Genomic DNA, 144,179 nt, shown 5'->3' on the forward strand with positions numbered 1-144,179 from the left:
CTTTATGTTAGCAAGTAAGATGAAAATGAAACAAGTCAAAGATGTATATCAGAACTTCACTCATCTGTTGATGATGTGAGTGACTGCTCAGTCAGGTAGCAGTTTCTGATTGTTGGCCAAATTTCCTCAATTTTTTGTGCTGTTCACATTGTAATGGCTTAGAGAGACAGCACACTTTTTTAAAAAAACTAGACGTATAGTTTACATGCTGGAATATTCACCCAAGACACACTTTTAAGTTTAATCTGCACTAGTCACATTTTCCCCATCACTTTCTTAATTAAGTCAAGAGACTCTAGATACTGCAGAAGACATAAATCAAGCCCTAACTGGTAACACTTGCCAATTTCTGTGGCATAAACACTCTCACTATGGTCGAGTTCAAGCTGCTGCCATAGTGTTCCTAACCACAGAGGTGGAAAGAGATGTGCAGTGTACCCTGTTATATAATATTGCTTCCATACAGATGCAACAGGTGTAAATAACCTCAAGAGCACAGGTAACAGTAAAATAATTAGGAAGTGGCACATTTTGAGTGTTTACCTTTTCTTTTTTTTTTTTAAATTAATTAATTTATTTATTTATTTATGGCTGTGTTGGGTCTTCGTTTCTGTGTGAGGGCTTTCTCCAGTTGCGGCAAGCGGGGGCCACTCTTCATCGCGGTGCGCGGGCCTCTCACTGTGGCGGCCTCTCTTGTTGCGGAGCACAGGCTCCAGACGCGCAGGCTCAGTAATTGTGGCTCACGGGCCTAGTTGCTCCGCGGCATGTGGGATCTTCCCAGACCAGGGCTCGAACCCGTGTCCCCTGCATTGGCAGGCAGATTCTCAACCACTGCGCCACCAGGGAAACCCCCTACCTTTTCTTTTTTTTTTAATTTATTTATTTATTTTTGGTTGTGTTGGGTCTTTGTTTCTATGCAAGGGCTTTCTCCAGTTGTGGCAAGCGGGGCCACCCTTCATCGCGGTGCGCGGGCCTCTCACTGTGGCGGCCCCTCTTGCTGCGGAGCACAGGCTCCAGACGCGCAGGCTCAGCAGTTGTGGCTCACGGGCCCAGTCGCTCCGCGGCATGTGGGATCCTCTCAGACCAGGGCTCGAACCCATGTCCTCCGCATTAGCAGGCAGATTCTCAACCACTGCGCCGCCAGGGAAGCCCTACCACTGTTTTTAATATGAATTATTCGTACATTTACATAAATTCATTTTTAATGACGGCTGTGTTTAACAACTGACTTGCACAATTCCGGGAAATTCACTAATGTGCTCTCACAAGCCAGTACAGCCTGGCTCCAGCGCACCACTGGGAGCACCACATTTTAGGGATGGGCTGAAAAGGAAGAGACAGAAGACTGAGAAGAAGGGGCCAAGGAGGAGGAACGTCAGAGAGAAGAGCAGCTGGTTCGCAGAGCTGACCAGCCTACCGGCTGCTGCTGTGCGCAAACCGTGTTCTTCGGCACAGGCACACAGGGGCCACTTGGGCTGAGTGTGGAGGCTGGAAACTCTGCCCCAGGCTTCTCGCTCCTTCCAGTTTCCCTGCTGGCCCTTCTCCACCGAGTAGAGCAGAAGGAGTGGGCCTGGGGCGGCTAACAGACCCGAGAGCCAGGGGAACCTCTCCATCTGTAAAGGGGGCAGAGGTCTCCGCAGGGCAGAGTGGACAGCATGAAGTCAGGCAGGAGCCTGGAGGGGCGGGGGAGGGGAGGTTCTGGCGGGGGGCGGGCGGCGGGGAGGGAAGGGAGGTCCTGGCAGGACTCAGAAATGTCCTCCCCTTTCCAAGCTCTGGCTTTTGGGCCCAGCCCACTGAGGTCAAGTTCACCGAGTCACGTGGCAAACCGGCCACCTGCTTCCCCACCTCCCCTCCCCGCAGGAGACCCCAAATAAGCAGGTGGAGAAGAAGCCTCCGGGCCCCTCCGTGTTCCCCACGGGAGAGCAATGGCCCTCAGGAGCCCTTCTGGAAGCCGCACCCTGCCCAGGCCGCTGGGGCCGCCTTGCTCCCGCCGCGGCCGGTCCGCCGCGAGCCTCCGCCCCTTCCTCCGTCTCCAGGTGGCGGCGCGGCGCGGGGGGAGAGGGGCGAGCTGGAGCCGGCGCGCAGGCCGACCGCGCCACGCCCCCGCCGGTCCCTGGTCCCCGCCGCCGCTGCTCCGCCGTCCTGCCCTCCCGTCCGCCGGCGTCGGGCTCAGCCGGGCCGGACGGAGCCGCGGCCTGGCCTCCGGCACCGGGACCCGAGAGAGGTGAGTGCGCCGGGCGGCTCGGGTGGGGCCTGGACAGCCGGCGGGCGGCGCAGGAGACCACCGACCTTCAGCAAGGCCGGGCCCGCCCCCTCCTGGGACAGAAAATTCAAAATCCAGTCTTGGATAAAGGTCTCTGGGGGGAATGGAGAGGGGGAAGGGCCGGGAGGGAGGTCCCTGTCATTCCAGGGTCCAAATTGATAGTGCTTTGGGGTCCCGCCTCGCAGAGGGTGTGCCGCAAGGGTGGCGTTTGGGGCGCTGCGGGCCAGAGGGGGCTGCCCTGCCCTGCCCAGGGCCCCTGGCGGCAGATCTCCAAGTCCAACACCGTCCAGGTCCCCTGGGGACTTGCCCTGCCCCTGGGTACCTGCAGGCAGGTCCAGGGGAGAGCCCTGGGGGAGGAGTCCCAAGACCCAGTCCCAGGCTGGGCGCTTTCCTGGCTTTCCTGAGGGGCAGGAGGGTAGGGGGAACTCCTATCTACTGAACGCCTGCTGGTGCCTGGCGTTTCTCAGGCTTCGTCTCCTTTAACTGTCTCAGGTGATCCCTCCATCCATTCTAGACCTTCAGCAAATGGGCCTTCAGCTCGGAGGTTGCCTCAGGTGGAGGGAGCTGTCTCTGCCCAGACCACTCACACTATAGCTGGGGAGACAGACGGTAATTCAAGAAGTAACTGGGGGGAGGTCCGCCTTGCTTCTCCTTCTTGCCCCAAAAGACTAAGCCGACTGAGGGAGCACCTGCCCCCAGCAGTACACCCCTGGACTAGTTAGCAACCCCTACACCCCCGCCATCAGTGCTCAAAGGGCCCCTTCTGTATCCACACACCAGTCACTAGGAGGATTCCCAGGATACTTGCTAGTCCCCTTGCAGGTTTCAGTTGAGAAGTCATCTCCTCCAGGAAGGCTACCCTGACTGCCCTGCTCTTGATCAGGTGCTTTTGTACGTTGAACTCCCACAGTGTGGCTCCTCCTGCCACATCATCCTCCAATCACAGCTGTTATCAGAGTATTGTGATTGCTGTGTCAATTCCAGTTTTCCCTTCTAAATCAGAGTTTCAAAAACTCAGCCATTCAAGTCCCATTTTATTATATGCATGATGTTTTTCTATGAATATTTTACTTTGGAGACTGGCTTACTGCAGAACCTCTATTCAGGGAATAGAAACTTGAAACTTGCCATCACTATTTTCCGATCTCCCCTGTGCTCCTCAACGGCTTCTTGGGCAGAGTCCATCACTTGTTTTGGTACCTTGGATACAAACCCTGATACCTCAGAATGACCCCTGGGGTCCCCAACTGAAGACAGAGAGGGTCTAAGAACCCACATTCTAAAGAGAGGTCAAGGCCCAAGGCCCCTCCTTCTTCTCCACTCCTCCAGGGCCTGGCTCCCTCAGTGTGTTGGGGACGGGAGGGAGAGGGACAGGAGTTTGTGCCCCATGATGCAGCCCGCCGCCACTGAGGTCCTCTTGCCCTGGCTCATCTCTTCTCACTGTCCAGCCTGCGCTGGCCCTGCTGCCCCCTGTGTGGTTCCTCAGGGGCACAAGGCAGAGCTCCTCAGACGTTCCGTGCTGGCCAGATCCCTGACACGGGAGCCTTGGCTCCTGCACCGTCTCCTCCATGGCTCCTCGGCTCCCGCCCCCATCGGGCAGCCCTCCTGGGAGCTGTCAGCTCTTTGCTCCTCATCCACGCAGCCACGTAACCCTGTATGACAGCTGGAGGGCGTGTAGGCCACTCGCTGTCCACTGGCTGCCTCCTGTCTCTCTCCAGGTTGCTTTTCTTCCTGTCCAAAAAGGCACACTGAGCCGATTAGCACATCCCTTGCCTAAGCAGACCCTGTCCCCTGGGCTCCTCTCCCTGCAGCAGCACCGCCCCCCCACAGCTCTAGGAGAATTCTCCCGCAGAATCTCATAGCCAATCAGTGCTCACCTCAGATCCCAATTCCCACTCCCCCCTCCCCAGTACTGAGTGTGTGTGTGAGTGTGTGAGTGTGTGTGTGTGTGTGTGTTGGGGGTGGGGATTAGAATGGGGAGGTCCTGAAGGAGTGGTCAGACCCATCGCTGAGGGACGCTGCCTTCACCTGGACCCCAGTGGTCAACTCCAGGGCAAGAGGAAGAACCCCCAACTCATGGTTCTAGTATACTTAAATACACTTATTTTTAATAGAAATTGTGATCTACTCCCAGAAGTGGAAAATCAGTGCCCCCTGCCACAAAAGGAAGGTAATTAAACAAATAAAAACAAGGAAAACCAAGCTGTGGTATGAAACTTTAATTAGCACCTGTTGCCTGCAGAATATGCCTGAGGCTGGCTCTCTAGGTTACAAAGGGAGATTAGCAAGAATTAAAGTGGTGCTCGAGACATAATGGCACCCACCTGAGACTTTCTCCTTAGTGTGATAAAATGGATTAGGACAGAATTGGACTGGGAATAACAAACTTTATATGGCTAAACTCCTATCAGTCAGCACCTGCTGAGTGCAGAGCACCACACAGAGCCCAGAGCAATAAAGAACAAACCTTCATTTCATCCTGTGATGAAGGGTCACTTCCTCCAGGAAGCCCATCCTGATGCGCCCCTTTGTACAAGCCATACCTCCCGCTGTAAGGCTTTTTGTGTTTTATTATAATGGCATATTGGCTTCCACCAGGTCTGTCTCACTTCACTATCCAGGTACCCCCCGCAGGGCCTGGAGCACAGGTGTTGAATGAACAGATGAATGAATAATGAATGAATAACTAGGCTGACCTCCTTGACTTCGGTCCCACGGGGCTGCTTCCAGTAATGCCTTACCTTCCTCCTCCTCCTCCCTGTCCAAACCCCACACCCTCCATCCTTCAAGGCCCTGCTGAGGGTTCAGCTTCTCCAGGAGGCCTTGTTCAACCCACTGAGCCTGCCCTGAGCTCTCTTGCCCCGAATAGTCCCTCCCTGGCTGTGCCTATGCCCAGGGGACATTCGGTTCCAGGGTCCAGTGTGTCCCCACACGTCCAGAAGGAAAGCAGTATGGGTGACACCACAGGTACTCAATAACTACCGTGGAGTGACTCAACATAGTGCCTCCTTCAAGGATGCGGCTGTGTTGGGTCTCGGCAGCGGTATTGAGTTCCCTGTTGCTGCTGTAACAAACTACCACAAACTCAGAGGCTTCAGACAACACAAGTTGATTATCTTACAATTCTGGAGGTCAGAAATGGGATTCCTGGCTGAGTTCCTCTATGGAGGCTGTAGGAGAAAATCCATTTCATTGCCCCTTTCACCTTCTAGAAGCCGCCTGCATTTCTTGGCTCAGGGCCAACTTCCATCTTCAGAGCCAACAATGGCTGGTGTCTCTCACCCTACATCATTCTGACGCTCTCCTTCATCTGCCTCCATCTTTCACCCTTGTGATGACATTGGGCCCACCTGGATAGCCCAGGATAATCTCCCCATCTCCAGATCCTTAACTTCATCACAACTGCAAAGTCCCTTTTCCCATGTAAGGCAACATATTTGCAGGTTCCAAGGATTAGGACATGGGCATCCTTGACAGAGGCCATTATTCTGGCTACCACAACAGCTGTCCCGTGGTAGTCTGAGGGCACTGTGGCTGGTGGTATATTAACAATAGCTGACATTTACCGAGCACTTACGCTGGGCCAGGAACTGTTGGGAGCACATTACACAACATTCTGTGAGGTAGGTGCCATTCTTATCAGCCTCACTTCACAGATGAGGCCCTAAGAGGTTAAACAACTTGGCAAGTGGCAGAGCTGGGGTTTGAACTCCAGCTGTCTGGCTCCAAGGAACATCTCCTAATCTTGAGGCTACACGGCTTCTCTGGCACCATTATACCCCCAGGACACTAGCCAACAGCCCGGGAGCAGGCCAGGCAAGTTCTGAAGCCCAACACAGAGGGAGAATTTTCGCCAAGATTTTCTGGGTGAGACCCCATATAGGCTACGAATTGTTTGCCAGTCATCTCTCATTTCAGCCCTTTCTCACCATCCTACCACCCACACCCCATCAGAGGCACCTAAGCTTATCCAGGGAAGCTGAAGGGAGCTTCCAAGTGTTCCTTTTAGGGGCTCCAGACAAGTAAGTCTGGAAGAGTTCAGGGAACCTGAGCCGGAGGGGCACACATAAGGCTTCCACAGGCACTGGATGAAGAGGGTGTCCTAACATTTAGTGAGCACCCACTAAAGGTGGGCATAGTTGTAAGAGATTTATTCTTATTAACTCATTTAATACAACAACCCTGTGAGGTACTACTGTTATCCCCATTTCACAGATCAGGAAACTGAGGCACAGAGAGGTCATGTGACTTTCTGAGGTCACAAAGCCAGTGCGAAGAGCCATGATTTGATCCATTCTCCATAAGCAAGAGAACCAAGGAAGAGGCTGGTCAACCCCAGCCTGGCCTGGTGCACCAGACTTCAGTCAGCCAAGCCCTCTTTTGTGCCTTCCCAGCATAACCTACTGTCTTTGCACCTGCTAGGCTGGGCTCCTGCTTTCTGTGTCAACCAGATTTATATTTCATTCTTACACTGATCTCCATTATTAACCCCATTTTCAAGAAGAAACTGAGCCCCCGAGAGGCTGAGTAACTTGCCAGAGCTCTAACAACCAGAGCACAACAGATATGGGATTTGAACCCAGAGATTCAGATGCTACTGCATCTCCCAACTGCCTCAGCCTGAGAAGCCCAGCCTGAAGTCCTCCTCCAGGAGTCCGCAGCCTAGCCAGGACCACGACACGGGTTCCCCAGCTCTCCAGGTGTGTGTGCTCATGCTTCACCTGGACTTGAGCTCAGAGTTTCCTGCCTTTGGGTGTCCACGTTAGTCACACTCTGTCTGAGAGCCCACAGATTATCTGAGTGGGAGTGGAAACATTGTGGCGTTAGTCAGGTCGGTTGTCTGATTAATCAGCTCAGGCCGGAGCCTGCTGGAGTGTGGTTGATGCCAGAAAAGATAATTTTCAGAAAAACCAGCTCCTTGTTGCCTGAAACCGTAGTGGGAGTTGCTTGACTCAGCAGTGGCAAGTATTTCTCAAAAAGAAAATTGTCCACCTGAATGAGGAACTAGGAAGCACTCGGTGACAGGAAGTCCAGGACAGGGGAATCTGCAAGAGGAGGCCTGGGGCGAGCGGTGCCAGAGATGAGCTGGCGCTGGAGCCGAGTGAGGAAGTAGGGACTCATTCCATCGTTTGGGGGATAAGGAGAGATTTCCTGTGAGTCTGGCCAGCTGTGCTAATTGGAAGAATGAACCGGAAAAACAGTAGTGTTTTAAAGTAGATAATCTGTGTGCCTTGTGCAATATGCACACATCCTTCCATTAGTGTGAGTTCGCCGTGAAGATGCATCTGGCGACATCCACTTCTGCATCAGTCAGGGTCTCTGCAGGAAGCAGAGGCCGCTCAGGCGCGGTGACTGGGGAGAGGTTAACACAGGGATGGTTTTCAAGGGTGTGGGTAGGGTTAAGGGAACCAACGCAGGATGGTGCAGCACCTCGGGACTAGCATCTCTGGGGAGCTGTTACTGGCCCCACGCCTGGAAGAGGAAGGGGAGAGAGAAGAGCAGGAGAGAGATTCCAACAGGAGCAGACGACTCCAGTAAAGAGAGGCAGCCAGCTGGAAGCAACACTGGCTGGGGGATAAATACGCCCCCAGCCCCACTCCCCAGCCATCCTCTGATCCCAGGGAGTGCTTCCCCTTGGCCAAACCCAACAGAAGCCAGAGGGCAAGGGAACCCTGTGATACAGTCAGTAGAGTAGGTGGAGAAGGGTGAAGAGTGGATCTGGGCGGGTCAATAAAAAGTCCTCCACACACTTCTAGCCTGAGGCAACAAGCTCTTCCATCCTTTCCATCAGCTGCCATTTCTGAGCCCCTGCTGTGTGCCTCCTCAGGCTTGACACCGGGAAAATGCAAATGCCAAGACCAAAAACCCACAAGAGACTGGAAAAGAAGAAATGGACATAATTGTCACTTGCGCTGGGTATGGAGAAATTCTGACCACATCTCCGGAGCCCAGCCCAAAGTGGGAGAGGATTTCTGTGGGCGAGAAAGACAGTTATTAGTGCAGCATTTCAAATCAGCATTCCATGAGCATGGGTCATAATTTACCATTCTCTAGGTCCTGAAAGGTTCTGGAAAACAATACGTGCTTCATGTTAACTAAATAAGCTGTTTGTTGTTTATATGGCCAATGCCAGATTTTGTTACAAATTCTGCTGGCCCTGCCAAGGACTGGACATCTTGACACGAAGAAACACAGCAAAGTCTAGCCAAAAGGTGACTTTGCAGGCAGTGCAATGAATCTCTTTGCTTCTCCAAATCTAGCATTTTCTTAGGAAGAACATAGCCAGAGATGCCAACCCTCTATTCCACAGGCCAATTCTGGATCTTTAAGTAAGTGGTATAGGTACCATGCTGTTCCGTCCCTAAAAAATGGAGTGTCAGTCAAAATAGAGTTTGTTTTAATTGAAGACTGTTTAGACTGTGGAAGGTTCTAGATATGTTTGGACATCGGTAAACAGAGACTGCGGGCTAGAAAAAGAGAGGCAGGGAGAGAGGAACACCAAGTACTGCCATACGGCCCCAACTCCAGAGGCCACCACCTGATAGGTTACAGTGTGTACGGGCCCACCCTTGGAACTGTGCAATGTGGCAGCCCTGGCAGGATTCACTTGGTAATAAACTTTCTACACGGCAGGCACTGTACCCCTGAGAGTCCGAATCCTGGATCTAGCAACTGATGATGGGCTTTAACACCCCACTTCTTTCCGGGAGGGATAGGATGAGGCAGAACATAATTGCTGCAGGAAGCAGCTTCGTGGCTGGGACTCCATTCAAGTCCTGGCTCAGACACTTAGAACTGAGTGGCCTTAGGCAATTCACTGAACCTCAGTTTCCTGATCTGCAAAATGCAGAAATAAAACTGCAGTAAACATTCAAAAGATAAGAGCTATATATAAAAGGGTATTTGGAGTGCACAATAATAACAGCTAACATCTGTTGAACCCTAATAAGTGCTGGGTGTTGAGCTAAGGGCTTTATTTAACTCATGCAATCATCTCAACCTCTTTTTTTTAACATCTTTATTGGAGTATAATTGCTTTACAATGGTGTGTTAGTTTCTGCTTTATAACAAAGTGAATCAGCTATACATATGTATATCCCCATATCCCCTCCCTCTTGCGTCTCCCTCCCACCCTCCCTATCCCACCCCTCTAGGTGGACACAAAGCACAGAGCTGATCTCCCTGTGCTATGCGGCTGCTTCCCACTAGCTATATTTCCGTGTCCCCATTTCACACACAAAGAACCCGGCACAGAGAAGTTAAGGGATTTGTCCAAGGTCACCCTACTGGCAGGTAGCAGAGCTGAAATTCAAACTCCGGAATTCAGGCACTCTGGATTTGGTCCAAGCCAAACTCTTAACAACTACTTTCAGTATGGCAATCTTTCAAAAGTATCTGTGCATTTTTATGGCATGAGTATAGTTAATCCAGAAAACTCCATTTGTGAAGGTTTTGCAAGAAGGAGGAATTTCAAAATGAGGACCAGCAGAAGAGGCCGATGCGGCCTCTGAGAAGAGCCTGCTGGGAGGTTGCTGGGCATGTGCCCAACAGGAAAAGCAAAATGCCCTGCCTCCCCCTGCTCCCTCTGCCTCTCCTTCCAGGGTATCTTCTGCCCTCCTGCCCACTGTCCATTTCCTTCCAGAGACTCACCTAGCAGCCATGTCATAAAGTGTGGAGCTTTGAGGCACCGAGAAGAGTCAGCAGAAGGTGAGCCATCAATCTGCCTCTTTACCTTCCTACCTGCACTCCAGCCGCCCTCCAGCCCTAACCCCCGACCGTCTGTCCTGACAACCAGCCACACAAGCTTCTGCAGACTCCTGCAGCGCCCAGTCCCGACACTCGCTTCGCAAACAGGAATAGGGCGCCTGGCTCTGAGCCCGGCACTGGACCCGGAATGAGGGTCCTGTAGAGGGGTAGCTGTGGGCCAGTGACCCCAGTGGGCAGTGCAGAGAATGCTGGGAAGGGAGCTCAGGGACCATGGAGGGGGCTCAGCACAAATTGCCTGGGACAACCAAGAAGGCTTGATAGGGGAGGTGACTTTCACGTCTTAAAACTGCGGCAGGAGTTCTGGAGATGGGGGCAAGAGACCTTTTGAGTGGAGAGGGACACAGGAGGTAAGGTGTGCAGACGTGAAAGAGCAAAAGGTGCTGGGGGTAGAGCAAAGGGTGGCTTGGGATAGGATGCAGGTGGTGATGAGGGCTCTGGACTCACCTGCTTGGGTTTGGATCTCATTGCCTCTACTTATTACCTGTATGACCTTGGGCAGGTTACTTGACTTCTCTGTGCCTCATTCCCCCATGTGTAAAATGGGGATAATAATAGTATGCTGAAGATCAAATGAGTTCATGCATTTAAGTGCTTAGAACAGCGCTTGGCACACAGTAAGTACTCAAACACTCAGAGCTGTGACTATCGTTAGTGTTTTTGTCTGTGAGCTTGTGGGGCAGAGGGCCCTAAAGCCTCCTTGCATTCTCAGCAAAACCGTTAGGAGGTCCCCTGTGCTGGCCCTGGCCACCTCTGCTGCAGGCCCACTCAGGCCTTGGAAGGCACCAGAGCAAGGATCCAGGAGACAGCAAACCTAAGTGCAGACCCACCTCACTGCCCATCGCCCCCTCCCCCCACCCCCGGGCCCGGCACTGAGGTCCAGCAACGGGGAGAGGCGGAGAGAGGCCCTGACAGCAACAGGACACTGCATCTGCTGAGTGGCTACTGATGTGCTGGGGACACAGAGGTGAACGGTACAGAGAGGTCGCTTCATGGACTCTCCTTACCTAGAGGTTCTGGATGTGGCTGGAGAAGGACCCTGGTCCTTTTGCAGCCAGGCCCAGAGTGAGCCCACACTGACAGTTCCGGAGCCTGTCCCCGGGACCTGGGAGAGCTGGACCTCCAAGCCGGGTCTGCGCTGCTTTCGGCGGCTCTTCCTGGCCGGCTCCTGGCCTGTGGACTGCGGTCACGGCGAAAGGCAGGGCGCTGACGGGCGGGGCTGGGTGTGCCGGACGCGGACGGGAGGAATGGGGGGAGGGGGGCGGGAATCGGGGCACATTGTGGCTCCGTGCTCCGAAGAGGAGGGGAGTCTGGCCGGGAACCGGGCCGCCAGCGTCCCCAAACCCCCCTCCCCGCCGGCAGCCCGAGGACGCGGTGTCCACCCCGCTCGCCGCGCGCCGGCCGTAGGAGGGACGCGGGCGACGCGCGGGGTGATGCGGCCGGCGCCCCGGCCTCTCGCCGCGCAGGTACGTGCCCCCCCCATCCCCAGGGCCAGTCCTCTTCCTCTCGCCACCGTGGTGGGGTCCCCAGCGCGCGTGCGGGCAGCGGCCGGCCCTGGTCCACCGCATCCAGCTCCGCGCCTTCCCCCGCGCGGCCCCGCCAGCACGCGGCGAGGGTGCGGGAACCCGGCCCCAGGTGCGCGCGGGGCGGGCGCCCGGAGCGGGCCCCGCAGGTGCGTGCCGGCGGCGGGCAGGCGCCGCAGCGGCGAGGCGGCCGGGCGGGATGTCTCCGCCTGCGGTTGCCGCCGGGTTTAGCAGCCACCCCCTTGGCTGGCTCCGTGGCCACCTGGTAATTACTTCCCTTCCCCCCCCCCCCAAAAAAATGTCAGACAGCTAACTCTTCTCCTAGAGCTCGAAGGCACAGGTGATCCACAGATGCCGTGTGGGCCAGGCTTTCCTTTCCTTGCCCCAAATCTGCACGGTCCCTCTCACACGAAGGGCAGCTCATAGGGCACAGGGCGGGATTACAGGGGCCAGAATAAGACCCCCTGCCACCGAGGGAGGGGAAAGCTTCCGTGATTGGACAGAGGAGCGCCGGGTCGGGTGGCTGGTTGGCAGCCCACTCCCCCCCACCCCCCACCCCCTACACCCCACCCCCGCCCCGCCTGCAATCAAGCGGGCCCAGGTAATCCTGGAGCTGGAGAACAGAGAACCGCGCGGAAGGCTCTTTGGGGTTTAGCGGTGGGCCGAGGAGAAAGCGCTGACTTGGAGCCAGAGGCTGTGTGGCTTTGGGCAGGTCACTTGCAGTGACTGGGCTTCTGTTAAATGGAGATTAATACTGGCCACGCCACTTCACAGAGGGCTTGTGGGACAAGAGATGTGAGAATGGTCTGAAACTCTACAAAGCTGAGATGATATGGTTAGGTTTGGCTTCAACCCCCATGCCCACCAACACACATAAGCTTCCAAAAGAAGGAATGAGGGAAAAGAATTCCTGAGCCTAACAGAGGAAGCACTGCTGGAGCAATGTGGATGCTTTAGACTATATAGATTAGAGTATCTGCACTCGAGAGCCTAGTTCCAGAACCAGATGGCTTGGTTTCAAATCTGGACTCTTAACACCTAGAGCTATTACCTTGGGCAAGTCACATACCCTCTTTTAAGCCTCAGTATCACCATCTGTGAAATGGGCATGATAATAGAGTATACCTCCTAGAGCATGAGATCATGCAGGTGAAGATCTTGCCCTAAAAGCCTTGCAGTGCCCCGTAAATATTAGTTCTGAGTATTCTTGTTATTACTATTATGTTGCACCCTTCTGGGTACAGGACACACTGTAGGGCAAGAAGACTGGTCTAACAGCAAACAGAGTGAAAAACAGAGTTTCATCTTTCCTATCTGGCTGGTCTCAAACAAGATACCTTACCTCTCTGACCCTTAGTATCGCATGGGAAAAATGGAGACTATTACACCCATCTCACACAGTGTGATAAGCCCTCATGTGATTTTGGAGAAAAAAAAAACTTTTGTTCCAGTTATCTTTTGTTACATCACAAACCACTTCAAAAGATAGTAGCTTAAAATAGCTCAGCTGTTTTGCTCATGAATCTGCAATTTGGTCAGGGCTTGGTGGGGATAGCTTATCTCTACTTGCAGCATTAGCTGAGATGACCCAGCTGGGGCTGGAGGGTCTTTCTCCAAAATCACACACTTGTGTGGTAAGCCAGTTGACCCTGGCTGGCAGCTGGGGCTGTCGCCCAGGGTCTAAGTTCCTCTCAATGTGGGCCTCTCTGAGGCATCTTGGGCTTCCTCACAGCACGGCACCTAGGTTTCAAGAGCAACTATCTCAAGAGACAGGAAGTGGGAGCTGCCAGTCTCTTTAGACCTGGACTCAGAGCTGATACAGTGTGGCTTCCACTTTATTTTATTGGTCAGGTAGTCACAGAGCCCACCTAGATTCAAGGGGAGGGGACTTATACCCCACCTCTCCATGAGAAGATTAGCAGACAATTTCCAACCATCTTGAATCCACTACAACTCGAAAGCCTTTCCTTTTGCTTTTTTTTTTTGTTTTTTTCTTCTGGGTGCCATGGTAACAAATTAATTAATCTTGGCAGAGGACATAGGTTTTCTCCTAGGAGAAGACCAGCAGAGATACAAATATCCATGACTAGGGCCTTATCGCAGAGCTTGTTTGGTCAGGATCCGTTTCTCTGGGTCTGATTCTGGGCTAAGGGAGCAGGCGTGCTACATGGCAGCTCCTCTAGTGTCTGTTTTCTTGGAACCTCTGAGGCTTCAGTCATCAGCTCTGCCAACCCCATGCCTTTCAAACAAGAGGGAGAAGCCAGAGAGTAATTTGAATTCAGAAAACTAGATTTTAGCAGGTGGCCCAGGCTGAGCATAATGAGCGTCTCTGTAGCTCTTACTCACTGGAGAAGTCTGTTTCTCAAGAGGGTTGCTCCCCGGGTGTTTGGAGTGATTGCTGTCAAACATTATTCGGTTATTAATTGATGGGTTGGAGCACTCTGGGGCTGGAGGCAGGAGGCTGGTGGGGGTGGCAGGTGGGAAGGGGGGTTGCCTTGGCAACCTTGGGGCCTGTGGTTCGTGCCCTGGCCTCAGAGCAGGAAGGATGCCCCAGACAGCTCAGACCTTCTCAGACAGACCACAGAGTCTCCAAAGAGATACCAAAGTCTGTCAGGCTTCTGCTGTAATGCATTTTCACACATGGCCACCCACCCACATGCCCTCAGAGTCAACAACCCTCTTCCTGTTGCCTCATCCCATATCCTGACAGCCTCCCCCAGTTTGTTAGCTCCTAACTTCAATTTCAGCCACGTGGGCCTTCCAGGCGGGCTGCAGAAAGCAATGGAGTTTAGATTCATTTACTCATTCAAATGTTCGACACGTTTTTGTTGTGCAGTTTGGGCCAAACCACCTTCTCTCCGACAGAGAACAAAATAGGCCCAGCTCCTCCTTCCTCATGGAGCTTAGTGTCCGGAGGGGGAGATGGGCATTGGCACACAACCATACAAATTTCCATGCACTGCATTGAGAATTATTAAAATACAGTTAATTCAGACCTTGACTTGTATCCCAGCGCTGCCACTTGCCAGCCGGGTGACCCTTGGTCTCTTCGGTGGAAAGGTGGGATAATAACAATTTCCTTGCAGTATTGCTGTGAGGCCTCATCAAGGCAGCTTATGGAAGCACAGTGCCTTGTACGTTGCGGTAGCTCACAGCATGTAAGCACCCACCCCCGTGCCCTTGTCCAGTGCCATTTGTCATTCGGATCTCACGGGCCACCTTCAGTCTGTATGAAGAGCCCTGGTCCCAGCTCCCTGGCCAGCTTGAGACTTCTGAGCGGTGAGGCCTGTGTGTTTGATCGCTGTGGCTGCCAAGATGGGAAGATGCAAGCAGAGGTCAGAGTGGTACAATGTGAGATGGACTCAGTCTGCCACTGCTGGCTTTGAAGATGGAAGGGGGTCCACAAGCCAAGGAATGACAGAAACGTCTAGAAGCTGGAAAAGGCAGGGAAATGGATTTCCCCCCATACCCTCCAGAAGAAATGGAAGCCTGCTGACACTGATTTTAGCCCAGCGAGACCCACTTTTGACTGCCAGACTGTAAGATAAGAAATGTGTGCTGTCTTAAGCTGCTAAGTTTGTGGTGATTTGTTTCAGCAGCAACAGGAAACTAGTTAAGAGCCCTATCTGTGGAGTCAAACAGCTCTGCAGTCTCCCTGCTGTGTGACCCTAGGCAAGATGCTGGCGCCCTCTGAGTCTCGTTGCCTTGCCTACAAAATAGGGTTGAGGTGGGGGTTAAAACAGGAAACATTTGGAAGGCACTCAGCATGTGCTCCCAAAATGGCAATGACTTTGCTCCCTGATCCCAAGTTGCTCCCACCTCTTCTCTGACGCCACGAGGGAGGGCAGCAGTGCCAGGCACTTTGGGAGGTTCTCTGCTGGTCCTCCTCTGGGTTCTTAAAGCCATCCTAATTCACACCTGGCCACTTTGGAACTTGCAACAATCCTCGCCTTGCATCGGCTCCTCTGACAGAGGTGCGTGCTGATGTGTAAGGCCTGGGAAGGCCAAGGCCAGCGTTCAATGCGCAAGTCAGTGAAGGTCCCTGCGGTCAAACAGCAGACAGCTCATGATAGGCATTTCTTGTATTTGTCAGAGCCCTTTGGGACCCCCCAAGGCCTTTACCCCAACTAGCCCCAAATCAGTAGAGTACCCGTGGGGAATACAGTAGGACACCATAACAAACGTCCTACCAAGTTGGCCTGCCCATCCTTCACCCTCTCTAGGGAGACTCAGATGGTGGGGCAGGACCTTCTAGCCCGAGGGAGTGGTGTCATCACCGGCACCGCCACCACCATCCTAGTTCATCCTAGTTTCTAGTCCTTCCTTCCTGTTTTAGATTAAAGAAAAAAACCTTAGCACCAAAGTAGGGCACAGTAAGGGTGCTCTTTTCTCTTCCTGAGTGGGCATTTCACAGAGGACCTGGGCTGGCCGATTCAATGTCAGCTTCATCTCTCCATCTGCAGTTCCAAAGGCCCAATAGGAAGGGAGGTGGAGGGGGTCCCTGGCCCTGGGGAAAGGGGGGGACACAGTGCCATCAAGTGGTTCCCACAGGTATCGATGCTGATGGTGTAGACAGCCTGTGTGTGCGAGCCCTGTTAGGCTGGGCCGCCCTGTACAGAGAACCAGGGGTGTGCTCTTTGGTCGGTGTGTCCTGGGGGTAGCCAGGCATTCACCACTGAACCGATCCTGCACTCCTCCCCGCACAACTCCTGTCCTTTCATATGGCATCGGGGAGAGCCCACAGACTTCTACACTCGGAAATAGCCTCTGGGGCTTCCCTGGCGGTCCAGTGGTTAAGACTCCGCTCTTCCACTGCAGGGGGCACGGGTTCGATCCCTGGTTGGGGAACTAAGTTCCCGCATGCTGCGCTGCACGGCCAAAAAAAAAAAGAAGAAACAGCCTCTATGTCTACAGGCACCACTGCATTGTAACAAGGCGGAGGCTTCTGGTGCAGCTGGCAGAGGAACATTTGCTTGGAGGCCCAGGCCCCACAGAGGGGGATTTTTCCTGGGCCCCCTACCAAAACAGCCCCCGGTCAGGACTGTAGTGATTCACTCTCTGGAGAAGATGAAACCACAGATCACCCAACAAAACAGGGACAATGCACATCCTCAGTGACCCCCACTCATGGTGGACGTTGGCTTCCTGGCTCTAGCAACGTTCCTACAGCCAGCTTCCAAGGGGACACCTTGGAGGGAGGAGGTTAAGCCGAAATAGCTCCGCAGCCGATTTGGAGAATCACGGCTCTATCATTTAGCTGTAAGACCCTATCTAGAGCCTTTGCCCCTTTGGGCCTGAGTTTCCCCATCTGTAAAATGAGGAGGCTGGGCCAGGTGTAACCTCCAGGGGTCCCGTCAGCCCTGCTGTGCTGAGGGAGTTTAGGAAACAGTCCTGAGAGCCAGAAGACCCCGTGAGGCCACAGCCCCACGCTTGCTCCCCGCTCTGGGCCACGCTGTTTAAAGACAGTGATGCTCGCCTTACTCACGACCCAGAGAATTCCTCTGATACGAGAATTCCTCTGATACCGCAGCTCTGTTGGTCTGCAGAACAGGACCCACCCGCCTCCACATCAGTGCTTCTCCTCCTGGCCGCGCTCTGGAATCGCCCAGAGAGCTTTTAAAAACACTGGTGCTGGCACCTTGTCTCCAGAGAGTGTGATTTAATTCGTCTGGGGTGGGGCCTGGGCAACGGTGTTATTTTTTATAAGCACCCCGGGTATTTGCTAATGTAGTTGTGACCCACTGACCCAGATGTTGGCTGCTAGCGGCTGACGGGTGACTGCCCGGGGGTGGGAGTGGAAACAGCTTCCCCTGCCCTTGCTGATGTGCCATTGCTCCTGTGTCCATGATACTTTCTAGTTATCTGAGTGTCAGCCTGTCTGGCTCAAGTCAAGATCCCTGGCTCAGGGGTTCAACATCCTGTATCTCCTGGTGTCTTGTAGGTGCTCAAAGGTGGTTGGATGGGTAGAATTCAGCGCACCCCGCTCCTCCTGCATCCCCCCAAGTCCCTGGGGTCCCTTCCCCTAATTCAGGCTTTAGCACTCCCCGCAAGTTCTGGGGTGTGTGGAAGGCAGGCCCGGGGTGCCTGGAGGAAGCTGTCCTGCCGCCCTCATCCTCTGGCTGGAGAGCGTTCCTCACAGCCACCCAGCCTGACACCAGATCTGAGTTCACATGATTCTGCCTCAGCTCAGGAATGGGCAGCCTCCAGCTGGGATTTTCTAGTCTGAGCTGGGAGGCGTGGCCAGCGGGAGATCGCAGGAGGGGGAGCTTGGGTCCTGGCTGCAGGTCACCCGAGGGGGGTCCGCCAGGGCTGGGCCAGGGGCGTTCAGTCTCCTCCCCGGGCCTCTGCGAGCGAGCGAGCGAGCACTGGGAGGAAGCCGGCTCTTTGAGGTTTGAGGGCAGAGCTTTGGCTGGCGGGCAGAGTCGGAGAGGACCCAGATCCCCTGAGGCTGCTGCCCCCTGTCTGCTCCTCCCTCACCTGGCGGCAACCACAGTCCCCTTCCTGGGGTCCGGACCCTGAGCAGGCGGGAGTCAGTCCAGCTGTTTCCAAACGGGATCATGACCCGTGAGCGGCCCAGGAAATCGATTTAGCAGCTCACACCCTTAAGAAAGACAAACTAGAGTAGAATGGTCAGAGTGCATGGCAAGTGGTAGGGTAAGTACTGCTCTGGGTGTACGTGTGTCTGTGTGTGTGGTGTCTCTTTGTGCTGGTTACAATGACAAGTGCGTTCCTCACTGTGGTCTGTGGTCAAAAGAGCTCAAAGGCAGCGAGTTGGTGCCTAGAAGCCTGGGTTCTGGATTCAGATCCACCCCCCTTACTGTATGAACTTGAGCAACTAGGTTAGCCTCTCTGGGCTTCAGATTCTGTGAAATGGGTTCACAGTGTCAGCCCCATCGACTCACAGCAACTTTGTGAGCCCAGGTGGGATTGAACTCTGAGACCGTTATAAGGGCTTTAGAAATGAGATTGTCTCCTTGCTGTTGCTGGATTGAGGCTATTTAGGGGAAAGCTGGGGACTAAGGGGAAAATGCAGCCTGATTCTACTCCCACCCCAGAGGGAAAGAAACATCAACAGCCTCTGAAAAGGGTACTTTTAGGAAATGAAACAGCCCTGTTTAAAGCGTGGTTAAACACGCTGAGGAAACTCCCCAGCTCGGCATGCTGGGGGCCCCCCCTGAGCAGGGCCGCCCGGCCAGTGACTAATTGTGTGCGTGCCAGTGTGCCACCACTGGGAAGAGATGGGCGACAGATTGAACCACTGTTTATGCGGCCGCTGAACGGCATTGGACACCTCTACCTTCTGGTTTGGAATGTGCAGGCGGCTCCCAGCTTGAGGTGGAGGCCCTTCATGCCTTTGGGAGCTTAACTGCTCTTGGACGTTCCAGTCCTTGGGGTCTCTATGCTGATGGGCGTTTGTCTAACAGTTTTGCTCTTAGTGTTGTGCTGCTTCCTGTGAAGTCTCTCGGTTTCTTAGCTGGATGATAAAATGAGGTAGATGCAGCAGCTCTGTGTTTTGATTCTTTGTCCCAATCCCCTCCACCTTGGGGATCCCAGCACCGGGCACACAGTAGGTTTTCCTCCATGGGTGGTGAGGAAATGGTTGACCTGCCAGGTGGAGCGGGCTGGCCCAGGCCCAAGCCTGGTGGCCTTGTGGTGGCATATGTATGGACTGGAGCCTGGCAAAGCCTGGAGGTGAGGGTGGTCGCTCTGTAACACCTGTGATGAACAGAAAGATAGCATGGTGTGAAGGAAAGCATGGACCAGTCTGAGTTCAAAACCTGGCCTACATCGTAGCTGTGGAATTGTTGCCGAAAGCTCAGCTTCTCCATACACCAGAGCCGAATCGAATCTTGGAGACAGAGTTTTGGGTGAAGTAGAAAAGGATAGATTTATTACTTTGCCAGGCAAAGGGGGACCCTGGGTGAGGGGGGCGGGGGGAGGGTCTCACCTCGAAAAACTATGTGTTCCAATCCCAGAGGATCTGATGAAGGGTTTTATAGCAATGGTTCAAGGGTGGGATCTCTGACAAGATTAGGGTGTGTGTAGGGCCTACACTCCTTTAATCTTGTCTCAGGTGGTTGGTCTCCTAATCTTTTTTTTTTTTTTTTTTTTAATTAATTAATTATTTATTTATTTTTATTTTTGGCTGTGTTGGGTCTTTGTTTCTGTGCGAGGGCTTTCTCTAGTTGCGGCAAGCGGGGGCCACTCTTCATCGCAGTGCGCGGGCCTCTGTTGTGGAGCACAGGCTCCAGACGCGCAGGCTCAGTAGTTGTGGCTCACGGGCCCAGTTGCTCCGCGGCATGTGGGATCTTCCCAGAGCAGGGCTCGAACCCGTGTCCCCTGCATTGGCAGGCAGATTCTCAACCACTGCGCCACTAGGGAGGCCCTGGTCTCCTAATCTTGATAAGCTTCTCTGGTCCCTTTAATTTTGTCTCAGGTGGTTTCTTGGCTGCTCCTCCCTTGATTAGCAACTGTTCCAACCTGCCCTTTGGAACTCAGGGAAGGTCATGGAGGCTGGAGTCTTGTCTACAAGAAACAGGGCACAAAAAAAAAGCCTCCATGCCCGGGAACCCTGCAGGGCCTCACTTGGTTTCAGAATCTTGAGCAGCCTCAGTTTCTTCATCTGTAAAATGGGCACTGGTAAGAGTAGTGTTGAGAGAGAGAATGAATGTGCAAAAACGTTCCTGGCATGTGGAGGGCTCTCACTCGGTATGGCTTGGTCCTTCCATCCCATCTACGTTTTTCCATTTATAGAACACTTTGCACCCACTGTGCCTTTGATTTGGGGGAGCAAGTTTTCTGTGGACAGCAGGTAGAGAAGGGACATTCCTGGCAAGATGTGGTTTCCATGGAGGGGTGCCTGTCCTCAGGGAGTGGCAGAAGGGAGAGCTGGTTGTGATGAGGCCCGGGTGAAAAAGCAGGGCCCTCTGCGACCAGCTCAGGCAGCTTAAACAGATGCCAGGTGGCTGGAGAGGAGGACACAGTGATTCCTCCCTCTCACTTTTCTGTTTCTATTAATAATATTTCCATTGTCCCAGCACCCAACCTCAAAACCCCCCACCCATCCATCCATTCATCCATCCATTCATCCATCTATCCACCTACCCCCTCATCCTTCCATTGATTCATCTTATTTAGCCACCTACCCATCCATCCATCCACTCATCCACCCACCTACCTCTTCACACATCCATCCATCCAACAGATAATTTGGGGGAGATTATGAGGACCAAGCACTGAAGAACATCTCAAATTTGTCCCTGATTGTCCCCATCTCCTTCTAATTAGTTGGCAGTTTCTATAGCTGTTTGTTGTCCCCTCTCTGGCCACGCCCTCCTCACACCTAGCTGTTTGTGCCAAGCTACTTTCAGTTCCACACAGGTGCCCGTTCGGTCTCTCTGGCATTTGGCCTGTTGCACGCACTGTTTCCACAGGCAGAAACTCCCCTCTTCCCTGGCTGCCCTTCCCCCTTCTTCTGGTCTTCGAGTAAAGTGCTGCTCAGGAAGGCTTTTCTAGCTGGGTTAGTTCACCTCCTATGAACTCCTTTAATGTCCTGTACTCTCCCTGGGAGCTAATCCTCTCTTTTCTTCTCCCCTCTCCCATGAGACTAAAAGCAACTTGAATTACACCAGGGGCCAGTGTCTAGTACAGTGCCTTCCATATAATAATAGACACTCAATAAGTATTTGCTGTAACAACAAATAAGTCAATGAGTAGATGGATGGATGGACAGATGGATGGATGATTGGAGAGCCATTGAAGGGTTTGAAGCAGGAGTGATTAGGTTAGGTTTTTGTTTTAGAGGATGGCTTTGAGGGTGGTGAGGCGGAGACAGGGAATCCCATAGGAGGCCGTGCACTGATTCTGGGGAGGAAGTCTTGACCAAGCCAATCTGGGGCACTGACTGGGGAGGGAGCTAAAGAGGAGGAGACGGATGTGGGAAATATTTAGGAGTTGAAAATGGTAGAACTGAGTAATCAAGTGGATGCTGTGGACGAAGAAGAGGGAGGAAGCTGAAGGCCAGCCATCCAACATGAGCGACTGGGCGGGAGGAGATGCCACCTCCAAGAACAGACTAGTGGAGAAAATGATGAAAGCAGGGTGGGCCTCACAGAGCATGCCCTGTGCAGCGGGAGGAAGCTGGTTCTGTCAGCCTTCCACCTGGAGGTGGGGAGGACGTCTGGGAGTCATCAAGAGTGTTGACGGCATTGAAACCACAGAGGCGATGCCGTGTGTTGTGTGTGTGTGTGTGTGTGTGTGTGTGTGGAGTGAAAAGAACAAGCCAGCTTTATTTTATTTTTTTTTAATGTTTATTTATTTTTAATTTATTTGGCTGCGTCGGGTCTTAGTTGCAGCACGCGGGACCTTTAGTTGTGGCATGCAAACTTCTTAGTTGCGGCATGTGGGATGTAGTTCCCTGACCAGGGGCCGAACCTGGGACCCCTGCATTGGGAGTGCAGAATCTTCGCCACTGGACCACCAGGGAAGTCCCCAAGCCAGCTTTAAATGCGAGTGGGAGGGATGCCCCCAGCACCCACCTCACATGGCCTCGAGTGGCACTGCTTTGTGCATGTGGCGTTCCTGTCTTACAAGATGGGAGGCTCCCTGAGGGTGGGAGCCATTTCTTCTTTATCTCTAAGTCCCCCGTGTCCGGCCGGGTGCCGTGAACAGATGCTCCAAGGATACTTGTGGAACGAAACCGGGAGGTGTGGGACTGTTGGACAAGCCACTCCATCCCTCTGGGCCTCAGTTTCCTCATCCCTAAAATGGGGAAGATCATAGGGCTGTTGTGAAGATGGGACCAGAGGGCAGATGTGACGTGCTGTGTAAACTGTGAAAGATCTTGCAAATACAAGGTGTGAGTACCCCGACACACGCAGTCACTTGTCTTGAGAGCCCGAGTCAGGTTGTTGATCTCCCAAGGGCTGCGTTCTGGTTCTGCCCAGCAGGTTCTGCCGGGTCTTAAGTTCCCCTTCCAGGCACCTCTGTGCTCCAGCCTGGGAACTCACGTAGGACACTTGATCAGGAGTGAAACCCCAGAGCCTCTAGACCTGTGAATGCTTTGCTACTCAAAGTGTGGTCCATGGCCCGGGGGCACCAGCCTCACCTGACGGCTGGTTACAGATTCTCAAGCCCCACTTCAGATCCACTGAGTCAGAAACTCTGGAGGTGGGGCTTCGTAATCTGTTTCAAGAAATCCTCCGGGTGACTCAGATGCATCTAAGTTTCAGAACTGCTTCTTTAGAAGCCCGAAAACCTCTTTTGGTTCCAGTGTGAACACAGGAGGTGTTTTCATCTAAACGTCGTATGTGTTTCTTCTTTGCCCCGCAGACTTGAGTATTTCTGACTTTGCTTGCCGGAATTCGCTTATCGTCGGCCTGGGAAAGAGGAACGGTCACACCAGCCCCACCTCACACATGCGTGCACTCAGCACTAGCAAACAATAGGCTTCAGCCACGTGACTCTCAACAAATTCCTAAGACCTGACAGGACGTGTTTTCACTTTGGTTTCCTTTGCCTAATTTTGTTGGTGCCTGGGAGCCTGTGCTGATGAATGAATTTTTATCTTCCTGTGGGTAGATTTTACGTGGACTGCGGAGAACCCGAGGTAAATTCAGAGACACAGACGTCCTGGGTGGGTGTCCCTGGGGGACCGCTCAGGTGTGGGCCTGGGATCCAGGCACAGGAGGGCTGGCAAGAGGAGGACAAATGGGGCCAAATTTTGACTCGCGGGGCTGTGCAGAGTTTAGGGGTCACAGGCCTCAACTGCCCCTTCGCCCCTTCCTCTCACCATCAAAACATATAAAGAAAAACACAAAAAGCAAAAAACAAGAAAACACCCTTGTGCACTGTCGGTGGGAATGTAAAATGGTGCGGCCCGCTGTGGAAAACAGAATGCAGTTCCTCAAAAAATTAAAAATAGAGCTGCCATATGATCCAGCAATTCTACTTCTGGGTATATACCCGAAAGAACTGAAAGCAGGGACTCAAGTAGTATACCCATGTTCATAGCAGCGTTATTCACGATAGCCAGAAGGTAGAAACACTGACAAATAAATGGAAAAACAAAATGCAGTCTATACATATAATGGAATATTATTGAGCCTTAAAAAGGAAGGAATACTGATATATGCTACTACATGGATGAACCTTGAGGACGTTATGCTAAGTGAAATAAGCCAGCCACAAAAAGATAAATTCCGTGCGACTCCACTTATATGAGGTACCTAGAGCAGTCAAATTCATAGAGACACAAAGTAGACTGGTGGTTGCCAAGGGCTCGGGGGAGGGAGGATGGGGAGTTAGTGTTTAATGAGTACAGATTTTCAGCAGGGGAAGCTGAAAAAGTTCTGGAGGTGGATGGTGGTGATGGCTGCACAACAGTGTGAATGTACTTAATGCCACTGAGCTGTACGCTTAAAAATGGTTGACATGGTAAATTTTATGTTATGTATATCAAACCACAATTGAAAACAACAACAAGAAGCACCTCCCTCCACCACCAACACTGAAATCCGGGCCTGTATCCTGGAGAGGATGGGGAGGTGAGCCCTCCTAGAAGTCCTCGTCTTCCAGGGACTGAGAGGTTGCGGGGAGGCTCAGGTGGGGACTAGACGTGGCAGGGAGGTGGGACTTGGAGAAAGGAGACCTGGATTCTAATGCCCATGCTTCCTTCCTTAGACTGGCTTTGGGCAAGTCACTTCCCCTTTCGAACCTCAGTTTCCTCATCTGTAAAATGGGGAAGTGGCATTCACTTATTCATTCTAGAAGTACTCAGGAGTGCCTGTGATGTGCCAGGCACTGTTCAAGGTACACAAGGCCCTCTTGGAATTTACATCCTCGTGGAGGAGACAGATCATCAACAAGCAGACAAGTAAACATACAGGAAAAATCTCAGACACCGATGGGAGCTCTGCGGAGCCATGAAACAGGAAGGTGTGATGGTGATGGGGGAGGGGCTGCTTTAGTGGGGTGGTCAGGGAGAGCCTCACAAGGGGGGTGGTGTTTAAGCTGAGACCTGGTGGCAAAGGAGCAGCCTTGAGGTGGAGGTGGAGGTGGGGAGAGGGCAGGGGGCAGCACTCCAGGAGAGACTAGAGCGAGGCCAGGTGACGAGGCACAGAAAGCTGGCCAGTGAGGCTGGAGTGTGGTGGCAGCAGACAAGGTAGGGGGAGCTGGGGCCGGATCATGTTGGGTCTTGTAAGAGTCTGGGAGTTTTACTGTGGGTGTGATAACTCACTGTGAAACCGTCTCAGTGGGTTTTAAACAAGGAAGAGGAGGATCCAGTTTGTATTTTGGAAAGATTGCTGTGGTTGCCCGGGGGATAATGGTCAGGGGCGTGAGTGGGAGCACTGGGGTGGGGGGGAGGCTTGGCCACGGAGAGAGCCACAGGGAGTCCAGGTGAGAGGGGGCAGCTTTGGGCCAGACCCATCTCTCGCCCATTTTAGAGACTCTTACGAAAGCCACAGGACGCTTTTCCAGGAAAAATGCACATACTTAAATATTTACAAGTTTGAGCATGTGATTTCGGGGGAAGCCCTCAAGTTTATCCTCCATGAACCCCAGGACAGGAACTGCTGGGCTGGAATATCTCTGGGCCCTTTCCCAGAAGGCTCTGCCAACTTCCAGGCTGAGCCCGGGCTCTGGTGCCTACAGGGCCAGTCAGGAGCCAGCAGGAGGGAGGCTGCGGAGGGAGGGACCCTGGTCAGCAGGTGACGAGACGCTGTTGGTTGTGGAAGGGGTTTCCCGTCTGGTCTGTGAGTCCCAGCTTGACTATGGTGAAGAGACAGCAAAGGGCAAGACTGATCTGCTAATACCACAAAACAACTTAATGCAGACCCCGTTCATTTGGAATTTGCAGCCATACAGACGATGCATTCTCAAGGTGGGTGAAAATTGGTTCGTAGGTGGGGTGAAAATAATCTTAGATATTATAGTGATTTGTCATCCTCCAAAAGCCCATGATACATAAACAGATATGAAATACATCTGGGATATTAAAATTTCATGGGGGCGGGTGGTTAGGAAAAAAAATGTCTAAAAAGTCTCCTTGGAAGGATGATTACAAACAACAACAGCAAAAAAGTTAATTTAGACACAGTGAGATTTTTCATCTGAGCCGGAAGTGTTAAATCAATAGAGCAGCTCAGTCCTTTCATTTTGATATATTAATTTATAAAGTAGGCCTACAACAACAAATTTTTATTCTGTCTTGTTCAAATGTATTTGTATGTATAGCAATAGCATTTTCTTTGTTAAATTCTCAACAATGTGAACTTTTCACTGATGTGAGTAAGACTACCATCTTTTATTCTGCCTCATTGCCTTTGGAAAAACAATGACATGCATTTTGACATATTTTATGTGGCCCTGATACCCTGAGGGCAGGTGTTTTTATCCTCATTTTATTTATTTATTTATTTATTGGTCTCGTGGCACGGCTTGCAGGATCTTAGTTCCCCAACCAGCGATTGGACCCAGGCCCCAGCAGTGAAAGCGCCGAGTCCTAACCACTGGACTGCCAGGGAATTCCCATATCCCTATTTTATGGATGAGGAAACTGAGGCTAAGAAAGTGTAAACGACTTGCACAGCCTGTGAGCAGCTGACCCTAGCCTGGTGCTCATGTCTGTCGGTGCCTGGCCCCCTGTGCTAGGTTCCCAATTCCACGGAGGTGAGGTAGCCGTGCCCTGCGGGAAGCTTAGCCTTTTTTCTTGCCAGAGCACAGCAGGATGTGGACCAGGCTGGGCCTCTATCGTGCTGTATGGAGAGGCCCCGAGGAGGGGCTGTGGCCTCAGAGTCTACTGACCTGGTACATTCCTGTGAGCAAGGAGGAAAAATGTGAATGGTGCTGAATGCTACAGAAGAGAGTGGCTAGGGCCCTCACTGTTATGTGGGTTGGGGTTGTTCTTCACCTTGAGCTTCCCTTGGAGCTTCCCTGGAACCAGCTCCAGGCCTTGCTTGCTGCACCGAGGGACCAGGAAAGTAAACAAGGGACAGGATGCCAGGGAAGGGGGATGGGGAGACATAAATCACATTTCAGCTGAGTTGGAGTTGGTTGGCTGGATCATCTTCTAAGTTAAGTGAGGCACTTAGAAGAGTGCCTGACATACAGTAGGTGCTATATAAATGTTAGCTCCTCTTATCCTAAGCCTTTCCACCTTTGACTTTCAGGGCCTTACCCATCACCAATGAGGCCCAGCCTTTGCTACAGCCTGAACCACATCCTAGAAACAAGATGGCGGTAGAGAGACTGGTGCATTCCTGAGCCCATGAGGGGTGAGACCCCTCCAGGCCCAAAGATGGGGAACATCACTGGAGACAACGGCTCGCTGAGCTGTGCCATCGACCACACCATCCACCAGACGCTGGCGCCGGTGGTCTATGTCACGGTGCTGGTGGTGGGCTTTCCAGCCAACTGCCTGTCCCTCTACTTCGGCTACCTGCAGATCAAGGCCCGGAATGAGCTGGGCGTGTACCTGTGCAACCTGACAGTGGCCGACCTCTTCTACATTTGCTCGCTCCCCTTCTGGCTGCAGTACGTGCTGCAGCACGACAACTGGTCCCACGGCGACCTGTCCTGCCAGCTGTGCGGCATCCTCCTGTACGAGAACATCTACATCAGCGTGGGCTTCCTCTGCTGCATCTCCATCGACCGCTACCTGGCCGTGGCCCATCCCTTCCGCTTCCATCAGTTCCGCACCCTGAAGGCCGCCGTGGGAGTCAGCGTGCTCATCTGGGCCAAGGAGCTGCTGACCAGCATCTACTTCCTCATGCACGAAGAGGTGGTGGAGGACCGGGACCGGCACCGCGTCTGCTTCGAGCACTACCCGCTCCAGCCCCGGCAGCGCAGCGTCAACTACTACCGCTTCCTGGTGGGCTTCCTCTTCCCCATCTGCCTGCTGCTGGCCTCGTACCGGGGCATCCTGCGGGCCGTGCGCCGCAGCCACGGCACCCAGAAGAGCCGCAAGGACCAGATCCAGCGGCTGGTGCTCAGCACCGTGGTCATCTTCCTGGCCTGCTTCCTGCCCTACCACGCGCTGCTGCTCGTGCGCAGCCTCTGGGAGTCCAGCTGCCACTTCGCCAAGGGCATCTTCAACGCCTACCACTTCTCCCTCCTCCTCACCAGCTTCAACTGCGTGGCCGACCCCGTGCTCTACTGCTTCGTCAGCGAGACCACGCACAGGGACCTGGCCCGCCTCCGTGGGGCCTGCCTGGCCTTCCTCACCTGCGCCAGGACTGGCCGGGCCCGGGAGGCCTACCCGCTGGGCACCCCCGAGGCCTCAGGGAAGAACGAGGAGCCCAACGTGCTGACAAAGCTCCACCCGGCCTTCCAGACCTCTCGGCCACCCGGAGCGGGAGGGTCCCCAGCGGGCGGACTGGCCTAGCTGCGTCACCCCGTCACCCGCGTGCGGGGCGAAGCCAGGCCTGAGCTTGCTCGACGGCTGCTGCCCACCTGGCCAAGGCAGGTGCCTCTGGCTGCTGGAGGGGACGATGGACCTGGGCCATGGGGCGCTGGGTCTGGGCTGCAGCACAACCTCTCTGGCTCCAGGGAACCCGCTGTGGCTGCCGAGTCCGACGGGGCTGCTTGTTGAGTGTGGGGATAAGCCCCGACGGCGCATGGGGGTCGTCTGCCGCCAGCTGGGCGGCTGGTGGGAGGAAGACCTGCTCACCTCCAGGAGGTTTGCAAAGAGAAGCTCGGGTGGGGGACGCAGAGTGTGAGGACGTGGAGAGAGGGGCCTGGGAGATGAGAGTGGGTACCTGGGGGCACACCTGCCAGGGCCTTCCATGCCGTTGTCACCGATGATACCGGTCCAAAGGCACTGGTGTAATCGGGGGAGGTGACACACGAAAGTGTATTGTTATCATTCATACTTGAGCCTCACTCCACAAAGGGGTGGGAAGGAAGATGAGTGGGCCCGGAGGTTGGATGGGGAGAAGGAATGTAGGGAGGGGTTTGGGGCACTGGGAGTGTGTGTTTGTGGGGGAGTGGGGGAGTAACAGGCAGAGGAGAGACACCAGATACAGCCAAGTCACAGTTTCACAGGCGAGGAGAGTTGAGCAGATTCCCCAAGCCCCAGGGCTGATGGAAAACAAATCCTAGGGCTCCCTGGGGCTCCGTAGGGCGATGTCTGTGGTCCTTTAAAGTCAGCACTGAAGTTCATGGGTCAGGACAGAGGCCTGAAGCAGTATATCCAACTGAGTTCCCTACACAGATTCGCCTCAATTCATCTTCTGTTTCTATCTGCCTTGAAGCACCAGACCCGGAAGCCTGCGACTTTGTGTGTGTGTGTGTGTGTGTGTGTGTGTCCGTGGTTAAAATGCCAGGGTCTCCATGACAGCTCTGCCCCAAGCCACTGAGGCTAGGGTCATGTGACTGCTGGCAGTGTCCCCTGCCACACAGACTGGAGTGCCTAGCAGTCTCAGAGAGGAGCATGACATTCTCCCCAAGTTCTTAGAACAAAACAAACAGCACGGAGATGCATGCTCTGTTATCTCTCAGCCCATAGCCCCGGGGTGAAGCTCCACTGTGGTTTAAATAGCCCCCGTGACAAGAAGAGGAGGGGGCCTTGGGCTCGCCTTGCCTCCTTGGTCCTTCAGCACTGCTCCTCTGCCAGATGTCCCACCCCCCCCCCCCCCGGAGAGTGACAGTGGGCCCACGGGCCACATGCAGACCAGGGTACTGACCTCCGTCTCTTGTTCTGTCCTGGAAGGCTGGTGACAGGGCTTCTGCAACTTCGTGCCCAATCTCTCCTGCAACTTCGTGCCCAATCTCTCCTGCAACTTTGTGCCCAATCATATTAAGCCTCTGCCTGGGGGATACACCAAGGACCAGAGGAGCGTCTTGCTGCTCCAGGGACCTGCCCACATTTTTAGAAATGCTAGCCCTTCAGATTTCCTGGTCGGTGGGCTGGAGCCAGTTCTGACTTCCCCCAAAGACCTGGGATTTGAGCTCTCACAGCTAAGAGAATAGGTGGGCTCAAGCCCGGGGAGGGACCAGGGATGGGAAGATAGAAGCTGGCGTCAGTAGAAGATTTCTGGAATCTGTTAAAGGGCTGCCAGGGAGAACATTTTCTTCAATCATCTCTCTTCATGTCTCCCCTCCCCTCTCCCAGAGGTAGATTCACCCTGAGTTTCTTAACCCTCCCATCAGAGGTGTCCAGAGACTGATAGCCCAGGGTGGGTGTGCCCTAAGGAAGTGGGGTTCCAGGGCTTGCTCCAGCTCCTTCTGGATGGCCTTCCATAACCTGGGGAGGTTCTCTTCCCCTTCATGGAGGACGAACTGACCAGGTCTGCAGGTAGCAGAAAAAAAGGCCACCCAGCCCCAGACCAGGATCTTACAAGGACAATGACACTGGTTGAGACCTCCATGCTTCCTCATTCCAAATTTCTTCCTGTCTTGATCTTAAACATGGACATTCCCATTGGGATAAACTGGCATGAGCTGAGGGCAGTTCCATTTACTATCAAGAGTTGTATTTTTGTATTGTCCTCTCTTTTATGCCAAGTATACGTGTGTTGGACCATGCAATGGATTTATGTAGCAAACTTGAGTCTGCAAATAAAGCAAAGTAACCAGCCACAGCTGGAGTGTGCAGCAGTTCTTATGGGGAGGGAGGGTGTTCTAACACCAGAGGGATCTAGAGGGCCCATGAAATACCCAACAGAGTCAGGAAGGTCCAGGGATTGACATTCTCAGAGAAAATTTGAGCAGGGATTAGGGAATTTGTCCTTGATTATCCAGTAGTGGCCAAGAAGGATGAAGCCTTCAGATGAAGTAGGGCCTCCTTCCTCTTGAGATTCATGGAGTGTCTTGAGCTCTGCAGCACATTGTTACAAATCCACTCTGGGACTTAACTTGGCCACCTCCCCTCTGAAGACAGAACTCAGCCCTGCAGTTTGGAAAATATCAGTCCCTGTCCTTGGACACAGGACCCCCTTCTACCCCCTGAATAGCTGCTCCCCACGGTGAGGGAGGGCTTGATCAGTCCCCTCATCACTAGTGAAGATCGCCAAAGCAGGAAGGCCTGTTGTACCCACCCCTTGGGGGGCTCTTCTTACTGTTTGGGTTGTGTTTGGGGAGCCCCACATTTAGTGATCAGCCTTTTTAAGCCAGAGCATCTTCTCAACAGTGGCACCTCCATGTTTATCATGAAGGATTAAATGCATCCTGTTAAAACGTAAATTTGGTTTTAGTCACTTAATCCTTCCCTGGAGTCAGATTCCTGGAGTCCTGGAGTGCTCTGGAAGAATCGATCCTTCTTCCAAACAGACTAAATAAGGATGTTATTGGGGATTAAGACTCCTTTCTTTCCTAAGATAAAAGGTGGAAGAAAAGGTCCATCTGGTTTGGACTGAAGGCGGCAAAAGCAATTAGATTCCTTTCTCATTCACCACTGTTGCTTAGTAAGATGAGGGCTCATCTTCCTGTTTATACACACTGGTCTGTGGTTTGGCCAGACAAGTGTGGGAGAAATTTTCAGCACAGAATACATCCCCATCTGCTGCTTTTCTCTGGCTGGTACAACCAAGAAAGAGCCAGAATCTGGACCTCCTTGGTTCAATGCTTTTCTGAAAAATGTGCTTCTTGCAGCTCATGATTCTGCAGCCTCCAGGAATTCATCTGGCAAGATGATGGTCTTTGATGGCAATAACCCTGGGGTCACAGTGGTGCCCAGTGCTCTGGGGAAATGGTGTGTCAATTCCATTTGCTTTAATTCAACAACTATCAGAAAGACGTTGGTAGATCAGACATTAGATATCAGTGTTAGAAAGTCCTGCAGAGGTCATGATCTCCAGTTCCTTCCCTATGAATTATCCCCTGTATATCTGCCCAAAATGACAGCCCAGTTTCTCTGCAAATACCACCAATGACACCAATTCACTACAATCCAAGACAAGTTATTCCAAGGTTGGGCAGAAAATCTTAACTCCTAATGAGCCAAAGTGGAACCACTTTTCCCACTGGCCTTAGTTCTGGCCTCTGGGAAGACATGACCCTTTAGGTACTGGTATTTGAAGAAAATTCTCACATCCTACTTCTCAGTGTTAAATCTCCAAGTTTGTATTAGACAGGGCTGGATTATACTGCAGTAACAAATATACCCCCAAATCACATTGCCTTAAAACAATAAAAGTTTATCTCCTGTTCATGCAAAGTCCGACGAGCAACTACTTTCTGGCAAGTCTTTTTCCCAAGTGATGGCAGTGATTCAGGATTTGTCCATCAAGAGCTTCTATCATGGGGGTCTTCCCCTTCCATCCACATAGGCAGGGGAAGCAGCACAAAAAGAATCTCACAGGGGGGTTATGGCCAAGTCTGGAAGTAGTTGGTATCCCTGCTACTCACATTCTATTGGCCAGATCCCAGTCACATGGCCCCAACCTAACTACAAGGGAGACTGGGAAATGTAGTTTTCCTATGTATGCAGGCAGAGGAAGCAGAATTAGTGAGCATCCAGCCAGCCTCTGACATACAGATCTTCAAGCCACCTCCACTTAGGGTTTGAGCATTCACCTTCTTGTACCTCATCTGAACAATGCCCACTTCTTCAACTGTGGTGCTTGGAGCTGAAGTGAGACAGTCTGTCCAACCTGCGCTGGGGAGAAAGGGACCACCTACCTCACTGTGCTTCTACTGACGTAATGGCCTTTCTGGCAAGCACATCACATCACTGACATATACTGAGTTTATGTGAATTGCTGTTAAGCCACATCTCCATCCTGCCTAGAGCAGTGGTCTTTTGAATCTGAGAGTTAGACTCTGTGGAGCCAGTGGAACCCACATGGAATGGGCAGAAAGTAGTAGAATGCAGTGGGCTGGACTAAGGTGGGGCTGGCGGTCAGCAGGGCCTGTGCAATGAGAGGAAGGAAATGACCTCAGAGGATTGCCTTGCCCAGCTGAGCAATGAGGGGGGCACTTGGCCAGAGGATAGCCGGGGGTTAAGGAGCCCTGACACCCTTCCTGGCTCGCTTAACTTCTAATCCCACCTGCAGAGTCTGTGGGGCATGTGCACCTTGATGTGCCCAAGGTCTCCAACCTGCCCTTGAACACCCACAGAGCATCCCAGGTACTGCTTACCAGGATCCTCTCTCAATATTCCTAGAAATGCCCAGGAATGCTCACACGCCTCAGGAATCCATCCTGGTGGATACCCCAGCCCATCTCTCACCCTGGGCCTCCCCACTATTCCTGTAGGTCACCTCTTGTCCCCCTGTAACCAGCTTCTCGAGGTCAGAGCCATGCTTACCATGCCACCTCAGATGTGGACACAGGCCTTCTCCAAAGGACAGCCAAGACTAGAGTGAACTTGGGCAAAATTTTACTAAAGGCCTAAGCGGGAATCATATTGTAGAGAGAAAAGCATAAAACTGGATCCTAGAACTCAGAGCTCCAGTGGTCCCTGGGCTGGATCCTGCTAAGGGATCTTCTCCTGGCCCTTTCTTGTACCTTAGCCCCTGCCACAGGGCCACAGGCCTGTCTCTCCCTGCAGGCAGACCTTTGAATGCTTTGCTCCAGAACTAGGACCTGTACTCTCAGCCTTCTTTGGGCTCCACCCAGGTCTTAGCCTCTTTCCCAAATGACTTAAATCTCTCCCCATAAACTTCTGCCCACAGGGAAGATAACCTATTACACAGTCAGGCTTCAAACTTCTCCATGCCAGAATAGAATTCTGCTATTACTACTGCAAAACCAAAGGCCCATTAGTGTGTATTCCCCCAAAACATGAGTCAGAAAAGTCCTGGGAGCCTTAGCAGATGATGTTTCATCTCTCTCTAGCCATCAAGATTTCAGCAATGCCAGGATGCACTCTCAATCAGAGGTCCCCATTACATGGAGCTCTGCAGACCCAAATCAGGGACACAAATTGTAACTGGAGGAGACCTGGTCAGTGAGGCTTAGAGCTGAGGTGGGTTCACCGATCTGTGAGAAGTCACAAATGGAGGAGGACGGTGAGCACACTACAGTGGCCCTGATGCCACACCAGCAGGAGCACAGACATGTAGGTGGGGACTCCCCACCAGAATGACAAAGGGATGTCAGGACAGCACCCACCCCAGCTACTTCTGGCCAAAGACTTCACCGCACCGTGTGTAGGGAGCATTGGACGTTAACCCCAGATCACTGAACTACACACTTAGGTTTTGCTGTTGAGTGTACAATTTAATTTCTATAGTATGTGTTCCATGCCTTACAACGTATGCCCCTAAAAGAATCAAACTTGACATGCTTAAGGAAATAAAACAGGCACAATAAACATTTGGGGCCATAGCTGGGAAGCAGGACTACTATTTCTGAACTCAGGTCCAGCTGCTCACTGCTCAAAAATCAATACTCGAGAGACAAGTGTTGGTAGAAATGGAAAACGTTGCTATTAATCAGAAAGCCTGCTATCTGGGGAGAAGGTGGGCTACTGTCCCCAAAACCAGCACCAAAGATTCTTCTTGGCCTTGAAAGTTTCTAAAGGGAAAAGGGAAAGTAATCTCAGTTAATCATTGAGATAGAGGATCAAACTCATTGGCATGTCCCACTGCGTGAAAGGCTCGCTGACTCCTTGTGATCTTTCTTTAGATGCTACCTCGTTCACATAGTTTGTTCTTGAGATTACTGAAGGGGAAGCTAGAGAAGAGATCTGGTCATCTGTTAATTATTCTTCATTTTTATTTCTTTGATCTACAGAAATAACTAACAGCTTAGGCATGGTATTGTGTGAGCAAAAGATTTGAAAGGTGTGCTTGGGCCAGAGATGAGTAGAGCAAGGGAGTGCCTGGTTTAAGGTTAGTTACAATATAATTTTGCTAAAGTGACAAGACAAAAGCTCTTTCCTGCCAAAAGCTGCTTACATTACCCCATCTAGATGATCCAGCACAAGATACTGTACTGGTTCAATACGTGAATGTAATGGGACGTGGTAATTCCACTTTGGATTTTGTCGGGGAATGTACAGTGAGAGGTTGTGAAGGAGATAAGGGCAAACCAATGAGCTGTCCAAGAGGACTCTGTGAGTGATCTAAGCCCTGGAAGGTCCTGACCCACCCCCCGGGCTCCGGGAATGTGGCTGCCCTTCTATGCAAGGAGGGCAGAGTCTGGCTCTGGAGTGGGGGGTGAGCAGATAGGGAGGAGGTGGGAGAGGTGTCAGGCTCTGCGGTGGGGGATCAGGATGTAAGGGGGTAAGGGAGGGGGAGGGGCACAGGGGAAGTGATGGAGATAAATCTTTTGCCTAAATAAACAAAATGTTGTTTGAAAAAGAGAGCATTTCGAAGGTATAAACATTTTGTTGTTGGTGGTGATGAGTAAACCTTTAGTGAAGCCCCAGAGCTTCGTAATATACACTACACATTTGTACATTTTCCTGTTTCTTAATTAGCCTGGGGGATTATTCAGGACCCTCTGTGTCTGCCTGGAAGTTCGTTGCTCACTGGTGTCCCCATTAGTGATTGGTCAGAAGACTCTCAGAGCAGACCGTGTGAGTGGCCTGAAGAAGCCAGGGTGAGGAGGTTGAAATCAATGCCTCCCGGCACTTAGCAATAAAAGCCAAAACTGGGGGCCCCAGAGGACTGTTTTCCTCGGTCCACATCACCTGCATTACCCGCCGCCCCCAACCCCGATCCAGGAGGTGGGCACGCCGTGACCCAGGCCAGTGTGGAGCACGTTGCTCACCCAGGGCCAGTGTTTATTTGCAAGGCTGTGGTAGCAGAAAGCCGGGGCCCTCAGGGAACTCCTCCCTAGATCCTTCTAGTACGCACCCCCCCATGCCTGTAATGTGCACGGTCACCCTTGCGCCATGGTGATGTCTACCAGCTTCTGGATCGTCTGGGCGTGAGTGCCATGGAAGGGCAGCCCGCCACCTCCATGCCTAGGGTGCCCGAGACTCCGCTCCGGACTCCATGCTGCACCGGGATGCCCAACATTTTTCTTCCTGGAAAGAAATGGGGCAGAGATAGAAGCAGTGGAGGGGGAGGAAAAAGAAAGAAATACATACATTTATAAGTGGAAAAAGAACGTTTGACTTGACATAGTCTCTTTTTTAAAAATGAAATGTTGGTTAAAAATACTAACACCACTGGAAGACTCATAGTGAAAAATAACAGTGTCCTACATCACACCTCATGGGCTCCCCAATCCACTCCCCAGAAGCTGCTACTTTGAACAGTTTGGGCTGTTCCTTCATGTAACTAAATAGTATGTTTTTTATGGAAATCTGCATTTTCTTAACAGACACTAAAGATTCACTTCTGCAGGGGCAGCTTGGCTACTTCCTGCCAACCTAGCCCTGCCCAGCTCTGCATTATCTGCCAATGGCCTTTGTGCCAGGAAGGCCCCTGTTCCTCCTGAGAGTTCCTCCTTGCTATTAGCCTCTGTTAGCCCTGCTGCAGTCACCTTCTAGACTTTACCCGGTGCGGTTGTGGGAGAATCTGGAGGGAGCAGAGCCACGGAGAAAATGCAACCCCATCCTGGGCCCAGCAGGCAGAGTGGTTTAGAATCAGACAGATCTGACTTGGGTCTTTCCTGGCAGGTGTGTTAACCTCTCTGTGCCTCAGTGTCCCCATCTGTATAATGGGGAGGTGGATGATAATAACAATGCCTCCTTAGAAGGTTGTTGCGAGGATTAAATGAGAAAATGCGGGACTTCCCTGGTGGTCCAGTGGGTAAGGCTCCGCGCTCCCAATGCAGAGAGCCTGGGTTCGATCCCAGAACTAGATCCCGCATGCATGCTGCAACTAAGAGTTCACATGCCGCAACTAAGAAGTCCACATGCCGCAACTAAGAAGTCTGCATGCCGCAACTAAGAGTCCGCATGACGCAACTAAAGATCCCACGTGCCGCAACTAAGACACGGCACAGCCAAAATTAATTAATTAATTTTTTTAAAAAAGAGAAAAATGCAAGTAAAGCACCTAGCATGGTCCTTGGCACACAGTAGGTGCTCATGAAATGAGGTGGATTATTATTGGCAGGGCTGGGTCCCCTGGTCTTTAGCCCAGAGCTTTCTTCTTTGACTTGCTGATTTTTTTAAAAAGTGATCTGATTTGCTTCCTTCTATCTCCCTCCAAAAACAAGGTGCCAAAGAACTACTTGTCTAAGCCACTAACGTGTCTGTCCCTTGTTGAACAGTTCAGGTTCCCCTGAGGAAGGTGGGTCTTAGGTGAAGACACAGGAGAGAGGATGGTGCCTGAGGGGCAGAAGTCAAGCACAACCTCCTTCTTCTCCTCTACAAACAAAGGAAGGGGACAAAGGGATCTAGAGCAGGAGGATCACAACAGACCAGAGAAGGGTTCTCATCTTCCTGCTCAGGCATTTGCTCATTCTTTCCATCACCCATCAAAGTTTTATTGAGCACCTGCTTTGTGCCAGGACCTGAACCAGGGATACAGTGGTGAATGTGACATGGTACCTGCCCCCCACACTCCCGGGGGCGTCACATTCTAGATGACTGATCAGGCAGGCACAGTCCATGGGGATCACAGCACAGAGCAGGGGCCCCCAACCCCATTTACTGAAGTGGCTCAAGAAAGACTTTCTGGAGGAGGGGCAACTAGGACCACAGGTGACAAGAGCAGGAGTGAGCCAAGCCGGGGGCTATAGGGAGCACTCACTGAAAACTTTTCAAAACAAGGGAGAAAGTGTTGGCAAATATCACCTAGGACCTGTCTCTACTCGCACCTGGCCTGAGAACCTGCATTTCCACTCTTCCCTGGGGCCCAAGGTAGGAGGGAGGCCCAGAGCATTTCCAGGCATGCCCTTTGTCCAAGAGCCCCTTCCCAGGGGTATCCAGCCCAGAATGGCATGTTCCGTCAATTGTTTGGACTTTATTCTCCCATTTCTCTTCTCCATTGGGACATAGCCTCTCTTTATGGGACAAGGCTTCTGGGACCACATGGCCATTTCCCCCTAGCACACTACCCCCACCATTCACATCCTTCTGGGTCCAAGCAGAGCCCTGGGGGTCCTCAGGGTGCACGAGATCAGTCAACAGCTTAGGAACTGGCTGGCACTCAGCCTCCAAGAGCCACAGGGACCAGCTGGGCCAACGGTGACAGCCTGCAAATTCCCAGGAATCCCTAGACGACCAGACCATCTTCAAGGAGGCACCACCAAGAGGAGGTGGTGGGGCAGGGAGGAGAACTGACCAGGGAGTGGCTGGAGACAGAGGGCCTGGGGGCTGCCACACCAGTCCAGGCTGAGACAGTGGGGCAGGAGGAGAGGGACAGAGGACTGAAGTGGGCAGAGGCAGCAGGGCCTGGGGCCTAGCTCATTGTGGATGCGGAAAGAGGCCCCAGGATGACTTCTGGGTGTCGAGGCTGAGTGTGTGGGTGGTCACTATTGATTCATGCTTGGAGCACAATGGGCTGATTTTCAGGTGATGCCGCTGTTCAGAGTGGGGTGGGAGAAAGGGGCCTCCTGGGAAGTTGGAGCTGTTCTGCAGTGTGATCTTGGTGGTGGCTGCATGGAGGTGTACGTGTGTAAGAACTCACCCACTGTACACTGAAGCTTATGTGCTTTACTCTGTTCGTTATACCTCAATTTAAAAAATATAAAGAAAGTGGAGTGGGGTGAAAGTGCTGGAAGAGAATGGTAGCCAGGATGAGGCCAGAAGTCATGTTCCTGCCTCTCTGTATCATCCATCCAACCATTATCCATTAATCTATCAGGCTATTCATTCATCCATCCAGCTAGCCAGCCTACCAGCAGTCTGTCCATCCATCCATCCATCCATCCATCCGTCCATCCATCCATCCATCCTTAGTCCCTCCTGTAAGGTGTCATCAATCAGCTCTTGGCTCCTGATAAGCTCTGGGAAATGTCCCCCAACAATTTGTTTCGCCCTCAAGTAAAACCCCTGGGGCACAGCCAAGGGCCAGAGTGGGCAGGGTGTGCCCTGGATGGTGGTGGCCACCTTCCCTGGGCTCCTCAACCTGGTGCCCACTCCTGCTACAGTCATGATCACATCCCCTGAATATGGGAGGCCCTTCTTATAAGCAACACACAGAACAGAGATGAGGGACATTCCTCCGCTCCTACCCAGCCAAACTTCACCAAAACTCAGGCCACAGCTCTGTCCGGCATCTCTTGATGACCCAGGCGTCCCCATGGAGTGACCCACTGAACTCCAGGATGACGACTCTAGTTATCCCCTGCACAACGCACTGCTTCATGTCTCTGCACCTTCGCTTCTGGGAGTCCTGCTGTCTGGAAGGTCCTTCCCACCCTTTCTCACCTGGCTCCTTATATCCTACTCGCCCTCCAAGACCCAGTTCGGTGCCACCTCTTCCAGGCAGCCTTCCTTGAGCTCTCTGAACGAGCCAAGCACCTGTTCTCTGTGTCCCCACAAGCAGTGTGCACAGTTCTATCCCAGCTCCTGAAATTACCTCCCCCATGGACCCTGGGTTCTTTACCCCTCACTATCTCCCAGAACAAGCCTGGGCCTGGCCCAGAGGAGGGGCTATACAAAAATGTGTTTGTAATTTTGTTTTAATGATGTTCCCTTTTATTTTCTTTATAAGGGCGGTACATTATTAATATATTTATGAAGACTGGGTGGAAATGTGGAAGGAGAATTTCCATCCCCAGAGGGTAAGCGTGGGGCTGCGTGAACTTGTTTGGCTGGGTTCTGTCTTTTGTGTCTGCATGAGTCAGGAATCATGTGTGAGGCGGCCCTCTGAGTGTTTTTTTCCAATTCAGATCCAGGAAGTGTAAAGAAAGCATAGAAGGATCTCTGGGGCCCTTTAGGGCAGACCATTTCCCCTGAAAATGTCACTTCAGCTGCGCGACTCCCCCTTTCCCCTCCTCTCCTGCACCCTGGCATGGCCAGAAACTAGGAAACTACTGAGCCACATCAGGAAGAGCTCAGAGTATGCAGTCAGAGAGCCTAGACTCAGCTCTGCCTCTCCGCTGTGTGGCTTTGGGCAAGCCGCCTTCCCTCTCAGAGCCTCAGCCCCCTCCTCTGTAAAGTGGGGATAACAAACCAATCCGGGGAGAAATGGGGGCGGGTGCAGGAGGGAGACAGACACAGAGGCAGAAGGAAAAAGGGAGCAGAAAGGGTGCGAGACAATGTAAAAGAAGGACAGGAAGGAGGCAGGGAGGGGCTCTGGATGCAGACGCTTCGCACAAGCGAGGGGCCCCAGGACCTCAGCTGCTGGCTGGCTGGGGGACCTGCAACTGCACCGGCCCCACCTCAGCTGCTGTCTCCAGGCTCAACGCTCAGGAACCTTCCTGTCTCCTGCATCGCCTCCCCATCTCCCCACGCCAGCCTCTGCCACGACGCTGAGAACCCACCGTCTCGTCCAGGGTCTCAAATGTGGTCCCCGCAGCAGAAACATTGCCTGAGAACTTGTCAGAGACGCAGATTCTCCAACCCATCTCAGACCTACTGAATCAGGAACCCTGGGGTGGGCCCCACTGTGCGCTTTAAGATGCCCCTGAGGTGATTCCTGCTGTCTGGAATGTCCTTTAGATGCCTCTAAGTTTGGAAGAATCACTGCTTTAATAAAGCACGGCATTCATTCATTCATTCATACACTCATTCATTCAACAAGGATTTACCAAGCACTGGGTTTCCCTCCACTAGTTGCTGGGAAAGCAGATACGAAAGACCTGGTTCCTGATTTCCAGGAGGTTTTTTTTGTTTTGTTTTTTCCTCATTTACCAATCTATGCCTTTGGGGGGGACAAGACTGGGGAAGCCTTAAGTTGCATGAGACTACTTGGACTGTCTGGGAGTGGCCTTGTGGTCAGCCTGACGGAACTCGAGAAACCCCTCCCCGACCCTGACCCGTTCCCTGTGTCCGAGAGCTCCCTCCTCACAGGCTTGGGCAGTAGCTCGGAGGAGAGCAAGCTCTTCCTCACATTGAACCAGAACCTCTGCCTTCTGGCCTGCTTTTGTCTCTCATGCGGCGGAGGAGGGTATCTGTGCCCCTCCCCCAGGAAGCTGTTGAGATCTCAGGCCCCCCAAAATCCTCTCTCCAGCAGGCCAAACACCCCAGCTCCCTCTGCTGTTCTCCGGGTGTCCCCAGGCCTCCCACCCTCCTGCCTGCCTGCCCTCAGGCGAAGCTGTCCGCTCACAGGTGAAGTCACCTGTGACCTGGGATTTAGATGTAAAGTCTGGGCTTTGGCCCCAATTTCCCGTGATCCAGTTACTCTGGAGAATTCCCCTAGAAGGTGCCTGGTACAGATTGACGCGCCACCAGCTTCTGCCCGGGGTGGGCGGGTCCCAGCTCTGCGAGGAGCACCCGCTGGGGAGGGGGTTTGAGCCTGATATCGGTGTCACGAGAGCCGTGGGAACCGAGGCCTGAGGTAGGAACAGCCGAGTCTCCAGGGGCCCATCTCGCTGCTCAGGGTCCAGGACCGGGAGCAGAATGCTGGAAGCATTTAGAGGGCTGGCTGGCCTTCTCTCTTTTTGTTTTCCCTGCACGTATATGTGAGTTCACATAAGTCAGCCATGCGTGTGCACGTGTGTGTGTGTGTGTGTGCATGTGTGTGTGTGTGTGTGTGCATGTGTATGTGTGCGTGTGTGTCCTGCCTCTGCACTGGTCTATGGGGAACGCCTGGAACTGCACACAGCCCTTCACAGTTGGCTCTGCAGTCAGAGGAGCTCACTCAAAAGCCACCCAGTGGGACCCTGGTTCCTCGCTCAAAGCCCTCGCGTGGCTCCCTATTACTTCTCAGGTAGAAGCCTCAGTCAGGAGTCGTGGTTTGCTTGGATCTGGCTAATGTGACCTCCCTCTTCCAGGGGTTCTGGCTAATGTGACCTCCCTCTGCCAGGGGTTCTTAATGGCCCCAGACGACTTGGAGACTCTGATGAAACCAGGGATTCTTGCCCAGGAAAATCCATGTATGAAACAACTTTGCAAACTGTTTCGGAGGACTTGCGGACCCCCTCTTTGTGGATGCTGGGGTCAGAAGCCCTCCTCTGCTCCTATCACACCCTGGCTTGCTGCCGTCCACTTCAAGAGCAGTCTCCCCAAACCAGCGCTAAGCTGGTCCCCATCTCCCAGCTTTTGTTCCCGCCGTTCCTCCTGCCCAGATGCCGCCCCTTCCACTGGGTTTATCCCTCCCAGCCTTCAGCCCACAGGGTCCTCTTCCCACCTTGGGCCCTCACACCTTAGCACCGTGTAGGATGGCTGACGGTGCCAGCGGAGTTTTCAGCGCCCTTGCCGGATTGTAAACTCCTTGGAGGGAGATGCTAAGGACACCTACAGCTACCGCTATGAAGTGCCTACCATGGGTAGGTATTCCGTTCTTCCAAGAATGCTGACTGCCCCTATTTCACAGAGGAAGATAATGAGGCTCAGAGAGGTTAAGCCACCTGCCTAAAGTCAAATTAGAAGGAAAATGGTCATTTATATGAGATCTTTCATAATGATTTAGAGTCACTAGTAGGTCAAAGTCCAGTCCAGTGGTTGCCTGATGGGAGACCTTTGTTTCAAGGCAGGCTCTGCCTCTGGCTTTTGATGCGCAGCAGTGGTGCTGGCCCCTGGCTTATGGATTGAAATATCGCATCTACCCCTCATCCGGGGAAAAAGTTGCATCCATGAGAGTTGCCTGCTGGCCTATGTTACCTTAGTGATGGATGGGAGGGCCTGAGTCCAGTTCTGTTCTCCAGGTGCTCTGAAGGGCCCAATTGCCTTCCTCGGATAACGTCTGTGGACCTCACATGAGTTCAGGATGTACAGCGCACAGGCCAAGGCATAACCTCCCCAGTTAGAAACGCCTGGAACAACAACAAAAAAAGATTCCATCATAGGATCGCAAAAGTCATGTCATTTGCCTGGGAGGAAGAAATTTTCCTCTACTCTTCTAGGTTCTTCTGGCTGGTCTAACAATTAAATTGACGTGAGACAGATTAACAGGAGAAAGTCAAACAAAAGTTTAATAACATGTATACACAGGAGAAACCCAGGAGAACAGAGAAACTCACCAAAATGGCTGAAGCCCTCACCTTAAATACCATCTTCAGCTAAAGAAAAAAAGGATTTTGGGGGCATTGGTTTGGGACCAAACCAGTAATCAAAGACCTAATAAAAACAACATAGGAAATTATTTTGATAAAACATAAAATCCCTTCTTTATAGGCAGACTAATCAAAGGTAAAGAAAAACATTTTATAAATTATCAAGAGCAGACTTTTGTCGTCTTAACACAGAGAGAAAACAAGATTCTAATTTTGTATCAGCTTACTTTTAATATTAAAATTCATTCACTCAATTGAATATACTCTAATCTTTGCCAATCCTGACCACACACAAAACTCTTTTCTCAGAGTTCCTTTTCCATAAACCTTCTACAAATCCTTTTTTTTTTCACATTCAAACTTTGTCCTACACTTTTCCTCTTTTTTTAACTTTTTACTTTATTTTCCCTTAACAAAATGCATTCCCATTCCTTATACCTTTTAAAAATTTTCCTTACATATGAAGATGTTTTCCTTATTTATTTTAGTAGTTTTATGGTATATTAATTAGAATTCTTAACCCTTAGAAAACTTAATTTCTAGTGAAAACTAAGAAGTAAGCAATTGTGAACTGTTTGTTATACCAGTATTTTTAAAATACATTTCATAATGTATAATGTATAACAGACCCAAACATCTTTAAGTTTTTTTTTTTGTAATGAGAAGACAAAAGTAGGTAAACTTAGACTTGTTTAGCAATTAATATTTCAGTATTTTATGTTATTTGGAAATGATCTAGACATTCAATGAATTCCCATCATTTAACTTAACTTAGAAAAACTCTAAAGTTTTAAATTACCAAAAGATTTTCAAAGTTATTTTTAAGTCTTATCCCATTTATATCAATATTTATCTAAATCATTTGTTCCCAACAATTATGTTTAGAGTACTCATGAAAACTTCATGAGACATTAAAGTCAACTATCATCCCAAGCTATTCTTCTTGCTGATAAACTTCGTAACAGACATAACATGAACTTATTTGACTAGTAAACCCAGGTAGAATAAAAGTTTTATATTTAATACTGATAACTCTAAAGACATGCCTATTTTAATTAAAGCAGTAACTTTAAATTTGCTTTTATTTACTGAAGGTTAATCTTAGATCATGTGAACTCGAAAAATATTTGGGTTAGTCTGTTATATTTAGAACTATTTAATTCAAAGGTGCTTACTTTTAAGCCAATTAGAGTTCTTCTACAAGTTACTTTCGGCAATACCATCAGAAGGTAGAAAAATACCCTATCTATAACATACATGCATAGATATACAGACAGACACAACCAGAGACCTCATAGCTTTCATTTTAAGACTTTAGTCATGAATCAGGTATAACAATATAAAACTCACTAGTTCATAAACATCCGTTGCAGTACGTTAAGTTTATCCACTCAGATGGCAAAGGCTTTTTACTATACGTGGAAAAGACTTTTAAGATTTGTATTTGTCCTTGACAAATAATATTAATTAAAGAAGCTGTGAATTAGATTTTGGGTAAGGGAGCACTTCCAGCAGTTAGTAATTTTTTTTTTTTTGGCTGCGTTGGGTCTTCGTTGTTACGCTCGGGCTTTCTCTAGTTGAGGTGAGCGGGCTTTCTCTAGTTGAGGCAAGCAGAGGCTACTCTTCATCGTGGTGCACAGGCTTCTCATTGTGGTGGCTTCTCTTGTTGTGGAGCATGGGCCCTAGAGCGCGCGGGCTTCAGTAGTTCTGGCGCGGGGGCTCAGTAGTTGTGGCTCACGGGCTCAGTAGTTTTGGCGCACAGGCTTAGTTGCTCCGCGGCATGTGGGATCTTCCCGGACCAGGGCTCGAACCCGTGTCCCCTGAACTGGCATGCGGATTCTTAACCACTGTACCACCAGGGAAGTCCAGTTAGTACTTTTGAAAAGGGCTTTTTCCCTTTTTTCCCCCCCGCCAGGTTCTACTGATTGATTCCCCAGGCTCAGTCTCAGGTGACTGTGGGCTGTGCTTACATTTCTGATTTTGTAGAGATTTACAAGACAAAGACAGTTGCTTTCAATTCCACAAAGACCTGGGCTACTGCCTAAATGATATCAAAAGGCTGATCTGCTCATCCAACTATATTTTCTTTAATTTGTTTCTTTATATCAGGGAGAAGATTTCCAATTCAAATGGAAATCAAAAGATTTCTATGTTTTAGAACTTCAGAGATCAATGCATCATGCCTTCAAAAAGTCTGCACAAGGTATCCAATAAAGGCCCTCTTTATGAGTGCTCAAGTCAACCCCAGACCAATTCACCCGAGGGGCAAAAAGCCTCCACCATTGCTCCTATCAGGCCCCAGTATCAGCCCCCCCCCCAGTTTTCATCTCACATTGTGTGGGCTCATGCAACCCTACTGACTCTCATTAGCATGTCTAATTAACATTGCCCAAAGGGTGGATTTATGTGCCCTGTCTTACAATACCAAGCAGTGGAAACATTCCCCAGGGAGACGCAATGTCTACCCTGACAATACAATCAGGCAAAAGAGACATAACCACCTTACATAAAGCCCATTCAAACACTGCAATTTTCTTACAAGCTCTCACCTCAATTTCATCAACTCTTATACCTTTGACCATAGCCTCCATTAGGACCCCATCAATAAGTCTCAGTCTTACAATACTGGGTAGAAGTGTTCCTGGCCAGACATAACATCCATTCCCATAAAGCATTCCAGCAACGTTGTTTAACCTCTTCATATAACACCCACTCAAACATTCCGACTTTTATAATCTTATCAACTCTTGTACTTTTTACTTTTCTCAATCTTGTTGTAGCCCAAGTCAGGGTTCCACTAATGGGTTTTGGTACCACAGCTTGTAAGTTTCTGGCATCAAGGAGTTCCAGAAACTTCTCTCCATCCCCCTGCCATCTCCCCACTCTTGTGTAAAAAGGCTTTGGGTCTGCCATGAGGGGTTGAGCCAAGGGACCCAGGTCCTTTTGTCAATCTTTAACTCAATTAATCGACCTAATTCTTGCCCCAAGTGATTGTTGGTTAGGTTTCTCATTGTAATTTTTGCCTTCCAGTTTAAAAAATTTCTCCAAACTGGAGTAAGTAGAGTGGACTTGTTTGGGGCCCTTTAATGTTCTGGGGATCAAAGGGCGTCCCTTTGGCCCACCTAATCTTAGATAGTGCTGTATTAAAAAACCTTTATTTTAATCCCATCAATGTCCATTTTACTTATCCCATTTCTTAATAGCCATCTGAAGATTTCCATCCTGCTGGGACAAGTCCCGTGAGCCTTCTCTTTCTGATTCCTCTCTATTCTGCAACTTTCAATATTTGCTTTATTTACCTTCTTAATAACCCTTTAACAAGTTCTACCTTTTTGGGAAGAGTACCTTGACTTTCCCCTTGGTTTCTTCCCATTCTCTTGTTAATTAACCGAATGCTTTTATTAGCATCTGTAAGACCCATGAGGGGAAGCTGAGACACCAAATTTGATAAGGTTTCCCAAATCTTTTTTGTTTTGTTTTGTTTTTTAATTAAGGGAGTTCTTAGGGTTAGCCATTATATTTTTTTGTTTCCACCTTTTAATTTGGTCTTTCCACAGGTGCCAATAAAACAGCTGTTTACAATGAGAGTTCTCTAAAAAATTTACCAATTTAGAAGTTTTTCCGATTCAAAGGATCCATCACCTGCTATTGACGAATAGTATCTTAATAGCAACACAAACCAATAAGTCTTTTTATGCCTTAACCGTGGATGAAAGAGGCATCCCTCAAGAATGTAAAGGACACAGCCCTAACAAGATCCAGAAATTTCACTCCCCAAAATAGTCTAAGAAAGCGGAGACTTTTGTTGCATCACTAATAAAGCAACAAAGGTTGAACAATGAAGGCCCCTTATAGACTGGACCCTTTATGACAAACTCCCCTGAGAGCTGGTGTGGCCACACAAAGAGACGCCAGTCAGAAGCCTGGGTTGTTACCTGGGCTTCTGACCAGTTGGCTACAGCTGCTCAGAATCCCAGTGTATCTGACTGCAGAATGCATACCAGTATGTGTACCCTTCTGATGGCAGAGACCAGAGAGAGTTTTCTCATTGGTCAGCAAACCAAGCTCTTCAGGATGTATAATAAGATGGAAGGAAAAAACTCATCCAGTTTTTTTTTTTTTCTTATATGTACATTAACAGCTTTAAGCTAAGTCTTGGGTTTCTTGGAGCCAAACTAATACCTAAGAGGGATGTACTGTGGGGCTGAGGATTGTGAGGTATTTTACAGTGTACCTCGTGACACCGAAATTTTCTTGAGGTTGGTGGGTGACCTAGTATTGATCTAACCCATTCCATGACCGACTTACCCTTTCACGAGTGCCTACTTGAGGTGGTGAGCGCCCTGAGGGCCCTTAAATCCTCAACCCTTGCCCACCTGTGGTGCAGCTGTGACTTCCAAGACATTCCTTAGCAGTAGCTCTTATCTCATGCATATTAACTCACCGTGCGCGTAGTTTGCCTAAATAGACAGTGGTCTGGTGAGACTAGCAAACTCACCAGTCTGTGGGGCCAGCCTGGACAAGCTTAAAGGACCTATGCCTGCGTCCTACCCTATGGAATTTCCTTCTTATGACAAACAACACAATAGAGAGGTAAAGAAAAACAATAACCATCTTTGGGAGGAAAAGGATCAACAAATCAAGAGTACTCTGCCAGTTTTCAAAACAAGTCTCTGGGTCCAAGGAACTAGCTCCATTAAATATTTCTCCTGTTAATCTAACTTTAGAAAAGCAATAAAGGCCCCCACTACACCTAGCCCGTATTCTCTGCAGATAACTCTCGTTATAGCTCTATTCTGGGAACAGGCCCTTTAACTAAATTCTTTATGCAGTTAAGGGGGAGCTAAAAAAAACTTCCCGAGTCTTCTGTTTTTTAAAAATCATCATCCTCTGTACACCTGAAACTAACACAACATTGTAAATCAACTATACTCCAATAAAAATTTTTTAAAGATCATCCTAAGTTAATCCTCATGCCAAGGAGACAGATTTTGGGGTCACAAATTTTGCTCCCCAACAGGTTCATCACCCTGCCTCTAAGCAGCAGAACTCAAAGAATGGTCCCAAGACCAGTGGCACCTGTAGTACCTGGGAACTTGTTAGAAACACAAATTCTTGGGTCCCAGCCTAGACCTACTTAATCGAAACTCAGCAAGGGAATAGGGGAGCAAACTGAGTTTTAATAAGCTCTCCAGGTGATTCTGATTCAAGTTAAAGTCTGAGAACCATTGCTCTAAACCATCTGGGTTATGCACTGTTAGTGACCAGAAGAGAAGAACATTCAAGCTATAACCCTAGGAAGCCATTCCAGAACTCTCCCTTATGGCTAACCTGAATCCCTCACGCTGCATGGAAGCCCACCATCAGAGGGGTTAGGTAACAGCTCCATCATGCTGTGTTGCATCACTTCTTCTTGTGCTTAAAGATCACTCCTAGGTCAGTCAGAAGCCAAAAGTGGGTTTGTATTGAGTATAAGAATTAGAAGCCAACATGCAAAACAAAAAAATGCTGATTGTGCTGTGATGAGATGATAGTATTTTTGTCCTCCGTCACCCTTCACTACCACCTTTTGAGAATGTCTATAGTATTGTTACATCATCTTTTCAATTAAAAAAGTGAAAGGTATGCTGTATTCAAGCATGGCTAGATCATGCATGGCTAGATCATGGGATACATAGTGGAGATCAGGGAGATGAGGCTGAGAGGATCCCCAAGACCAGGAAAAGGGACTAGACTTGAGCCCATATTCAGGAGCCTGTTCTGGGAGGCCCCCTGTGATGTCCTGCTGCAAACTTTGATCTCTATAGGCACCAAATAGCACAGAAGAATACACCTTTAGGGCCAAGGCACCATTTGCTTGTGGACCCTGTCGTGGGTTTTTTCTCTTCTCACTTCCATCATACCTGTCTGACTATGGCTGGGCCTGACACGTTGCTGACCAGCCCTGGTGTCAAGAACCAAGGATGGAGTCAGCAGGGCTTCTGTGCCTCCTAATTCACTCTCCTTGGGAGATCCACTACCTGCCTACTGCCCCCTCTTGACTGCCCCTCCTGGAAGAAGAACAGCCAATCTGCCGTGACTACCCAGCCCAGGGCCAGCCTGGATGACTTTGAAAAGGCTTCGTCTAATCCTCAGAGAGACTCACTTTCTGCGTGAGGCCAGCGAAGCTTGGAAATAAGAGCTGCCATCTCCTTACTGATTCCAAAGCCCTTGATCTTTCTTGTCTTTGCTGAGCTGAAGGAGCAGACAAACTTCTCTGCTTTCAGGCCCCAGCAGCTCCCAACCCTAATTGCATGGGCCCCTTTCCATCTCTCTCAGCCCCAAACCACAGATTTTCATCTGAAACTCTCATTCCAGATAACAGCCTCTCTCTCCCCACTGCCAACTGGGATCAACTTTTCTCTTTGGGGAACTTCACCTGCTGCTAAAATCACATCAGTGATGCAGTTGGCCAAGCCCTTGAGATTTGTTCAATTATACAGAGAATCTACATTCTGGGTGGCAGATAAACTTGAGGAAATCTGAGGACTTCCAAAGAGATTCCCCAGAGGCTCCCTTCCACTGAGATCCAAAACCCCAGGATAAAGGGGACTAGTAAATAATAGACCTGCCGACAGCAAGCAAGCTCGGCACGCCTGAGGGGTAGGGTTTGTCTGGGTGTCCCAGCCGAAAAGCTAACCCAGGGTGGAGACCTGAGACATAAGATGTTGAACATCTTTTCATATCCTTACTTGCCATCTGTACGTCTTCTTTGGTGAGGTGTCTGTTCAGGTCTTTTGCCCATTTTTAAACTGGGCTGTTTATTTTATTATTAGTGAGTTTTAAGAGTTCTTTGTATATTTTGGGTAACAGTCTTTTATCACAAACGTCTTTTGTAAATGTTTTCTTCAAGTCTATGCCTCGTCTTCTCATTCTCTTGACATTGTCTTCTTCAGAGCAGAAGTTTTACATTTCCTTCTTTCAGTTTTATTGAGATATAATTGATATACAGCATTGTATAAGTTTAAGGTGTAAAGCACAGCGATTTGACTCACAAACATCATGAAATGATTACCACAAGTTTCGTGAGCATCCATCAACTCAAATCATCTCATATAGATACAAAATTAAAGAAACAGAAAACAAGTTTTCCTCATGATGAGAACTCAGGATTTACTGTCTTAACAACCTTCACTTATAACATACAGCAGTGTTCATTATACTTATCATGTTGTACATTACATCCCTAGTCCTTATTTATCTTATAACTGGGACTTTGTGCCTTTTGACCACTTTTATCCAATTCCCCCTCCCCCCACTCTTTTTCTCTGGTAACTACAAATCTGATCTTTTCTTCTGTCAGTTTGTTTGTTTTTGAAGTGTAATTGACCTACAACACTATGTTAGTTCCTGGTATACAACATAGTGATTCTGTACTTCTGTACGTTTCAAAATGATCACCACTGTAGGTCTGGCTAATATCTGTCACCATACAAAGATATTACGTAATTATTGACTATATTCCTCAAACTGTACATTTCCTACCCATGACTCATGTATTTTGTAACTGGCAGTTTGTACTTCTTAATCTCCCTCAGCTATTTCTTTCCTCCCCAACCCCCTGGCAATCACCTATTTGTTCTCTGTATCTATGACTCTGTTTCTGTTCAGTTATGTGTGTTCATTTGTTTTGTTTTTTAGATTCCCCAAATAAGTGAAATCATACAGTATTTGTCCTTCTCTGTTTGACTTATTTCACTTAGCATAATCCCCTCTAAGTCCATCTGTGTTGTTGCAAATGGAAAGCTTCCATTCTTTTTTATGGCTGAGTAATATTCCATTATATATATATACCACATCTTCTTTATCCATTCATCTATTGATGGGCATTTAGGTTGCTTCCATATCTTGACTATTGAAAATAATGCTGCAATGAACATGATGGGGTGCACATATCTTTTCTAATTAGTGTTTTAATTTTCTTTGGATAAATACCCAGGAGTGGAATTGCTGGATTGTATGGTAGGTCTATTTTTAATTTTTTTCCATACTGTTTTCATAGTGGCTGCACCAATTTACATTCCCACCAACAGTGTACGGGGTTCCCTTTTCTCCACATCCTCGCCAACACTTGTTGTTTGTTGTCTTTTGATAATAGCCACTCTGACAGGTGTGAGGTGATATCTCATTGTGGTTTTGATTTTCATTTCCCTGATGATTAGTGATGTTGAGCATCTTTTCATGTGCCTGTTAGCCATCTGTATATCTTCTTTTAAAAAAAAAAAGTCTGTTCTGGTCCTCTGCCCATTTTTTAACCATGCTGTTTGTTTGTTTTTTTTGATGTTGAGTCTTGTGAGTTCTTTGTATATTTTGGATATTAACCCCTTATCAAATATATCATTTACAAATATCTTCTCCCATTCAGTAGGTGCCCTTTTGTTGACAGTTTTCTTTGCTGTGTAAAAAATTTTTCGTTTGATATAGTCCTATTTATTTATTTTTGCTTTTGTTTCCCTTGCCTGAGGAGAGAGATGCAAAAAATATATTGCTAAAACTAATGTCAAAGAATGTACTGGCTATGTTTTCTCCTAGAAATTTTTTGGTTTCAAGTCTTCCATTTAAGTCTTTAATCCATTTTGAGTTTATTTTTGTATATGGTATGAGAAAGTAGTCCAGTTTGATTGTTTTGCATGTAGCTGTCCAGCTTTCCCAACACCATTTATTGAAGAGGCTGTCTTTTTCCTATTGTGTATTCTTGCCTCCTCTGTCATAGGTTAATGGACCATATAAGTGCGGGTTCATTTCTGAGCTCTCTATCCTGTTCCATTGATCTATGTGTCTGATTTTGTGCCAGTAACATACTGTTTTGATTACTGTAGCTTTGTAGTATAGTTTGGGGGGGGCTCTCCAAGATCAGCAAGTGGGTCTGATCCAGGCTCCTTTCAAATTGCTGCTTCCGCCCTGGGTCTCAGAGTGTGTGGTATTTTGTGTGCTCCCTTTAAGAGCAGAGTCTCTGTTTCCTACAGCCCTCTGGCTCTCCCGAAAGAAACCCCATTGTCCTTCAAAGCCAAGCATTCATAGGGTCTTCCCAGTGCAGGATCCCCAGGCTGGGGATCCCGAGGTGGGGCTCAGACCCCTTGATCCTTGGGGAGAAGCTCTGTAATTGTAATGATCCTCCCATTTGTGGGTTGCCTACTTGGGTATAGGTCTTGACTATACCACATCTTCACCTCCCTTCCCATCTCATTGTGGTTCTTTCTTTATATCCGTAGTTGTAGAAGATCTTTTCTGCTAGTCTTCAGGTCGTTCTCACTGATAGTTGCTCTGTAAATAGTTGTAATTTTGGTGTATCTGTGGGAGGAGGTGAGCTCAGGGTCTTCCTACTCTGCCATCTTGGCCACTCTCCAGAAGTTTTTAATTTTAATAAAGTCCAGCTTATCAATTTTTTCTTTCTCGGATCATGTGTTGGTGTTTTATCTAAAAAGGCATCACCATACCTAAGGTCTAGGTTTTCTCCTATGTTATCTTCTAGGAGTTTTACAGTTTTGAATTTTACATTTAGGTCTGTGATCCATTTTGAATGACCTTTTGTGAAGTATGTCCAGTTGTTCCAGCACTATATTTTGAAAAGACTACCTTTGCTCCTTTGTTAAAGATAATTTGACTTTATCTGTATGGGTCTATTTCTGGGCTCTCTATTCTGTTCAGTTGATTTATTTGTCTATTCTTTTGCCAATACCACACTGTCATGATTGTTGTAGCTTTATAGTAAGCCTTGAAGTCAGGTAGTGTTAGTACTCCAACTTTTTCTTCTTCAAAATTGTGTTGGCTATTCTGGATCTTTTGTCTCTCCATATACACTTTAGAATCATTTTGTTGATATCCACAAAATAACTTCCTGGGGTTTTGATTTGGATTACATTGTGTCTATAGATCAAGTTGGGAAGAACAGACATCTTAACAATGTTGAGTCTTCCAATCCATGAACATGGACTATCTTTCTATTTACTTCTTTGATATCTTTCATCAGAGTTCTGCAGGTTTCTTCATCTAAATTTTGTACATATTTTGTTAGATTTATACCTAAGTATGTCATTTTTAATCAAATTTATGGGCACAGAGTTGTTCATGGCATTCTTTTATTACTCTTAATTTCCATGGCATCTGTAGTGATGTGTCCTCATTTATTTTTAGTAATTTGTGTCTTCTCTCTTTTTTTCTTAGTTAGCCTGGCTGGAGGCTTATCAATTTTGTTGATCTTTTCAAAGAACCAGCTTTTGGTTTTGTCAATTTTCTCTATTGATCTCCTGTTTTCAATTTCATTGATTTCTGCTTTAATTGATATTATTTATTTCCTTCTTTGGATTTAATTTTCTCTTCATTTCCTAGTTTCCTAAGGTGAACGCTTAGATTACTGATTTTAATATACACATTTGATATAATAAATTTCCTTTCTTTCACTGCATCCCACAAATTTTGATAAATTGTATTTTCATCAAGTTCAAAATATTTTAAAATTTCTCTTCAGATTTCTTCTTTGACTCATGTGTTATTTAGAAGTGCTGTTTAATCTCCAAGTATTCTGGGATTTTTCCAGCTATCTTTCTGTTACTGATTTCTAGTTTGATTCCATTGTGATCTGATAGCAGACATGTTATGATTTCTAGTCTTTAAAATTTGTTAAGGTGGTATTTATGGTCCAGAATGTAGTCTATCTTGGTGAATGTTCCATGTGAGCTTGAGAAGAATGCATAGGCTATTGTTGTTGGATGAAGTAGGCCATAAGATGTCCATTATATACAGTTAATTGATGGTGTTGCTGAGTTCAACTATGCCCTTACTGATTTTCTGCCTGCTGGATTTGTCCATTTCTGATAGAGCTGTGTTAAAGTCTCCAGTCACAATAGTGGATTCATCTATTCTTCCTTGCAGTTCTATCAGTTTTTGCCTGATACTTTAGGAGTATGCACATTAAGAATTTTTATGTCCTCTTGGAGTATTTACCCCTTTATCAGTATGTAATGCCCCCTTTAACCCTGGTAACTTTCCTGAACTGTTCTGAAGTCTGCTCTGTCTGAAATTTATATAGCTACTCCTACTTTCTTTTGACTAGTGTTAACATGGTATATCTTTCTCCAAACCTTTACTGTTAATCTATACATTTCTTTATATCTAAAGTGGGTTTCTTGAGACAACCATATTTGTGTCTTGTTTTTTGATCCACTCTGACAATCTCTGTCTTTTAATTGGAATATTTAGACCATTGATGTTTAAGGTGATTATTGATATGATTGGATTACTATCTCCCATACTTGTTGCTATTTTCTATTTGTTGCCCTTGTTCTTTTTCCTATTTTGTCTTTCACATTTTTTCTGACTTTCATGGTTTTAATTGAACACTTTATATGATGCTATTTTCTCTCCTTTCTTAGCATATCAATAATAGTTCTTTAAAAAAAAAAATTTTTTTTAATGGTTGCCCTAGAGTTTGCAATATATGTTTACAATGAATCCAGGTCCACTTTCAAATAAGCACTTCACAGGTAGCTCAAGCATGTTATAATAACAAAATATTCCTAATTCTTCCCTCTCATCACTTGTATCATTGCTGTCATTCATTTCATATATATATATATATATATATATATATATATATATATATATATATATGCCCATATATACACATAAGCACATATTATTGAACACACTGTTGCCATTATTATTTTGAACAAACTGTTATCCATTAGATCAATTACGAATAAGAGAAATAAAAATTTTAATTTTGCCTTCATTTATTCATTCTCCAATGCTCTTCCTTTCTTGTGTAGATCGAGTTTCTGACCAATATAATTTTCCTTCTCTCTGTAGAATTTCTCTTTTTTTGTTGTTTTAAATATTTATTAAATAAATAAATATTTATTTATTTATTTGGTTGTGCCAGGTCTTAGTTGCAGCAGGCGGGCTCCTTAGTTGTGGCATTCAAACCCTTAGTTGCAGCATGCATGTGGGATCTAGTTCCCTGACCAGGGATCGAACCCAGGCCCCCTGCATTGGGAGCACGGAGTCTTATCCACTGCGCCACCAAGGAAGTCCCTAGAATTTCTTTTTAAAGATTTTTTTTGATGTGGACCATTTTTAAAGTCTTTATTAAGTTTTTTTACAATATTGCTTCTGTTTTATGTTTTGGTTTTTTGGCCTCGAGGCATGTGGGATCTTAGGTCCCTGATCAGGGACCTAGAATTTCTTTTAACATTTCCTATAAGACAGGTTTACTAGCAACAAATTCCCCTAATTTTTGTTTGTCTGAGAAATTCTTTATTTCTCCTTCACTTATAAAGGAAAAGTTTCCAGGATACATAATTCTAGGTTGGTGATTTTTCTCTATCAACACTTTAAATATTTCACTCCACTTTCTTCTTGCTTGTGTGGTTTCTGAGGAGAAGTTGGATATAATTCTTATCTTTGCTCCTCTATTGGTAAAGAGTTTTTTTCCTCCATCTTCTTTCCAGATACTTTCTTTATTGTTGATTTTCTGAAATTTGAACATATGTCTAGGTGTAGTTTTTTTGGCATTTATCCTGCTTGGTATTCTCTGAGTTTCCTGGATGTATTGTTTGGTGTCTGACATCAATTTGGGAGAAAATTCTCAGTCATTATTGCTTCAAATATTGCTTCAAATATTTCTTTTCTCTTTCTCATCCTTCTGGGATTCCCATTACAAATAGGTTACAGCTCTGTAGTTATCCCACAATTCTTGGGATATTCTTTACTGTTCCTTTCAGTCTTTTTTCTCTTATCTTTTTAGTCTAGGGAGTTCCCATTGTCATATCATCAAGGTCAGAGATGATTTTCTCAGCTGTGTCTAGTATACTAATGGGCCCGTCAAAGGCATTCTTCATTCTGCTACAAGTGTGTTTTATCTCTAGCATTTCTTTTTGATTCTTTATTAGAATTCCCATTTCTCTGCTTACATTATCCATCTGTTATTGCATGTTATCTACTTTTGGGTATTTTCCCTCCCCTAGGTAAGTCAGGCTCTGTTAAAACCCTAGCAGGCTAGGCTCTGGTAAAATAGCTTCTTCTGAGGGCAGGCCTTGTTCAGAAGAACAGGTGCTCTGGTGTATTTCAAAAATGGCTCACTTTCCCCTCCCTTACCTAAAGCATGAGGGGATTTTTCTCTAATATTCAGTGTGGACCTGGTAGATTCTGTGAAGGTAAAGCTCACAGAAGGGTGGGAGCCCCCTATGACTAGGTCCCCCTGGAGCTTCTAACTCTCAGACTTGTCCACACGAAGCTTCCAGCAACTTGTCAATTACAGTTCAGGTTTTCTTACCCAGGCACTGGTACCCTCAGAGGTTTCTGCTTATCTCCGCGGCTGTTTTTGACTTTGACGATGAAAAGGGAGAGGGCCTTTCTCAGGCATCGGTCAAAATTCCTGAAACTTGTGACGAAGTCAAGGGAGGAAGGGTGGGGCCTGGAAGGACCCAGTCACAGGAAAGGTTGTTCCTGATGGGAAGGGCAGCTGCAGGGAGGGGCGGGGCAGCCTGGGGCAGAGGTAAGTGAAAGGAGAGCGTGAAGCCTCCTGCATCCTCCAAAAGTTTGCCAGATTGCTCTCTTCCCTTCCACCCCACAGGAGGTACAGATAAAAGCAGAGATGACCCCTCTTCAGAGCACTGATCTAAAGTGGCCTGCCTGTCACTCTCTCTCATCTACCTGTAGCTCTTCTCACTGTTTAGCACCACCTGGTGCATTTCTTTGTGAGGGCTCCTTGTCCAGCTCCCAACACTAGAGCAGGCACTCTGTGCAGCAGGACCCTTGCTGCTCCAGCCTCAGTACACAGAGCAATGTCTGGCCCACAGCAAATGTTTGTTGAATGACTGAATGAGAGGCCAGAGGCTAAGAACCAGGTCCCCTTCTTACCCTGGTGCCCTCTAGACTCCACTCATGGAGGAGATGAGTTTCTGGCTGGACAGGCTCCAAGCCAGGTCCCTCCCCCGGGCAGCCTTGCCTGATTGGCTGGCCGTCTGAGCACTCACCAGCGATGACCGCAAAGTCAGTCTCCACGTCACAGGCAATGATGTCCCCATTTCGTATGTGCCTCTTCACGGCCTCCTTGACTTTGCCTATCCCAAGCTCGTTGCCTCCGTCACTGACCCCTGGAGGGAAGGGAACTGAGTCAGGGCACAGGATCAGGCAAAATGGGGGGCGGTTATGGGGCAGAGCAGCCCCTTCACATGTGCCTCAGGGTGGGGAAAGGGGTTGGCTCTGGATACATTTTCACACTACCAGGAGATGCTGGACTTCTTCAGGTATTCTAGAAACTTCTCCAGTTAAAAATGAGTCAAGGTTTGGAACTCAGCAGAGCGTGGCCGTGTCCACTGTTGGGTCACGTTCTCCAGTCACAGATGGGGCACCAGGTCCATGAGAGATGGTGACACCCAGGACTTCCTCTCCTTGCCAGTAGCTCCTGCTCAGGGAGGGGCCCCAAGGCCCTGAGTCTTACTACTGTGACCATACAGCATTCCACTGGCAGAAGGGAACCGGTATAGGTTGTTAAAGTCAATTCTGTAATTTAAAGGCTTCTGTTTCAAGTATGTGAAATGTATGTGTGTCATTTTAGTTAATTTTAATCTACACCAGATAGGCGCCTGGTTAATATGTGAAGCAGCATAATTAGGAATTCACACCCCAGGGGTGGCCGCCTGTTAGCATTTGAAAGAGACCACAGAATAAAGGCCAATTTGCTAGGCATCAGAAGGTTTGTTAATTATTCTAGCACAATAAATGCTAGAATAAATATGTTAGAATAAGTAAATGTCAGAAATTATTTAATTCATTGGTGAAATAAATGGTGTTCACGATAGGTGAATTGGCTAGAAGTAATTACCAGGTAACTCCACGCTTGCAGGAACAAGATGAAAAAAACTCTAACAAGCCCTGCAGCCTGTGCCCTTTGAGGTGGTGCCCTAGGAACACCATTTGGTTCTGCGTCCAGGTGTTTCGGGAGGATTCTGTAGACTAGAGGTCAGCTGAATCTGCCTCTGGAAGGTGGTTGCAGCTGCCTCAAGATAACCATTCACCAAGGGGATTATCCCAGTGTCCCAGGGACAGAGGGCGGGGCCCCTCAAGCCTACAGAATGGTTGTATGACTGTTTTGTGTCTATTTCTACAAATATGTGGAAGAATTCCACCAGAGGCAAGCATTCATTGCGTGATGGTGGAGAGGGGCCTGGAGCTGATTCACCTTGGGCATCAGAGACCTGGTCTCGGCCAAAAGAATGGGATGATTGTGAATGACCAGATGCCCTAGGTCCTCACCCTGAGGATTTTCCTCAGAATGGTTTTCTAGATCCATGACAGTCCATTGAGTGAAAGAAAATAACAACACCTAGCACTGGTACCGTCTATTTCTGTCTCTGCCCTTTAGCATTTTATGAAGTTCATCTTGTTCGCTCCTCAGGTGTGTCCCGTCTGTGGACTGGACCTCACTTTACAGAGTCTCTGAGAGGGGCCGGACCCGGGTAGTGGGTGGGACGTGGGTGTCTTGATTCTCAATGGAGTGTGATTCGCTGACAAGGCAGCTGCCTGGGGAACTGAGGAATAGGGGTGTTGAGGGAGCAGAGGAGGGAAAGGAGGGTTTGGGGGGTAACTCTGCTGAGCAGGGGGCTGGGCAGCCACAGGAGGGGCTCGGGCTCCTGAGGCCAAGAGAAGGGTCCAGGGGTCCACAAAGGGGGCAGCTTGAAAGCACAGCCAGCTCCACCTGCTTCCTCTGGGATCTTGCGGGCATCGTTAGGGGGAAGAGCACAGATCGGGGGTCCATTCAGTGGGGGAAGAGTGTTTGCTCTACAGCTCCTTTGGGCCCTGCTGGCCCATGTGGACACAGAAAGCCCTTCTGCTCTATCCTGGGAGGCCTCCCCAGCCCAGAGAGGCAGGAAGCACGAAGCCAGCCGCACTGGGGGCACCACACCCAAGGCCTCTTCTGGGAAAGACCAGGGCGATTTGCGGAAATTTTCTACCCAGCCAGGAAGGCTTTCATTGTCTCATCACAATCCCCAAAGCCAAAGGCAACCAATGAGCCTGGGAAACACTCTGAAGTGTTTGAATGGACAGAAAAAGTAAATATAGAACACGACAAACGTGCCTTCATTTCTCCACGCTCTGGTTCCCACCCCAGGGGAGGTATGCTGGCGTCCCAGTCACATCAAGCCTTTCAGAAATTCATAAAGGCAACACGGGCCCACAAAAAGCATAGTAGGTAGGGCCCTGGGAGTCTGGACTCTACTCTTAATTAACTAGGCAACCTCGAGATACCTCCCTAGGCCTCACCTTTGGAAACTATACCTGCCTTACCTACAGGTTTTAAGAGAAGCTTAAACAATACAATGATTGTGAAACCTCTTTGAATACCACAAATTTCTATACAAACATGAATGATCACATTATTAGCAATCAAAATATCACACTGATCATACATTCAAGATATATTTAAAAATGAATAAACTTCATAAGATGATACAGAATACATATGGTACATTCATCCTGTATGACCAAAACAATATACCATGCCTTGATCTTATTATTGTCATTATTTTATTATTAGTTTTGATGTTTTAGAGTTGGACAAATAGAATATGCTCAGTTAAGCATCATTTCCCTTTCCTGCTCGTGGGAACACTGGATTTCTAAATGTCAGCATCGTTATTGTTTATACCGACCAGAATAAACAAAGACCATCTCTGAAGTGGAAAACAATGGTCCCATATAACTCCTTTTTGTCATGTGTTCAACAGTCAATAAAAAAGGCTTTTAGTGCTGACGTGTTCTTGTCGCATTCTCAGTGCCCCTTGCTTACCAGGTGATGAGATTCCAGGAATCTTCTGCACTGCAAGGAAAAGATCGTCAATGGGGTCCACCACGTGCTTGATGTTCCTCTTCCTTGTGTTGTAGTAATTGCCATCGGCAGCCCTTCCCGCGCGCTCGATCGCCACCAGATGGTCAAACCTGCCAGGGGGGGTGAGGGCACAGGGTCCTTGCGGAGAGCCAGGTGCCTGGCTGGCTCATGCCTTCCTGTGTTTGTGCGAAGGACCCTTCCGTCTTCGTTTCCTTCTTTCCTACAGAACTTGGTTGAACATCCACTGTGTGCCAGAGCCTGTGCTGGGGGTTGGTCTCTCAGATCATTTTAAGAAACAGTATCAGAATCTTTAGCAGCATATTAGAGACAGAGGCTGTGACAGCAGGAAGGCCAACAGTCAGGGTCACCATGGTAGATGCTGCTGGTGCCCCGCCCAGGTCTCCGTTAACCAGAGGGGCACCAGCACCCAGTGGGTTGAGTGTTGGCTGCTACCGGCCCACTGCTGCCCTCTCCCAGGATCTTGTTCGCTTTACAGACACAAAACAGACTAAAAAGGAATTGAAATAGAAGACAAATGACTCTAACACAAGATAAACTTCTTTAGACAGCAGGAGATAGAGAAAAGGCATGGATAGGATGGTGGTAAGAAGGTGGGTTGCAGAATCAGATTGTGTACATTTCCAGGTCCTGATGCTGCTGGCCTTGGGCGAGTCGCTTAAACCCTCTAGCCGTCATTTTCTGCATCTGTCAGATGACCTAACAACAGTACGTGTCTCACACTGTGTCGAAAGGATTAAGTGAGAAAATGCACAAGAGACACTTAGCACAGACCTCCACTCAGGGCTCGGTAAGTGTTACTTGTTGTGGCTGCTATCATGATTAGGAGGAATACTGTTTTGAAAATCTAATTTAAGAACATGAAAATTGCACTTTTATATCTAAATCCCCCCAAGATGGAGTTCTTTAAAATCTTAACTCTGCTATGGAAAACTGTACGGTAGTTACTCAAAAATTTTAAAATAGGATTAACATATGATCCAACAATTCCACTTCTGGGTATAGACCCAAACTAATTGAAAGCTGGGTTCCAAAGAGGTATTTATGCAACCATGTTCATAGCGGCATTATTCACATTAGGCAGAAGGTGGAAGCAACCGGTCCATTGATGGATGAACAAGGAAGCAAAACGTGGTCTGTACATACAAGGAAATATTATTCAGCCTTAGAGAGGAGGGAAATTCTGACACCTTATATAACATGCGTGAACTTTGAGGGTATTTTGCTAAGTGAAATAAGCCCGTCACAAAAGGACAAACACTGTATGATTTCACTTATACGGGATACTAGAGTAGTCAAATTCTGACAGGAAGTAGAACAGTGCTTGCCAAGGGCGGGGGAGACGGGGGGATGGGGAGTTATTATTTAATGGGGACAGAGTTCCATTTGGGAAGATGAAAAATTACGAGAGATGGATGGTGGTGATAGTTGCACAGCTATGTGAATACACCTTATTACCACTGAACTGCACACTAAAAAATGGTTAAAATGGGAAAATTTATGTTATGCATGTTTTATCACAATATCAGAAAAAACCCCTTCACTCTGAATGCTTTTGCTGTACATGTTTTAAAAATCAAAATCTTCGTGCCTGTCCATGTCCTTTGGTTGTGCTAGAAGGTGGTGTACCTCGTATGCTTGGATGGCAGGCCACAGAGTAGGTGTTAGAATGTGGTCCTGAGGCTACATGCCCAGTGCAGGAAAAGGCAATCACTTTTTCTGAGAAGCAGAACCAGGAAGTGGAAAGAGCTTTGACGCTGAATTTCCTCTAGATGTATATCAATGGCGACGAAAAGGCAGTTCAGAACAAGAGCTCCAGTTGAGATGAATACATCCTTTGCTCTGGACTTTTCCCCCAGGGGAACTCATTACATACCTTGTGACGGTGGATTGATTGCTTTAGGCCATAAGGGTCCATTGAGCTACAGCGGGAAGTAATCCAGTCCTGGGAGGCCTGCGCCTTGGGAAGACTTAATGCATCTTCTCCAAAGACAGCGGAATCCTCTCTCCACACAGTCAGATCTGGCTCACCCCCCTCCACGCAGCAAACAGAGCAATACCTGTGTTATCTGGCATCAGGGGTCCCACCCGAGAGAATTTTCTAGTTTCTCCCTGAGTTGTCAGAGCTTTGTTTATATGCCAACCTGTTGGAGAAATAAACATTTCTAATATGTGCCACACACGTTCTGGCAGCTTTAAATAGCATGTCGGATCCCCCATCAAACTTTTCCTTGGTGACTCAGGGTCCTCATTATAAGTGCCAGGTTCTGCTGGGAGCTACAGGGCAGCTATGCCCTCCAGGCCTCTTAAAGCAGTGTTTTAATATTTGAAGTGGATACTTGTTAGTGGTTGTGAAATAAACATTATTTTTTTAAAACATCTTTATTGGAGTATAATTGCTTTACAGTGGTGTGATAGTTTCTGCTTATGTGAAATAAACTTATTAGGCCAGGTCAGCATTTTCTGAAAAGTGGACCAGAACAGGATAGGATAGGATAGGCTAGGATAGAATAGAATAGAATAGAATAGAATAGAATAGAATAGAATAGAATAGAATAGAAAATATCAGGGTATATTGAACACAGCAAGAGTAAATATTGTTTTTTGAAATTTCTGTTTTAGTTATGTGTATGTGTGTACTGGTTTGCAATGCAAAATGTATTACTGTGGATTGTTGTCAAAAAAGTTTGCAAAACACTCTTAAAAGTTACAAGATCTGAAATATATCCCTACATATAATTAAGAAGTATTTTTCAAAAATGTTTGACCACAGCACACAGTGAAAAATACACACACACACAGTTTCACAAGAGAGTACTTACCATTACTATACAAGAAATACAATGATATGTCTATTTCTATTTCATTTTCCAAAGATGCTGGTCACCCCCCACTGAAATGATTTCACTTCTCTTTAATGAGTCGTAACCGAGTTTGAGAAACTGCTAGTTTTTGTTTATTTTATAATTTTCCGATCTTCTCCCTCTGTCAGGAAGACATGCCATCTCTCAGGGACTTGCTACTTCCAGAAATCCTCTGCAAAGGCCCCAGACACGTTGAAACCCCCTAGCCTCGTTGGTGAGTCTGACCCATCAGGACACTGGACGCCTGGCTCTGTCCTCTCTGGGGAACTGAGATGTGCAGAAATGCTGCTGTCAACGTTAACAGCACATGGGCTTCTCCACTGTCACCCACTTAAACTGGGATGGGACACACATACCTGGGTGACTTGGGGTTCCCATCTCTGCATAGAAACGCCTGAGCAGCTTCTGCCGATCGGCCTTGGTAAGTTAATATTGGGATCTGCCTCTTCAGAACACCTTGAAGATAAAGGCAAAGGGTGGAGCCATCAACCCTAGTGCTGCGTTTGGGAAATTCATTTTGGCTTTTCAAAAGCTTCTTTGGAAAGTGTCCATTAGTTACCATTATTGAATGACATCTACCTGTAGAATACTTTGCTAGGTAAGCCAAGACCTAGACACAGAGGATACTGAAGTTTACTTTCAGTCCTGAGTAAACCCTAGAGCTGGCCGGCATGGGAGTGGAATCGGGCTAGTGTCACCAGTCTTGTGGGTGAGCAAATATGCTGCACACAGTTGCCCGCAGTACCATGTGACCAGAGGCCTATCCTGGCCCGCTGCCATCGTGAGTGCCGGGGACACAGTCAGGTGCCCGTGGTGACCGTGGGCCAGCTCTCTGCTAAGCATGTGACATGCAGACTCTCAATTTTCACAACAATTATGTGTGATAAGAACCATTATTTTCCCATTTTACAGAGGAGGAAAACTGAGGCTCAGAGATGTTAAATGACTTGGGCAAAGCCAAGTAGGTAGATTGGTGTCGTGACTAGTTCCCAGCTTAAGTTCTCATCTGCTCCCCAGCCCCAACCCCTTGACTATCTTCAGGGAAGTTCAAGAAAACAGAGGAAAAATCCCAGAGTCTGGGCCTTGAGTTAATTACTGGCATCAAGTGATTTCCAAAGTGAATTTGACTCTTAAAAATAGCACACTTTCTAATTATAATAATAATACATATTATTGTAGAATATGTGGAACACACACACAAATCCCAAAATAAAATAAAACTGATTTGGTTTCCATGAACTAAACCCCCTCATAGCCGTTTGAGGTAGAATCTTTGCGTATTCGCTGGCCCAGGACGAAGTCTCATCCAGCGGCTAACAGAGGGCCTGGGACAGGGATGGTGGACCCAGTACTCACGGTCCCGCTGGTTCTGCAGGAGCTCCTGGACTGCTCTGTGGCCCAGCAGCAGTATCAAGGGGCAGTTGGGGGAGTTTTGGTTACCCCCATAAGCTCCACCATCAGCCCCTCACCCCTCACATAAAGCCAACCCAAATAAGCACCTTGTCTATGTTAAAACCATACGGCCTCGAGACGGCTGCTTCCCACCCCAGCTCCCCCGTGTTGTCACCCCAAGCCCTTTGGGAGCTGTCGCTGCCACCCCAGTGGGTCGATGGGGCAAGCTGAGGGCAAGGAGCCAGATCACTGTCAGAGATCCTAAAGTGCCCTCACCGGCGCTCTCCCAACACCCCTTCTCCAGTTCCACCCCCCACCTAGGGGGAAAGACAAGGGGAGGGCAGTGGGTCCATCAAGGGACACTCATGAGGCACATTCTATGTGTGACGTGACACCCCAGGGAATGGGGGGCAGTCACGACAGGTCGAAAGACCCAGCCCCTCTGTGTGCTGTGAGGGGCAGGCTGTTGGCCCCGCAAGGGGGTTGAATAGAACCAAACAACAATTCCTGGCTGTGTGACCTTGGGCAAGCCACGGGACCTCTCTGAGCTTTGGTTTCCCCCTCTGCAGAACAGGGTTAATCAGGCCCTCTCCCAGGATTGCTGTGGACGCAATGGTGTGATGTTTGCCAAGCACCAAGCTGGGGGCCTGGCACAAAGCAGGTGCTGAGTAAAGCCTGGCTCTTTATTTCTTTGAAATTGGATTGAGGATATAGGATACTAGTAAGACCGGGCAGCAGGGAGCCACACAGGGTGGGGAACATAGCATATCCCCAAGGTGGGGGCACACAGAGAGAAAGAAGCCCGGGCAAGGAAGGTCGGGGCAAGAGGAGACCCTGCACCTAAGCTATAAAGAACCAATTTGTCAATTTATCTTCAAGACAGGGAATCAATGACTGAGTTTTCTTCTTTAAACATTTCCCAGGCTTCAGTTATAAAAAGAACTGAAATCATGGTCATTAAAAGGCCAAATTGCTTCTACTTTCGTCGTCCACATGTAATGAAAGTTCAGCAAAATCTAATACAGCGAATTCCAAATTCCAAGCCACTGTGTGGGCAAGACCCAGTTCTGAGCTGAGGTCCAGCATGGAGCCAGCGGTCAGGTGAGCAGGAGGGCAGAGCGACTTCTGGGAAAGTGGGCAGCAAAAAACACCCAGCAGGGCGGTGGCCAGATGGAAGAGACTGCCGGCCTGTGAAGCAGTGGGCACAGTTGGCTGTCCCTTCTCCTTGGTGACAACACGGTCCTTGGTTTTCCTCCTTCCTCAGTGCTGATCCTTCTTGGACGAAGGACCCTGCTCTTCCCCTTGACCTCTGGGTGTGGAGCGTCCCAGGGCGCAATCCGGCTCCTTCTCTCTGTCTCCACTTATTCCCTCCATGATGTCATCCAGTGTCTTGACTTTGAGGCCATCAATATGCCAACTGTTCTCCAGTTTCTCTTTCCAGCCCAGACGGCTCTCCTGAACTCGACTCATGGATCTGATTGCCTGCTGTCTTCCCCACTTGCACGTCTAATAGGTACCCACACTTTCAGTTACCCAGGCTCAAACTTGCACTCATAAATTTTTTCAAATTGTAATTGTGGTAAAACACACCTAACGTAAAATTTACCGTCTTATCCATCTTTAAGAGTACCGTTCTCTGGTATTAAGTGCGTTCACATCGTTGTGCAAGTATCCCCACCATCCATCCCCAGAACTTTTACATCTTCCCAAACGGAAACCCTGTACCCATTAAACACTTACGCCCCCTTCCCCCGACCCCAGTCCCCAGCAACCACCATTCTACCCTTTGTCCCTATGATTTTAATTACTCTACCTACCTCATATAAGTGGAGTCCTACAGGTCTGTCTTTCTGTGACTGGCTTATTTCACTCAGCATAATGTCCTCAGGGTTCGTCTGTGTTGTAGCATGTGTCAGAATGTCCTTCCTTTTTAAGGCTGAGTAATATTCCACTGTACGTATAGACCACACTGTGTTTATCCAGTCATTCGTTAATGGACGCCTGGGTTGTTCCCACCTTTTGCCTGCTGTGAACAATGCTGCCGGGTGTGCAAACGGGTGTGGAAATGTCTGTTTGAGTCCCTGCTTTCAGTTCTTTTGGGTACGTGCCCAGAAGTGGAGTTGCTGAATCGTATGGTATTTTCTGTCGTTAATTTTTTGAGGAACTGCCATGCTGTTTTCCACAGCGGCCGCCCCATTTTACACCCTCACCAACAGGGTTCAAGGTCAGGCCTGCCCCACCATGGTCTCCCCTGTCCCAATCCACGCCAACTCCATCCTCTCAGTGCCCTGCCCCAAACATTAGAGCGGTCACGACTCTACCTTCGAAACACAGACAGATCTGGCTGCTTCTCACAACCTCTGTCTCTACCATTCGTCTCTTTGGGGTCCCCTGAAACCAGAATCTGAGACAAAGACTTGGGTGCAGGTGGTTTATTTGGGAGATGATCCCAGGAGGGAACAGGGGCAGTGAGGACGGGAAGGAGGAAAAGCCAACAGGAGGGTTTGTGCATTTTCAAGGCAATGGGGTCTCAGTTCCTCCGGGACCTGCGTGTCTCCAAAAGACGGGAGGCAGGGCAGCAGCTCCCACCCTCCATGGGTTGAGGGGGCCCTGGAGGCATTAGTCCCCATACTTCCAGGCTGCGTAGTTTCACAGGGGTTTTTGGAGAATTCCCCACAGAGCACTGGCCTGGGCCGTCTGTGTGACTCAGAGCTTCCACCCCAGCTGTGGCTGAAATCACTGGGACAACAGAAGGACTCGCCACAGGGCACCAGCCTCGTCTCCCGCCTGCGGTAACCTGGCCCATGTCCTGTCCCTACGCTTGTCCCTGCGGCTACCGGGGGATCCTTTAAAACCTAACCGTGACCTCTGTCCTCCATCCGGCTCCTCTTCTCCTTACCCACTCCAGGCCGGTCAGCTGGCTGCTGCCCTGTCTTAAGCCTGCCGGGCCCCCACTCCGCCTAACGGCCATTGTCACAGCCAGGGACACTCTTCCCGCAGCCAGCCCAGGCCTCACTCTTGCACCGGCTTCAAGCCTTGCTCACATGGCGCCCTGTCCAGGAGGTCTTCCCTGACCCTCTTGTTTAAGAGAGCAGCCCACCCCTGCGCCCTCCTCACCCCTGGCCCGTCACTCCCCGCTCCCCTGGTCCCGGGTCACTCTATTCCATAGCGTATCACCTTCTAACACACTATATACGCACCGTATTATTCTCCTATGCTGTTTACTGTCTCCATTACTCCATGAGGGCAGGATGCCTGTCAGTCTGGTTCACCGATGGATCTCAAGAGCCTTAAATAGCGCCTGGCACATATTAGGTACTCAATACACATCCTGTGAAATGGATTCTGTATGTCCAGACACAGCCTTTTCACAACTTCTAACGTAGCAGGAGCTTTAGGATATGCCTTCCTGAGGGGGAAGCCCTTTTTAGAGGCTAAGAAGACGAAAGTACTTCTCTGAAGAATGCATTTTGAGGGACACAGAGAGACAGGCAGTCGGAAGCGTGGTAGAGTCACCAGGCTCCCGGCTGATGCCTGAGTGACGCCCGCAGAACGAGGAGAGATGAGGAGCAGCCGTTCACCCCGCACCCTAGGCCGGTCCTCACACACTGACAGCAGCATCCCAGGCTCGCACGATCAGCACTCTGGGCCCTGATGCCCTTCTGGGTGTTCCGGGAACCCGGGAAGTGTGGGGCATCCTGCCCATTTGGGCTTTGTGGGACACGGCTGTCTCAGCCTCTCCACCACTCTATTCTCGACCATCCTACCCCCAACTCGGGGGTCCAGGGCTGTCCCGGTGGCTCAGTGTCCTCTGCAGGTCACCCCTGCCTCTTAAGGGGGGAAGCATGTGCACCGGTGGGATCTTGGGGCCTGGTGGACCCGGCTTCAAATTCCAGCTCATCATCCCCACCTGGTTAAATCACCTGGCCCTCTCAGAGCCTCAGTCTCTTCATCTATAAAATGGGGGTAATGCTGTTTCTATCAAAAAGTTGTTCTGAGTGTTAAGGAAAACGCCCCATGTCAGGTGCATAGCACTGTGCCTGGGCACCCGGAGGAAGTCCCACAAATGCTGATTCCCTCCACCCTCCGCCCACGAAGGCTCATCTGGGTAAAGGGACTCCCTTCCTCTCACTGCTCACCTCACTGTACAGCCTCGTCAACAAGGTTCTTGTGCAAATTCAAGGCTCTCTGGTCGACGACCATGGAGACCCACTTCTTCAAGGCCTGCAGGAAGGCAGCCAGAGCCACGGCTCCCGGCGGGCCATCTGTCTCTTCCGGAGGCTCGTGGTTGAGAGGCGTGGGGAAGCCGGTGGTGAGGAGCATGGAGCGGGCGTGGGACAGAGACAGGGAGGCCCGCAGCAGCTCACCTGGACGGAGCAGGTGCCCGATCCCCCGGCTGCCTAAAATTATGCGAAAACAAAGTAAAAATCACAAAATCACATAACTGTGTTTCAAGTAGCATCTTATGGGGACAGTAGACTGGTTTCTTGTTCGTTTGTTTGTTTTTGTTTCAGGAATGGATTTGAAGGTGTGGCAGACCCCTCCCGGTCCAGTTGAGAAGGGTCACTGGGTAAGGGGCCCACCAGCCTCTCTTTCAGTTAAGTGTGGCCTCGAGACCAGGTCCTCTCCATGTGACAATCGGAGAGCAGTGGAAAGGGAGTGGGAGTGGTGATGTGGCCTCCCCGCCCCACCCCGCCCCGGCCTGGTCATACACCTCCAGGCTCTACTCCAAGCTCTTCCCTTCCTGGGGACTGGGATGTTGACAGCCAGCGCCCCCTGGGGGTCTCATGATGGGATGCGGAGCTGCTGGGTCCCTGAGTGATCACGAACACTCACGCTGGAGGACCCGCCCTGGGCTGTTGTGTGAGAGACGCACACGTTTCTGCTGTATTTGAGCAAAGCCTCTTGGGGGTCATTTGTTAGAGCAGTTTAGCAAGCGCTAACCAACACAGGGAATACAGAAGGAGGAAGGGAAACAGGGCTGTCTCAGATTCCCCCAGAGCAGACCCTAAGACGAGGGCTTGGGGGCAGGTATTTCAGTGGAGAGGGAGCCCAGGAAAGAAGCCAGAAGAGGGAGGAAGTGAAAAGCCACGAAAGGATGTGTGAGTGAGCAGGTTAACTCCGAAGGCAATGGCGGCTCAATCCTGCTTGCGATCCCCTAAGAAGCCAAGCGGTAGCCCCTGGGGACTGTCCTGCCAGAGGACAGGGAGACTGAGCAGTACACACCAGCTCTGCCCCCTACTGGGTGAAGGCTGCCCGTCGGGGCGTTGACTCCCCGGCACTTCTGGGCTGCGCCTGCCCTCCTGGAGAAGCAGAGAGACCCGAGGCCCAGGTGGAAAGCTGATGTGCTGGGAACCGCCCACTGCAGCTGCAGTGAACCCGGGGGGTGGGGTGGGGGGGATGGGTTGGGCTGGGCACCAGCTGCATCTTACAGATGCCACCGTGGCTGCCAAGTCAGTCCCAGAAGGCAGCACAGCCTCCAGACTCTCATCACATACCATTGTGCCTTTGTCCATGCTCAGGCCACCTCAGGGCGTATCTGTGCCATGGAAAGGGGGGATGTGACTTAGAACTCCCACCCCAGCTGCAGCTGAAATGAGAGGGGGGCCTAAGGGACGCAGGGGGCGTCAACTTGCATTTGACGTACCTGGACAATATGGAGGGACACAGGGTGTGGATTCTGGTTATGGAGGAACAGCTCCAGATTCAGCATCTGGAAACGTACATTCAAGTCCAGGCACTGGCACATCACAGCTGTGTGACCTTGGCTTCGTCCCTTGATTGCTCTGAACATCAGTTTTCCTACATGGAGCTGGGGGTGGTCCAGGTGGAGGAAGGCTGTGAGGCAAGGGCCCCTCACGTACTGCCCGTGGGAGTGGAAACGGGAACATTTGTCTGGAGGGTGATTTGTACCTTAGATTTGTACACTCTGCTGGAGCCAGCAATTCACTTCTAGGAATTTATCCTAATAAAGTGATCATGGGTATGTACACAAATGTAGTCATAAGGATGTTCACTGCAGCATTGTTTGTGGTGTCAAATAATAGGCTATTAATAAAATGGTAGAACATTCATAAAATAGAATTCTATGCAAACACTATAAAGGATGTTGTGATATTTAATGATATAGAAGGATGTTCACAATATATTTAAAAGGGAAAGAAGCAAGTCCCAAAATAGTATCACAGTATGATTCCAATATATATATTGGAATATACATATATACGTGTGTGTGTGTGTGTATATATGTGTGTGTGTATATATATATATATATATATATATATATATATATATATATACATTCAGTCTTATAGGTTCAAGACTGAAGAAAAAGAAAAAGACTTTAAGGGCAAACATAAAACTGTTAATAATGGTTAACTGTGATGCGATCCTGGTAATTTTTATTGCCTCTTTCATGTTTTCTGACGTTTCTACAATAAACATGAATTACTGTTGATAAGTGGGGAGAAGAATAACAACATCTTAAAAGAAAAAAATTGGAATGTAACCCATTTAATAGGATGTGGTGAGCACCAATAGAGAGAAGAGGGGAGAGAGACCTTTGTCAACTTGAAAGCAGTCCATCCATCTACGATGATGTTATTAGCACAAACATTACCATTATAAACCTGCATTTCTTCATCTTCTCCAGGCACCTCAAATGCCAGCCAACATCCTCTCAAAAATGACTGAGTGGCTCTATTACTATGCTCAGTGACTGGTGTTCAATACATGGCCATCAATCTTATACCTGCTTATTTAATACAGTGGGAATCAGAAGCCTCTGTTGTTCTTGAGGGTTAAAGACGTTCCTTGATAAACAATATTGGCACCTCTGGACAGTCATAAATCTGCCTATCCCCCAAGTCTCATGCTTCAAGCCTTGACACACAGTTCACCCAAGCACTGAGGGGGTTGCTGTGGACGACCTCCCAGATCATTTTGATCAAGCAACGGGAGCACTGTGTCTGCAGTAAATTTACTTCCCAGTTACTTTTTTATCTGAGCTAATGGCAGAGCTAATAATACATCTTCCCTCATGACGCTTGTACTAAGCAGGAAAGCCGTCAGCCTGGGTAAGAATGTTTGTGAGACAGAAAGTATTGCAGAATTTTTAAAAATATTCACCAAGGAGACCAACTATGTCAGAGACTCTGTGTATACACAGCCACGACTCTATGTATGTGTGTGTCCTGAAAGGTGCATCTGTAATGAGCAGATATCCCAAATTTACTGTGTGTTTGCATGTAAAGGAAACTGTGTTTTCTGCAGCATGAATGAATGAATGAGTGAATGAACGAACAACCTAACAAACAGACAAGCAGCTTTCAGCAAACCTCCTCCTATCTGGAACCAGCAGACCCCTACTGGACCCCACCAGCCCTGTCTCACGTCTAGAAAGTCAGAGGCTCTCAAACCACAGAAGGGCAATCTTCTGAGACGCCAAATACAATATACACGTCGGCTGCAAACTGTTGTGAGGTTGTCTCTGCAGGGTCCTGCCCCACCAAGGAGCCGCCAAGGAGGAGCAATCCAACCCCCCCTCCTATCTCTGCTGCCCGGTGCACAAAATCTGGTCTACGCCCAACCCCGGGCAATGGCACAAAAGAAGACGATTAGGGACATTATTACGGAATGACGGATGACTTTGGTTAAATGGTGGCAGTTGACTACCTAGGAACCATTCCTCCCTTTTTCTTCCCTACTCAACCCCAGTTTAGTTCTGGATGGGAACGTGCCCACCTCCCAAACTCCCTCATACGTTTAGTGTTGAAAATTTGGGGGAAAAAACGAAGGAAACAAAAATCATCCACAATCACGCTATCCAGAGATCATCACCGTTAGTATTTTGGTGCATTTACTTCTTTTCCGGATTCATACACAGTATTAGCATTAAAAAAAAAATCATACTGTAGATACAGTTTGCATGCTGCTTTTTCCCCTGAACACTCATCAGTGATGAACTTCTCCAGGTCCTTGAGGTGTGACTGCTCGGTTTCTTACCTGGGTCGATGGCAATTATCATCTCCAGTTCTCTGATCTTCTGAGTGACTGAAGCTGATGCCATGCTGCAGTGCAAAGGATCCTGGGAAATGTGATGGACCTCTGGCATTCCCTCAGGGGTGAGACATCTGGCCGGAGCCGCTGTACCCTTCAGGTCAGTCATAACTGTGCAACCCGGTGCGCTGGTGAAAGCCAGTGGCATCTCTAAGGCACACAACAGGAGGGTCTGAGCCCAGACCACTTCATCAAACCCTGTCTATGCCCATCTAGCCCACCGTTAATGGGAAAGATGGCGCCCATGCCTTGACTTAGCCAACGGCACTCCTTAACCATTTGTTGGCACCATGTCAGAACAAGCTGGTTTATGACTAAATCAAGTTCCACTTTAACGGGGGCCCCTGATTTTTAGGAAAGTGAAGATGGGTTGAGTGTGGGCAAAGCAGTGAGGTACCCACAGCTACAGTTGGGGCTCTAGGAGTTTCCATCAATGCAATCCCATGGATATCAGAAAGTACTTACTAACCCCTTACAACGCATCAAGCCATCTTGCTTTACTTTGCAGCAGTTGTTAGATCTGCTAACAAATAGTTGTCTCTGAACATAGCTTCTATTTTTCTCATGTCCCGTATATTTTGCTTTGGTTTATGCTAATTTTGTTCTCCCCCACTAGATTCTGGGCAACGGATGCACTGTAGCATAGTTATTAAGACATGCCTTTGCATGGTGAACACACTTGAGCAGGAGAGGTGACTTTATCCTCTCTAAACCTGTTTCTTCAACTGTAAAATAATGATAATGCCTCATCTGGTTGTTGTCAGAAGTGAACTGGAAAATGCACATAACAGTGTTTAGCAAAGTGCCTGGTCCAGTGTAAGCCCTCGGTATAAGTGATGGTTTGCATTATTGAACCAGGGGCTGTATCTTATCCATTCTCATGTCCTTGTGCCTGGCCTGTTAGGTGCTTAATCCTCACTATAACTTAATTTAGACCTTCTGCTTTCTTCAGTGTCATTAGGATCCTTGAGTACTCTAACCCCACTCAGCTGTATATTCCCAGAGAAGAGGGACCATTGCTTATCCATCTCACAAGTGCACACAATAAGTGCTCAATAAATGTAGACATGAATTGAGCAAGTAACAACGTCTTGGATTTCACAGGAAACTAAAATTTCTCAGATCTAACAGAAAGCCAAAGTCAGCCAACACTTCAGAAGGAAAACCTACTGACAGATGCATCAAGCATTCTAACTTAACTCTCAGCTGTGATAAAAAGTGGAAGGACTAAGGATTTCGATGAATGCAATTGTCTTTCTGTGTTTGGGGCAGAACCTAAAATCGGTCACTCTGAAGCCATCACACACTAGAACAGTCAGCTCGAAGTGTGACATGGGGTTTTGGCCCATCTGTTGTGAGATGTGCAGCAATTAATCTATTGCTAATAGAAGTTTAAATATTGAAGTTTGAGCATGATTTTTATAAATTAGAAAGATTCAAGGTGGTCCCTGACCAATGATGTCATTTGTTCTCATTTATAATCAAATATGCTATCGCAAGTCAGAACTGAAGGGCTGGGCTTCCCTGGTGGCGCAGTGGTTGAGAATCTGCCTGCTAATGCAGGGGACACGGGTTCAAGCCCTGGTCCAGGAAGATCCCACACGCTGCGGAGCAACTAGGCCCATGAGCCACAACTACTGAGCCTGCACGTCTGGAGCCTGTGCTCCGCAACAAGAGAGGCCACGATAGTGAGAGGCCCGCGCACCGCGATGAAGAGTGGCCCCCGCTCACCGCAACTAGAGAAAGCCCTCGCACAGAAACGAAGACCCAACGCAGCCAAAAATAAATAAATAAATAAATAAATAAAAAAAATTTAAAAAAAAGAACTGAAGGGCTATCGTGTGCTGGGATTCCAGCTGCAGTGACAGCTCTTCTGCAGGGCATCCCCCTGGCAGGGGACAGGAGAGGGCTGAGACCATCGTGCGGGAGGATATTTATTGTGGGTGTGTGGATGTGTGTACACACGTGAGCACACACACACTTGTAAATGACCACAAGCTCCCTGAGAACTGCATCTTGTCTCCTGCAGCATTTATTCCTAAGATCTGGGCACAGAGTAGGCTCCCAATACATTTGTGTGAATAAACGAATAGAATCCCCTGGATCTTGGTGTTTATGCCCTATCACCATATTAGAGATAATCTTCCCCTATCATGAGGCCATTCTAATAGCTAAGCGCCCATGAATGCTTTAAAAATAAATTGAAAGTAGCACTAAATTCTATTATTTGTAGTGCAAGCTGGGCTGACCTGGCTAGAATCTTCCTCTGTCTACAACAATGGGCTGCAACAGTTATTTTTAATGTCTCTGTCACATCCTTACCTTACTGTGTGCTAGTTAGGGGGCCCTCGTGTGTCGCTTCAGTGTAATATCACCCTCGGCCTTTGAAAATAATGGACTGGTGGTATTGCTTTCAAACACCTGGCAAATACCACGTGAAATGCTTTGCTTAATGGAGTTGCTTGCCTTCACCTTTGCTTTCAAAGCCCCACCAACCTCCAAGATGTCTCAAAATATCAAGCAAAACTTTGGCGCCTCTGTTAGATTGGACTGTGAGCCTTCCACTGATAGAAACATATTTTATCAAAACATATTTGAGCTGAAAGACAAGCTGCTCTGGTGAGACCCAGCACTGGGATGAAAAGAAAGCAGTCAGAGGGATCTATGCTGTGGGCTATAGGCCTGTGTTTTATGACTTTATTCCTTAAGTCATTGCACCATAAGCCTATGCATTCAGGAACTGGAAACCCACCCGATTCCCTCCTAGGTCAGAGTAACAGCCCCCTTAAGCCCAGACGTACTGCAGGTGCTGACAGCTTCGAGACTGGTCAGCTGAGAAGGCCAGAACGCTGGAACATGCCCTGGCTGACACACCACAGGCTCCCCGAAGTCAGATTTGGAAAGATCTTTGATACCCAACGGTTCTGCAGATGGAAGAAGAAAGTGAATTCCACTGGGTCCTGCACTGGCTGGTACTATCTGATTGGAACATGTTGAGTAGTTTATGGTTCTTTCTCCAAGAGCAACTCTAGTCACAGAACCACTGTAAATTGGAGAAGTCTGGGGAGGAGACCAGGAATCGGGACTTTACCAACCCAGAATGCTTGCTGACTTCTAATCCATTTTGAGGGGCATAGTTTCAGAGCACGGAATCTTAAATGCTTGGTGTGATTGCTGGAGGAGACTAGGGGGCATTTAGTCCAACACTGTCAGCACACAGATTGCAATTTTGAGTTTATCTTGGTACAGACTGAGTCACATAACCTTGACAGAAACTCTGTTGCTTGACGACCAACAGCGTCCCTACCCCTGGCCAGATATCAGAGCGCTCACGAAGACAGCAAAGATGGATGTATTGGGTTCAATTCATCCCACTAATGATAAAACTGCCAACACTCTGCTTTGGGTGGTCCTGAGACCATCCTTCTGTGAGGGAGATGACAAGTGCTGATTGCATTTTTACAGAAGGCCGGGCTTTGTCTGATTTTGTTTGTTAAGCAGCTGAGCGAGTTCAATTACGCTGAACTCTGACTCTCACCCAAGACCCAATCCCAAGCCCTCATCAGGCCCTCTGAGAGCCTCCAAGAGGCCTGGGAAGCTTCCATGCTTGGATCTGCTCACTTGCCATCAGATTGAGTTAATACACTGGGGATCAATGGCTTTCAGTTCAAGTTAACATTTGGAAGGAAGCCGTCCCCTGCCCAGATATGCCACTGAACAATAGCCTAGATTAGCGGTTACTATGATTTCAAATGTCAAGACAAATAGCTCTGCTGACATCCTCCACCACCTGCTTCCCCCACCCCCGGTTCACTTGAAGTTCACAGGGACTAATGGATGAGGCTGGCTATTCCGCCAAGGGCATCACCTTCAAACCTGAAGGGCAACTGCAAACCCAGCCCTAGTGCTACTGCAGGAATCTGGGTCTTGTCCCAGGGCCTTAACCCCCAGGACCGCTGGGAAAGAGGAGGACAAGTCAGGGGAACTCAGGAACACAGCAAGTTCCCGTCTTCTCAGGCAGAAGTCCACGTGCAGCTGTCAGAATCATGAACGAGAATGGACACTGACCTGGGTCGCCAATGTGAACCGGCTGTCCGTGCTCACCCCCCATGGAGCAACAGGCCCGCACCAGCCGTTCCAGTTTGTCCTTGGGAACGGGCCTCATTGTGACCACCAGAGGGCAGCAAAAGCCAGCAATGGTGGCACAAGGCACCTCTGTCTGCCAAGAAAGCAAGTGAAAAAATGTTAAAACATAGAATTAGCACAGATCAAAGCCCTCAGGACCAAGAGTTCAAAGCAGCTCAATGAAGGAGGAGGTCCAAGTAGCCATCATAAAAATATAGCTTCTACTTTTATGTGACACAGAGATGAGGAAGGTTGCTGGTAATTATTGGTCTAAAACAGAGAATCTTAATTTTGTACTCACCCTGGACCCCTTTGGAAGTCTGGTGCAGCTATGGACCTGCATAGAAGTAGTATTTTTAACTGTGCAAAAGGAAATGCATAGGATTACAAAGGAAACCAATTATGCTTCAAATGCAGTTATCAGATTATGAAAAAATTACGATACGGTGATAGGTATGCTCCTTCACTTGCAACTCAAGCAAGGAACAAGATGGCAGACCTACCCTTGGAATCTTGAAGTAGTGATCAACATACGGGATATCTTTGAGATGTCAGGAAGGACTGCAGTGTGACATGAGCATGTCTGTGATTTATTTGGGCAGCCACCAAATCACAGGGTCTGCTGACATGGTGCTGTTTTTTTTTTTTTTCTTTACAATCATAATGGAAGGAAACACTCAATTTCAGTTCGAGGCTATGAAAATAAAAATGCAAATTTTTTTCCCACCCAATTTCATGGACCCTCTGAATTTTCTCCGCAGACCTCAAGGGGCCCGTGAACACAAATGAAGACCTCTAGGAGAATCAGAGGCAGAGGGTCCCCAGTAAGCGGGAACCTCGGAGAAGGCCCCAGGGTCTCCTCTGCCCCATGAGTCCACAGACCCCACTGAGCCCTGCCCACTCCTCCTGCCTCAGTAGAAGCTGTCCAGGATGACCTGTGTGACTTTCCCTGCTTATGTTGGGTTTTTTTTTTCCCCCCTGAATGTTTTCTGGTCCCTGTAGTGGGGCTTATGAAAGCTTCAGGCCATGGCCAGGAGGTTATACCACTGGGCCAGTCTTGGCAGCTGCCGGAAGGGCGTGCTGTTAGCACTCTGTCAGCAGCAGGATGAAACCCTGATGTGCCTTCCAGGTTGATGTCTGAAGAACAGCACTCAGGAGGGAGCACATGCCAGGGACACTCACAAGAGAGCGGCAGCACTCCTCAAGGCCGAGGCGCCTCCTTCTGGGGGACTCCCTGCATCCCCTCAAGGCCGCCGGCTGAATCCATGATGGCAGCCTGGCCATTTCTCCCAGCAGCCAACGGGCAGAGGCATCGGTGTGAAACAGAAAGCTATCTGGTAACCACTGGGACGGTGAGGTGTGGTTAGACCACGGCTCTGCAGAGCACTTCCTGTGGGCAGCAATGGGCACCTCTGTGCAAAGCATCTTGTAATTGTCACACCTCCACTATGGGCACTTTACAGACGGGAGCCGGGAGTCCTGGGTTCCAGCCTGGCTTTGGGATTTAGGCAAGTCCCTTTCTCGAGCCTCAGCTTCTCCATCTAAAATGAAAGGCTGGCCAGGATGAGCCACGAGGCCCTCCCAGCTCCTACCTGCCACAAACAGCGGTGTGTTCCAGGGCCAGCCCTGCAGGGGCCCAGCCAGCAGCTGCGGTTCTGCCCTCCCCACCCCCCCCCCCCCACCTTCCCAACCATCAAGAAAGCCGCTCAGACACATATTTCACACATGAAAAGCAGCACGCACCGTGGGCAGCCTTGTTTCTCATCAGAGGCAGCCTGGGCCCCTCTGGCAGGAGCCCAAACCAGGCAGGTTTTAATAAATGTCTCAGGCCCAAGACGAAATCTCCAATCTGCATCCTCCGTAAAGAAACCTGGGGCCGGCTGTTGACACTGGCTGCCCATCCATCCAGCAGAGCACATTCCCAGACTTCACACAAGTGTCCAGCTGGGGTCAGGGGAATGAGGGATCTGGTTCTCCTCTCCCCCCATCTCCCCACCCCGTGACAAGCAGTGGCTGGAACAAAACCTCAAAAACACAGCAGGGAGGCGGCCCCATGGCGGGCACGTCCCCCGAGAGGCAGACACTCTGCATTAGTGACCACCAGCGGCCGCCTCTGGCCAAGAACATGACCCAGCTTTCCTGACAGAGACATGACCTAGCAGCTAACAGCCTGGCCAAGGCTCTGCCACAAATCCCTGGGCATTTACCCAGCCAGGCGCGCTCTCCCCGCTGCCAGGGAGCTTTTTCAAAAATCTCACTGAGGTGCCCGAAGTTAAATGAGCCAGACAAATTCCAAACAGGTTTGGTTTACACAGCACAATGATCTGTCCGGAAGGGCTTGACTCGCACTCCCAAGGGCATGCTGGGAGCTCACAGCGGTCCCAGAGGTGGGCAGGGGAGAGGCTGGTGGTCCCATTTTCCAGATGAGGAAAAAAAGCCCAGAGAGGTTAACCGCTTGTCCTGGGTTGCCCAGCTAGAAAGTGGCCAGAGCTTAGGTCTCTTGCCTCCTGCACCATTGTTCTCCCCACTGCAGGAAAATACAAGATGACCCACGTTCTCAAGTCATTCTGCCCCTGTGGATTGCGTCCCTACCTTGTATGCACCCATGTGGCCGTGGCCTGCTGAGTCCCTTCTGGGGAGTCCCCCCTTCTCCCAGGCCCCTTCCAGGGAGAAGCTGCTGCCCAGGAGGAAGGCCACCATGTCCTTCAGCTGCTCCGAGGACTCGTCCAGCGAGGTCAGGCTGCCCGTGCAGGTGCCGAACTCATACTTCCAGAACTGGGGACAGCCCGTCCTGGAGACACGAGGGAAAGCTCATAGGCCCCCAGACTCGGTATGGACTCTGACAAGGCATTTTTAAAAAGGACTGGGGAGGGAGGAGAGGACATCTGGGGCTGAAATTGCAGACACCAGCACCAAGGTGGTGAACACAGTTTCGGGCAGGGGGCCTTGTTGGCATCCTTCAACATCCTTCATCCTTTCCAGACTGGAAACTATCAAATCAGCATGAATATACTGTAGCCCCTGCCTCTACCCTATTATATTTCCTGTAACCTCAACCGGAAACCAGCCAAACCAGCAAGAAAAAGACAATGGCGCCCTCTCTGCCATCGAGGCGAGGCCCGCAGACCAAAGGGACGAGGAAGCTCTCAGCGCTAGCAGTGGAAAGGCCTTTCTCTGCTTTCTTAGAGAAACTCCTCCACAGGGTTGAAAGTCTTTAGTTATAAGCCTATTCTTCATTCACTCCAAAACCATTTTGCTGAGTCGCTCCTCCGTGCCAGGCACAGGCCAGGTGATGGGCTATAGTGATGGAGAGGATAACGGCCAGCCTTTAAGAAGCTTGAAATCCTACAGTGGCAGGCGAGACTCCACTGAAATCAGATGCTAGCATTACAGAACAGTGAGTGCTAACTGCCTAGATAGAGGAGTGACTCAGAGAAGGGAGAAATCCATTCTCTCCCACAAATGGGGAGATGCTGGAGCTGGGTCCTAAAGGCTGAATAGGAGTTCACCAGTTGGAAAACGGAAGAAAGCACATCCTAGGCAGAGGGAGCAGGCTGTTAGCAGCATGGAGGCATCAAGCCCCTAAAAGCCGCTGAGATGGCAGCATGGGAGGGGCTAGTAAAGGAGTTGACCTCGGACCCAGGTGGGGCTCTGAAGGACCCTCCCACCCCTGGAGTCCACAAATGATAACAGAAGGATGTTCCTGGGAACTTTTTCTCTGAGGAGACGGTTGGGGATGACTGGACTGTCGGAGGGGGTAGGTACTGAGCCAGGGCCTGGTCACTACAGGCCTGATATCAAGTAAGGTACAAGCCACAGGAAGGCACCAAAGAACTTTTTTTAAAAAAAATATTTTATTTATGTATATATGTATGTATTTGGTTGTGCTGGGTCTTAGGAGCTCCTTAGTTGTGGCATGTGGGCTTCTTAGTTGCGGCATGCATGTGGGATCTAGTTCCCTGACCAGGGATCGAACCTGGGCCCCCTGCATTGCGTGCGTGAAATCTTAACCACTGCACCACCAGTGAAGTCCCTACACCGAAGAACTTTGAACGAGGGAGTCACGTGATCAGATGTAGAAAAAGTCACTCCAGTGGGAGAGAAGATGGGGATGGGGTGGGAGAATAGGAGAGGGAAAGAGTGGGACACGGAGAACAGTTAAGACGTCACAGGATTTTAGGAGAGAGATGTGAGCCTGAGCTAGGAGGGCAGGAGAAATGTGGGCTCCCCAAGTGCTACTATGGAAGCAGAATCAGTAGGGCCATTTATTCCATATGTTGTATTTTAAAAGTCTGGGAGAACATTCATGACAGTATTAACAATGTCTGTCTCTGGACGTAATTGCAGGTGGTTTTATTTCCTTCTTAGTCCTGTGGAGTCAGGTTTCTAGCTTGGGTGATGAAGTGGACGGATGGCAGTGCCAGTGGGATCTGTCCAGGGCTGGGCTTTCTTGGTGGTCCCAAAGATTTTCCCCAGGGCAGGGGCAGGGGACAGGGGTAGGAGCGGACATGCGAAGACGGCAGCCCCTTCCAAAGCAACAGTCATGAGTGAGGCTCCGTGCCAGGCACCATGGGGTCCCCGAGGCTGGACAAAGAGGTCCCTGGTGACAGACACACCTGGCTGCAGCATCTGGCCACTCCCAAGCTTTAACCCCGAAAACTCAGGTTTTTTACCTGGTACCTGGGACAACATGCAGGGCAGGCAACGTCCACTTGCCTGGCTCACTTTGGCCCAGCAGCAGCAGAGGGCCACTGTTGACCTGGCAGAACTTTTCAAAGGCCGGAGCAAGGGACCTGGGCAGGACCACCACACTGGCTGGCTGGAGCCCTGGGTTTGGTGAGAGAAGGGAAGAATGCAGTCAGTTCCTTCTTGTAGAGCCTTTTTAATTTAACTTCTTATTGAAGCGTAACATACACACAGAAAAACGCACATACGTGTACAGCTTGATAACTTTCATGAAATGAACACACCCATGGAACCGGCATCCAGGTCAAGACACAGAGTGTTACCAGCATCCCAGGACCCCCTGTGCCCCCTCTGGTCATCATCCGCCACACCCCCCCACAGGGATAGCCACTGCCCTGACTTCTAACACCACAGATTACTTTTGCCTGTTCTTCGTACATGTTCTTCCTAGAACGGAATCATAGAGTATGTGTCTTTTGAGTCTACCTTCCTTCACTCACCAATAGTGGGTTCATTCTCATTGCTCTGTGGTATACTCATTACTACAATGCATTTACCTAAAACTATTGCTGATGGATATTTGAATCGCTTCCAGTGTCAGGTTATTACAAATGGTGCCTCCGTGAACATTTTAGTACATGCATTTTGGGCACACATGTGCACGGTTCTGTTTGGCGCATACCTACGGTTGTAGGAAATATAATTGCTCAGCTTTAGTAGATACTGCCAAGCAGGTTCCAAAGTGGTTGTGATATTGACCAGGGTTCTTGGCCTTTCCCAATCAATAGAAATTGATAAGAGGCCAATCAAGAAATTCCGGGGCCACTTTATTGGGGTCCCTGCGGCCGCAGGAGGGAACGAAAATAAGTAACAGGTTCCCTTGCTCGCTCCCCGAGGCAGGGTAAGCTGGTTCCTTACATGGGGTGAGGGTAGGGGTGTGTCCAGGGGCTGGGCCGGAGCGGTGGCTTAGGTGTTTCGCCCACCCTTTTGGTGGTGTTGAGTGCAGGGGGCATGCACAATACCCTGCTTTTGCTCCTGACACCCTGTTTTTGCTCCCAGCTCTTCAGAAGTGGCAGCTGGGGTTTTTGGTCTTTTTGTATCTTTTGTCCAGAATTTGCCCCAACTGCGCATGCACACAGTTATTTTTAGTCTTTCTAGTTTCTTTGCATTTTGTAGCTCGAGGAGACGTTTGTCCAGGTGTAAGCATTGCAGCACTGCAGCAAATGGTCCCAGGTCCCAGCCTATCTCGGTTGTACCGATTTATACCCCCACCAGTGGCATGAGTTCTTGGTTGTTCCATATCCTCTTCAACACTTGGTATTGCCTGCCTTTTTCATTCCAGCCTTTCCAGTGGCATCGAACTGTGGTTTCAATTTGCATCCCCCTGATGAGTAATGCAGATGAGTGCCTTTTTGTATGCTTTATTGGCCATTTGGGTATCCTTTCTTGGGAAAGAGACTGTTCACTTCTTTTGTCTGGGCAGGTTCTTAACTGAGCAGGCTCAGAATCCTCGACACCCCTCCAAAGAGATAGTCTTACTGGAGTTTGAGAGGAAGACCGCCACGTGCACGCCACAATCTCCTCTGGGGGCAACCAGCCCACCTCTGGAATGGGAAGTCCTTTGGCTTTGGAGGCAAACAAACCTGAGTTTGAATCCTGATTCTGCCTCTGACCAGTGCTGTGACCCTGGGCTTGGTTTTCCCATGGATAAGATGGCAGGAATCATACCTGCCTCAAAGAGAACTCCTTGAGTCCTTTCCTGTATGTAAATTACCTAACACACAGGTATTCGGGAAGTAGGGGTTGGAGTTACATTCATTCAGTGAATCTTGTATAGACATTTAAAATTATGGTACAGAAGAAATATTTAAAGATATTAGAAGATATTTGGGATGTACCATTAAAGGAACATTACTAGGTACCAAAACATTATGTTCAGCATATTCTCCTTTTTAAAGGAGATAAGGGAAAGAACTACAAGGAAACACATCTTCATGTTAATCACGGCTATCACCACTGACAAGATTGTGGGTGATTTTAATTTTCTTCTTTGTGCTTTCCTCAATATTCTAAAATTTATGCAATAAATAGGTATCTGGAGGAAAACTGTAACTGCAGGAAAAACAAACAAGAAAAGTTATGTTTCAAAAAAAAGGACTATTTCCTTAAAAAAATAGATCGTCCCAAAGAAAAATGTACTCTTTTGGAGAAATAACCTTGGTGACAAATCTCCTACATGCCAGGTATGCTCTATCAACAAGTGGATATTTCTTTTCTGCAATAATACCTGTCAGCTAATATTTTCTGAGTGCTTATTATGTACCAGGATCTCTGTGCTAAGTAATTTACATGTGTAGTCAATCATCTGTATTTTATACAAGAGGAGAGTAAGGCTCAGAGAGATGGAGAGACTTTCCCAGGGTTACACAGCTGGTATGTGGCACAGCCAGGATTCAAGCCTCAGACAGATGACCCCTGTGTCCCTCTCAGGTCACCACTGGGCTGTGGGCACGGGCCTCCCCGGGATGGGTCCACCACCACCTCCAGCATCTTCCTCCTTGGGTATGGGGTAGTGAAGCAGATGGGACCCTCTGCAGGGAAAGTCTGGGACTGGCTCCTGCTCTAACTGCCTGGAACTCATTACCTCAAACCCTACAGAGCCTGCCAATGCTACAGACTTTCCAAAGGAGGTCAAACTGAACACCGCCCCCCCACCCTGCCGAAAGCCCAAGGAAGCTGGCTGCAAGGCTCAAGCAAGCCCAGCATGCTCCAAAAATAATCTGGAGTGAGGGAAGGGAATTCGGCCAGCCTAGAGGCCTCCCATCCCCTACCCACCCCCTTCTTACCTCCGAAGCCTGTTTCAAGAGCAAACTGGATTAAGACCATAAATCACGAGGTATTATGTGCACAAAGCTTCTCTGTTTCCTTTTTAATTAAATGTACTTCAGAAGGCACTGTGTTTTGGTTTTGCTCATCTCTACTGCTGGTCATAGAAGGTCCCCGCGTCGTCCCCATTAGTAACAGGACATGGAATAGAAGGCTCCAGGGTGCCTTTTTGGAGGGGCGGTGGACACACGAAGTGGGGCTACTTTATGCTCTGCTCTCTCAGGCTCCATCTAAGGTCACGACAGCTTTTTCTTTGTGGAGAGAAATGAAGTGAGTCCTCTGAGTCCTTTTACCCAAAAAGCAATGTTTTCCTTTTTTTTTTTTAAACTTAATAACAAGAGAAAAAAAAAAGAAGAAGAAGAAGAAGAAGCAAGAGCCTTTTAATGTTCCTAATCTGATCTAAAGCCCTGGAAGACGTAGTCCCAAGCTGGAGAGCTCCAGCTGTTCCACAAAATGAGCTGCTTTCCTTGTGGAGAATCCACGACAGACAGCAGCTGATGTGGGTCCCACACCTTATGTACATCAGCTCTGTGGGGAAGATTCCGTGCTTACTTTCAGTAATCGATGAGGCTCAGAGAGGTCACACAGTCTGCCCACGGCAACAGCCAGCAAGGAGCGACCTGCTCCCTTGGCCCCCCAAGGTTCTAGTGAGCAGGGTCGACCTGGTTGAGCTGGGGTTTGCTGGTCCATCATGTGTACGAAGGGTTGTGGTCCACTGTTACTTGCTGACTCTGTAAAGCACACTTCCCGGTATTCACATCATTGGGAGCCCCCTCCCCCTTGACGCTGGCCTGGGCCATATGACTTGCTGTGCTAACGGGACATTAGGAGGTGTGATGCAAGCAGAGGCTTGACATGTGCTTGTGCATTAGGGCTTGTCCTCTTGGAATATCTCCCATGGAGGCCTGAGCTACTCCGTAAAGAAGTTTGGCTTCCACTGCTAGAGGGGCTTCCTAGAGAGAGAAATGAGAGGCTAGCCCCAGTGGTTCCAGCCATCCCAGTGGACACTCCAGACATGTGAGGAGGAAGCCAGCTTGGTGGTCTAGCCCAGCGGACACCACATGGAACAGAAGAGCCACCCGTGGAGCCCAGCCTCAGGGCAGAATTATGGTTTAAACCACTAAGTTTGGGGTGGTTTGTTAGGCAAGACTAGATAATTGTTGGCCCACAAGTAGCGGCAGAGGCCGGACACGTCCACAAACAAGGAAAATTGTCCTGCTTTAGTACTTTAATCTGTGCTGCTGGTGACGCCACCATAACCAGAAAAGTCTCTCTCATTGTGAAATTTTGCTGGGATTCAGGTCAGTGACAATTTGGATATCTGTTTTCTCTTGCAGGACCTTTTAGAGCCTTGGGTGTCACTCCTGGGACGTAGTAGGGAGATGGGTGCCACTGGTCCAAGAAGACCAGTCCAAGGAGGGAGACTTGGTCTGAATCAAAAGCAGATTAAAATGCAGCGTAATATGGGGGCACTTTTCCCAGAAGGGAAAACCTTTCTATCATCGGAGGTCATTGGCGGTTCTCCCTATGGAGCTGTGGGGACCAAGCAGAGCTGGTTGGTAATAGACTTCGCACCTGAGTCTGGTCCAAGGCGCCAGCTCCTTCTGGGAAGTTAATTAGTGACCAGCGAGAATCTCCTTCTGCTCTTACTTTCCGTCTCCCACGCAGAAGCTAGAAGACTCAGGAGTTCCTGGGCCCTACATGGCTGGTATTTCCAGGGAATATTTTTTTAACGTCTTAGCACCACTCACCCCTAGCCATGCTGGACATGTTTCTGATGTTTGGTTTCTTCTGTAGAATCAAGCTCCTCACAGCAGAGGGAAGGCGGGACTTCAGGTGGCATGTGAAGGTCATCCCTGCATGGGCCACAGAGGATCTGGCTTATGGGACAGAGAGGGACAGATGAGAAAGCACAGCTCCCTGGAAGGCAGCAGATCCAGCATCAGGACCACCTCCCAACCTGCCCAGGGCTGCTCCTGGCCCTGTCCTGGGGTGGCTGTTACTTGGAGCAAGTTCTTCCCCAGCCCTATCCCCTTCATGTCTCAGTTTCTAATGAGAAATTCCTGACACTTCAAGGGCTTTGCTTATGCTCTTTCTCTGGCCCGGAATGTCCTCCCTGCCTCCCTCCCAGAAGGCCTTTCCATTCCTCAGAACTGGTGCAGAATCTTCTACCTCCAAGATGTACCCAACAGGCTCGTGCTGGCTGGCGCTGAGCTGCCTTGCCCCCACAGCATTCTTTGAGCCACTGATTTTGGCCTGGAGTTACAGTCAGCCTGATGTTCTACTTGACCCTGAACCTCCTTTCTCTCTCCCAGGGAGATCCCAAGTGCCTAGAGGGTAAGTCCATAACTTAGGGCTCTTCCTCAGCCCCCAGAGCACTTACCACAGCCTAAGCACATAGCACACACCAAACCTACTTATGAGTAAGTGAAGAAATGAATGCATACCACGTGAACTCACAAAGGAATTAATAGGCTAGATTTTCTGTCTACATATGACTTCTGTTATTTAGATTTAGGACCTAGAAGGTAGAGATTTTATGTTTTCTTCTTTATATCCCCTCCTCTCACCACTACCATAGGCACAGTGTCTTACACGGATTTTTGGTGAATGAATAAAAACTGTAAAGTTTAAAATATAGAGATAGTCTCAAAGCTCTAGGAAAATATGCTCAAAAAGTAATCCTATAAATTGACTGCTTATACTCTAGAAAGAGAGGCATCAATATGTCAGCAAAATCTAGGGCTAGATAGCCACGTTGTGTTGGCCTCCAAGGCACAGCCCATGTCTTCCTCATCTAAATATACCACGTGCCTAGCATAGTGCCTGACACAAAAGTGGGAGTTCATACGTGTTTGTTGAATGACTAACTGCAGGCTGGATGAAAGCAGGATTCAAGGGCAGTGTCCATAGTGAAGGTTCTGGACAAGCCTGATTTTCCACAGATTTTCTTTCTATCCACAGAGAAGAGCCCAATGGAATTCCAAATCACCAATGTGTGTTTTCAACTCTCATCTCCCAGACAGAAGATCATGTAAACCGCATGGCTATTTTCATGAAGAATTTGAGATTGTATAAAATCTCTAACACAAAAAATATAAACGATACTGTCCTGGAAGGGGTAGAGGTGTATTTGAAACTGACTGCAGGTTCTTTCATAGCTGCAGGAACAAAGGGCCGTGGAGGCACAGAGGAGAGGACAGTCGGTCCCCATGGGCTGGGGTAGGGGTGCCAGGAGGGTCAGGTGAGATTGGATTCCACACCCCAGTTGAAGATACTGAGGCTTAAAGCAGCTGCTTTGGCAGGTCAAGCCTGTGCTTGCCTGCTGGACTGAGCAAGCCCCCGCTGGGCCTGGCAGGCCTGACCTTTTAGCCAAGCATCCAAGGTACCAGCTAAGGTCCCGGATGTCTGTGGTTCCCTTGAGGTTTGTGGAGGGCTTAGCACCTCAGCCAGGCATTCAGCTAAGTTTGAAGAGAGAACCATTCCATAACATGTGGGTCAGTGGCCAGACCCGTGTGATAACTGACCTCACTTCACATCTGGAGGAGAGAATGGAGTTTACTCCAAACCCAATGAGATGAGACACCCCACAGGTATCTGTGGGCCCTCGCTCCCCATTATTGCTCTATAAGGCAGCAGATGCAAGCTGGATGCTGTTTTGCAAATAAATTGTAGCCAGAAGACCCAAATCTGAGGGTAATTGTCTTTTCTTTCCTTTATTTATTTATTGTTTTAATATAAATGTAAGTGGATCTAGGTAATTCCTATAATAATGTTACTTCCCTAGCCTGGAGATAGATGAGTGTAGCTAGAAATCCTGCCCTGTGCAATGCATGCGGGGAGCGTGCCAGGCATTTGAATGTCACTGGCTGTGCACGCTGGAAGGGAAAGAAGGTCGAGAACCCCACTCAGCAGGGTCGTTCCCTTGAAGGCAGGGGCCAAACAGAGCATGAAGTACATGTTCATTGGCTCCTGCCAAAGAAATGCCCTCAATATACCAACCAGAGCAAGTCAGTCATAAAATAAATGATAGCAACTACAGCCACATAGGGGAGACCACTGTGGGCCAGGCACTGTGCTAGGCCCTTCACCCTCATTGGTTTACAACCATTGGCTCCTCACCACTGCCCCACAAAGAAGACATTCCCACTATAGACAAGGAAACTGGGGCTCAGGGAAGTCAAAGAAGTTCCATACATAGGAAGTAGCAGAACAAATTCAAAAGTAGCAAATTCAAAAGCAAGTCTAAGTTCATGCTTGCTTGATCAATACCTATTTATCTATGGATATTTTCTATGTATCTATGTATCCATCCAACCTTCCATCCATCCACCCACCCATCCATCATCTATCCTGTGGTGCTAGTAGGAATCACATCCTCAGGAACAGCAGAGACCTTGTCCCTTTCCCCACAAGGTGATTCTGGGGCCAGAGTTCAAACATGTTTCTTTGTGGACTGATCCCTGAACTCAGGCTTCTCAGGACCTCCGTGAACTCACTGCTGAGTGGCCCAGGTGTTGCGTTGTCCTGCGAGGTCTTACTCTAGAAGTAAGGTAAGATGGGATCCAGTCAGTAAGACTTGGTCAGACTCCAAGAAGCCACCTTTCTGCTGTGAGGTCTCTCTTTTCTCTTTAGAGAATAACAAACTATCAAACCCACAAATATCATTCCCCAGCATCGAATATGCCAGAGAGGAGGACCCACGGACAATCAATTCCTTAGCAGGATCTGACACACCCAAAGCCTCAGTGTAAAAATATCTTATCTGTGCCTGTCACAGATGACTGAAATTCTACCATTAGAAAGTCATTCCTCTGCTTTACCCAAGCAATCCAATTCTGGGAATATAACCTCCAGATGTGTTCAAAAGTGGATGAGATAATGCCAGCACAGAGGCAGCACTGTTTATAATAGAAACAATTTAGAAACAACCTAATAGAGGCTGCTTAAATACATGGAGGACTGGTTAAGTAGAGGAGTAGCTAAACTATGGTACATCCATACCACCCATCTAAACCATACATAGATAATATGTAACCGTTAAAAGAATAAGCCTACTCTATACGCCTCAAATGAAAAATCTGCCAAAGATGTAAAATGAACAAGGCAAGGTGAAGAATTCTGTGTTGAATAACACACACACAACTGATCAGTTCAAATGCACAGAGACCTGCTCTGGAAGGATGGAGAAGAGCTTGGTATCAGTGATGGCTGTAGAAAGGGAACCTGAGCAGGTGGGGGCTTGAGCAGGAGCAGGGGCTGCCACACTATTTTATGTGAATTGCACCCTCTGGAGTTGTGCCACGGGGTGGCCCTGGTGGAAGAGGGACTCTCTGCAGCTTTGAAAAGCACAACATGTACGTATTACCTAATAAAAAAATGGAATTTAATTTAAACACATATTAGGAAGGTAGAATCAGGTCATTATGATAAAATAAGTTATTGCGTATACTTCTGAGGGTTTGGGTCACTTGGTTTTCACTCATTCAGGAAATATTTATTTAGCCCCAACCATGTGGGGTATGCTGAATATACGGAGGTGAGTGAAACAAATCTTATTCCCATTTGAAAGGCATGGATGCCTGGGAGAGTGAACACCACAGTGATAATAAAAACACCAAGTGCCTGCTCGATGCCCAGGGTCCAGGCACCATCCACCACCCATCCATGCAACAGGCATTGTGGTCCAGAGCACAGTTTTGGGGCAAACTGTCTGGATTCTAAGCCTGCCTCTACACTTAAGAGGGAATCATTAACTGCTCTGTGCCTATTTTCTCACCTGTAAACAGGGGCTAATAACCGTTTGCTCCTCACTGAGTTGCGGTGAGGATTCTAGCGACGCTTGTGAGCTTCTTAGAACAATTCCTGGCCGGGCCCACAGGTAGCAAGGTGCAAGCATTGTGTATGTTTATTCCTCCTCGCCCAGCTCAGCGTGCTGCAGATACAGTGGGAATGAGACAGACACAGCCCACGCACACAGAGGGTTTACCATCCCCCAGAGACAGACATTAAACACATAATTAACATTGTGTCGTCTCCCAGGGAGAGACAGAGAAATAAATAGGTAACTATAACGGCACGTGCTGAGCGCTCCTGGGCCACATGGACTGCGGGTGGAGGAGAAAAAGGGGCTGAGTCTAGAAGGAAGAGTAAGGGTCAGACTAGCAGAAGGGTGGGGCGGAAGGGTGCTCTAGGCCAGGGCACAGCACGAGCGAAGGCAGGCAAGCACGTTCAGGGAACCAGCTTCCAGTGCTGTTGGAGTATACACTGCACGGGAGGAGGTGTCCGGAGCAGGGGCTGGGAGGGTAAGCGGAGGCCAGCTCGCGAAGGAATTTGGATTTGTCCCCAGAGCAATGGGAAATCACGAAGGTTTTCAGCAATAGAGTGACTTGGTAAGATGTGCCCTTTATGAAGATGGCTCTGGCTACAGGTAGCAGATGGACTGCAGGGCAGGCAAAGTAGGAAGCTGGCAGATGAGACAGGAGGCCAGGCCAGAGAAGTGAGCGTCTAGAAAGCCTCCCTCCCAAAAAAGAACCTGGCAGGAGAGAGGCTGCCTTAACCCTTCGTGTGTCCTGCTGGACCAGCCAGCGCTCAGCGGAAGTTGCTCCTGTGAAGTGGGACCACGGGATCATACACACACAAGGGAGAAGGTTTTCTGTTTCCCTTCAGTTCTGCCAGGACAGGCCTTTTGGCCTGTTTTATTCCTTGCAGTATCTCCAGCACCTGTAACAGTGCCTGGCACATGGAAGGCACCCAATACATGTCCTCTGTTGGGGAGGTGGGGGATGGGCAGAGCAAATAGGATGTATCAGTACAAAGGCAACCAGGATGAGGCAGCCAGGGAGGCAAGAGATGTGGCTCTGCAGCCAAAGAAGCAAGTGTCTTACAGAGCAATTTGTGATCTCGGAGGTCAAGGAGGATAAAGCCCAAAGGGCATCCGTCGGATCTTGTAACTCATGCTTTTTCTCCCTCACTTCCATGAGGAAGCCGTCACAGCTCTGTCGGCCAGCAAGCCCGGGAAGCATCACATATGTACGTACACAGATCATACTTAGGACCCGACCTTGAGGGGCACAAAAAGTAGTAGAAGACTCAGCCCATTTCCTTGATGTACACAGTCCAGCCAGGAAGATCTCATTATTCACTACGAGGCAGTTCACAGTGTTACAAAACTCCATTTCTGGTTTCTGTACTGTCCCCTGGATCACCTCCCCAGAGTCCTATAACTTGATAATGGAAGCATGGAATTAAGTAGGTGTACAGACCTTGCCTTCACTCATTAATTTTTGTGGTGGGAGTTGCTCAATGTTTGCCAAGAAAGTTGCTGGTGGCAGCCTAAATACAACTGCGGATTTGCAAAGTAGATGTTGCTGTAAGGAAGAAGGCATCCTGGCTGTATAAATATTTCATAAAAGATTTTTCATTACAATAACAGAGACAAAAGATCGGGGAAATGCCGGCAGTCATGATTAGAATTGCCTATTTAATAGGTCAGATACAAGTGTTCCCAATATGCAAAGGACTGTTAGCAATACAACTACTTTCAACCAAAGTCAGTGGTGGTCCCTTCCACTTCCTCTTCCTAAACAATTTGGTCCTAAAGTCATTAGGTGGAGCAGAGAGGTAGGAGTCCATGGCGGGGATGGAGGGCAGGAAGCCATGAAGGCCCAAGGTGGGGGTCAGAGCCAAGTAATGAGGAGGACATGCCCACAGAGGGTGGCCTGGCCTGTGGTGTCACAGCCTGATCAGGGTAAGGGGGAATTCTTCAGAGTGTTGGGGAGTGGCAGCCTGGCAAATGGTATCAGAGGGTAAGGAGTGTATCTGTGTACGTGTGTGTTTGCAGAGAAACATATATTCCTTAGCCCTGCCTGGGAGCAGCAACATCTCAATAGGAATGAGCACATCTACTGCCCAGATCTTGGATTCTAAATACCATTTTCCATTAAAATGAATTAAGACTCCTTGGAGAAGAGGTTGATTTCCAGAACTGGGGCAAGAACAGAAGATAAGCCTTGAACATCTTGTCATGCCAGAAAGCACATGGATGTTCTCAAAGAATGATGGGCCCATACAGAAAGGACACAGATTGAAGGGGCTCTCACTGGCCAAACTGGGGCCAAAGTGCGCTTTAAATAATGATGGGAATGGAGTATAACTCACTAATACAGGAATCCATAAGTCTATACGGATATAAAAAACAATTAAAGTTGATGAGGCATGGGATATTTACCTAGTTTCAAAGTACCTCCCGAGGGACTTCCCTGGTGGTCCAGTGGGTAAGACTCCTTGCTCCCAATGCAGGAGGCCCAGGTTCGATCCCTGGCCGGGGAACTAGATCCCTCATGCATGCTGCAACTAAGAGTCTACATGCCGCAACTAAAAGATCCCGCATGCTGCAATGAAGATCCCGTGTGCCGCAACTAAGACCCAGTGCAGCCTAAATAAATAAATAAATAAATAAAGTACCTCCCCATAAAATACCTATTAATCACAAAGGAGGAAAAGACTAACTTTATAGTGGTGAAACCTGGTAGACACCACCTTAATCATGGGATCAAAGTGCACATCATTAGTATAGAAACAAATCACAATGGTGAACCCCTTGGCGGGGTGCAAGAAGAACACAGTGTCACTGCTGTGATGTTTCTGCCAGAGATGCATCACCTGAATCTGACCATGAGGAAACCTTAGACAGACATTCTACAAAGTCTGTGATCTTCAAAAGTGTCAAGGTCATAAAAGTCCAGGAGAGACTGAGGAGCTCTTCTAGCCTGCAGGAGACAAACAGACATCCGTGCACGCGAGAGTGATTCTGAGCTGGTCCTTCTGTGATAAGGACGCTACTGCGATGATTGGCAAACCCTGGAGAGAGTCTGGGGATTCCATGGAGGCTATGAATCTGTGTCAGCTTCCCGGTGTTGGTGGTTGCATTGTGGTGAGGTAGGAAAGTGTCTCTGTTTATAGAAAAACACAGGAAAGTACGGCAAAATGATGAGGATCAGGGCATCTTATTCTCAAAGAGTTCAAGAAAAAAAGAGGTGTTTTGTTTTTTTTTTTGGTACCGCCCTTGCAATTTTTCTGTCACTTTGTGATTGTTTCAAAATTTTAAAATGATAAGAAATAAACTATAGAAAAGTTAAATGGTAGATAAACAAAATGTGGTATATACAAACAATGGAATATTATTTAGCCTTTAAAAGGAAGGAAATTCTGTCACATGCGACAACATGGATGAACTTTGAGGACATTATGCTAAGTGAAATAAGTCAGCCACAAAAGGACAAATACCATCTGATTCTATTTATATGAGATACTAGAATAGCCAAACTCATAGAGACAGAAAATATTAATAGAACAATGGTTGCCAAGGGCTGGGGGCAGTGGGGGAATGGGGAGTTAGTGCTTAATGGGGACAGAGTTTAAGATAAGGATGAAGAAAAAGATCTGGAGGTGGATGGGGGTGACGGTTGCACAACAATGTGTGTGTATTCAATGCCACTGAACCGTACACTTAAAACTGGTTAAGATGGTAAATTTTGTGTTGTACATATTTTCCCACAATAAAAATTTTAAATTAAAATTAAAAAAGGAAACTGTGATTGTTAAGGTGCATTCACATTAAATGTTTACTTTCAAATTGTTGGGAAAAGTGACACAAGGGTTTGTGTGTCTCTTGAATTAAATATCAACTATTCTCTAACTCAGGCTTCCTGTTCCAACTCCATGGAAAGGAGCTTATCTAGGAAAGGAAGGTTTCTTTGTTTATGCTTCACATGGCCAAACATTAACTTTATGACTCTGTGAAAATCTGGGAAAACTCTGTCTGCCAAACATGACTGTGAATGTCCATTCTTAGAGAGTTATAGAAGATTTGAGAGCCTTGCTCTTCAAAGCAAATCTGCTTTTAGTTACTAGGCCAAATAAAGCAATCCAACCAAGTGGCAAAACTCCAAGGTATGAGAGCGCTATGGGCAAGAAAGGCAAGCCCTTCTGTTTCATAGTTTGCTTCGCCTGTAAAACTAGAGCGCACGTGTTTGCTTATTTAATTCAGAGGCCCTGCAACACTCGGTCACACTAAATTCCTGTAACCACAGAACATGATATACAGAACCCAGATGCAGGTTACGTGTATGATGCTACGAACAGTAAATGTGGAGAGACATGGTTTCACGGATGAGTCCTAGGGACAAACCAGGAAGTTGCTTTAATGTCTGGTTACCCTTCTACTGCGCAGCTCCACCAATGGCGTGACCTACAGGCCTACTTCAAGGTCACTGTGAGCACCACTTGCTAGTTGGAGGGGTGGGAGACTCCATGCATTTCCACTGCTGGGAAAGGGCTGGCCGTGTGGTAATGACCTGACACACCGCCTGCATACACAGAAGATATGCTGAGCTAAACAGCAAAGCACCTCGACTCTTTGGGGCTCAGTGTCTTCATGTCAAATGCCAGATATGCCAGGATAGACATTACTTTAGCACCTTCCAATGCTATTATTTTCACAATCTGTAACTACCTGGGCAATAATTCATGAGTTGATGGTGGTATGGATTATTAATTTTTTAAAAAAAAATTCATTTAAGGGTATGTGTGTATGTGTTTCTTTAATTGAGAGTAAAATTAACTTCAATTGGTCAATGCTTAGAATTACTGGTCTCAGAACTATACTTTAGTCCAGAATTGTACTTGCGCTGCCCTGAAGGATGTATGCCATCTGATAGTATAAATGTATGGAAACAAGTATATGTAATAGAGCCCCATTGCAGAAGTAAATATGATGGAACAGATATTATAACATATGTCCGTTAAACTTAACCCTCTTATGCCAGGCCTAATATAAGACAGTTAGGTTTAAAGGGCGTGTGTACACATGGGTTATATTTCAGAAGACGTGTAATTGGCCTAAATCCAAATAAAAACAAGCTAAGTTCCAACAGGATCATTTACATACATCTACAGACAGCGATGCTGAGATGGTTATATAAATGCTATGGGACAGCTCAAGCAGTTGTTTCAAAGGGTCTTTCAGTGCATTAAAGCTGCATCCGGAAACAGTTGTGAGACTGGGCCTGAGTCTGCACGGTCTGAGGGTTCACAAACTGAAAGCACAACCTCAGACGTGATTGATTATGCCCTTCCCTGCTCTGCTTTCAGGTTGAGATCCTCTGAGATTTCATTTTATGAGTATTCCTGGTTACCAAATGTCTGGGACTCAATCCCAGTGGTAAAAGCTCTTTATTACCATTGCATAAAAACAGTGACAGTTCCACATCTAGTCAGGATGGGGACAGGGTGTTCCCAACAGTGGGGACAGGAACGCTGGCAGTGTTAGAGGCCACTATTGGCCCGGATGGGCAAAGCCAAAGCTCCATAAGACAGTCTCTGGTATGAATCAGAGAGAAGCTCCCATGGGTGCCCTCGGAGGGAGGGTGTGCTATCCGGGACCTTGGACAAACTTGGTGAGAAAGTTGGAAGCCTCAAGGGGCCATCCTAGAGCAGTGTCACGTGGTTGACTGGAGCCGGGCCCTTCAGGGGCCTGCCGTGCACTGCAGCCAGAACACAGCAGAATCCTGGGCTCTTCCCAGCGCTCGGTGCATTTCCATGGGAACGGCGGGCTCGGCAGCCCCACGCGGGGCGGTGTGCTCCATCTATTTCTATGGCATCTATCACCATGGCACCTACTTGCTCTGAAAAACACAGGCTAAAAACAGAACATAAGGAAAAGGGGGGCAATCCACTTCCCTGCAGTCACCTTCTCCCGCAGCTGTTGTTATACCTTGTGATTGCTCACGTGGACCTTGCTCATGCCCAGTTTCCGTGTTTTTGTTGTAGTTGGCCTTAAAAAATAAAAGGCTTACTATCAGCATCAGCATCATCTTGGGGGTGATACGTCCCGAGGCTCCGGGAAGTCTGCACTCTACTTGCTGCAGATAGAAAATTCCTGGGGCGGAGGGAGCCCGCATAGGAAGTGACTCCTCTGGGGCTTGTTCAGGTATTGGGGGGAGGGGGGAAGAAGTGGGGAGTAGGGGAGAGGGATGGTGACATCAGTGTACACAGGTGAGCCAAGAAAGGATCTGTGTTTATTCCAACAAAGTGGATCAGACGCTCTCCTGGGAGCACATGACATTCTCTTTGGGGAGGGATCCACAAGGCCAAACAGCTTCACTGAAGGTTTCCCTAAGTTCAAGGTCACCCTTCACAGCAGAGCACTTAATCCAGTCTCTGGAGTCAGACAGAACTTGAACAGAGTTCAAATTCCAACTCAGTCACCTGCCAGCCACGTGAGATCGGTGGGCAACCTCCCAGAGGTTAATGTACTCATCTGTAAAATGGGGATGAGAAGACACACCCACAGGCACAAGCCACTTGCTGTGACCTCAGCTGTCATGGCCGTTCCTTGGTTTGCTCATCTAGGAAAATCTGTGATGTTCGAGCAGACACTATACATAAAGCAGGAGGACAGTGTTGACTTCCGTCCGGGAAGGACGCTCAGCACCCCCTCTGCCCCCGGTTCTCCTGGGCCTGACTTCCCGTCCTCGGTCCGACGGGGAAGGTACAGAGGCCCTGTTCATGAGTAGCCCCCTGCCTCCAGACTCCCAACATTCAGTAGTGTCCTCGGGCACAACCAATGTAGCCGAGGACAAGCTTGTGCTCTGAAGCAGGTGTCACCATGCAAAAGGGTCATCCGCCCCAGACGCTGCTGTGATACAGGACAGCGGAATTCTCAGGAACTGGAGAAAATCCCAGCCTGGTGCCCTGCTGTGGGCTTGGGAGCCAAGAAGCTTGGGGACTCCAGGTTCCCCACTGCCATCTCTTAGCTGAGTGACTCGGGACAGGTCACTTCCCTTCCCTCTCCCATCTGCGAATGCCGTAAAGCCTCCTGTCCCAGAGGGAGGTTGGGAGCATTATTAAAGGAGAAAACATAGGAAACTCCTCTACCCAGAGTCAGCATGTAGTCGGCTCCCTCTCTTCTAATCCCAACACTGAACGTTTTCAGGTGGAGTGAATACTCTGTTTAATGAGTAAAGGATTAGCCTTTATAATAGAAGGAAACAGGTTTGTTTCCTGAATTTGCTGGTGGTGCTGGTATACGCTACAGTGAAACTCCCAGGCTCACACAAGGTCCCAGGTCCCAGAGGTTGGCATGGTCTCCTGCAGGGCCCCCACTTCCCTCTCAAATGTTCCATTTCTCACATCTCCCTCTGGAGAATGTTCTGCTCTCCCCAACAAATCTGTTGGTTCACTCTATCCACAGCTCCCTCCATCTTTTTTACTTTATAAAAGCAATTTCCCTGTTGAGGGCATTGTGTCTCTCTCCCTGCCAAATCCCATCTCTCAACAGTGCCCCACTTCCATTTGAGGAGCCATGTACTTCCAAGGAACTGGTCCCTACTCCAAGGCTCTGGGGATGGAGCATGTGACCTAAGCTGAGTCAATCACATAATCCCAACCTCCTGTGTGCAGGGGTTGGTTCATGTGGTCTAGATTGGTCCAATCAGAATGGCTCTTGGGACTCTTCCTGAGAATGGGGGACAGAAGGTCCTCAGGGGCTATAGATGCGAGGCTTGGACTGTTTCTCCAGTCACTTGACTATCATAAGTAAAGTCAGACTCTAGGTAAACTGCACATGAAGAGTACCAACAAAAGCACTGCCAAGAACTATAGCTGCAACCATGATGGCATTATCAACACCTAGAGCATCTCAAACTTGCCATATCTCTGAATTTCTTAGTTCTATGAGTCAATCAATTCCACTTGTGTTTAAACCAGTTTCAGTTGGATTTTCTATAACATTAGGATAAAGAGCACCTGGAACATTACTTCCTCTCTATAGTTTCAGGGCCTTCACCTCATTCAGAGCTCAATTCCAAAGTCAGATCTTGAAGGAAGTCCACCTAATTCTATTTCCTCCTTTATCTCCAGACCCTGTGTACTGTTTATTAAGTATTGACCATATATGTGCCCCTAACAGTAAAATCCTTTGAGATTGGTAGTGTCTCCATTTTTCCAAAGAGGACTCTGAGGTCCAAAAGGATGTGAAATCATTTTCTCCAAGGCTACACATCCAGTAGTGAGGAAGATCCCAACTAGAAATGAGAACCCTGTATGATATGTAAACTATTAATACGTTCTGATTTTTTTCCTAAATATTCAGTTCTTTCAATACCCCAGTTAGATTACAAAGTTCTTAAGTCCAAGGCTATTTTTTCTTCCTATTTTGACCATCCATTGTAGTTACTTGAGAAGTGTTCGTTACCAAATGGTCAAGGGAACCTCCTGCAGCCTGGAACACACTTGACTCAGGCCTGACAATGCCCGGAGGTCTGCTGAGTACTTTAAAAAGTACCAGGCACTGGGCTAAGTGCTTTACATATGTAATCTCATTTTTAAAAAATGGTTCATTGTATTAACGTTATTCTTGGACCCAAGGGCGAGTGGCCTTTCGCCAAGGCCTGTGAGTGGAACCTGTTTAGATTGGAAGTAGGGGATCTATTTTGAGGGATAAACACAGAGGGCAGTGGTGCCTTACAGTGGCACGTGGCTAGGTGGAAGGGACAGGACTATGGGTTTGATTCCTGTTTCTACTTCTTGTTATCTGAGTGGTGTTGGGCAAGTTACTTTGAGTTTTGTGCCTTTGTTTTCTCATTTGTCAAATGAAGATATTGATATAATCCCAACACCTTTCCGGGTTGTTGGAAGATTAAATCATATCAGTCAAACACCCAGCAAAACTCCTTGCATAGTTTTGCTCTTTCCCCCACTATATTTCTTCTTCGCTGGGCACTAACTAGTGGCTGGCCCTCATAGCCACGTGTACCCCCAACCTCTGCTCTGTGGACGGTGTCCAACCCCGCCCAGGAGCCAAAGAGATATAGAAGTTCAAGAAAACACTAGCCACAAGGTGGGGAGAAGTTTCCATCCCATTCCTTGCCAAACAAAGATTTGCTGCTAGAAAGCCAGAGCATGCCCAGGAATGGTTGTAGCCCAGGCTGCTTTGTTTCATTGCAAACTCATTGTGTTTAGATTATAACTAAGCCTTTTTCCTTTTGTCTCTGCCTAGTGAGCCATGAACAGTTCCAGATCTGACAGGCTGAGTACCAGGTGTGACTTATTTTTTTTTTTTAATTAATTAATTAATTAATTTTTAAATATGGCTGTGTTGGGTCTTCGTTTCTGTGCGAGGGCTTTCTCCAGTCGCGGCAAGCGGGGGCCACTCTTCATCGCGGTGCGCGGGCCTCTCACTATCGCGGCCTCTCTTGTTGCGGAGCACAGGCTCCAGACGCGCAGGCTCAGTAGTTGTGGCTCACGGGCCCAGTCGCTCCGCGGCATGTGGGAACTTCCCAGAGTAGGGCTACGAACTCGTGTCCCCTGCACTGGCAGGCAGACTCCCAACCACTATGCCACCAGGGAAGCCCCCCAGGTCTGACTTACTAAAGAAAGGAAAGGGGGATTTGCTGGGCAGCTCAGTACACATTTTCAATGAAGATGTGCAATCGTTCCTCAGAAGAGCCAGGCTTCCCTTAGCTGTTGAGTGTTATCACATAACCACTTGATACTTGCTCAGGGCTGCTTGTTAGCAAAGGTGACTGTTACACCTCTTCAGGTAAACTTGATGGAGCAGCACTTCTCTGGGGCTTAGTTGAGGGACAGGAAGAGATAAGATTCCTTTACATTTTATCACTTCTTCTAATCTCTTTTACCCAAAGAATGTGGGTAGGCCCAGCATTTTGTTCCACCCAAGAATGAAGCTTCTGGTGTTGAATAGTTAGATCCTTCTGCTGGAAGGAGTTCAGTTTCGATTTATGGGAGGCAGTGTTCTCAAAGTGTAGATCTCCGGGACACCTGCATCAGAATCCTGGAGTGCATGCAAATGTCTGCCTCCATAGATTCCCACTGAATTAGACTCAGTATGAAAGACTGAGAACCTTAAGTAGCAGTTAAGAACATGGGTTTTAGAGTCAGATATATATGGACTAACTCTGAGCTCTAACTCCACTACCTACTACCTGTACAGGGTATTTAACCTCTCTAGGACATTGGGCAGGGTATTTAACCTCTCTCGGTCTCAATTTCATCACCTGTACAAAGGGAATGCTCAACAGTCAAGGGATATGGAGCTCATGTGGCTGTTATAAGGATGAAATGAAATAACACACATTTAGCAATGCTTGGCGTATAGGAAACGTTCACTATGTGATAATTCTTCAAAAAGTCTTAGGACCCTACGAGAAATAATAAACTTGGCCATCACAACCAGTGTTAAGATCCCTGATTGTATTTTCTATTGGAGCAGGTTTTGACAAGTCTGCAGACCAGCAACCAGACCTGAAGGTATTATGAGCCATATGAACTCCACCAGGACTCTCCTCTGAGCCTCAGCAATGGGCCAGCCAGGAGAGGGCAGCAAGAGAGAGCCAGAGACTAACTCTGTAGCTATTAGAATCACAATGCTTACAAGTTAGGGGCATTTACTTGGTGTGTCCAGGTTGGTACTAATTTCAAAAGATACTAAGTCTGGTGGATGCAGGTCTGGCAGCGTGGATCATGCGCTGGGTGGGTGTACATTAGTACTGTGGGTAGTGGCTGTCTATCGGACTCCTGATTTTCATAGCTTATTTACTTTAGGAAACCCCACAAGCATCACTATATTGTAGAAAACAACAAAACTTAATTGTGATGTAGATATTGAGACAGTCTAAACCAAGAGTTGGCAAATTTTTTGGCATAGCCTGTGAGCTAAGAATGGTTCTTATATTTTTTAAGGTTGTTAAAAAGCAGGAGAGGGGGAGGAGAAATAATAACAGAGTGGTAGTTAATTTTATGCGTCAACTTGACTGGGTCACAGGGTACCCAGATATTGGGTTACACATTATTTCTGGGTGTGTCTGTGAGGGTGTTTTCAGATGAGATTAGTATCAGTAGACTGAGTAAAGCAGATTGCCCTCCCCAAGGTGAATGGGTATCACCCAATCCACTGAGGGTCTCAATAGAGCAAAAAGGCAGAGGAAGGGAGACTTTGCTCTCCCTAACTATTTGAGCTGGGACATTGGTCTTCTCCTGTCCTCTGGCAAGGACTTACACCATCTGACTTGGGCTGGAACCACACCACTGGCTTTCCTGGGTCTCCAGCTTACAGAGAGCAGATTGTGGTACTTCTCAGCCTCCATAGTCCCATGAGTCAATTCCATATATCTGTATATCTATGCATATCTTGTTGGTTCTGTTTCTCTGGAGAACCATGACCAATACAGAGATGTAAGTGTTGCACAAAGCCTAAAATATTTACCATCGTCCTTTGCATAAAAGTTTGTTGAGCCCTCATCAAGCCAACTCAGGAGTTGACTGTTCAGCACATGGTCTGAATATAATTCAAAATCATGCTCCATCAAAACACAAATTCTCATATGCTGTTGGTGTGTTACCAAGTCAGCAAAAACCACCGATCTACTATTCTTATTTAGGCAGGAAACGAAGTTTATCTGGATCAAAGAAACTCTCAGGACCAAAAGAAGACAAGAACAAAACAGGATAGGAAAGTGACAGGCTAATCTAACTCATGAATATAGATGCAAAAATCCCAAACAGAATATTAGCAAACTAAATCCAGCAATGTATCAAAAAAGTTAGTACGTCATAACCAAGTTGGGATTATGCCAGGAGTGAAAGGTTGGTTTAATATTAGAAAAGTGGTTAATAGAATTCATATTACCAGATTAAAGGCAAAAAATTTACCACCTCAATAAAATCAGAAAAAAATTAATAGCATTTAACATCCTATTAAAAATTTAAAAACTCAGTTTGACCTAGAACTTAATAAAGAACATCTAGCAAGAAAAAAAAAGGACAAAAAACTTACATCATACTTAATGGTGAAATGTTGAAAACATTCCCTTTAAGAGCTGAAACAAGGCCTAAGAAGTCCCATTAACACCACATTATACCAGCCTGTGTAGTAAAACAAGAAAAACAAAGCAAATGGAAATGTGTAAGGATTGGAAAGGAAGGGAAAAAACTTGCAAGTCTTGTGATTGTCAGCATGGAAACCCCAACATTATTTACAAATAAATTATTAAAATTAGTAAGAGAGTTCAGGAAGGTTTCTAGATACAAAATCAATGCGAAAAGTAAATTGTATCTCTATTCACCGGTAACTGCTAAAAAATACAATTTTAAAAGATACCACCTATAATAGCATGAATAAATATCAAATATCCAGGAGTAAATCTAACAAAACATGTGAAAGCCCTTTCTAGAGAAAAACTTTACTGCAAGTTTTAAAAAAAAGACATAAACAAATGTTCATGACAGGAAGACGATATTGTGAATATATCATTTCTCTCCAAATTGATGTATATATTCTAGGCAATCCCGATCAAAATCCTAACAAGATTTTTAAAAGGAACTCAACAAGCTGATTATTTGGAAGAGCAAAGAGCCAAGAAATGCCAAGTCATATGTAAAGAACAACCAACAAGAGTGTGTGTGTGTGTGGGGGGGGCATTTCCTTTACCAGATATCAAAACGTATTATACCACCATGGTAATTAAGATTGAAAGAACTCCTACAACCCAGCAACAACAATACCAAAAAATCCAGTTAACAAATGGGCAAATGACTTGAATAGATGCTTCTTCAAAGAAGACATACAAATGGCCTACAAGTACATAAAAAGATACTCAACATCACTGATCATTACAGAAATGCAAATAAAACCACAATGAGACAACACTTCGTACCCATAAGGACGGCTGTTATTTAAAAAAAAAAAAAGGAAAAAAAATACCACCAGAAAATGACAAATGTTGACAAGGATGTGGAGAAACTGGAACACTATGTTCATTGCTGGTGGGAATATAAAATGGTGTAACCTCTGTGAAAACAGTATAATAGTTTCTCAAAAAATTAAACATTGAACTACAGTTCCACTTCTGAATACATACCCAAAAAGAATGAAAAGCGGGGACTCAAACAGATATTTGTGTACCTAGGTTTACAGCAGCATTATTCACAACAGCCAAAAGGTGGAAGCAATCCAAATATCTATCAAGGATGAATGGATAAAAAATATGTGGTATACTCATATAATGGAATACTATTTAGCTTTAAAAAGGAATGAAATTCTGATATACGCTGCAATATGAGTGAACCTTGAAGACATTATGCTACGTTCAATAAGCCAGACACAAAAGGACAAATACTTTGTGATTCCACTTATAATGAAGTACCTGGAATACTCAAATTCATAAAGACAAAAGTAGAATGGTGGTTGGGGCTAGAGGGAGGGTGGAATGAGGGGTTATCATTTAATAGGGACTGAGTTTCCATTTGGGATGCTGAAAAAGTTCTGGAGATGGATGGTGGTGATGGTTATATAACAATGTGAATGCATGTAATGCTACTGAAGTGTATTCCCAAACATGGTTAAGATGGTAAATTTTACATTATGTATATTTTACCACAATAAAAAAAGACTGAGTGATAGTACAGCAGGAATAAACAAACACATCAGTAGAGCAGTACAGATTAGCATGACTCAAATGTTATCTGTACACTGGTTACCATCTTTGAATTCCTTGTCATGGGCCCACGATCAGTACAGAAGTGAACAGTAAGCATTTAGAAACTTTCATAGCAATTTTACAGAGCAAGTTTATGCCCACTGAATCTAATAATAAATAATTGAGGCCTTTATTTTATGCATGTTTTAAATTTTTTTAGTAATTAATTTTTGTTATATCTACAAAAATATTGATCTGCAATGGATTAAGGGAAAAACTGGAGTTCAACACAGAAAATTTGAGAGTTCAGAGGGGAAAAAAACCACTCATATATGGAACTTGATTTGTGACAGAGGACACTGCAGATAAGTGAGGGGAAAAGTAAAAATGGAAGTCTATTATCCTATAACAGTCACAAAAATCGAATCCAGGTAGAATAAAGGCTTAAACATGAAAGATTAAATACTAAATATAAAGGACAAAATAAAAGATTTTTAGAAGAGAATAAAAAAAAATTATTTTTGTGACCTCAGGTTGGGAAAGTTTTCTTTGACAAGGTAAATTTGACATGAAAATTAAGAGCTTCTGTTGAAAAGTCACCATAAATAAAATGCAAAGGCAATCCCAAACTGCAAGGAGATATCTGAGAGATATGTGAACATATAAAAACTAACATAGGATTATAATCCAGATGATATAAAGAGTTCTTATGAATCAACTGCCAAATACCAACAGCTCGTTAGAAAATAGGGGAAAAGACATAAATGGGCATTTCACAGCAGAGGTAAAAAACAGACGGTTTGTAAAGATGAGAAGATTCTTCACTTCAATAGTTATCAAATAAATGCAAATTATAACTGTAATGAGACACAGACCATACCTATTGGAATGACAAAAATTAAAGCTGACAAAAATGAGATCAACCAAAATACTATCATCGATTGTTAGTGGAAGTGTAGATTGTTATAATCACTTTGGGAAGATCATTAGCAATATCCAGTAGAGTTGAAGTTGTGAGCACACTTGAACCTAGCAATTCCTCTCATAGGTATGTACTCTAAAGAGCAGAAGAGATGCATGCAATGTGGGATAATCACATACTGGATGATTACACAGCAGTGAAAAGTGAACTGCAGCTACTTGCATCAACACAAAGGAATCCCAAAAACATAATGTTGAATAAAAGAAGTCACAGAAGAATATATATTGTATTCTTAAATACAGCATTAAAAATAGGCATCTGGGGCTTCCCTGGTGGCACAGTGGTTGAGAATCTGCCTGCCAATGCAGGGGAAACGGGTTCGAGCCCTGGTCTGGGAGGATCCCACATGCCGCGGAGCAACTGGGCCCGTGAGCCACAAAGCCACAACTACTGAGTCTGCGCGTCTGGAGCCTGTGCTCCGCAACAAGAGAGGCCGCGATAGTGAGAGGCCCGCACACCGCGATGAAGAGTGGCCCCGCTTGCCACAACTAGAGAAAGCCCTCGCACAGAAACGAAGACCCAACACAGCCAAAAATAAATAAATAAATTAAAAAAAAAATAGGCATCTGTGCCCTGCCAAACCAAACAATATACTGCTTAGAGATTTAAGTGTATTTGTGTGCGTGTGTGTGCAGGTGTGCGTGTGTGCATGTGTGTGTGCATGTGTGTGTGTGTGTATAGTAAAACTATAAAGAAAATCATGGGATGATGAACACACAATTCTGTATAGTTTCCATCTGATAGAAGGACACGTGCCTGGGGAGGAGCATTCAGATATTTCTAAGAAACTGACACTGTTCTATTTCTTAACTTGGGTGGTGGGGATGCAGGTGTTTGTTTTGCTATTCTTAAGCTGAACATATGGTTTATATGTATGTATGACATATTTCACAATTTTTTAAAAAAATTAAAAGAGAGGATAAAAAGTCTCTCGGTGATGGCTAAGAATGCAGAAAGAGGGTCAGATCCCCGGAGGGTGAAGGCAAAAACCAGGCAGGCTGCATGCTCTTGACTAACAGGAAAATGCAAATCAAGAGCCTGCTCAGAGGCCTAGCCCCTCAACACTTATTTTTGTCTCCCCAGCATTTTTTTCCTTTCAGAAACTGCCTTTCCCCCAACCCAGAAGGGTTGTCATTCATGTGGCACATCAATGGTGGATATATGACTCAGGCCAGCTAGAGTATTTCTACTTGTCTGGCCTCAGTGGTTAATACAGGGATGAGCAGAGGTCCCAAGCCAGCCCAATCAGAGCCATCCCTGCCCTTCTGTTGGAGCAATCAAGAAAGAGGTGGGATTACTATATGTAAATGAATGCATGGTAAGCCTAGACCTCCATGAAAATCAGCCTGAAAATGAAGCCAGCAGAGAGAAAAGCAGAAAGGAGGACTAGAGAATCACAGAAAGGCAAAGAGACGGGGTAAGAGAGAGGCAAAGTCCGCATTGAGTATCTGGATCCAGCCGTTCCTGATTCCCATTAAGTAGACAGTTGCAGATCCAGCTGCAATCAAAAGTGTCCTAAGTAGCACAGAATTTTGGACCAGGAGCAGGATTTTGGAAGTTGGCTGTGTTGGGGTGGAGAGCAGGGCAGTGCGAAGCCTCCCCTCCGTGACCGGAAAGTTAGCCATATCTGTTAAGCGGAGCAAAGTTGCTAAACTCTCCTGTTGAATCCAGTGAGGTTGGAAATTTAGAGGACTTGTTATTTTTTTATTTTAAAGCCAGGTTACTGGGGTGTGTCAGCCATTTCTTCAGCCCTAAGTGAGGGTCTATAAGAAAAGATACACTTGAGTCTCAGCTGGGCCTTTCTGAAAGCAGGGAAAGGGAAAAACAAAGACTCTTTCTGCTGTGGCCTGTAATTCAACTGAGCTGAGAGCCAGAAAATCATTTTTAGGATTGCAACAGTCAAATTCCTGCCCCAGGCTAAAGTTGGTGCAAGCACAGGCTGGGAGAAGGAAACACAGCGGGAGATAGGAGAGGGACCCTGGAGAGGGCTTCTCCCCCTCCAGCAGCTCCTGCTGGGCACCCCCTGCCTGAGTGAAGTGCCTTTTACCCCACTGTAGGCAGCTGTCCACTGGGAAAGAGCTTGAGGGCAAATGGCCTCCCCCTCCCCCAACCCAGTGTGTCCAGGGCAGAGGCCAAATGGACAAAGTCTAAATGAAAGCTGGGAGAGAGCAGAGCACAGAGACGGTTGTTAGGGAATAGATGTGGTGAGGACAGGGTCCAGATTCCAGAGCATGACTTGTCTGGGTTCTGGCTCTGGTTGCCAGCTCATGGAGTTATCAAAAAACTAACTTCCCAGCAACTATCTAAGAGTTTGAGAGAGTCATACTGCCAGAGACGTCTCAGTCTAGCAAACCGCAGCACGAGATTGCACAACCACTGGGGCCAGACCCAGATCTCTGGACTGACATCCTCAAACTGTGGCCTGCTAGAATCTACGGTTTCCAGAAGGGACATTCTCTCTGATCCACCCATGGAGGGCCATGGGCAAGGGAGAGTCTTCCAGAGGTAGAGCCCTGGGTACCCCTGGCTGATTGGAGAACTCACATCTTTCAGGGATATGAAGTGGCTCCTTGTCAATCCTCTTCTGCAGGATGTTGGACAAGTGACTGGAGCCTCATGTTTCCCCTTCTCCCCTTTACTAAATGCAAGTGGTTTTTATTCCAAGTATCTTACTTTTCTCCACTATTAAATGCCGGGGGTGTTTGAAATGATCATTTAGCTGTTGGTTAACAGACTATTCAGAGCAACATCCAGACCTGGTCAAGAAGAATGTATATCTGCTAGCTTTGCTTTTATGTGGATAGCCTGTACCATGTTACAGGGGGTGCATTTCTGAAATTGTATAGGAAAAGGGCACAGATGGATGCTAGGAAGTCCAGGAGCAGAGTGTCGTGGCTATCTATTACTCTTTCTGCCCTGTAATGGGTTGAATTTTGCCTCTACTCCCCGCAGCCCCGGCCAAAGATATGTCCAAGTCCTAACTCCCAGCACCCGTGAATGTGATCTTATATGGAAAAAGCATCTTTACTGACATAATTAAGCACAGGGTCTCGAGACGAGATCATTATGGATTAATCCAGTGGGTCCTGAATCCAATGACGAGTGTCCTTAGGAGACACAGAACAGCACAGAAGGGGCAGTCATGTGAAGATGGAGGCAGGGCTTGCAGCAATGCAGCTATAAACCAAGGATTGCCTGGGGCCAAAGAAGCTGGACGAGGCAAGGAAGGATTATACCCTGGAGTCTTCAGAGGGAGTATGGCCCTGCTGACACCTTGATTTCGAACTTCTGCCCTTCAGAACTGTGAGATAATACACTTCTGTTGTTTCTAGCCACCCATTTTGTGGTGATTTGTTGCGGCAGCCCTAAGAGACTGATACATGCCCAGACGTTTTTAAGACTGTCCCTCCCCTGGCAGGATTGTCGATCACTATCTCAGACCTAGGTGACCAATCAAAATACCCCACCGCCATGATCACAGTGTTTGGTTTGGAGACAATCACTACAATGGACTGAATGTTTATGTGTCCCCAAAATTCATATATTGAAATCCTAACCCCCGATGTGATGGCATTAGGAGGTGGGGCCTCTGGGAGGTGATTAGGTCATGAGAGTGGAGCCCTCATGTATGGGATTAGTGCACTTCTAAGACCCTAGAGAACTCTCTTTCCCCTTCCATTATGTGAGGACATAATGATAAGACAGCCATTTATGAACTGGGAACTGGGCCCTCACCAGACACAAAATCGGCCACTGTGCTGATCTTGGACTTCCCAGCTTCCAGAATTGTGAGAAATAAATGTTTATTGTTTAAGCCACCTAGTCTGTGCTATTTTTGTCTTAGCAGCTCAAACAGACTAAGACAGTCACAGGAGAGAGCTGGCCTGTGAAGGAGCTTGCAGAGAAGTAAGCAGAGATAGGAGTATAAGGGGAGGGACAGGTCTCAATGATGCCACCCCTGGACCTACAAAGAACCATGTCTAAATACAGATCTCCCTCTAGACTTGAGTTAGTAAATTCATCTTTTTTGCATGTGTCAGTTTGAGTCAGCTTTGTCATTTGCAAACCTCCCAGGTCCTGATGTGCACATCCTGTGAGGTATCTGACCCCAGCAGATATCCTCAGTCATGTGAGAGCCCAGGCTTAGAGGAGTAGCAGATGTAGAGGTCCCACTTGGTGATAGGCACAAGGCTCCTGATAGGTCTGGCTCTCAGTGTCTGGGCCATTGGACCTGCCTCAATCCACACAGCTGGACAGAGGGCCTTATTTGACAGGCTCAGTTGATGACCAGAGACTAGGGAGAATCTCATCCATTGCAGAGAGCAGATTCGGCAGCAAGTACATTTCAAGTACAGTACGTAACACTGTATCATAACCAACAAGGAAGGCTTCTGTAAAACATGAAGATTTGCTTCTGTTCCACCAGAGAATCAGAGTGAGTTACAACCAACTCTACTGGGACATGACGGTTTCCCTGGCCAATGCACCATCGCCTTCCAGCAGCACTTTGTCCAAGCCTCAGTGTGCTCCTGGTTGAGGAAGGCCACGTTGTTGACAGAAATTCTAATCCACCTCAAATCAACAAGCAGCTACCCCCACAGAGGCCCCAGTTCCTACCTCAAGCCTTGAGTCCTGCTGCACTGTGAACCCCAGAGCCGAATGCAATCATACACGGAATGCAGAAACCCCACAGTAAAGAGGAAGTGGCAGCGAGGAGAGACACATGGTGCTTCCCTTTGCTTACTTAACTCCTCGAGGAGTGAATTAGTAAGGAATAGCTGTTTCAGTGGGCTGGGTGTGCAGCTGCTAAACTTCTGATTATTGAAGCCAAATGATGTTTCTATTTAAAAATCAGACACACGGGACTTCCCTGGTGGTCCAGAGGGTAAGACTCCATGCTCCCAGTGCAGGGGGCCCGGGTTCGATCCCTGGTCAGGGAACTAGATCCCACATGCATGCTGCAACTAAGAGTCTGCATGCTGCAACTAAAGATCCCACACGCCACAACAAAGATCCCATGTGCCGCAACTAAGACCCAGCGCAGCCTAAATAAATAAATGTTAAAAAAAAAAATCAGACACTCCCTGAAGAGTTGTTACAATGCACCTTAACATGATGCATCAGGCTCTGTGAGTAAGAGTTCAAAGTTTCTGAAAAAATGGTGGGTCTCCTTTACCTTTTATAGAGCAACTTCTGTGTGTTGGGCAACATGCTTAAGCACTGGAACTGCCAGTGAGGAAAGAGGTGTATGACATTGTGATGACAGTACCAGGCAGGTATGGTCTGGGAGGTGATGTATGAGCTGAGTTTGGACGGACAACTGGAAGTTAGCCCTAGGAAGAAGGGAGAAGAGGGCACTGCAGTGAAGGCATGTCCCTGCAGCACGCTGAGTGGTTGACACACAGGGAGTAATGTTGGAGAGGGGCTGGAAAGGTAGACAAGAAATGGATCAGAAGCGGATCCATGGATATGATTAACCGAAGGAGTGTGAACTTTATCCAAGAGCTCTGGGAGTGCTGAAGAGCAGGAGGGTGCTCTGAGCAGACAGCCTTGGACGAGTGACCCAGGCAGGACTCCAGGGGAGGACAGAAGTGGAGAAGAAGGTCCCTCAAGGGCCCTTTGACATAGCTGTGTGAGAAGCAATAAGGGCTTTCACCAGTGGTAGGGGAATGAGAGGAAGGGGGGATTCAAGGAATTGGAAGAGGTAGACTCATCTGGACAGGATACTTGATTGAATGTAAAAGGTGCCATGAGAAGGAGGAATCCGAGATAATTACTAGATTTCTTTTCTCTGGCATGAGCAACTGGGGTAAGGGTGACATTCCCAAAAATAAGAGATACAAGTAGAGGGTTAAGTCTTGGAAGAGACTGGTGTGGAGCTTGGCTTTAGAACTGTAAGTAGGAAGAGCGTGTGGGACAGCCACCAGCAGAGGTCCATGAGAAGCTGGGCATTCAGATGTCAGAAGAGAGATCCGTAAGGAGGAGGGAGAGCTGAGAGCCGTCAGCTCATGGTGGTTGAGGACACCAAGGAAGAGGGGCAGAGGGCAAGAAGAGCAGGGGGTGGGACACAGACCCAGGGGACGTTCAGGGGGTGAGTGGACAGGAGGTCTCTGTGAAGGAGATGAAAACAATGTCCAGCAAACTAGGGTGGAAGCCCAGAGAGTAAAGCCAAGGAGCGAGAGGCTCAAGGGGCAGGGGAGTGCAATGGCACCAAGGTTCCAGAAAGAGGGAGTCAGATCAGGGAAGAAAAGCACCTTCTGGACCCGGAGTATGGCTGTCTTTAGTGACTTTAGTCTAGGCACTGATCACGAGAACAGAAACCAGATTGCAATGGGTGATGGAGGACTGAATAGGCAGGTAGGCAGTAGAGATGATTTTTTCAAGAAGGTTGGCCATGAAGAGATAGAGAAAGGGAAACTGAAGAGAGAGGTTAGAAATATGGGATCAAGAACTGGGTATTTTTCAGACTGAAGAGACTGAACACGTTCAGGTACTGATGAGAAGTGTTGGTAGAGAAGAGGGTGAAGATGTGAGTGAGAGAAAATTGACTGCAGGGAGGCTGCAGGGGCACAAGGGGAAGGGCAGCTGGGGGCCGGAGCCACTCCTTCCCTGGCATGGCGGGATGGAGAAGAAGAGCAGGAGATGTGTTAGGGGGTTGAGCAGGAGGACCTTGAGAGAGTTTCTTGGGACCTTAATTTTGTTGTTTTATCAAAGGGCAAGGTGGGTTCTCTGTCAATGACGATGACAGACACGGAGGTTACAAAGAAGCGTTGGTGAAAGAGGGACGGTCAGGAGGAGATGCCAGTGGCAATGGACAGGGAAGGATCTAGGGACATCTGGAAGGGTTTCCAGGCATCCTTGGGAATTCCTCTAGCATCAGTCAGCACCCCAGGAAGGAGCAGGGCAGAAATGTCCTAGAAGTACGGTTCAGCTGGGTGGGTTCACACAGAAGGATAAGTGGACAACAGTGGTTAGAGAGAATGCAGGTTAGAGAGAGAAACTGACCACCATAGTCAAACAAAGCCGACCACCGAGTTAACAATAGTCACCGGTTCAGATGTTTAGAGGAAGTGACCGCAGAGCAGTCAAGTTCACTTCTGTGTATAGACTAGATTCTCTCTTCAACAAAGAAAGTGACGGGGGGCAGATGGAGTAATGATGGAAAGAGCAGGATTTTTTTTTGGCCGCACCGCAAGGCTCACGGTATCTTAGTTCCCCGACCAGGGACTGAACCCCGGTCACGGCAGTGAAAGCACCAAGTCCTAACCACTGGACTGCCAGGGAATTCCCAAGAGCAGGACTTTTAGAATCAGCCAGATGTGGGTTCAAAAGCATCCTTACTATTTCCCTCTCTGAGCTTAGCATTTTTGTCTATAAAATATGAAATCCTTTATATTAATCCTCTGCAGAGTTGCAAGGATTAAACACGATGATTAACGTAGAGTAATCCTGTTAGGTTGTAATCTCCATTAGGTGTCTGTCTCATTATTTACTGCTCTAACTTCTGCTTCTTGTAGGTGCCTGGCACATAATAGGCCCTCAACAAATACAAATTTCCTTCTTCATCTCTTAGGCAATATTCATCATAGCACCTTCTCTGGTAAGTTCCCCTGAGACAACTGGCATTCCCTTCCTTGACCTGTCCAACCTCAATTACTTGCAGTAATGAGAATGGAACATTGATCCACACTTCCTTTTACTGAGTCAGGCTGTTACTTAACTTTGATTTCAGGAAAGTATGCATCATTGGAGGTTGAACTCTAAGACCACAGAGATTCAGGACCACATGGCTGCCCATCCATCCACCAAACAAGTGGCTTGGCTTCTTTATCACAGCTTCGTGGGCTCACAGATAATTCCTGATGAGGTGGGGATAAGGTTCCCTCCTCAACACACGCGAAGATGGACTCCAAGGGAATGGAAGGAACACAGGTACCCTTCCTTAATCAGCCACCAGAGGCCCGAGATCCAAGGGATAGTGACTCTCGAGAGACAAGGGATCATGGAATTTACTTTGCATGTTGAGAAAGTTGTCCAAAAATTCAGAAGAAAAAAAATTTAAAACAGAGCCCAATGCTACTCTTGCTGGGAGATTTGGGCAGTGAAGGAACAGGCTGCCCAATCCAGTGGACAGTCAGTCTGACCAGCCTGTTGGAGAGAATCACACTGCCACCAGAGGTGTTTATCTGAAACATGGAGCTAAGAGCCATCCTTGGATTTTGCTAAAGAAGAAATCCAAGGGTAAAGCAGACATCCAACAGACAAGAGTTAGAGCACCAATGGGCTGAGAAACTGGCAGACCAAGAAGACATTAATGACTTCAAATTCAGATCCAAAACACATGTCTCTGGCAACATGGCACAGAGACTATGAACTATCCCCAATTTCCACTCTCCCTTTCTTCCTTTTAATAAGAGAACTCCTAAGTTTTAGTTGGGCATATTTAGCTGGCCCAGTTAGATAATACATTTCCCAGGCTCACCTGCAGCTTAGTGTGCCCAAGTTCTGGCCAATGGAAGCACATGGACGACCTCTGAATGACATCATTTAGAAGGGGGCTGCTGGCCTTCCCCCTCCTCTCCTCCTCTTCCTCCAGGCAGGAACAGAAGGTGGACGTGATGTTGAGCCAGCTTTGACTATGCAGAAGAGGACACAGTAGGGGATGGGGAGCAACACAGTGGAGGGAACCTGGGTTCCTGAATGACCCTGTGGAGCAGAGTTGTTTACCTGTCCTGGACTGACTAGCATCCTCTTAGCTATGAGGTGAAAGAGAAACACATGTCTCTCCTTTTTTGAGAAAATGTATTTTTGGGTCTTTTTGTTACAACTTAGCCTGTACCCTAAGTAATACAGAACATTTCCCAAAGGAACAGACAACAATAATTTTAGTACTGATAGTAATATTTACTGAAAGCTTACTGCGTGCCAGACATTGTTCTAAATACTTCACATGTATTATCACGTTTAATCCACACAACACTCCCTAGATAAGGGCTATTATCATTTTACAGAAAAGAAGGCGCAGGTAGATTGAGCACTTTGTCCAAAGACTCATGGCTATTGAAGTGGCCAAACCAGTAGTCAAACAAGTGATTTGGATGGAGATCATATCCTTAGTCACTATGCTTTTCAAAGCATAACTTTTCACAATTCTGTGCAGCCAAAGAACATGGCTTAGTCTTCCAGACAGCTGTGCCCAAATGTTAACTTTTCTTCAAAATTACTGCAGGACCAAGGGAAGTCATTTAGCTTCTCTGCTAGTTGGTTTTCTCCAAGAGAGCAAAGGAAGGAGACGCAAACTACCTGACCTCACGCAACTGCTAGAAGGATAAAATGAATTCATGTACGTTCAAGAAATGTTGTGAAGCTATAAAATGTAGCATAAATGAAATATGGCCTTAAGGCAAGCTGGGAGTGGTGGTGTGAAGTGAGATCTTAATTCCCTGCCCAGGAATTGAAGCTGGGTAGCCTGGATGAAAACCAGGAATCCTAGCCACCACACCCCCTGCCTCTTGCCCCCAGTGAAAAATGCATTTCTCATGGAGGCAAAAACTGTGAAAACAGGCGCAAAGTTTATTATTAGAGACATGGCACAACAACAAGTGGGAGAGCACACAGAGAAACTGTTTCGTTAAGACAGAAGCGAGGCAGAGATGCACACCTGGGGAGCAAGGGTGTGGGCGTCCTCCCCAACGAGGAGGAGCGCAGTGAAGAGGCGCTTAAGTCATGCGTATAGGGCAGTTCTTCCGGGTCTTGTTTACCTTGGCCAATTACCTGGTTTCTTTTTCCACACCTGACCTGCCCTAGGACTCTCCCCAACATGTGTGCACAACTTTTTTCCAAGATGGGTTTCAGCCAAGAGGCCTATGGGACGGCCTTAGCATCACATATTATGGGGTGGTGCCCCCTCCTTCTTGACCCCCAAGGAGCCTTTCTGCACATGTGTAGTGTTTCCCTTGCCCCAAGGACAGGAAATATGTGACCTCTTGATCTTTTTCTCAGACAGGGTTTAGCCCCCCTCTGTCCCTGCCGTGACTGTTATCTTAAGGCGTCCACAGGAGACAAAGCCTGGCTATTTACCCTGTTTCTGTTGTTACTTCCATTTCGGAGAGGAAACGGGGGGCTGATTTTTTTTTTTAAATAAATTTATTTATTTATTTATTTATTTATTTATTTATTTATTTATTTATTTATTTTTGGCTGTGTTGGGTCTTCGTTGCTGCGCGCGGGCTTTCTCTAGTTGCGGCGAGCGGGGGCTACTCTTTGTTGTGGTGCGCGGGCTTCTCATTGCGGTGGCTTCTCTTGTTGTGGAGCACAGGCTCTAGGCGCGCGGGCTCAGTAGTTGTGGCTCTCCAGCTCCAGAGCGCAGGCTCAGTAGTTGTGGCACACGGGCTTACTTGCTCCACGGCATGTGGGATCTTCCTGGACCAGGGCTCGAACCCATGTCCCCTGCATTGGCAGGCGGATTCTTAACCACTGCACCACCAGGGAAGTCCCAGGAGGCTGATTTTAAATGTCTAACCTGGAGCCCATCTATCTCCTGCTTCAGTCCTAGGTCACAGAGGAGCCAGATCCCACCTATTACGTTAAAGGTTATTAGACAACAGCCAATGGAAACAACCCGAGTCCATCGACAGATGAATGGATACACAACAAGTGGCATAAACGTACAATAGAACTCTGTTCAGCCATGAAAAAGTTCTGATTCGGGCTACAATATGGATGAAGCTTGAAGGCATTATGCTAAGTGAAATAAGCCAGTCACTAAAAGGACAGATATTGTCTAATTCTACTTATATGAGACACCTAGAATTGGCAAATTCATAGAGACAGAAAGTATCAATAGAATGGTGGGTACCAGGGGCTGGGGGAGAGAATAATGGGGAGTTACTGTTCAATGGGTACAGAGCTTCTATAGGGGATGATGAAAACGTTTTGGAAATGGACAGGGGTGAAGGTTGCACAACATTGTGAATATACTTAATGCCATTGAATTTTACACTTAAAAATGTCTGAAATGGTAAATGTTATGTTACCTATATTTTCTCTCACACACAAAAACTATTAGAAACTTTGTGGCAACACCCTAACCTGCACCCCTCAGGGGATGACTGTTTATAAAGAAGCAGAGCTTCAGGGCCAGAAACATGCCCCAGCCTTTCCATCTTCCTTGAGGCTTAAAGCTGAAATGCAGAGCCCCAGAAGGTTAAACTGTGTGGATGACCAGAGGGGCAAGGAATGTCAAATATTTACAGTTGGTTTTTCAGTGGGTGAGATCCAGGCAAAACTGCTAAGGGAGAGAAATATTACAGTATTCAGATAGCGTCAGAGCCCGCTTTGCAAAAGAAGCAATTGCTTGTGTCAAAAGAATTTAGAAGTATAATCAGCTATTGTTTGCAATTGCTTAGCTAAAATGAGGCCTCCTCAAAAATGAAAATTTAAACCCAGGTAGCTATCGTATGCCAGGTAATTGTAGCTATTTAAAAGTTAAGGAGAGGGAAGGCAATTGAAGGGATTCAGTGTGTGATAGAAATTGGAATTCAAGATACTTTTCCTAAAGAGACACCTCAACCTGAATTAGATGTGAAGCTTCCAGAAATGGTCATCTCCGACAACGGCAAGGCTGAGGGATTAGGCCTCTGGTTGGAATCAAGATTTCTGCAAACCATTGAAGAGAGATCAAAGTCTATTTCCTGCTTTGGCTCCACTGAGGTGGAGTATCCCGGGCCCGCCCCGAAACCCCCAGGAGAAACCGGCATCCGGCAGCCAGCACCCTCAGCACCTTGTTTTTTTAAGTCAGCCCCAGGAAATTTAAGTTAGGGCGGGAAAAATGCAAGTTCCCGTGTGTGCTGGGTTGGTGCTCCAAGGACAATGGTGCTTCAAGGACAAAGGTCCACCCTGCCTGTAAAATTGTCAGCATTACACCCCCTACGGGGACTCTTAATCGCCCTCCCCACAATGTTGCGATGGTTACGAAATTCCTGAGTCCACCTGGGTGACGCCCACCTGGGCAAGAGGACCCGTTCCAAATAAGGAAAGGCATCTGCCCTGTCCCACTCCCACGCTATAGAACGAAGGTATATGTGCCTCAACCAATCAGTAAACGAAATTTTCACCTCGGACCATTCCTTTGTTTTCTGGCTATAAAAACTGATCAATAGCACATGTTCGGGCTCGATCCTCGCAGACTACTAGGAAGTCTGCCCGCTGTTCTGGCAGCAACCCTTCCCTCTAATAAATTGTCTTCTTTACATTCTGCCTTGTGTCTGGAAATTCTTTTGCAACCCGTTTTCGGACCACGACACTGGGTCCACAAAGGTAGCTGGGAAGGACTTAGCTTCTGGTTTCCTGTTCAGGCTGTCTCCATCTGGGTCTCCACCTTCTCAGGTATTACACACCTTTCCCTTTCTACAAAGGGCTTTTGCACCGCTGATCTCCTCCAAGTAACTGCTCCAGCTCTCCAAGGGAGAGGGACGGAGGCAGATGGCTGAGTACTACAGTCTGAAACTTACACCTGTGGGATGAGGCGCCCAGAGTCTAGGGCAGCCAGGGCATAAAGACAGCCAGGCCTCAGAGGCCCCACAGGTCCAGAGAGGGACAGCGGGACAGGCTTAGTCACTTCCCTCATCTTCAGTGCTTTACTTCCTCTAGAAGTCACCCTGACCCACCAGACCAAGGCAGCACCTCCTGTTATAAACTCTCAAAGCTGCCAAACTTTTCCTTCAAAGCACTCATTACTTTAAGGAATTCTAAACCCATAAAATTATTTGATTGTCTGACTCTTCCACTAGACATTAGGTTGCATGAGAGCAGGAAATATGCCTGTTTTGCTGGCTGCCGTGTCCCCTGTGCCTAGCAAAGTGACTGGCACATAGTAGATGCTCAATAAACACTTGCTGAATGAATGAATCAAGGGAACCAGAGGAGATGGAAAGGGAGTTCTGAAATATTTCATTGAGGTCCTGAAAATTAAACTTGCTCCTGTGTTTATTCCACGTTATCCCACAGTTACATTAATAATAGCTACCATTTCCAACCATACTAGTAATTATAGTAACCATTTACTGAGTTCTTACTATATGCCATGTTCATGGTTTATCTAATTTAGGGGTTAGTCTCATTTGATCCAGACAGCTATGCTCTGAAGTAGACACTATTATTATTCCCATACCAAGGATGAGAAAACTGAAGCTCTGAGGGGTTGGCTAAGTGTCTTGCCCGTGGCCATACAGATAGCAAGTGGTGGAGCAGGGATTTGACTATTGCTGGGTCCTTTATATACGTAATTGCATTTCATCCTCATGGAAATTCCATGAGGGAACTGAGGCTCAGAGAGGTTAAACAACCTGCATGAAGTTACACAGCTAGGAAGCCATGGAGTCAGGCTTCAAACCAGGCTCTGATTCCAAGATCACTCTCTAAAAGAATGCCTTCATGGCTTAATGAAATGTGATTTTTAGAAAATGATTAGAGAAGTTCAGATGAGTGAGGCCAGCAGGGTGAATCAAAACGAGAAATCCAGATTCAACCGAACAGAAGACTAGAATTTCCTGCTTAAGGGGCTGGTCCCCCAACTCTAGCTCGGTGTCCGCTGCACATTCTCGTCTGCCTCTGTCTCAGGAAACTACCTTTCCTCTGAGATCCCCCATCCTGCAGCCACTACCTCAAACTGAAATGTTTGTGTAGGACCAAACCCTGGGGCAGGGGAGGGTTTCCTGTGACCTCCTTGTAAATCTCTCTGCTTTCACAGGGCCTGGTGGGCACTCAGCCAGCCTCGCTCTCTGCAGTGCCAGGGCCCCACACCGCTGGAAGTTCCTGAAAGGCTAAGTAAGCAACCTCGTCCCCTGTCCTAGGAACAGAGCAGCTCTTGAGTCCACTCTGCTGGCAGAGCAGAAGGAAATCATGGCGCCTGTTGGAATAGGGCCCAGCCAATGGGAGACTCCTCAAGCACAGCTGAGCTTCAGCACAAGGGACCAGTGGTTTTCATAGTTTTCAAAAGAACATTTCTCAGCCACAAATAATGTCATTGTCACGGTAGCCCTTCCTGTTTTGCACAGATCAACCACATTAAAAACAGAAAGAGGCAAGAGGCTGCCACTCGTTACGTCTGCAGTTGTTTGGGAAATGTTGGCTTCTGGGGATGGTTTAAGGCAGGCAAAGGCACATGAAAGGTGCGGGGCCACCAGCTTTTCTTTCCATTGCCTTCTGTTCCAACACCCGGGCCCAGACCATCACAATAAATTTCCCGACTGGTCCCGGTGCTCGGGTCTCTTCTTGCCCCCGCCGTTCTCCACATGCTTCCAGACCAACAGTCCCCAGGTGGTATTTTGGTCACATCATCTATTTGCTCCAGACCCTTCAGTGGCCTTTCCAGAGACCACAGAGTAAAGTCTGAAGACTTAGTCAGGCATCTGAGGCCCTCCTCTAGTGACTGCGACTCCATTTACACACACTCCGCTTCCAGGGCTGAAACCAGGGTGAAACTAGTACAAAAGGTAAAAGGGCAGCAAATAACTCAGTAACCGAGATAAGTACTGATTTAAAAAAAAAAAAAAAAAAATTAATGCAAAAAATCCACGATGAGCAAATTACCAAAATTTCACCTGCAGTTCCGTGCTCACCTCACTGGCCTGTTGGCTGTCTCTTGCCCCTTCCCCACCCACCTCCTGACCCCTCTCAGCCTGCTTTGGTTTTTCACAGCAGGTATCGCCATCTGATGTTCCATTCATTTATTTCTCTCCAGTTACTGCAGTACAATCTAAGCTTCATGAGAGAAGGGCCTGATGTCTGTTTGTTCATGGCCGAGTTCCAGAGCCTAGAACGGGGCCTGGTATGTGGCACATACTCAACTAGCATTGGTAAAATTGAATCTCTTCAGTCTAGCTCTTATGTACACCCTCAGTATATAAAGCAGATAAATGAAGTTTTTTAGTTAGTATGAAATATACATTATATACATTCAAATTTATATAATTACTTAGAAAGGCAGCCAAAGGAAATATTTTGGTTTGCTTGAACATAAAAATTTGAAAATTGATATTATGGACACCTGTGGGCATCAGGTACCACCTTGCAGTATCTTCATCTCACTTTGTATTTGCATTTTCTATGACTGCACAAACTCAAGAGAGTATGGATTCATTAAGATAAGATAAGCAGTTGCAATCTGTAACTGTTAAAAAAAAAAAACAACCAAAACTTTAAATGGGTGAATGATATCTCCAGTAAAGCTGTTAAACAAACCAAAATAAAATATTTCTTCTTGCAACTCTTATTTAGATAAACGGAGATTTTCTTTTATTGAAAAGAAATGGAAAGAGACCCTTCATTATGGCCTGGACAAAATCTATTGACCCAAACTAAAGCTTAATGTATTATTACCGTTTTAAAATTTTTATTACAACTTAAAACAATTTAAAATACACTTTAAAATAGAAATTTGACTACTGAATCATTACATTGTATACCGGAAACGAATATAACGTTATACGTCAGTTATACCTCAATTTTTAAAAAAGGAAATTTGAATTCAAAAGTTTGAGGACCCTGTTGAAGCATCTCTAAAGAGTCGGTTTCATTAAATCCTCTTTGAAAACTACTGCTCTCAATAATTGGGCACCTATCGTATGCTGCCCAACACCTGCATGTATTCTTCTATGTTTCTCTCCAGTGTACTCACTGCAGATAAGTTCTCCAGGGAGCAATCCTGCCTTGCACCATAAATCCCCAGTCTTAGTACTGTGCCTGGCACACGGCTCATCCTCAGGCAGTTTTCGTTTTTGTTTTTAATTTGATTGAACTTAACACCTGTCTCAGTTTGATCTGGTGAGTCTTCATTATCTGTTCCTGAGCTCTCTGGTGAAAAGTAAAAAATATGCAATTTTTATGTCTTAGAGTCATAAGTAAAAATACCAATAGCTAGCATGAATTAAACTCTCTGCTGTACATTTATTTGGATTTCCTCCTTCAGTTATTCTGTGCACTACAGTGCTATTATCATCAGCCCCATTTTACTGAAGAAGAAACTGAGGCTGCCAAGTAACAGAGAAGAAACTGTTACCATGGACACATAGTTGGGAAGCTGAGAGCTGGGACTCAGACAGTCAGGCTCCAGAGTCAGCTTGGAAATGATATGAAGCCACTGGATGGACCAATTAGGAGGACAGAAGAAAGCCCAGGACTGAGTCAGGTAGAAGAGGATTGTGCACATGAATGGCCCAAAGTATAGGTGGAAAACCAAGAGAGAGAGAGAGGAGTCATGGAACCCAAGAGAGCAGGACTGCGTGTGATAAGCACATAAGAGAGTTTCTCAGACGTGGCGTCATGGAAGCTCTTAGTGACTCTGACAAGAGGAGTCTCTTTATCAGGCTTTCTCAACTGCTGCACTATTGTCATCTGTGGCCACAGAATTCTGTGTTGCGGGGGGCTGGCCTGTGCACTGCAGAATGTTCTGCAGCAGTCCTGGTCCCCACCTGCTGGATGCCAGTAGCACCCCTCCCTGAGTAGTGACAACCAAAACTGTTTCCAGACGTTACCAGAAGTCTCCTGGGGGACAAAAGTGCTCCTGGTTGAGAACTACTGCTTTGAGAGTGGTGGGGGCAGAATCTAACCTGGAATAAGTAGAGGAGAGAAGGGGAGGTGAGGGAGAGGAGAAAGCCAGAAATGAGGTGGGGCTGGAGGTGGCAGGCAGGGCCAAGGGACATGCTTGTTGTTGTTGTTGTTTTTAAATATTCATTATTCATTTGGCTGCGCTGGGTCTTAGTTGCAGCACGCGGGACCTTCATTGCCGCGTGCGGGATCTTTAGCTGCAGCCTGTGGGAACCGTTTTTTTCAGTTGCGGCATGCGGAATCTAGTTCCCTGACCAGGGATCGAACCCGGGCCCCCTGCACTGGGAGCGTGGAGCCTTAGCCACTGGACCACCAGGGAAGTCCCTTTGTGGTTGTTTTTAAAACTCATATATATATATGAGTTATATATAGGTATGTATATGTATATAAATATACATTCACATACACATATATATGAAAGTTTTAAAACTCTCATTATGTATCTATGTGTGTATGTATATTTATATATATATATATATATATAACACACAAATATATGAAACAGCAGAGAAGGCTTATAGGCTGATGACATTGATCCAGGAGAGTGAAAATTTGTTGATGAAGGAGAGACAGAGAGAGAAACAGTAGGTGTGATTTTTGGGGATAGGCAAAAAAAGGAATAGGATCCAGATCACATGTTGAAGGATTTGCCTATGAAAGGAGCAGAGACACTTACTCCAGCATAAGAGTAGAAAGAGAGGCCTGCTGTCAGGGTAGACGTAGGAAGGTGTGTACTTTCAGTGGTGGCAAGAGGAGGGGCTTCCATCTGTTGGCTTCTGTTTTCCCAGTCAAGCCTGTGGCTGGGCCAGCAGCAGAGCTGGGATGGAGAGCAAGGAGGAGGAGGGAGGAAAGGCACAATACTGTGCTGGAGCAAAGCAAGCTAAAAGGAGGAGAGGGTAGGATTCCTAGGCGGTGTCGTAGCCCATTTGCAGCCTGAGGCCAGGAATTTGAAATGAAGCCAGCCTACGTGGTGTGAGGATTTACCGCAGCAACTTCATCTGCGCTGGGGACAGCAAGGCCAGGTGGGTGGAGCCTCGGTGACTGGCGGAAGCTCCCCAGGCAGCCGGCAGTAATGGGGCCCCAGCGTTGGGTTGTTCATCCTCCATCCAGAGGGAAACCCGGAGGTAACCGTGCACCTTCGAGATCAAGAACTAGGGGGAGATCATCAAAAAATCTACAAACAGTAAATGCTGGAGAGGGTGTGGAGAAAAGGGAACCCTCCTGGCACTGTTGGTTAGAATGTAAATTGATACAGCCACTATGGAGAACAATATGGAGGTTCCTTAAAAAACTAAAAATAGAGCTACCATATGATCCAGCAATCCCACTACTGGGCATATACCCTGAGAAAACCATAATTCAAAAAGAGTCATGTACCACAATGTTCATTGCAGCATTATTTACAATAGCCAGGACATGGAAGCAACCTAAGTGTCCATCGACAGATGAATGGATAAAGAAGATGTGCCACATATATACAATAGAATATTACTCAGCCATAAAAAGAAATGAAATTGAGTTATTTGTAGTGAGGTGGAGGGACCTAGAGTCTGTCATACAGAGTGAAGTAAGTCAGAAAGAGAAAAACAAATACCATATGCTAACACATATATATGGAATCTAAAAAAAAAAAAAAAAGGTTCTGAAGAACCTAGGGGCAGGACAAAAGACGCAGACGTAGAGAATGGACTTGAGGACATGGGGAGGGGGAAGGGTAAGCTGGGACAAAGTGAGAGAGTGGCCTGGACATATATACACAACCAAATGTAAAATAGATAGCTAGTGGGAAGCAGCCGCACAGCACAGGGAGATCAGCTCGGTGCTCTGTGACCACCTAGAGGGGTGGGATGGGGAGGGTGGGAGGGAGATGCAAGAGGGAGGAGATATGGGGATATATGTATACGTATAGCTGATTCACTTTGTTATACAGCAGAAACTAACACACCATTGTAAAGCAATTATACTCCAATAATGATGTTAAAAAAAAAAAAAAAGGGAACTAGGGGCAGGGCACAGCAGCTTCTCATGCCCAAGAGCAGACACACAGGTCTCCCAGACCACGCCCAATCCCCCAAGTCCATGCTCTCTGTGTCGTGCCTGTGAACCCCTACTCTACCCCACCAAGCTGTAACCAAGGCCCACTAACCCTCCACATTTCGCCAGTGGATGCCCCTGCTCCTCTGCAAGTCATGCCTGCCTTCCATTCCCAGTAACACCTTCCTTTTGGCTCCTGTCCCCAGTCCAGAGAGAGGGCAGCAAGTATGAGAAATGATTCCAGGTAGGAAGCAACATTCAAAATTCCAGACATTATGATCTGCTCATCTTAAAATGAGGCAAGTCCTCTACTAGATATGAGATGGAAATTTTAATGAGAGGAATTTCAACTCACCCCAACACCTCCTTCTGGAATCCAGAAAACTTCAGTAAGAATCAGGGAAACAGGGGACTTCCCTGGTGGTCCAGTGGCTAAGACTCCATGCTCCCAATACAGGGGATCCCTGGTCAGGGAACTAGATCCCACATGCTGCAACTAAGAGTTTGCATGCCACAACTAAAGATCCCACATGCCGCAACTAAGACCCGGAGCAGCCAAATAAATAAATAAATATTTAAAAAAAAAAAAAAAAAAAAGAATAAGGGAAACACCCAGAAGTCTGGAGTACTGATCAATTTATTGGAGCCAGAAAGTCAAATTAGAAAGACAATTTCTGGTGGTTTATTTTGACTTGACTCAAGAATGCTTCAAGAAGCTAACTTTATGATTTGTGTGGCATTTGGAACCTCCCTAAGGTTTTAGGATGTTACCCCCTTGCCAGGGGGTGGGTGGTCTTCAACATCCCGGTGGAAGTGTCATATCATTGTGAGAACGTCAGAAATACTGGCTTTCTGGGTTTCCCAGTGTGACAGCTGACCACGCTACCGCCAAGGGGCAGCCTGCCATCTAAGGGGGTTTTCAGATGTGAGTGTGCATCGGAATCTCCAGGAGGGCTTGTTAAAACGCAGATTGCTGGGCCCACCTCCTGAGTTCTTGATTCCACAGGCCTAGGGAATCTGCATTTCTAAGCTCCCAGGGGATGCTGCCGCAGGACCCCACTTTTTACCCACTGGCCTAGCGGAAGGAGACAGGTGTTGGTATCACATTAGAGTTTGAATCCTGGCTCCATCAGGCTTTGGAAGCCTGGGCAAGCCACCTCACCGCTCACTTATAAAATGGGAATCATCTTGCACACGTCGAGAGCTTGTTTTGAAAATCAGAGAGATTTCACGTCAAGTCCATGGCTCCAAGTAGGCACTTGGGAAAAGAAAAGTGGCAGCTATTTTTCACACCTCCACAACGCATAGCTATTTGGATTAGGCATTCAAGACAAGCATCTACTCGGCCTCAGAAGTCGAGAGGAGGTTACTGAATTGGTAATCTCTCCACCCTCTCTTCCTCTCCTTCTGAACATCCAGGCGCCAAAATAGCCCCCAACGCCCACCAATGCACTGCCAGGGATGACAGTTCCCAGCGGAGGAGATAAGTGATCACTTTCAAATTTTGTAATATTTTAAGTACATTATCTTTAAAATCTAGGTCAGGATGAGAAATGAACTTGGGCTGACAGAATGTTAGAGCTGAGAGGAAACTTCAAAACCATCTCACTTTCTTGTTAAAGGTGAGGAAGTGAAAGGGGAGGAACCTGAGACCCTTTAGCGAGGGGTGGCGATTTGCCAAAGGCGGCAGAGCAAGTCAAATGGCAGGTGCAGATCTGGAGGCCAGGTGTGTTGCCTGCCAGCCCTGGGCTCAGTCTCTCACATCCTGAACCTCTGCCTGGGAGATGAGGGCGGGAGGAGATCACTGTAAAAACAGCTCAACTGACCAAAGACGTTATGCTCTCATAATTAAAACTGCAAGTCCCTTGGGCTGGTGTGGTGACCCCGAACTTCTGCATATGGATGATTCTCATCCTAAGGCAATGGTTACCTGCCAAGGGGGACAAATCAGAATCTCTACAAAAGAAGGGAGATTCTTACGCTTATCAGTGAAGGACGTGTGCTAAAATGAGTTTGCAAACACTGACCCCGCACCCTGTCACCTCTCTTCTTAATTCGTTTTTTCTCTTTTGTAGGTCAGAAGGTAGATCAGTTTCTTTGCCTTAATTCTTCTAAAACTACTTCCTGCTTCAAGCAGCCTCCCTTCTACTCTCCATTTTCTTTCATTCTCCTCTCACATCACAGCCCACATGCAGAGAACGCTTGTTCTGGGCCCAGGACAGAACAGACAACTTTTACTTTTATTAAACTAATAAAGATGAATAAGCAGAAAAACCTATTTGCATTAAATTTTCTCTTATTCCATTATCCCAAACAGCCAGTATTTTCAGGAGCCTATTATTTGCCAAGCATTCTTACAAAGATGGCCCTTTGTTATGCGAGCACGCACTGAGCACACCTAGTACCTGCTGACCTCTGGGCCACACAGGTGTTTCAACGACCACCCTGGTGGGCACTCTCCCTGCCCTTGTAGAACGTCCAAGCTGCCTTCTAAGAAATTATGTCTTTTCGGCAAGAGGACAGGCATAGACAGGATGAGACAGGCTGGAGCTTATAGGAGCTGACTGATTGATTTTCAGGGATTTTTGTGAGCCAGTGGTTAAACACAGCCATTATTAAAAATTAAGTTATATAAACTTACAATTAAATAAATTACATCAAAGACAAAGGTGGTACACACTCAAAACTCATCACTTCCTAATCATTTTATGATGAAAACATCTACAGATTTAAGGCTGTTTTTTTTTTTTTTTAAGTTGACACAGAAACCAGAAATTGTGCGAGTTCATCTTGGAGGGTGTTTTCATGGGTAGCATGCTCTGTGCCCGTCCAGCAATTTATCCAATTTTCCCAGCGTAAGCTCAGTAAAATAGTCTCTTGACATATCTTATCCATCCCTTCCCAGTGGGCCAACTGGTTTCCCTGGGAAAAAGCAAGGAGGGAAATTCCATGTGAGTAAGCGGAGTTGTCATGAGAGCTGGCCCCAGGCTGAAGTTGTAAGCTAAGATCCTGGTGGTCGAGGAATTCAGAGAAACAAGCCAGAGGGGGTGTCCACCTCAGCAGTGCCCCGAGTGTGGGTGTGGACCCAGAGCATCCCAAAGGCAGACAAGCCTCTCAGGAGAACTGTGCCGTGGTCAGTCCCCACGCATTTCTGAGAAAGCCCAGAGTCCTGATGGCTGTACAAACTGCTCCGCTGACTTGGTGGCCCCAGGAGGAGTGGAGAGAGGGTCTCACTCCCCAGTTTTCAACAATGCATTGTTCCACTGGTTCAGTTGGCCCCTCACGCAATTTAACTTGAAGGCATGATGAAGACTCCAGCTATCTCAAAATGTGCCCGCCAAGAGCCCATCAAGCACCTGAAATCTCCATCATTTCTCTGAGTTACGACAGTATCTCCAGACGCCACAGGGGAGACTCTTGTGAGGAGGGCCTGAGTGGAGTGGAAGGGCACCAGCGCCTATAGATATAGAGGCTCAAGTCAAAGTCTCAGGCCAGCAAGATTCTACCTTGGGAGGCAGGGACTGCATCCTGCTTCCGTGGGACATTGAGATGTGAGGTTTGGATTGGGGCAGTAATGACAGTTCTAGGCTATTAAGATAAGAGGGTGTGTCTGGGGGAAACGTGGGCCCAGATGAGAAGCTGGGGAGGGCGGGGTGAACCAACGGAGAGTCCCACTGAGATGTAGAAACGAAAGGTCCCCAACATTGGAGGAAAAATCGGGGGCATTTGCTCCTATCTGGTCCCTTCAGCCACCATTTCCACCCCCACCGCCCCCGCATTTGCACAGTCTTCTCTCTCTCCTCTCATCCCACACTACAAATAATTGCAAGTCTTTGTTCTTTGCCTTCCTTCTCCAGCTGTTGCCTTATTTCTGAACTGAATAAAGCCTCTCTTTTGAAATCCACAAAAGAAATTGATTGAACTGTGTGTACTTTTTAAGAGAGGCTTGATTTCATTAGAAAAAAAAAAACCACTCCCTTGAAAAAGGAAGAATGTGGAGTGCGTCTAATAGTCACTTTCTTTCATGCGGAAAGAGGTAGTGGTGAGTCCACTCTTAAGGCCACTTGCCTCGTCATGGCCGGAGGTGAGATTAAGTGCAGGCTGGAGTAGAGCTTTGCCCTGGAGGATCCTGAGAGGCAGCCCTCACCCTCCTCCCTCCTCATACCCACTCCCCCCCCACCCTCCCCCAGGAAACAGCATTTCCCGACCATGTCTCTTGGAGGCTCTTTGGGCAGGGGTGGACCAATTGCTTAGCAATAATCACTGAAAGGCAGGACCACAGAGGAATGACATCTGTTCTGTGGTTGCTGAGAAGAGTGAGCATGTATCCTCTGTGCTTTCAGGGCCAAGGCAATCGTGAAAGAACTGGAGGGAGATTTCTCATGGTGCCGTCGGGGAGGAGAGAAGATGGCTTGAGCTTTATGAGCCAAGGAGAGGTGACTGGGGACAGGAGTTCGGCCGGTGCCTTACACCCCTGTGCCTGAGGCTCAAAGTGAGAGGGCTTCATTCACTTTGGGTGGATCCTTTCACAGAATTACATCTTCTTTATATGGATGCCCAGATGACAGCCCAGTCTCGTGAGATCACGGCTTGAACTCTCATTCCAGGCCTGAAGAGATTCCCACCTGTATGTACAGGATTCCAGAGGGCTGTTTTCAAATGGTCACTCCCACCTCTGGGATCCTGCTTCCGCAAGGGCTGTTGTCACTCTTTTTTTTTTTTTAATTGTGGTTAAGTATTCATAACATAAAATTTACCACTCTTAAAGTTTATAACTTCAGTGGCATTTAAGTATATGAACAATGTTGTACAACCATCAGCACTATCTAGGTCCGGAGTTTGTCATCACTCCAAACAAAAACTTCATAGTTATTAGGAAACACTCCCTGTTCCGCCCTCCTCACAGCACCTGACACACACTAGTCTGCTTTCTGTCTCTATTGATTTGCCTCTTCTGGCTATTTCATATAAATGGAATCATACAACATGGGGCCTTTTGTGTCTGGCTTCTTTCACTTAGCATCATACGTCAAGGTTCATCTAGGTTGCAGCATGTCTCAGTCCTTCATTCCTTTTTATGGCTGAGTAATATTCCATTGCATGGATAGACCACATTTTGTTTATCTGTAGTTGCTGTTTTGTATCTCATCTACCCAAATACAAAGCTTGGCCTCTTCCTTCATTTCCACACGACCACACTCACAGTCCCCTCATGAGAATAATGATGATTCACAGGATTCTGTGAGTGTTAAGTCATGCACAATAGATAAAGTGACCAAAAGCACCTAGCAAGTAGTGCTCAATAATATATTATTAATATTATCATCATGAGTATATGAATTCCTCTAATCCCTTTTCTGTTGTATCCATCCATTTGTTTTACAAAATACCTTAAATGCAATCAGCATCTCATAGCAGCACAGAGAACATGCCTGGATTAGGTAGTTGCAAGGACTGTATTGAATGCATACGCCAGTGGTTCCCAATCTGGGCACCCAGAAGCCATAGGGTCTCTGCTATACAGTTACAGCAAGGAGCTCCTGAGCTGTATCTGCAGCAAGCATTCTCCAGCACTCAGTGGCTACTCTTACTCTCCCAAACATGCAGGCATGGCTATTTCTCAAATGTGCGTAGTCGCCACTGGAATGAACAAAAGATAAGTCATGCAAAAGTCTTTTATCATCACATGCCTTCTTGATCTAGCAATACTCAGCATACCACTCACTTCATGTGGTCTTTATATTTGAAAAGATTAGAAACTACCAGCACACAGCAAAACTAACAGAAGCCAAAGCATTTCAACTCAGTATGAAAATCAAACCACTAACAAGAGTTTATTGAACATGTACTATGAGTTTGGTACTATCCTAAGCACCACGATGGGAGAGTGGGGATATGAAAACATGGAAGGCAGTTTCTGTCCTGCACACACTGTAACTGAGAAGATCAGATCCACAGGCCAGTGTAATAGTAAAGAATGTGTCCGCATGAGACCGACTGTTGAACTAGTCATATGGATGATAAATGAAATCAATGTGGGCGGAAATTCTCAGGAGAGGCTTCAAGGAAGAGTCTGGCTTGAAGGATAGCCATGTTAGAAAGGGGCAGGGGGCTCCAGGCAGGCAGAGACAGGAATGAGTAAGGAGAATAGGAGGATGGCTATCAACCTGCCTGGAGTCCAGGGTTTGATCTGGGAGACATGGTCAATTTCCATGGGTAGGAGGTCAGAGGACAGAGCGCCAGAGTTGCAGGGGTGACTGATGGACAGCCAAAAACCACTCAAGTTTTAGAGCAGAAGAGGGTTGAATGAAAGCCGTGTCCCAGGAAACTCAGCCAGGCTGAGGCAGGAGAGCCTGGAGCCAGGGGACCTGAGGGCATTTATTCCATGCTGCAGTCATTCCCACCAGGGATGGAACAGGGGTCTAAGCTGACGGTGGTCTCTCATGACAGAACCTGGGTGTCTTTATCTTCTGCCCCAGAAATGCAAAACTGAATTGCCCAGGCAGGCTATGGACCTTTGCCAAGTTGCCAGAACTTTTTGCATCGTTTCCAGGTTCAGGAAAAGGCCTATGCCCTCTGGAAATGGACAAGCGGACTGAAACTTACCAAGCTGGTTTAACAGATGTCTTCCCACATCAACACTCCTTAAAGCAACAGCCCTTCACATGGTAAAGTCCACACGGGCCCCACCTTCCTCCCAGGCTTGTTGAGGGCAAAGGGTAGAAGAGGCCGGCATGCTTAGAGAAGCCAGAGTAATTGGTAGAATTACACCTGAGGACGCAGCCCCCCGGGGTCACCTTGAATAGTCCCTGACAGCTCACCCTCCATGACCCTGGAGGACGGGGCCATCACCACCCTCAACATGTACACTTCCTGGGATTCTGGTGAGGACAGCCTGGCTCCACAAGAAGGGGACGGGCATCGCTGCCAGGATCTGCCTCTCCCCAGCTGCCCCGGAGAGCTGACCTGTGTGATTCCTCAAGTGGCACCACATATGGTCGCAAGGGCTGAGTCGTGCACCCCACGGCCACCAGTGGACTCTCTTTCTGGACATCAACAAGCTCCTCCCAGTGGCTCCTAGTTTCCTAATTAGGACAGGCCTCCTCCAGAACCGAGGCAGGAGCCACTCCCCAACGTTCAGGAACTCCTTGTCGCCCTCAGCTCAGACGAGAAGGGATGCTTATGGTCCAAGGAACACGGGAGGGAAGGTTTCAAAACAGTCACAGGTGGTGGCTCAGGGGGCAGCAGCATCTGAAACAGGAGGGCAGAGCATGTGGGGACGACATTGCTGTCGTTCAGCAGGCTCCCTCCCCCTCTGCTTTTTTTTTAAATTTATTTTTGGCTGCGTTGGGTCCTTGTGGCTGCATGCGGGCCCTCTCCAGCTGCGGCAAGCGGAGGCCACTCACCGCCACGGAGCGCAGGCCTCCCATCACGGTGGCCTCTCCTGTTGCGGAGCACGGGCTCCAGGGTGCACCGGCCCCAGCAGTTGGGGCTCGTGGGCTCTAGAGCGCGGGCTCAGTAGTTGTGGTGCACGGGCTTAGTTGCTCCACGGCATGTGGGATCTTCCCGGACCAGGGCTCGATCCAGTGTCCCCTGCATTGGCAGGCGGATTCTTAACCACTGCGCCACCAGGGAAGTCCCCCCTCTGCTTTTCTGATTGAGGAAACCGAGGTCCAGAGAGAGTAAGTGGTCCTTACCAGGATCCATGGCTAGGACGGAACCAATCTAGCTCCCAGTCTGTGAGGAACCCCCCTCTCGCCGACAAGCAATTTTGGAACAAGCTGGGAACAGGGGCTTTCCTCTCTAAGGTGTAGTGAAAGCGTGGTCAGGCAGGAGGTGGGAGGAAAAGCTACCAGGAAAATACTTCCACCATCAGGTATTCCCTCCATCTTCACAGCCCCACCTGCTGCACCTCGATGTTAGGCAGATTGATTTCCATCCTCCTTGTATTCATGGGTTATAAGGAGGGTGAACAGAATCCCCAGGTTACATCTGTTGTCCCAGAGAAGAGTCATATCCCTCTCAATTCCTGCAGTGTGATGTCACTCATCCTGGGGTGGGAGATGGAGCTGGCCTTGGAGCAGGAGAGGGAGGGGTTTCCTTGCTTCGGAGGGCGGGGCTCCTGAGGACAGACGCGGGTTCCCAGAATGCATGTGGCTTTAGATTGGGAGCAACCCCACCTGGGGCGTGCTTGTGTGTGTGCACGTGCTCGTGTCTGTGTTCACGGGGTCTGGAGCGCTGGGCACTGAGGTCCACTGTGACCGCCGCGTCCCCCACCGACGGTGACACTGTGGAAGAGAGGCTTCTTCCCTCTCGCTCTTCCTGACACAGCCCACATCTCTGTGCTGGAAGCACTTTCTTCCTTGGACAAACTCTGCCCCAGGCTCCCATGTGTCAGCAGGGTGCTGCTACAGCTTCGGCAACAATAACAGCCGAGAACACAACCCTCCGGGAGCTCCGGTTTTTCTGGTTTTCTTTGTGAGAGGCGGTCACCAGGACTCTCATGGACCCACAAGGGTCCCTGGGGTTGTGGACTTACTATGGAAGGAGATGCCCCCAAAGGGAAGAAATGCATCCTAAAAGCAGTGGGCTGGGGGCTCAGAAGCAGATTCAAAGTGTCATCTTATTAAGTACCACCCCCCCCCCCCCCCGCAAGGTAAATCAGAACATAATGCTCAAATTGTTGTTTTTTTCACTTCTCATGTATCTTTTACTGTAAATTCCTTAAGGGCAGGGTCCTTGTTTTCTACTTGGTTGTAACCCCAGAGCTGGGAACAGCACTTGGCACAAATTCTCAGTAATTACTTGCAGTCCCCAGTGGGGCCCTGTTCTCCCTGGCTTCCGGCTCGCCTTCTCTGCCTGGAACATCTTCCTCTGGCCCTTTGCCTACCTAATTCCTCCTCGTCCTTGGAGACCACTCAGCTGTCCTCTCTCCACGACGCCCCCTCTGAGCAGCGGGCTGGGTCAGAGGCTCCTCCCCTGGGCTGTCTGAAGGCACAGACCACACTGCCATGTTGTGGCTGATGATAGGTCTCTCTCCCCTCACTGCGCAGGGGGCTTCTGGAGGCCAACGCAATTCCTGGCACACAGTAGGTGATCAATAAATGCTTTCTGAATGGACGAAGATGATTTTTTTTTCTCAATATAGTTTAACACATTTACATGATTTTACAGACGAAGATGATTTTGTAAGCAATGTTCTAGGCACAGATCAGATGAATAAGACATTGACCAAGTCCCTTGAACTTCTTTGGGGCTTGACTTTCTTGATCCCTGACAAGGAGACCAGGTGACAAGATCGGCTTGCATCAACATTGTAGCAAACTGCTGGAGCCCCTCTGGGCCTCTGACTTTCAAAGGTGGGTCCCAGGAACTGCAGCTCCTTTTAGGTACAGCCCTGCTCTGGACCCTGGGATCAACCCTGCCCTTGGTCAAGGGGGGAATTTAAGAAAGCCTAGGTTCTTTACTTGCTTAAAAAATGTTTACTGAGTTTCATGCGCTGAATGTTTGTGCCCCACCCCACCCCCAAATTCATATGCTGGAGATGGGGCTTTGGGGAAATAATTAGGTTTAGAGGAGCTCATGTGGGTAGGGCCCTGGTCTGATGGGATTAGTGTCCTTCCAAGAAGAGAGCTTGCTCTCTCTCTCCACCATGTGGGGACACATCAGAAGATGGCCACTACAAGTCAGGAGGAGAGCCCTCACCCAAACCCAAACATGCTGACACCCTGATCTCAGACTTCCAGCTTCAGAACTGTGAGAAAATAAATGTGTATTGTTTAAGCCATCTAGTCTATGGTATTTTGTTATGGCAGCCTGGGCTGACTAGGATACTGAGTGCCTTGCCCTCATGGGCCACCCAATCTGATGGGGAATCTGAACAAGTACAAAGTAATGACCCATCAGAGCTGTGGACACACGCTATGGGGCTTAGGGGGTGGGCAGTTAGCTCTATGGGGAAGAGGAAAAAGAGGTGGGCAGGCAGCACAGGAGTGGCCTTTGAACTGGCCCGTAAAGAGGAGCAGGAGATCAAGGGGTGCCCGCATGGGGGAAGGCACGAAGGGGTGAGATTTCATGACCAATTTAAGAGAAGGGGCAACTGACACCTCTCTTAACTTTTAAAAACCACACCTTCACCTCCTTGATAAACACAGAATCTCAGGCCCTCCCTACCCAACATTTGATACAAAAAAATTAAATATTGTGAGTACAGAACAGAGCAAAGCTAGTGGGAAAAGCATTGCTTTGCTTTCAATCTGTACATCCTTATTCTCACCCTCAATTCCAATGTATCCCCAAGGGGTGCCCCCTCTCTGCCACCATACCGGAAATCAGCCAGTTGGTTTGCATGGAGGGGCATGAAGGTAGACTTATAAACGGGGAAGCAGCAGGGTGAGATGCAGGAGGAACACCTGGTGGCAGGGTGGGATGCAGACTGGGGTGGACAGAGCAGTTGTGACTATTGTAATTGTCTTAGGAGCTGAACATTACTGCTGGGGGTTAGGGAGGATGGAGAGGAAGAGATGGGTTATAGATATAAGGTGGAGGGGAGGACGGTTCAGGCTTGGCATTGAGTGGATGTGGGGCATGCAGGAGCTCAGGGCACTCACTCATTCAACAATATGTATCACTAGTGCTACCGTGTGCCACAGACGATGCTAAGCACTGGGGATACAGCACAGAACAGCACAGGGAAGCCCCCTACTGCCACGGAACTTGCATTCTAGAAGGGGGAAGATGGGCAGCAAACAAGCAAATAAATAGATGAACATGATCACGTTAGATAGTGGTTCCTGCTAGGAGGACGATCAAGTGAGGTGAGGAGATGGAGAATGATGGGGGTGGGGTGGGTGGAAGAAGACTTGGGGGTCACGGAAGTGACTCTAAGAAGTGACAGCTGAGCTGAACCCTGAACGATGCTTCAGCAGCAAGCCACAGGGAGATCTGGAGGCAGAGCACCCACGGCCCCAAGGCAGGAACACATATAAAAAGAACCATTGCTGGCATCCCTACTCTCAAGATGACATAAAAGCAAGGAGACATCTCCACCCCCCCGGAGGAACTTCAAGGAGCATACTGTCTCGCTCCTACTCTTGCTTGCCCACAGTCGGACATCTGGGTCGGGGCCTGGAGGTTCACTCTTTTCCGGGTCTTTCTCTTTGTTCTGTAAGTGTGAAGCAGACCACAAGCCTCACTGTGGTGAAGGGGTAAATGTCTCGGGGCGGGCTCCCAAAGAAGGCTCCCTTCCCGATTCTGTTCCCAACAGGGAGGTTGGGGGTTGAAAGTGCGGGTGAGGCATGCAGTACCTGCAGATCCTTCTGAATGAGCACAAGCCGTACCTCTAACCAAGTGAACCGAAGGCCTGTGTTGGGGACGATGAAACCTATGCCAAACGTGAACTTCACTGGGCTCCCCCAGGCATGTTAAAATTTAAAAACATAGAAAAAAATACTAGAAGAAAATATTCCAAAATAGTAGCAGGGGTTGCCCCTGGATGGCTGGATGAAAGGTTATCTTCTCCCATTTCTTTATTACTTCCCTGTACTCTCCAGTTTTCTTCAGAGAACATGTATTACTTTGAAGACTAAAAACCAAAACCCCAAAATGTCTAAAACCCCCAAACTTCAGCGTGGCATAGTTCTTGCTTATTTGGGGCTGCCACATCCTCCAGGGTATAGGCTATGTCCTTTTCTAACAACTGCTACTTGAATCTTCGTTGTTGAGGTCAATCTAGTGTTTTCAAAAAGAGGTATCTGCTTCTTGGCAGAAAGGCAGACTGACCAATTCAGTGAATGAATGGATGAAAGGATAGACAGAGAAAAGGATTCAAAGGAAGAGATCCACGGGGGGGTGGGGTGGAGGGGGTGGGAGGGGTGCAGGTACTGTTTCATTCTCCCCACTGTCGCCTCACCATAAAAAAATTGGGTCCTAAAACACTTGTCTTCATGTTCAGGATAAAAGCAGACAACCAAGTCTTTTGAAAGTAAATGTAGGTCAACGTTATTAAATTCAGTTTTCGAGGGGAACTGAATTTAATTGCTCATTAGCATACCCTTCAAAGTAGCTTTTTCGGGCTTCCCTGGTGGCGCAGTGGTTAAGAATCCGCCTGCCAATGCAGGGGACACAGGTTCGTGCCCTGGTCCGGGAAGATCCCACATGCCGCGGAGCAACTAAGCCCATGCGCCACAACTACTGAGCCTGCGCTCTAGAGCCCGCGAGCCACAGCTACTGAAGCCCGCGTGCCTAGAGCCCGTGCTCCGCAACAAGAGAAGCCACCGCAATGAGAAGCCCGTGCAGCACAATAAAGAGCAGCCCCCGCTGGCCGCAACTAGAGAAAGCCCACGTGCAGCAACAAAGACACAATGCGGCCAAAAATAAATAAATAAAATAAATAAATTTTTTTTAAAAAGTAGCTTTTTTTTGTTGTGCTTTTTCTTTTTGGCTGCGTTGGGTCTTCGTTGCTGTGCACGGGCTTTCTCTAATTGTGGCGAGCGGGGGCTACTCCTTGTTGCAGTGCATGGGCTTCCCTTGTTGCAGAGCATGGGCTCTAGGCGTGCGGGCTTCAATAGTTGCAGCATGAGGGCTCAGTAGTTGTGGCACACGGGCTTGGTTGCTCCGCGGCATGTGGGATCTTCCCCGACCAGGGATCGAACCCGTGTCCCCTGCATTGGCAGGCGGATTCTTAACCACTGTGCCGCCAGGGAAGTCCCCAAAGTAGCTTTTATTGACACTGTTATTACCTTTAAAACTAATTAAAACAAAATAGCTTAGTTTTTTAAGGCCCGCCAGTGTTTACTGTACCAGAAAGACACTATAAGCAGGGTCTGTTTTACAGGATGTTATGAAAAAGAAATTTATTTTACTCTGCCATCTGTGATTTCCCAGCTCCTGCGGGGTCACCCTGGTCCTGCGGCCTGCCATATGACTTCCTCCCTGTGCACTACCTTGGGGCTCTGGGCATTTGCAAAACCCCCAGGCTGCTGCCTTGTCTCTTTTTGTTTTTGCCCTCACTGTTGCCTTTCCCTGGAATGCTTCCTCCATTGCTTGCCCACTCATCTTTCAATACTTAACCCAAGAATTGCCATCCCTGTGGAGCTTTTCTCTCCTCTCACTGGGTTTGAACACTCACCCCTTTTCACTTCCACCGGGTTCTAAAGAGGCTCTTATCTAAAAAAAAGAAAAAAAGAAACAAAAAGGGACTTCCCTGGCAGTTCAGTGGTTAGGACTCAGCACTTCCACTGCAGGGGTCCTGGGTTGGATCCCTGGATCCCTGGTCAGGAAACTAAGATCCCGCATGCCACGCAGCGGTGCTGCCAAAAAAATTTAAAAAATAAATAAAATAAACAGGCTCCTATCAGAACCCCCAAGACACTACCACACACAATTGTTTTCATGTCTGTCTCCTCTTGCCTAGCCAGGAGCTTCTTAAGTGCAGGCCTGTATGTGATTTGTCTTTATAACCCCTGTAATGCTGGCACACCGAAAGAGCTCAGGAAGACTGCTGAATAAACGAGAAAACTAACCATCCGGCAATGACTTCTTTGGTGGTAGCAAGAATTGACTTAAAAGAGGATAAGACGCATTGGGACAGGAGTAAAAGGCAAGCCCTCACTCCATTTCCTCTTCTCCATTCCCGCAGTCAGCCAGCTCCAAAGTCAGGCCATCCTACTTCCAAAAATCAACGATTTGCCTCTGAATTCGTCCCTCTGCCACCTGCCTCTGTACCCTGACAAGTCACCCTAATCACACATGGTCTGTCCTGTGCACAAGGGTGATGAGAGGTACCATATGGGCATGCCAAAAGAGAAGTTTAGGATGTTTCACTGTCATCTCCCTGTTTTAAATTCTTATTTTGGGGCATGAATTATAATGTTCATACCAGTATTACTGACTCTTATTTAGCACTTACTCTATTTTAGAGACTGTTCTGAGCACGTTACATATATCTGTCAATTTAATTCTCACAACAATCCAATAAAATAGATACTATTATCCCCACTTTTCAGATGACAAAACTGAGGCAGAGGGGTGAGGAAATTTCTCCAATGTCATACAGCTAGTAAGTAGCAGCTCTGGGATTTGAACTCAGGCAGTCTTACTTCACAGTTCTAACTCTCATCCATAGCCCTACCAATGTTGCTTATGTATATGAGTAGTGTAGTGCACAAAATATATTAAATAATTTGTATAAATAGGACATTCATGCCCAACCTTTTATTGGTGAGAGTATGCGATTAAAAAATGACATACATTCCATGACTTTCTTCAATCACTGACCATGCCAGGGGTTGGCAAAATTTTTCTGTAAAGGGCCAGATAATAAATATTTTAGGCTTTGCAGGCCAAGAGACAAAATCAAGGATATTATATAAATACTCATATACCAAGACAGAAAATATATTTTCACTAATATTTATTGATGAAATAAAAATATAATAATAATTGAATATAATATTTTGTCATATCAGGATACTAATGAGAAGAATGGAATCCTTTTCTATGGGCTAATATTTCACTTAAGTGGGGTTCAAATTTAGTGATCCCTATCACTAGATCAACTGTGAGCGTTCATCTGTAAAAACCATTGTTAACTCATGGCCCCCAGAACAGATAGTGAGCAGATCTGATCTGCAGATCACAGTTTGCTGACCCCCGGACTATGCCATTATTGCCCAAATTAGTGCAAACTCCACAATAAAGCCCAAGTATCTTTCTAGCTTTGATCGTTGCCATTCCCCTGATGAATTTTATTTTCCCTCCAACTGTATTACCAGTATTCCTTGGACATCCTTTGGTTTCTCCCGAAAGGCCTCATGAACAACAGAACAAGCAGAAATCCAGAAGATCTGGTTTCAAATCTGAATTCTTTCACTTTACAGCTGTATGCTTTGGGGCAAGTGATTAATCGCTCCGTGCCTCAGTTTTCCCATCTGGATGTAACATGGTTTTCAAGCCTCAGCACACTAGGGGCAAAGATGGAGTCACCAGTTTCCCTGGTGTTTGTCTCCACCTTCTCAAATAGGGCTCTTAGTCCCTGTCAAAGCCTCCCTCACTGGCTTCTGTCCACCTCTCCACCCTCCTGTACAAGCCCATTCATGCTGGGCACCACCATCGTCTACCTGGGCACCACCATCGTCTAGCCAGGCCCCATGGAGTCTCACCGATGCCCTGGGTCCAGATCCCACCCATGACACCAGAGCAGTTGGTCAGTCAGCTGGGATGACTTGGGAGGGGGATGACTTGGGAGGGAGACGCCTTGTCCTGTCTACACTTCACTGTTAGAGAAGCACCAAAGCCATACTACTAATTTTAGTATTTTAGAGAGTTTCTGGTAAAATGAATCCTTCCCATGTCAGCCCCACCCCACAGAATTCAGAGAGGAGATCACTAGGGTTCGAACCAGGAAAACCCTTAAAGTCCCAGCCAGGAGACTATCGTCAGAACTGCCTTGCTTCTTGGATGACCATGACATTCTTATCAGGGAAATCTCTTTGTGCCTGATTGGACTGCTTCTTCTCCTGGGATATTCACTACAGAAGGTTCTTGATCCCCCCTGAAAACAGTCCTCTGTTGAGATTATCCAGTTCATTAACTTGGATTTGAGGTAAGACCCTCTTCCCGCCCCATTACAAGTCCCAGGGTCAAGAATAAAAGCAATGACTCAACTGCAACTTTCTTTTGCATGAAATAACAGCTTAAACAAGCTTACAGAGCTCTGCTTCCACTGACACATACAGCTGAGTTCCTCCTAGATCTTTCATTCCACGTCCAGGTGATCTGGTTCTTCTCACTCGGGATGATAATCATTAATGAGGGCAGTGTCCGCATATGCAGCCTTCTTAGAAAATATGCACTGACGGTTTCTGGGGTTTTCCCAAGTATGAGTGTGCGAGGACTTGGCAGTGTCTGTGGCATCCATTTCCCCTCGAAGGTTGCCAGATGTGTCTGCCTGCTATGAACAGCCCCACCTCGGACAGCTGCAGACCTCACCTGTCCGCAGGCCGCAGATGTTCACCAGCCCGGCACAGCTGTGCTGCCTTATTTAAAGTCATGCTTCCGTGTGGTTTCAGCTGGCCTGTACTGCGCAGAAGGGGATGTGACTGTTCTGCCTTGGTCCAGTCCAGCACAACTACATCTGTGCTGTTACCATTCCCCAGTGCGAACCACTGTGCAAATACCCTTTTAACGGCTGCATAATCCTACATCATAAAAATATGATCTATTTAATTGATAAGCAGATATGTCATTTTCAAATGCTTTGCTCATATAAAGATTGCTTCTGTGAACATATTTGTACAGCAATCTTTGTGCCATTCAATATGAAATGTACACAATAATGATGAAACTGAATGACAAAGCAGACATTGCCTGGGTAGGAGGTCATAATCTCCCAGCCAAAGGAAATTTAGAGGTTCCTGCTCTTCTGACAGCTGAGTTGAATTAGAACTTGGTGTGGCCTCAACACCACAGTTCTCTATCAGTTTCCCAAAAGATTGTAAGGCCGAAAGGGCATTTTCCGACCAGCATTTAAGTGGAGTTCCTGAAAACTAAGGAGGATCCGTGGTCTTCTGGAATTGCCCTTCCCAAGTCGTCATGTGAATATAGGAGTCAGCACATTCCAAGGACTTCCGAAAACAGGTTCACCTCCTTTCCTATTGTTCCTTGTTATTTTAGGTGTCTTGTTATTTACATAGGTTTAATGAAATGAAATAAACTGCAGTCCATTGCATCAGACGGAATGACATCAACCCTGAAATGACTGGCAATTTCATCACAGAGTAACCTTGGGGTATTTCTAAGGTTTATGTCCTGCCCCACCTTGTACAATTCAAATGCACCCTTAATTTCTCCAATAGAGGTGATGGTTTATTTGCAGTCACAATGCCACCCCCTGGCACATTATCTCATTCGATTCCCGGAACAATACTATGAAGTACAAACAGCTATTTTTATCATCTCAGTTTTATAGAGGCAGAAGCTCTGGCTCAATGATGTTAAATGGTTTCTGGTCCACTTCCCAGGCTCCAGACAGGCCTCTGGCTAAAAACTGCCCCTTGTCACCAGTCCTCGGGGTTTCTGATCTCCGCCTCCCTCCTCACCCTCGTCAATAGCTGTATTTAGTATTCATGAATCCTTTTGCTGTGCTATGGGCTCTGTCATCCAAAAGGAGGAAGATTTCTCTGAGCAAAATGACTTGAGAGAAGAAAAGGGGAGAGACTAGCTGGCTTAGGAGCTAAGACAGGCGGTGGGGTTGTGAATGTTGAGAGGAGTATGAAATGATCACCAGACCCACCTCCCGGAGCGTCTGGGGCTCAGAGAAGACACACTGCCTGGGTCTGTCTTAACCGGACTTCTGTGATTGGCCAGGGGTCCTGCCACGGCTTTCACTTTCTGTTCCCCCCACAATCTCGGTTCAGGTTTTCTCTCCCAAGTGCAGTGTCTACAGGCAGCAAACTAGTCACCACGGCTTGTCTACAGCCACAGTTGAACTTGAATTATTTGCCGACATTTTACATCATTACCCAATGATACCTATTACTTAATAATCTGAATTTTGATGTTTCTTGAAAAATCAGGAGATGAGGCTAAGGTTAGCCAGCATTCCTGTGTGGCAGCAACTGGCCACAGCTGAGGAGTGACTGCCACTTTAAGTGAGGTGCGTGTTTCCCGCTCCCGTCTCCCCCTGGCTGCTTCACTTTATCGCTCTAGCCGACATTAACTATTTGAGTGGGAAACTTTCGAAGGAAAGAATGTGATCCTAAGGCACTATAAGCACTTAAAAGAGAACAAATCTATCAGGTCTGTTGAAAAATAGGCCCAAGTTTCTCATCCTTTTCGATCAGACCTTAACCATGCAGTTGCTAGGAGGCTGTGGTGAGCGCAGGGAGCTTGGCTTTGGAATTCGAGAGTGGGTTTGAGTTCGGGCTCTGGCATTCATTGGCTCTGTGACATCAGGGAAGAAGAAGTCACGGTCTAGATGGGTGGTTTCCCCAGTGGGGTGCAACAAACCATAGAATGGCAGGAGGTTTGGGGCCCCACTCTCTGGAGTGCGCACAGAGGGATGTAGGTGGGAGGAGGCTGATCTTCCCAGCTGAATCCCAGAGAAGCTCAGGATGGGACACCACCACATGTGGCAGAGGATGTGAGACACAGGGCTGAAAACAGGGGAATTAATTGAAAGTCTGCATATGGAAACACTTAGTCCTTCCCATCTCACCCCCATCTCTAAAGCAAGGTCTCTATCACCCAGGAGAGGTACTGTCAGACTCCACTCTTTATTTATTTTTTTATTTGGCCACGACATGCGGCTTGCGGGATCCGACCGGGGATTGAACCCAGGCCCTCGGCAGTGAAAGTGCGGAGTCCTAACCACTGGACTGCCAGGGAACTCCCAGACTGCACTCTTTAAAAAAAAAAAAAAAAAAAGGAATATCTACAGAGTGGGGAAATCAGCACAATCTACTATTCAGGACTCCCAGGCACTTGAAGCCTTCCTACCAGTCAATAAGCCCAAGCACACAGCACTCCTAATTAGCTTTTTGGGCTTCACTTTTAATTAAAGATGGACAATGAGGAGTCTCTGGGCACTTCAAGAGAAAACTTCAAGAGGGACTAAAATAAACAGGGAAAAAAAAACCCACCCTGGAGGAAATAGTTATTTTGAGGAAGAGAACCCAAAGCAAAAGCAAACTAAATGAAAAAGCTCTAATTAATATACTCAGAAAGACTCATGAAGCGATTTCATCTATACAAGAAGAATAGGATGCTCTGACAAAGGACACACAAGATGAGCTCTCCTAAATTAAGAGTATGACAGTTAAAGTTATAAAAGAATCAATGGAAAGTTTGGCAGATAAAATTACAGTACTCTCTCTGAAACCAGACCCTTTTTAAAAAGGTAAGAAATAACATGTAGAAAATAAAGAGAAGTTCTAACATCCAATTAACAGTATAGAGAGAGAGAGCAAAGAAGATCAAGGGAGAGGACAGTATCAAAGAAATGCCACGAGGGACTTCCCCCGTGGTCCAGTGGCTGTGTTTCTGCGCTCCCAATGCAGGAGGCCCAGGTTTGATCCCTGGCCAGGGAACTAAATCCCACACGCCACAACTAAGAGTTCGCACGCCGCCAACTAAAAAGATCCCACATGCCACAACTAAAGATCCCACGTGCCGCAACTAAGACCCGGCACAGCCAAATAAATAAATAAAAGAAATACCACGACAGTTTTCCAGCACTGAAGGTCACACAGCTCTAGAGAGTAAGAGTCCACTGAGGGGTAAATACAGAATTTGGAAAAAAGACCCACCTAGTCACATAATCTGATCTTAAATACCAAAGATAAAGAGTACAATTTTTAAAACTTGCAATTAAAAAGAAAGTCATCTATGGAGGAATGAAAATAATAATGAAAATAAAACAGACTTCTCATCGGCAGCACTGAATGCTAGAAGGCAACAGTGTGGGGAATTCCCTGGCGGTCCAGTGGTTAGGACTCCGAGCTTTCACTGCTCAGGGCCCCAATTCGATCCCTGGTCAGGGAACTAAGATCCCGCAAGCCATGTGGTGAGGAAAAAAACAAAAAAAGAAGGCAATAGTGTGATGCCTTCAGTAATCTGTAAGAAAATGATTTTCAACCTATAGTGTTGTCCTCAGCCAAACTATCATCCAAGTGTGCATGCAGAATATCTTTTGGGACAAACAGGGCCCAGAAAATGACCTCTCACACACCATGTCTTAGGAAGGTACATGAAAATGCACTGCAGGAAAAGAAAGGTATCATTTAAGACGTGGGGAGATGCGGATCTTGGAAAGCCTGGAATTGACCCAGGAAACCCATGAAGGAAAATCCCATCACATCTGCTCTGCAGCAGGAGGATGTTGGGCCTCAGAGGGGAGGGCTTAAAAACTCAACAGAATCCCTGATTGGATGAAGAAGCTGGGGGGAAATGAGCCATGATAAAGAAAAATGTAACAAGATAAAAGAGAGGCAAGTAGAAAATCCAAGGGAAAAAATTGTACCATAAAAGGAAGAGCAATCTTCATAAACATTTTGCTTCTTCAGAGAACAATATTTACAGAGTCACAACAATGTAAATGCTATTTAAGTGATTTTCATTTTTTAGGATCAGTCTGGGGGAGAGTTAATTATGATTAAGAGTAGAATGTAAATGTTCTTATCCTTAAATTGTAAATGGCAGAAGTTGGGAGGTAGATACGGAAGAGAAGTGTAGGGCTGCTGCTACCTTCATCTTAGAAAGTGAACAGTCAACAGATACTGCCCTTATGACATATACACGCTACTATATATAAAATAGATAACTAATAAGGACCTACTGTGTAGCACAGGGAACTCTACTCAATACTCTGTAATGGCCTATATGGGAAAGGAATCTAAAAAAGAGTGGATATATGTATAACTGATTCACTTTGTTGTACACCTGAACCTAACACGACATTGTAAATCAACTATATTCCAATAAAAATTAAAAAGAAAAAGAGAGATACTACCCTTAGCTGATGGAACAAGAAATAAAGGTGTATCAGCGCAACACAGGTAACCTATAGAAAAACAAAGAAGCTTTGTAATTATATAAAGAGAAGGGGTCGGGGTACTGGTGAAATGACCTAAATCCTTATTTATCATGTAAGGAAAAAATAATGTATAAAACAAATCAATCAATAGTGATAGAAGCATAGTATTTACAGATAGATAACCCCAGAAGAAATATCTAAAAAGCTAAAATTATTGTTTCTGAGGAATGGAACTGGGAGAAAAAGATGAGGTGCGACAGAGGTATTTTCACTGCTCTTGTCTACTGGGCCTCCCACCAGGTTGCCTTCCTACCCTGCCCATTCCTAACCTCCTCCCCTTCACCTCCAGCTTCCTGTCCCCAGCTTGTCTATTTATCCATTTAAAACCAATGTTTTGATTGTTGTTTAAAAAGTCAACTGGTGCAAAAGGCATAATCTGAGTCAACACCTCCACAAACATCTAATCCCAAACTGGAGTCTTCCAGTCATTATACAAAGTGGTCCCTTTTCTCACAGATCATTTGGGGCTTCTGGAGATACCCTGAGCTCTGCAAATGCAGAAGAAGGGTGAGGATGGCGTGGGGGTGCTGATGTTTATGATGAGGCCTCTGATTCTGTATGTCTGGCATGGAGAAAAATGTTGACTACTTATACTGGTGTTTTATTACTGTGTAACAAACGACCACAAACTTCAGCAGCAGTTATTATCCCACGGTTCTGTAGATCAGAACTTGCCAGATCAAATAGGTTCCCTGCTTAGCGTCTCACAAGGCCGAAATCAAGGTGCAAACCAGGCTGGGCTTCTATCTGGGGGCTCTGGCAAAGCATCTACTTCCTAGTTCATTCAGGCCATTGGCAGAATTCGGGTCCTTGCAGTTCTAGGGCTGAGGGCCTGGTTTTCATTTTTTTAAAAAAATTAATTAATTGATTTTATTTTATTTTTGGCTGTGTTGGGTCTTCGTTTCTGTGCGAGGGCTTTCTCTACTTGCGGCAAGTGGGGGCCACTCTTCATCGCGATGCGCGGGCCTCTCACTATCGCGGCCTCTCTTGTTGCGGAGCACAGGCTCCAGACACGCAGGCTCAGTAGCTGTGGCTCACGGGCCTAGTTGCTCCGCGGCATGTGGGA

General features: G+C 47.8%; 2 protein-coding genes and 1 non-coding gene across 8 annotated transcripts; 2 read left to right on the forward strand and 1 right to left on the reverse strand.

Moving 5' to 3' along the window:
* The first annotated feature begins 2,182 nt into the window (after positions 1-2,182).
* On the forward strand, positions 2,183-28,477 carry GPR68 (G protein-coupled receptor 68). Of its 6 annotated transcripts, none has more exons than XM_068555712.1 (3): positions 9,872-9,970; positions 22,882-23,158; positions 26,721-28,477. In XM_068555712.1, the coding sequence occupies exon 3, from the start codon at positions 26,819-26,821 to the stop codon at positions 27,932-27,934; it is 1,116 nt and encodes a 371-aa protein (XP_068411813.1). In that variant the 5' UTR covers positions 9,872-9,970; positions 22,882-23,158; positions 26,721-26,818; the 3' UTR covers positions 27,935-28,477. The 6 variants fall into 6 exon arrangements, with proteins under 6 accessions (XP_068411970.1, XP_068411813.1, XP_068411649.1 ...); XM_068555634.1 differs by lacking the exon at positions 9,872-9,970 and adding an exon at positions 11,284-11,493; XM_068555869.1 differs by lacking the exons at positions 9,872-9,970; positions 22,882-23,158 and adding an exon at positions 2,183-2,224.
* Positions 28,478-33,801: 5,324 nt separating this feature from the next.
* On the reverse strand, positions 33,802-85,251 carry DGLUCY (D-glutamate cyclase). Its single transcript, XM_068555976.1, is given in 15 exon segments — positions 33,802-34,008; positions 35,324-35,393; positions 35,396-35,463; positions 38,477-38,481; positions 42,107-42,258; positions 56,514-56,633; positions 59,330-59,478; positions 62,607-62,706; positions 67,782-68,042; positions 71,647-71,850; positions 74,502-74,624; positions 75,769-75,919; positions 78,418-78,616; positions 80,499-80,652; positions 85,149-85,251. Coding segments are annotated over 15 exon segments (1,929 nt in total). The 3' UTR covers positions 33,802-33,938.
* A 6,404-nt stretch (positions 85,252-91,655) lies between these two features.
* Positions 91,656-91,728, forward strand: TRNAW-CCA (transfer RNA tryptophan (anticodon CCA)). The gene has a single exon. It is a non-coding gene; the product is annotated as a tRNA-Trp (tRNA).
* The last annotated feature ends 52,451 nt before the right edge of the window (positions 91,729-144,179 follow it).

The sequence above is a fragment of the Eschrichtius robustus genome, chromosome 1, assembly GCF_028021215.1.
Source record: "Eschrichtius robustus isolate mEscRob2 chromosome 1, mEscRob2.pri, whole genome shotgun sequence".
In the NCBI taxonomy this organism is placed as follows: domain Eukaryota; kingdom Metazoa; phylum Chordata; class Mammalia; order Artiodactyla; family Eschrichtiidae; genus Eschrichtius; species Eschrichtius robustus.

Coding starts and splice junctions, on each gene's coding strand:
- GPR68 (XM_068555869.1), top strand. CDS start 26,819: ATGAGGGGTGAGACCCCTCCAGGCCCAAAGATGGGGAACATCACTGGA.